The sequence below is a fragment of the Sphaeramia orbicularis genome, chromosome 17, assembly GCF_902148855.1.
Source record: "Sphaeramia orbicularis chromosome 17, fSphaOr1.1, whole genome shotgun sequence".
In the NCBI taxonomy this organism is placed as follows: domain Eukaryota; kingdom Metazoa; phylum Chordata; class Actinopteri; order Kurtiformes; family Apogonidae; genus Sphaeramia; species Sphaeramia orbicularis.
This window is the reverse complement of record NC_043973.1, coordinates 56,162,419-56,306,597: the sequence shown is the minus strand read 5'-3', so window position 1 is coordinate 56,306,597 and position 144,179 is coordinate 56,162,419. Positions and strand designations below refer to the sequence as shown.

Here is a 144,179-nt window from a genome sequence, read left to right as displayed (position 1 = left end):
ATTGGGTTTTCTTCACGTTTCTTTACTTCAAAAGTTAAAAGCATGAACATTTTCATAATTCCATGAGGAAAAAATACTCAATTGCAACTTTTTTTTTCGTGCCAAAAGAGGAATAAAAACACTCAATAAAAAAAAATCTTGACTGAGGTTCTCATAATTTATGCATGAAAGGGTTAAATTGAATTGGATTAGATCAGATTGGAGTGGATTAGTTGAAATTAAATTGGATTGGATTAGGTTAGGTTACATTAAATTCAATTAGATTGGATTGGATTAGATGAAATTAAATTGGATTAGATTGTATTAGATTAGATGAAATTAAATTGGATTGGATTAGATCAGATTGGATTAGATTAAATTAAATTGGATTGATTAGGTTGCATTAAATTTGATAAGACTGAATTGGATCAGATGAAATTAAATTGGATTAGATTAGATTAAATTAAATTGGATTAGATGAAATTAAATTGGATTAGATAAAATTAGATTAGATTGTGATATCTAAATTCGGACTATTTGGAAATTCGGACTAGTCAGCATTCCAGCAGTGCACCAATGATTCTGCAGCAATGATTACCCTGATGGAACTAAGGAAAAAAGGATACCAAAATAGTGTGCTGCTATTTTTTCGAATATTTCTTTATTCTCTCACAGGTGCATTTTGGGAATCAAAGTAAATATCCGAGACAGAGTGTTTCACAAAAATGACCGCTGTTGGAAAATCACTGGCAATTTATTAGTGTTTAAATGTTCAGGTTCTGTATGTAACGCCAGTGGACACGATGGGTTCCACACCAAACCTGGAATGAGACTGAGACTGATGCCAAACCCACATGTGGAGTAGAAAAACCTCTAGGATCCACACACTGAACACAGTGTCTTTATTTAGAGTCTACAGAAGACCATTTACACATGTTTACACATCTAATGCACTGACACCTAGGGAGATTTAATGTCCATATTTGAGTCTTATTTATGGACCCAATATTTGATTATAAATTCATTAATTATGGGATGGCTCATTTATCTGAGGTCATCATTAGGTCCATCCTGGGGGTAAATATGTCTACATTTACCTTTTATTATTGGGTCTAAACAGATGGAAAAGTGACAGAAACTAAAAGGAATCCAGTTTCATGGACAGACCCAGATACTAGTGTAAAAACTGCACTGAGTAAAATCAAAAAAAAAGTGAAAGTCCAATCCCTTCCATAGCCACTGTGGCTGACATGAAGGCTTCTGTTGGACCTGAGATCTGATTAATGATGGAAACCTTTAAAGATGGACCAGATCACACATCAGAAGGTCTAAATAAGTCCAACCAGAGCAGAATGAGGTTGACTTTGGCCCAGACAAAAGGCCAAAGGGAATGGGCAGAGTTTATGGTGGTGGTTCCAACCTTTTTTTTTAATCTCCTGACCCCATTTTAACATCACACATTTCTGGTGACCCCAGACATTCAAAACAGAGACTTTTTATTTTTTTGCTAAAATCCTGTAATAGTTTTCTATCCTCGGTTTCAAATCCAGGTTAATTTTAGAGGACATGTAGTCTATATAATGTATATTATTGTGGACGGAGGCAGAAAAGCCAGATGTAGATCAAGGTTTTTGTCGTTACTGAAAACTGACGAAAACTAGAATTGTAAAAACATTTCGTTAACTGAAATAAATAAAAACTATAATTAAAAGAAAAAATGATAACTAACTGAAACTGTATTGTGTGTTTACAAAACTAACTAAATTGGATAAAAATTATGGATAAAATTCCCTTCGTTTTCGTTTTGTCAATGTCAGATTGATATAAAATCGATTTATTTCCCTCAAGCAATTTTAGCTGCTGTCACCATATGATATTTAACAGTTCGTCACTTGTGGTTCCAGTCGTCTTCTGGTCCCCACTCTACCTGGAAACATGGAGACTAAAGTTGGGAGAAAGCAGCAGAGTCCTGTCTGGGATTATTTGAAAATGACAGAGAAGAAGAGAAAAGATATTTAAAAAACTAAACTAAAGCTAAGCATTTAGAAGAAATAAAAACTAATAAAAACTCTCACCTGCTCTAAAAACTAATTAAAACTAAATTAGAGAGAAAAAAAGTCAAACTAAATAAAACTAAACTATAATGAAAAATCCAAAACTATTAGAACCTTGGTGTAGATTACTGCACAAAGGGAGAATTTGATTGCTGACAATTAATACTGAACAAACAAGAACTCAACCTATGAATTATTAAAGAGCTGCAGCATCTGAAACTGACCATAGGGATGTAACGATTACAGGTATAACGATAAACCGCGGTAAGATTCCCGACGGTTAGTATAACCGTTTAAATTCTAATTTTCATGATTACCGTGTTTGATTACCGCACTTTGAAAGAGAGAGAGAAAGAGAGAGAGAGACCCTAAAACAACTCAAACTTGATCTGTAAAATGGTCAAACAGTGTCCATAAGGTGCCATCTTTAATGCACATTTGTATGTTTGATGTTCACATGTTAATATTTGAATGTTTCTGCTTCAGAAAGTAAATTGTGCCTGTTATTTTATTTTATTTTTTGGGTTTTTTTTTTTTTTTTAGTTTTTTTTTTTTTCCCAAAATACAACTTGGTTAAATTATTTCAGTGTGTGTATCAGTACTTTTTGAACATTTTGAGCACATTTCAACAATACTGTGATAATAAAGATAACCGTGGTAATTTTGGTCACAATAACCGTGATATGAAATTTTCATATCGTTACATCCCTAACCGACCACAATGAACATTTGACAGATAAACAGAACCACAGCGCTTCAGTTTCAGCTGTGCAGTTTGACTTTTATGGATTGGGATTCTCTCTGTCAACTCAACATAGATTTTTTTATTAGTAAGCTTTTTTTTTTTTATTATTTTTTTTTTATCAGTTTCTAGAAATTCCAGGCGACCCCACGGCTGAAAAACACTGCTTTCCAATGGTCTACAGATGCATTCAGCTCCTTTCAATGCAGACCTCCACTGATCCACCAAGACCTTCACAAAGTAGTGCAGATCCAGATCACACACACACACACACACACACACACACACCCGGTCTTTGCTCCATGTCCTAAAATGAGTCGTATCTTTCATCTGAGTACGAAGGATAGAATAAATCCCCGTCTGGGTCTGTCTTCCAGATCTGATTTCACTTCAACGGCTTCACATAATCTGATAAAAATAACTCACAGAATGAATCTGACTTGGAGAATTTGACGGATTTCATAACATGTTAGATTAAATGACTGGTCTTTTTGCTCAGTGGAATATGGTTTTTCAACAGAAGACACTCACAGAACAGCACAATACGGTAATCCAACACTGTGGAAGCTCCGAGGCGACAAAGAGTAGCCTACTTTTTTATTAGAGTACTTTTTACTGCACAGGACAATGGTTTCGTTCTGACACAACCTCATGGGATTGTCTGGTCACACGATATGAAAGAAACTAATTATTAACATGAGAAGAAACAAACGAGCACGGGTTTAGGTTTAGGACAGAATTCCAACAGAAGAAGACGTAAAACGATCCTCATCCCTCTTTCATAAATTAGCTCCGTGGTTCGGTTTGGGAACTCTTACGTACTGGCGTTGTTCTACTTTCCCTGCAGAATGCGTCGTGTTATTGGGAAAGTAAAAGTCCTGATTACGTCCTTTTCACGTCTCTGTTTCACTCTCGCCTTTCTTCTCTGCTTGTGTCGATTCTTTGTCATTTTTTTGGTGTCGATGTGCGATAAGACGCTGGGACTGAAAGCAGATCTCCTTCAGATGCGCTCGCTTCGACGCCACTCGTTATGTAAAAACAGAAAATCAGCCTCTAAATGTTGGATGTGTAGAAATCGCGGAATGGCGTTTATCGTAAATGTTTTCATGGTTAATGTGGTTTTCAGTATTTGTTAGTGACTGTACGTGTTGTTCAGGTACAGTTGACTTTTTTTTAATCAATGTTCAGATATAATAATAACAATACATACACTACCAGTCAAAAGTTTTAGAACACCCCAATTTTTCCAGTTTTGGATTGAATTTCAAGCAGTTTCAGTCCAATGAACAACTTGAAATGGTACAAAGGTAAGCGGTGAACTGCCAGAGATAAAAAAAAAAAAAAAAAAAAAGGTTAGGTTAAACAAAACTGAAAAATAATGTACATTTCAGAATTATACAAAAAAGTGAACAAGAAATGGGTAAACAACTTAAAGCAGTTCTGCAGCAATGGAGGTTGATCAGGCCTCAAAAGTTGGTGCTACCAGTTCCTACAGGTGTCCCAACATTTGTGAATTCCTTCCTTCAGAAAAGTAGAGTTGGAACACACTTTGGTACCATATTGTTGGGAGCCTTATTTGAACAGTATTGGACTGCAGAAAGTAGTGTGTTACTATAAAAATGGAAAAGAGGAAAAGGCAATTAGCGATAGAACAGAGACAGAGCATCAGAACACTGAAAAATGTAGGTGTGTCCTACAGAGAAATGTCCCAGAAAGTCCAGGTGTCAGTAAGTCCAGTTTCCTTCACCATCCAAAGGCACTCAGAAACTGGACTGGGAAATGCTGACAGGAAGAGGTCTGGAAGAACCAAAGACACAACAGAACCAGAAGACAAGTTTATGAGTCAACAGCTGGAGTGAGAGGAGACTGACAGGACAACAGCTGAAAGCACAGAGAAGATAGAGGAGGAGGAAGCAAGTCTGAGTTTACACTGGGAACAGAAGACTGAGTGGCAACAATCTAAGGAAACTCTAAGGGAACTCTGTGGAGTGAGCTTCTGAGAGCGTGGAATGACATTGGGGTTGAAACTCTCAGAAAATACATCGACACAATGACAGAAAGATGCGCTGCTGTGACTGTTACCAAGGGGGAGCCACACTAAATATTAGAGTAAAATGTAAAAAAGAAAAAAAAAGGACTGGACTGATAAATTTGTAGGTGAAATATTCTCAGTACCTTTGCCTTTACCTTTTGCAATGGCAAAAAAGTGAAATTCAGGCTCTGGGGAAGAAATAAACCACCACTTTCTGAAGATTTGACAAGTGTTCTAATATTTTTGCGCACCACTGTATATTGCAATATGAAAAACTACTCAGGAGGATGTAACAGCTGTGTGGTGCCGACATAAATGGTCAAATTAATTAGTTGTGTTTCCTATGGTCGTGTTGGCAGGTGTCAGACACTGTGGACACAGAACAGGTGTTTCAGTTTCATCCTTCTGTACCTGAAATAATTCCAGATAACTGACGCTGCTTATTTGTTTGGCACCAAGTTTTAGTTTTCGGTGATTTTTCTCTTGTTCGTTTCTCATTTTTCAACATTGTTACCAGCGACTCACTCCATGTGCAGGGGGCGTGGTCTGCTTTGGCAAACTGATTAAGAACGATTCTGATTGGTGGATGGCTGCGTGCAGTGTGTGTCAGGTCCCCAGGATGAACTTAGATGAGAACACGTTGAGTTCATTTCCCTCCTACATTGCAGGACCTGAGATGTGACTGTCGCGCACATGTACACTGCCATGACGATGCTCAAACGATATATCGTGCAGCTCTAACAAGTTTGATGTGACGGTGATGATTTTTTTTGTATCAATTGTAGGCCTGTAACGGTACACAAAATTTTCAGTTCGGTACATTTTCAGTTTTGAAAGCCACGTTTTTTTTGGTTTTGTTTTTCGGTTCAGTATGGAAAGAAAGAAAACCCCTCAAAATGTCTTTAATGCATTTATTATGAATTTTTGAACATTTTTCCCCCAATTTTTTGAGACAGTAGAATGTAGAAAAACAGGAATAATGTAATTCTGCTGCTACAAATCAAATAGAAAATAAAATAAATAAAATATTACTAAATGTATTTTAAACATTAGTATCGCACTTTTCCCTGAAAGGTAGTTTTGAACAAACAAGAAAAATCTAATCCCAGTTTTGTCAGTTCACATTCTGCAGAAAAAGAACAACAAAAAAATTCCACATGAAGTGCAACATTAACAAGAGGGTAAACTGGTATTCTGTTGAAACAAACTGAAGAGAAACACTGACAACAAAATGATCCACATGATTTATTTTAGGACTGAGAGCAAACTGTTTAGGACACTGTGTGTATTTGTATGTGTGTGTGTGCGTGTGCAGTGTGTGATTTGTCAAAAACACGGGGGGGGGGGCGCATTAATATACGTGGGGGTGCGGTCCATATCTAACGCTGGCGTGAAACGAACGTGAAACTTTATATACTTTCAACGTCCTAGTCCCGGTTCTATTCCTCTGTTATACAGTGTGTGAGAGAGAGAGTGTGTAAGTGTTTTAGAACCACTGGACATGGGTGGTTGTCTTTCACCTGAACTGCAGTGATTCCAAACAGGACTGTAATGATGGTGGAGGGTCTTCAGTCTGTTCCTTCCAGGTTCACATCATATTTGTGTTTTTTTTTTTTTGTTTGTTTGTTTTTTTTACTTTATATCACCTGCTATTTCATATTTCAGGTCAATGTGCGCTCCTTCAATATGTCCATGTGGAACTTGCGTGGATTTAAAGTTCCACATCAACCGATGTCTTTGGTTCCTTTTTCTTTTTCTCAACATACTGTGTTGTTTGGGTACAGCTGTGTACCGAACCGAACAGGTGCGTACCAAAACGGTTCGGTTCAGTATGTGGACCATTACAGGCCTAATCAAACGTATGGTATGGCGGTGGTAACGATTTTGCCGTGGCGGTGCACCACAGCCAAACTTTATCAGCAAAAACACTGACGCACAGTTCAAAGTATTTATTCCACATGATAATGGTAATTAATGCACAGATTTTGAAAGTTAAGTTCATCCTGAAAAAAGGTGCACAAGAATTGGCAAACACATTTTCTGACACTTTTATTGCAAAAACTACATGAATACATCTGGGCCTGGTTCTAATGGGAGTCTTTACAGAGTCTGTGTTTTTTTGGCAGATGTATGTTATTGGTGCTGAATCTGTCCCAGTGTTATTGGTATTATTGGTGTCCCAGTGTTATTGGTGCTGAATCTGTCCCAGTGTTATTGGTATTATTGGTGTCCCAGTGTTATTGGTGCTGAATCTGTCCCAGTGTTATTGGTATTATTGGTGTCCCAGTGTTATTGGTGCTGAATCTGTCCCAGTGTTATTGGTATTATTGGTGTCCCAGTGTTATTGGTGCTGAATCTGTCCCAGTGTTATTGGTATTATTGGTGTCCCAGTGTTATTGGTGCTGAATCTGTCCCAGTGTTATTGGTATTATTGGTGTCCCAGTGTTATTGGTGCTGAATCTGTCCCAGTGTTATTGGTATTATTGGTGTCCCAGTGTTATTGGTGCTGAATCTGTCCCAGTGTTATTGGTATTATTGGTGTCCCAGTGTTATTGGTGCTGAATCTGTCCCAGTGTTATTGGTATTATTGGTGTCCCAGTGTTATTGGTGCTGAATCTATCCCAGTGTTATTGGTATTATTGGTGTCCCAGTGTTATTGGTGCTGAATCTGTCCCAGTGTTATTGGTATTATTGGTGTCCCAGTGTTATTGGTGCTGAATCTGTCCCAGTGTTATTGGTATTATTGGTGTCCCAGTGTTATTGGTGCTGAATCTGTCCCAGTGTTATTGGTATTATTGGTGTCCCAGTGTTATTGGTGCTGAATCTGTCCCAGTGTTATTGGTATTATTGGTGTCCCAGTGTTATTGGTGCTGAATCTGTCCCAGTGTTATTGGTATTATTGGTGTCCCAGTGTTATTGGTGCTGAATCTATCCCAGTGTTATTGGTATTATTGGTGTCCCAGTGTTATTGGTGCTGAATCTGTCCCAGTGTTATTGGTATTATTGGTGTCCCAGTGTATTGGTGCTGAATCTGTCCCAGTGTTATTGGTATTATTGGTGTCCCAGTGTTATTGGTGCTGAATCTGTCCCAGTGTTATTGGTATTATTGGTGTCCCAGTGTTATTGGTGCTGAATCTGTCCCAGTGTTATTGGTATTATTGGTGTCCCAGTGTTATTGGTGCTGAATCTGTCCCAGTGTTATTGGTATTATTGGTGTCCCAGTGTTATTGGTGCTGAATCTGTCCCAGTGTTATTGGTATTATTGGTGTCCCAGTGTTATTGGTGCTGAATCTGTCCCAGTGTTATTGGTATTATTGGTGTCCCAGTGTTATTGGTGCTGAATCTGTCCCAGTGTTATTGGTATTATTGGTGTCCCAGTGTTATTGGTGCTGAATCTGTCCCAGTGTTATTGGTATTATTGGTGTCCCAGTGTTATTGGTGCTGAATCTGTCCCAGTGTTATTGGTATTATTGGTGTCCCAGTGTTATTGGTGCTGAATCTGTCCCAGTGTTATTGGTATTATTGGTGTCCCAGTGTTATTGGTGCTGAATCTGTCCCAGTGTTATTGGTATTATTGGTGTCCCAGTGTTATTGGTGCTGAATCTGTCCCAGTGTTATTGGTATTATTGGTGTCCCAGTGTTATTGGTGCTGAATCTGTCCCAGTGTTATTGGTATTATTGGTTGTCCCAGTGTTATTGGTGCTGAATCTGTCCCAGTGTTATTGGTATTATTGGTGTCCCAGTGTTATTGGTGCTGAATCTGTCCCAGTGTTATTGGTATTATTGGTGTCCCAGTGTTATTGGTGCTGAATCTGTCCCAGTGTTATTGGTATTATTGGTGTCCCAGTGTTATTGGTGCTGAATCTGTCCCAGTCTCCTCCAGACTTCCTTCACGGTTGTCATATAAATCCCATTCACACTGTTTTAGTTGAATACTGGGTCCATATTCAGCATATTTGACCCAATACGTATTATGTTCGTTATCAGGTGTGCCATCACAGTCATACATTGTCTGGACCAGTCCCAACAGAGGCTGATCAACGTCACACGTGGACCTGAACACGTGCGTTGTGGTTGTTGTTTCTGAGCCTGAACATGGCGGCCCATTGGCTTTGGGGTCAAACGGATGTAAACTCACTGTGCAGATCAGAGTCAGGTCACTGGTGTTTATTTAGGATCTGTGGTGGCTTTTCCCCACAGATATGGTTAGAATAAATACAAAATGAGGTGAAAAAGAAAGCAGAAGCCCCGCCCCCTCCTGCTATGCACCATTTTTCTGACCTTATTCCAGAAAAATAATTGTATTGCAGTCAGTGGAGAGACGAGTCATTATGTGAGGCCTTTTAACACATTTGTACATATGATGTTTGTCGCTTTAACGGATCATTTTCCAAGTGAATAAAGTGAGTTTGTTGTGAAACTGTTGAAGCATCAGACTGAAAAGGGAGGTGTCGTCATGGTACCCACGGTCTGTTCAGTCTGAAGATGGAACTGTTAAACCAGACCAGGGGTCGTTAAACCAGACTGGAACTGTTAAACCAGACCAGGGGCCGTTAAACCAGACCAGAACCATTAAACCAGACCAGAGCCGTTACTCCATGTGCAAAAGAGGTCCTGACTTAATACGTGACCACACAGACACACACTGTGTTTGCAGAAGAAACACTCCGAGGACGCAGAACTGGGACGTTTGTAGCATTTCAATAACGTAAAGGTCGGATAAATGCGACCTGGATGTTCAGAGTGAAATTACGTTGAAAATATCAGATCTGGATCAGATTTAGGACCACATATGAAAGTGGTCCGGGTCAGATTTAGGACCACATATGAAAGTGGTCTGGGTCAGATTAGTGCTGTTCAGACTGTCTTTAACAGATCAGATCCAGGTCACATATGGACACATTAGTTCCCTTTTAAGGCCTTGGTTCTCAGACTGACATCAGATGGGATTTATAAAGACTCTATTGTTGTTGCTGCTGATTTTCTGCTTTAGGTGTGGTTGTGTCGTGTCTTTTGATTGTAATATTTTGGCTGCTGGGTTTGTTTCAGCGTTCATGACCCTGGGTGCAGATCACCGGAGGGTCTTAAAAAAGAAAACAAGTGTTGTGTTTAAAGGGTGGAGTTGAGTCGTATGTAATGGAAGCTCATCTTTATGCTCAGATGGGGTTTGTTGTGGCCTGACTTTGATACAATAAGATCTTTAAGATGTAATTTTACCCCCGTGACATATGATTTAACTTTATTTGTGTAATGTTATCTGTATGACCGAAGACATCATTCGATACCAGGTGGTTTTATCATTTATTTGTATCAGTGCAGACGCTGAAACTATACTAGGTCAAGTATTTGAGTTCATTTATTGGATTATTTAACAGAGATACTGTGCTTTAACTGACATTGCTGTAAATGCACCAGAGTTTCATCTGCAGTCCCTGGACACATGTTATAGTTTCACCCTAAAATATACATGCAATTTAAAAACATATATAAATTTAAAATATCTAAACGAAAAGACACGTACAAGACGAGTGTTAAACTACAAACATTTACAATTAATTATACATCAGACAAAGTAAATAAAAACAAAACCTGTTAAATACAGTTTGTACTTACATATTAAAAAGTACAACAGAGACAGGACTAAAAAACAATATCAATTATTAATGCACCAGTTTTGTTTTTAATGCATTTGAACTCATTTTAAACTGAACTGGAATTAGAACTGGAGTTCCACTCATGAGCAGCTGGAACAGCAAATCAGAATCAGAATACTTTATTAATCCCAGGGGAAATTATTGAATGTTACAGTCGCTCCATTTAAGTAGAATAAAAAGCAGCAGGAAAGAAATTATCAAAACAATAAAGAAAAAAAGGGAAAAAAAGAGATAAATATATATATAAAGCTCAGCAGCACAAGTCAATATGTATCAAATACAAAAAATAAAAAGATAAAAATCCAAAAATTTGTTTAAGTGACAAAAATGACAATAATAATAATAACTAGAAGCACTCAGAGAGCACAGACCTCCGCCAAGGCTGATCAGTGGGCCCCCCACCCCCGATCACCACCAAAATTTAATCATTTCTTCCTTATCCCATTTCCAACAAACCCTGAAAATTTCATCCAAATCTGTCCATAACTTTTTGAGTTATGTTGCACACTAACGGACAGACAAACAAACAACAGACAAACAAACAAACAAACCCTGGCAAAACATAACCCCCTTGGCGGAGGTAATAAAGCCACAAGTGTGCAAGTGAGTGACTGACAGATCCAAATATACGTATTAAATATATATTATATTAAATATACATATTAAAACACAATTAGAACAGCAATTTGTACAATGTGCACCAGACAATATATTATTAATATAATAAATAAATAAATATACATAAATAAATGCAAAGGTTGTTGTGAATGAGTCCTGAACAAATGCACTTCTTCTCTAATGTTGAACTGTGTTAGTCTGAATAAACAGAGGATCCATGTCCACGTAAACCCCGTCCATGAAGGGGTTCATGGGAAGTCCACAGAACAAACAGGAAACTGCACAAAGCCGACGGTGGCGCGCCAGGCCTCCAACCGTCAAACCAAAGGTACGCTGGGAAGACCGCACCCTCGCTGGACGCCCTCCAGAGCACTGTTCGTCAGCCCATCGCCGTTGCCCGTGGAACCAGAGACGAGGCCTTTATGTCCCCGGGCCACCTTTTATTCTGACAAATCATAACAGCGCAGGACACAAAGGGAAACCGAGCCCAGAGAACGGAGCCCAGCCACAAAAGGAGACGACGGATGAATGGTTAACCTTAAAAAGTGTCCTGGTTTCCACAGCCCGCGGTGCTGGGCGACACCCCCCCGGCGCCTTCACACCTGCACGTTGCAGCCCAGGACTAGACCTGCATTCCAGCCCAGCACTGTCCCTTGGAGGTGGGCCGGGGGTCCTGAGGCCCAGAGACATCATGGGAAGAGACGACGAGCACCAAACAGGACCAGAGCTGATCTGGTCTGATCCAGTCTGAGTCATGAGAAGCCCCCCTCCCCCCATCGGACTCAATGATGACTGGATTTCGTGTCGTCTTCCTTTGTTTTTCCTCCTTTTACACAGAAAACAAATCAGTCTGTATCATAAATAACTAGAAGCACTCGGAGAGCGCAGACCTCCGCCAAGGCTGATCAGTGGCCCCCCCCCGTGGGCCCCCCCACCCCCGATCACCACCAAAATTTAATCATTTCTTCCTTATCCCATTTCCAACAAACCCTGAAAATTTCATCCAATCTGTCCATAACTTTTTGAGTTAGGTTGCACACTAACGGACAGACAAACAAACAAACAAACAGACAAACAAACAAACCCTGGCAAAAACATAACCTCCTTGGCGGAGGTAAAAATAGGTGAACTCTTCAGTCACACAACCTTGACTGTCATTTACTATATTATATACACAACAGTTAAAGGTCAGTGAAATGACGTCTTATCTACAACATACAGCTGTGAATAATAAGGAAAATTCACACCAAGGTTTACATCTATTTCTATTGGAGACAGAATGTTCTATAAACCATCAATCAATCAATGAAATTTTATTGATATGGCGCCAAATCATAATAAAACTCATCTCATGACACTATGTCTAGAACTGGTCGAAACCAGACTCTGAGACTGATCTCATGAAATCATGTATATCACACCAGTTCTTATGGCATTTGATATATGTACACATATTTGATCTGTCACATGTTATTCAACGCCATGTCAATTTACGCCAGTGGTTCTCAAACTGTGGGGTGGGCCCCCTAGAAGGCTTGCCAGGGGGGTCATGGGGTCACTCCTGGGTTTTTTTTTTCTTCAGGTTACAACATGTAGCAGGTGGAACTAATGTTTTAGCATTTGAGCACCCTGGACTCATTTTATGGACGTACAACAAACCAATCTACTGCCATGGTGATCTGTCACTAGACTAGACAAAGAGTTTAGGTTTGGACACTGGACAAGGACTGGAAAAGAAAAAGAGCAGTGTTTCTGTTTTTGTACAGTTTGTACAGTTTGCGCTTTAATGTTCTGAGATGTGCAGTGGAAATAGGCTCATTGCAGCCACTGATATTGTTAAAATGTTCATCTTTGTTATCAAAATGTTCGTCGTTCTTCAAAAAAAAGTAACTTTATTGTCATAGTTGTAAGATCATTGCGCATTTCCTATTTTTATTTTGAAAAATATTGTCTCGGGACAGTCTTATTGAGTTTATTTGTATTATTCAAGCAAAAAGTCTAAGTTATTTTTAATTTGCACAACAAATTATTTAAGGAAAAGCAAAAATTTTGTGACGATATTGATGTTTCTTTCAATAAAAGTTATAATTGCATTACTGTTACAGTGTTGTTGGGGTTGAGGGGAGCCTGGAGATTTTTCATTATCCAAAGGGGGCCCTGACAGAAAAGGATTGAGAACCGCTGATTTACACCAAGATCTCTGGTTCACATGTATGTATGTATCCACAGACCGTCTCAGTCACTGGATAAAGTATAAAGCTCACTGGTAAAACTGTAAAACTAAATTAAAAGGTGGAAAAAACTAAACTGAAAGAAAAAAAAAAACAACTAAAAGGTGCTAAACCCATCTAAAGGACAGTTGAACTAGACTAAAATACAAAAAAAACAAACTAAGAGATGGATCAGATAAATTAGAATAGCTTTCACATCTGCTTTATGGTTTCATCCAGTGCTCTTCTTTAAACTAAAATTCATAGATGCTTATTTTAACAGTGGATAAAATAAAACTGTGTCTTATAATGTCGACGTTCTGCATCAAGGTCAAAGTCAAGTTTATTTCTAAAGCACATTTACAACAACGCACAGTGGTGAACAAAGACGTAGGTAAAATACAAGATGTGATAAAACTAGTCAAAATATATAAATATAGAAGATAAGATCTACTAAAACTGATAAAACAGATACACAATAATAGGATCAATAGCATCTAAAAACACAACCAGTAGATAAAACTAATAAAAGTCACACACTTGAATTAAAAGCCAGTGTTAATAGGGGCATCAGCTGATAGTTTACATTACACAGCCCCTCTAGAAAAACGCAATTATGCAATCACATAATTCAGTGCATATCCTCCTGAGACCCAGCAATGTATTTTGGTCCTCTGTAGTGGACATGAGTTTCATAGCTTTATTTTAAATAAATAAATAAAAATGTCCACTGAAAAGGACATTGTATTAAAAAAAATTAAAATGTATCTGAAAAAACTGTTGCATCATGCTGTTTCCAATTAAGGCAATTATTTAATGTAAAATGGTGAAAATGTTTATTTACTGGATCTCTGGAGGATATGGCACACATTATGCAGGGGTCCACTTTTTTTCACCACAATAATAGTATATTTCTGCGCAAAATATTCAAAATATGCTGGTCTTGCATGATTTCATAATCCCGGCATTTTTCTGTATAAAGTTTAAAAAATGTTGCATTGTAACTTAACATGGGTAGTGATGTAATATGCGACACACAACATCATCAGCTCATGTCCACAGAAGGTAAACCAGTGTTGCCAACTTGGTGACTTTCTCACTAAATCTGGTGACTTTTCAAATTATCTTGTCGGCTTTTTTTTTTTTTTTTTTTAAAGCTACTACCGACCAATTTAGCGACTTTTTGTGGTGTTATTGGAGACTTTTCTGGTGTTTTAGAGCCCATTTTCCTGGCCCCAGTCCCAGATAAAGGAGGAGGGTTAGACATAGAACTAGCACTTCCACCACACATAACAGACTTCAGATGCAATTTAATATTCTAACCTTTAAAGCTGCAGGAGACTTTCGTGACCAGTTTTTCCTCAGATCTGACCATCCTCAGTCATGTCCTCAGTATCATTTGTCCGTTAGTCTTTCTGTCATTACTCACCTGAATCTCTTCCGTCATGGTGAACAGTTTCTTAGTTCCATCCACCAGAAACAGACCGTACCTTTACAGAGTCGGGAAGGAACTTGGGCATCTGAGGAATTTTGTCGTGACGTGGATTGTGGGAAGCGAAGGCTTGCACAGCCACCTGACAACAGCAGTGGCAGCGCAACCATATGATATTATATGGATGAAACAAACATGACGTGGAAACGACATGGAGATGACTGAAACGCGTAAATGGTTGGAGGAATATGCATAGAGGGAAGGGAGCTCCTGCCGTTTTCGCGTCGTGTCTGTAGCAGCTGCCGCTGTCAAGCGGCTGCACGAACCTCCGTTTCCCACAATGCACATCGCGACAAAATTCCTCAGATGCCCAAGTTACCTACTGACTCTGTTTGTAAACACATGGTTTGTTTCTGGTGGATGGAACTAAGAAACTGTTCAACATGAGGAAGAGATTCAGGTGAGTAATGACAGACAGACTTACATATTCATGATACTGAGGATATGACTGAGGATGGACAGATTTGATGAAAAATTGGTCACAAAAGTCTCCAGCACCTTTAACAATACAGGAAAAAATGTGGTTATGTAATGTGGGTCTAAACAAAGCGTTAGTAATAAAGTCATTTAGAAAAGTGATGTGATGGAGTGGATGTTTACTGATCAGAGGATGGAATTAGACATTTTTCATGTAGTCGTAGCCTTGTTAGAACAGGGTGTGGGCATTTTGTGCCAAACTTTGTTTACTGGGAATATATCCTGAGGATTTTACACATACTAAGAAACAAACTGAAGTGTTGGGACTTTGGACTTTTGAATGCCAAGAGAGCTATTATTGCTTTGAACTGGAAGAACATGGAAACTGCTTCTATAAAGCAAGCAATGGATTAAAGAACTATCAGAGTGCATCGGGCTGGAAAGACTGACTGATATGAGCAAAGGAAAACTGGAGGAATTTGTACAATTATGGGAACCATATATGAACATTATGGTATCTGGAAAATAGGGACATGACATCCAAATTATTACTGTTTTATCTTTTTATTAGTATGACTGCTATATTTTACTTTTATTTCTACGTATGTGTATACACGTTCATAACAATATATGCATGTTATACATACATATATATTAGGGATGTAACGATTACCGGTATAACGATAAACTGCTGTAAAATTGCAGACGGTTAGTATTACCGTTTAAATTCTAATTATCATGATAACCGTGTTTGATCGCTGCAATTTTAGGGGAAAAAACCCTATGTAAAGATCTGCTTTTATGTCAAATATTTGAGTATAGTTTTAATTTATTACAATTTTAATTGTATATACTAATATTTGGAACCAATCTTCACTTTTAAAGTCTTTGAAAAAGGTTCGTTAAGCATCTTTGTGTTATTTATGCAATAAATTATTTACATTTTTCAAATCGGATTTGATATTTTTGTGTTTTCTAGCCTTTTGTATTTTTAATAGTAGGTTAAAGTGAAAAAATAATAGACAGATGATATAGATGAAGTTGTGCTGAAAAAAAAGATACCACACATGGGTATAGTAAACATTTGTTTATATAGTATATAAAGACAAAAGCAAAAGGACTGAAAAACAGATAAAATAGGCTCAGACCACTAAGGGTTAATATTTGAATGTTTCTGCAACAGAAGGTACATTGTATCTGTTATTTTATTTATTTTTTCAAAATACAACTTGGTTAAATTATTTCAGTGTGTGTATTAGTACTTTTTGAACATTTTGAGCACAATTTCAACAATACCACGATAATAATAACTGTGATAATTTGGGTCACAATAACCATGATATGAAATTTTCATATCATTACATCCCTTTTATACATACATACATACATATATATATATATATATATATATATATATATATATATATATATATATATATATACATATATATATATATACACACATATATATACATATATATATATACACACACACACACACATATATATATATATATATATATATATATATATATATATAATATATATATATATATATATATTAGTGGTGGGCAGCAATTAAAATTTTTAATCGTGATTAATCGCATGGCTTTCTGCCATTAATCGCGATTAATCGCATAGTTGTTGGGGGGGGCGGGGACGCATCAACAGCATGTATTGCCTTTCAGTGATATTCCAGACTGGAAGTACTCCGCTGATAAAAATTAATTGCACGTCAGTGCTTCCAAACAACTGTGTCCTTCTCAACCCCACCATCTGACGACATTTAAAATGAAAATGTCCATGTAAAAAACCACGACTTTTACACGTTTATGTCCCCACCAGTGTATTTACAGTTGTGAGTGACTGACAGGAGTCTTAAGCCCACTAATCAATACTAATACTAATAAGCCCATTAATATGTGATGTTCAGTTGTTCAAAGCAAGCAAAAGGGGCCCTGAAGTGGTCAGAATAAGTTGCACTAACGTATGTTTTGTCCTTTCCGTGTTACCGTAGTTAGTTCGGACATAGAACTAACAGACATGTTTCTGTCACTCTGTTTGTATGGCCCCAAAAACGTTTGCCTGTGAGTATTTTATGTTCAGTTGTTGTAAGAATGAATAGTATCAAATATCTCTGATGTGAGCCTTTGTTGCTGAATAAAAAGACGTTGTAAATCTTTAATTAACCTGTAAATGCTAATCGTTAGCGTGTCTATGGATTTTCCGTGATACCATCACAGATTTGCGGTAGGGAGTAGTGTGTTGCATTGTGGGCTGCTCATGAAAACAACATGACGACCTCTGTTGTCTTTTGTAGTTTTACACAAAAATCAAAAATCTAGTTTTTAGAGGAAAAATCAGGATTTTATTTTTGGCCAAAGTTGTGCAGCCCTGGGTGTGGGAGAAGAATCTTTTTTTTTTTTCATCAAAACACTAGGGCTGGGTAAAAAAAATAAATTTGATCGATCTTAGATTGATTTTGTTTAAGTTTTGCGTAATCAATTAATAGTGGATGAGATCATTTTTCAGGGCAGGACCGGGAGTATGCGGAAGCGCGGCCGGCTCTGTCTTATGAACCCCTGGGGGGTTGGTCTCACTCGCAACGGCTCTGGCATGGAAAAGACACGGAGGAAGGGTGGGGAAAACCCAGCGGAGGTTCTCCCAGCCTCAAACTCAAACCTGCAGTCTGAAGGAACTGGCCGCCCGGAGGTTCTCCAAGGCGAGTGGCGGAAGCCGGTCGTTCTTGGAATGATAACTTTGGTCCATACTATCACCTGTGGCTGAGTATGGAGTTAGAGGAAGAGGAAAGCAACAATGACCGACCGCTACGCTACCCCCTCCCGCTCCCCGACCAACAGTCACGGAGCGTGTGCACCCCCCCCCCTTCATGTTTCTGTCCTGTTCATTATTTCAGAGCAGATTCAGCTGTTTACTGCTGAAATGTCATATTTATTTCCTTTCTAATATCAATACTGATACCAGTATTGATGTGTTGCATGACTGCAGTACTCAGTCAGGTTACAACTCAAAATTGTACTTTGATATCACTAAATTAATCTGAATCAGTCAATTAATACTGAATCAAATTGATATTGGATCGAATCAAATCAAATTGCGATTAATTGATTCAGAACCTTATGAATCGAAATCGAATCGATTATGGAAATTGGCCTACAAAACATAACTTCATGTATTTGTGCAAATTCCCGCAATTTCACCCCATAACATCACTTAAAAAACCCGCATATTCCATCGCATAATCAAGGAGTTTTGCCCGCATTTCTCTGGAGGCTCATGACGACGTACAGGGGCGTCTATTCAGAAAAGGTTGAGAAACACTAATCCAGATGGACGTCAGACCTCATTTCAAGGCCAAACCGTATTCTTGCGATCTTTAATGTTGGATATGGTCCGAATGTTTCAGCTTTTACAGCAGATGTTTTGACCGTCTCATCCATCTTGGTTTCATAGGGTCGTGTCTGTTACTGAATCCATCGTCTGTGCAACGTGGATGAACATGTCACAGTGAGTGGAGTGTCGTAACATCAGGTTGGTCGAGCTGCTCATCCTCGTGTCTCCCGATTCCATAGGCCTCATGGGTAATCCGATGCCTCAGTCTTTATGCTGTGGATGTTATGTAATCCCCTGCGTTCCCTGAAGGCTCTCATGTCTTTACTGTCGGTGTTTATCGTGACTGTCATCTCCGTCAGGCCTCATTGTATCTTTAGACCCCAAACAGGTGACTTTTACCCTGAATACTTGGTTAAAAGACAGTAACGGTTCATTTTACTGAAGCTAACGTTGTGTGGAATGGAAGTTCCCAAAGTTATTCCACGTGTCTGAATCATTGACCTCTGACCTTCACTGAGGTACATGCAGTAGTTTGTGTTCTGTCCATCACTATGTTGACTTTTCTGTGTTCACTTGTTTCAATAAGACGACTCTCAACAGACTTCAGATGGTACAAAATTCTGCCACTAGACTTTTGACTAGAGCTGTGTATCAGCAAGAATCTGGCGATACGATACAAATCCCAATACTAGGATCACGATACTGTATATCATGATATATCATGATACTGTTAAAAAGGTAATTTTTGTTTGTTCTTTTTTTAATGATTATTTCCTTGAAGAATTGAATTACACCATAAATCTGCACAAATACTAAACACATTTTTATTTGATCCCAACAGGATCTAATGCTATATCACAAAATGTTCCTGTGTTCAAACTGAAATTCTGTTTTACAGACATTCCAGTTTCAGATCCTGTTCAAATGTTCAGATTCTATTAGTTCAGAACTAACATCAGAACAGTATTTTAGTTCTGTCCCCCAGACTCTGGAAGGACCTTCCCCTGTCCCCCCAGACTCTGGAAGGACCTGCCCCTGTCCCCCCAGACTCTGGAAGGACCTGCCCCTGTCCCCCCAGACTCTAGAAGGACCTGCCCCCTGTCCCCCCAGACTCTGGAAGGACCTGCCCCTGTCCCCCCAGACTCTGGAAGGACCTGCCCCTGTCCCCCCAGACTCTGGAAGGACCTGCCCCTGTCCCTCCGTGTGGTGACTCTTTTAAAAAGCAACTCAAGATGTTTTTATTTCGGGAAGCTTTTGGTTGATGGATTTATCCTTTTTATTTTTTATTGAATTATTGTAACACTGGGGTTTTTTTTTGCACCCATTTTATGTACAGCACTTTGTGATTTGTATCTGTGAAAAACGCTTTATAAATAAACTTTACTTTCTTACTTACTACTTTTAGGAGCCACGAGTGACCATATATGGAACAAAAAAAAGAGGTGGAGCTGCAGGAGTGTGAGTACACTAATGCTAAATGCTAGCTCATGTCATTCTATGCCTTGCTAATGGAAGTTATTGAGTCTAACTACTGTTGAGTTATTTGTCAGGAGATTTATCTTTAACCTTCCAGTATCCAGGTGAGCATATTATGCACACTTTAGACTTCATGTTATAAAGTATCATGTTATTTGTCATAATTTGTTTTACATCAGAATTAAAAAGTTGTTAATTTTTTTGCATGATTGTTTAAATTCTGATCCATCCACTAAAATCATCCCATAACAAGAAAAGCACTCGGAGAGCGCAGACCTCCGCCAAGGCAGATCAGTGGGCTCTTGTGCCCCCCACCCCCGATCACCACCAAAATTGAATCATTTGTTCCTTTTGCCAGTATCAACATTTCCTGTAAATTTCATGAAAATCCGTCCATAACTTTTTGAGTTATCTTGCTAACAAACAAACAAACAAACACACATGCACGCAAACACACAAAGCAAAGCGATCACAATACCTCCTGGTGGAGGTAATAAACACTGTTAAATTCCTACACTAACATCCTTCTACCAAGTGAGTACAAACGCACACTTGACGCATTTTAGCATTTAACATTTGATCTAGAACCAAAAACAATAATGGCTACGAACTGATGTTGGTGTTAATTACTGACATATAACAGGATGAAAAAATAAAAAATATGTCGTTTTTAGGTAGAATATTGGGGGGGGGGGGATGGGTTTAAAAAAAACATGGTTTACATTACAAACATGGCATTTAAGGGGTTAAAAGTATGAGTTACTGAGTTTTTTATGGCTCAAGTTGATGAAATACAAAAAAATTAAAAAAAAAAAAAAAAAAAAAAAAAAGAAAGGGAAAAGTTAAAAACAAACTGTATGTGAAACATTTTGACATCACTATAGTGTTGCTTACATCATGCATATCATGAAGACTTGTGATTCCAGAGGCCTCATGGGTAATCCGATGCCTCAGTCTTTATTGCAGTGGATGTTATGTAATCCACTGTTCCCTGAAGGCTCATCATGTCTTTAGTATCAGTGTTTATAATGACTGCCAGCTCTTTCCTGCTTCACATAAAACCACTGATTCTTCCTGCTCTATATTCAAATCCAGACATGGCAGACCTTAGAGCACAGGTGTCCAACATACGGCCTGAGGCCCAAAACCGACCCACCAAAGGGTCCAGTCCGGCCCATGGGATGAATTTATAAAATGCAAACATTACACTGAAGATATTAACAAACAATTAATAATCAGTCATTTTAGTTCAGCTTTCACATACAGACCAATATGAAATAAAATGGGTCAGACCAATAAAATTATAATACATATAAATAATGACAGCTACATACAATACAACTCTTTGTTTAGTGTAAAAAAATAATAATAATTACATGAAAATGTTTACATTTACGAACTATACTTTCACAAAAAATGTGAAGAACAATCCTCCTCCAGAGACCACCCCAAGGTGGAGGAGGCTTGACGGGCTGATTGGTCCCTCGAGCTGACCACGTCACGTCAGCAGCACGTCAGATGACGCTTCTGAGGAAGACTGGAGTCACAGTTGAAACTGTCAAAAGGTAATGTCTAAAAACTATACCTTGTCTGAACAAAAGAAAAAAGAGAAGTATAATTACAGAACCAATGTGTTCTGATCACATCAACATTTTGGAATGACAGGAGAAAAAAATAATAATTTGAGACGTATGGTCCCCCACTTTATGGGCCTGCCCCCCACGCCCGGTTCCACCGGTGGCACATCACCATTAGACCAGGACCAACTACTGAGAGACGACTCACTCTCTCTCTCTTTCTCTCTCTCTCTCTCTCTCTCTCTCTCTCTCTCTCTCTCTTTCTTTCTCTCTCTCTCTCTCTCTCTCTCTTCTCTTTTCTCTCTCTCTCTCTCTCTTCTCTCTCTCTCTCCTTTCTCTCTCCTCTCTCTCGCATGCAGGATGGGTTCTAGCACTGCACAACACACGCACACACACACAGACAGACAGACACACACACACACATACATGCACACACACAGACACACACACATACATACACACACAAACACGCACATACACACACAACGCTGTCCACGGTGTTGTGACTGGACTCCTGAACCGGCTAAGCAGATGTTTTTTTTTTTTGGTTTTTTTTTTATCATGCCCATGGACTTAAAAGTTTTCGTTCACCAAACAGAGTGAGATAAAGAGAGAAGGTATTTATTTCACTAATAACACACTTCACCACTGATAACAACAACAGAGAAATACCTATTCACCCTCTGAGTGGAAAAAGAACAACTTCATATTCTTAATGCTGGGATATCCCAGAGCAGTTTATGCAGCACACTGTCTCCATGACGACAACCAGTAGTGCTCGCAAAATCCTCATTTAAATAGGGCGGTCTCCAAGACTTTGCGCCTGTTGGCATTTGCGCAGGCAATCTGAGCTGATCACCCTGACATGCAAATCAATAACACGCACATATTTTAGTGCTAGCAAGCACATATGCGCCTGTTATTTGCGATCTTAGTTAATCAGGCCCTATGTCTGTGGGCTGGACAGGGAACGCCTCGGGGTCCCCCTGGAGGAGTTGGAGGAGGAGTCTGGGGAGAGGGAGGTCTGGGCATCCCTGCTTAGACTGCTGCCTCCGTGACCAGGCCCCAGATAAGATGAAGAAGATGGATGGATGGATGGATGGATGGATGGATGGATGGATGGATGGATGGAGAGCTGATATGTACGCTGTTTAGGAGCCTTTATGTTTATTCCCTGATTAACCAGCAGAGGGAGCTGTAAGCTCATGCACCCCATGCTTTTATTAATATGCATGCATTTTAGTTGTTAGTGGATAAATCTGGATGTATACACAGGAGAATTGTGTATTTATGATTTGCCGTTCATGTGCAGTACATTTAAGAAATTATAAGTTGGAAATAATACTGTTATTATTTTTACTATTATTTCAGAACTGTATGCGTGTATACCTGTGAGTGCACAAACTCTGAGTATCAGAATAAAGCACCACCATCTTGAAGAAACACCTGTCTTCTTCTTCTTGTGTCCTGACCGACACACCATCTTGATGCTGTTCCAACCTCTGAAGACTCAGCCTAAGAGCCCTCCTCCCTTACACTGGGACTGAACTGAACTTCACTCATAGTGTAAGGGTTCATAATACACCCTGTTTACTCAAATAAAGCCTGGACTAAATCACAGGCTACATCTCTAATAAGTTGATGTGAGTAGATAAAAGCCGTTCTGGAGTACAAACAGGTCAAAAACAATAACCTCCAGGTGTGGGTCATGTGATGTTCTACCAGTTCACACTCTTTACATGTTTAATTTCATACATTCAACAGTGACCCTTGTGCATTTTACTCATGAAAACAGGCTTTAGGTTTGAGGAGGGCAGCTCTAGGAGGATCCACTGGTCAGTAGGGGGCGTTTTTAACTGACCGGACCCGATTGGTCATGAGTTATATGAAGGCGCTGTGTCCGGCAGCTCTTCGTAGCAATTTCTTCAATCATCTTCACTGACGAAACTGCTGGTTGAATTCATCTAAATTTTATTTGTATCTTCCTTTGGACAATGTGTAACAGTTTTTTCACTGTTTTGAGAAATTTTCATTTTGGAATTTTTGATGAAATGTTTTGAAATATTAAAAATGTGCCTTTACCCTTCTAATGGTCCATATTTTGATGGTTTATAGCATGTAAATGTTTACGGATATGAACATAATTTCTGTTGATCACTGATAGAAGTCATATAGGACTTGGATTGAGTTGGGATCAAGGTCTAATAGTTTGGGATTTTTCATTATAGTTCAGTTTTATTTAGTTTTGACTTTTTTTTTCTCTAATTCAGTTAGTTTAAATTAGTTTTTAGAGCAGGTTTACTAGTTTTTATTAGTTTGCTTTTTTCTAATGCTTAGTTTTAGTTTAGTTTTAGTATTAATTTTAGTTTGGGTTTTTTTTTTTTTTTATATATCTTTTCTCTTCTTCTCTGTTGTATTTACATAAATCCCAGACAGGACTCTACTGCTTTCTCCCAACTTTAGTCTCCATGTTTCCAGGTAGAGTGGGGACCAGAAGATGACTGGAACCACAAGTGACGGACCGTGAAGTGTCGTATGGTGACAGCAGCTAAAATTGCTAGAGTAAAATAAATCGATTTCGTATCAATCCGACATTGACAAAGATGAAAACGAAGGGAATTTATTCATGTTTTTATCTGTTTTAGTTAGTTTTTGTAAACACAGAATACAGTTTCAGTTAGTTAAGTTTTTTTTTTCTTTTAATTATAGTTTTTATTTATTTCAGTTAACGAAAATGTTTTTTCAATTCTAGTTTTCGTCATTTCGTTAGTTTTCGTTAATGATAATAACCTTGGTTGGACTATGTTCAGACTGCAGTCAAATGTGGCCCAAGTCCGATTTTTGTGTCCATATGTGACCTTGATCTGATCTGTTAAAGACAGTCTGAACAGCACTAACCTGACTCAGACCACTTTCATATGTGGTCCTAAATCTGACCCAGACCACTTTCATATGTAAGTAAAGTAAAGTAAGTAAAGTAAATTTTATTTATAGAGCACTTTTCACAGACATATGTGGTCCTAAATCTGACCCAGACCACTTTCATATGTGGTCCTAAATCTGACCCAGACCACTTTCATATGTGGTCCTAAATCTGACCCAGACTACTTTCATATGTGGTCCTAAATCTGACCCAGACTACTTTCATATGTGGTCCTAAATCTGACCCAGACTACTTTCATATGTGGTCCTAAATCTGACCCAGACCACTTTCATATGTGGTCCTAAATCTGACCCAGACTACTTTCATATGTGGTCCTAAATCTGACCCAGACTACTTTCATATGTGGTCCTAAATCTGATCCAGATCTGATATTTTCCAATGTGACTTCAGTCTTAACGTCCAGGTCGCATTTATCCAACCTGTCCGTCATTGAAATGCGACAAAAGTCCCAGTTGTTGGTCAGAGCGGAGGAAAACCATATTTCCTTCTGTAAACACGTGTGTCTCCGTGGTCTGGTATTCCATCAGGACCTCTTTAGCGCATGTGGGTCACTTCAGGGTCACATTCAGTTCAGACTCAGAACTGATAGAAGTCGCATTTAATGTAGAATATGAACAAACACAAAAAAATCTGATTTCACCAAAAAGTCTGATTTGTGCGTTAAGACCTTCTGTGTGAACGGAACCTTAGCTGAGTTCTCCTCCAGTGAAAGTCCCGCCCACTTCTATAGTTAGATTAATCTGCATCCAGACCACAGGACTGGACCATAGAACAGAACCAGGACTGGAACATAGAACAGAACCTGACAACCTCACACATTCAGCTGGTTCTGATCCACATAGAACAGACGCTGACGGACAGGGACACTGGGACTATTATTATTATTATTATATCTTTGAGTTCCCATGGACCTTGGCCACCTTCTTGACCCTGAACACCCAGGACTGAACCAGAGTCGATCTGGATCAGCTGTCAGTGGTCTGGTGATGGGGGGAGGTTGAAGGGGAGGTGTTTGTGTCCTCAGTATTGGCAGACGGCGTTGGTCTGCAGACTGTGGACTCTCAGTAAACACTGGAAGTTAGTCATTAACGCGCAGAAACCCAGCGATCCGTCGTCTCCGCTGCTGCTTCGCTTCTTCACGTGAGTAAAACGCTCAAACTCTGAGTGCCCACGACCTCTCGCCATTTGATGCTTTGACTTTCGGATGAAGTCTCCTCTGCCATTCAGCCTGTGAGGTCAAAGGTCGCAGAGGTTCAGAGTTGTTTGTGTCCTCGGCTGAAGATGCTCAATATGTGAAACATGTTCGACAGATGCCGCTGGTCCAACGTTGGCTTCATTTTAATCCTGCTTTAATTCAACGATTAACCTTCGAAGCAGCTCTAAAATGTGGGCTTAATTGGAATAATAACTGTCTGTGTTGCGGCGTCTTTGTAACCGCTGACGGTAAACAGACGATGATTCTGGGATCTGTCGTGTCTCTCATTGGCTGTAGGTTTGACGGACATGTCCCGCCTCCTCCTGTGTGCTTTCGTCACGGTCGGCCTGTGGTCGGCGTCTGTCATCAGTCTGACAGGTATGACGTTGGCTGTAGTCATCGAGTTAAACATAAACTGTGTGAGGAAAGGAGGGTCCGGAGGGTAAAGCACCAACAAGCCAACACCCAGGGTTGAATTTACTCACGGCTGTGACTGTCAGGATGTGGTCTGGATTAGATCTGTAAAAGAACTGAGCATCATTTTAACCCATTTACACCAAGTGGGTTCTTTAACATTTCGGACCAGTCCAACCAATGTTAATTATTTGTACCTTTAAGACCTGGTTCCACATGTGTGTTTTTACATATTACCCTGGTTTTACCTTTAATATGTACAAGTATATGTGTGTACTTTTTATGTTTTTACTGCAGCATGAATGTTTTTACCTTTAAAACTAAAGGGGACATTTGCATTTTTGCGCATGTTTTTTTTACCACAAATACTACGAATACAGCTGATGGAAGTAGAATGTGTGTAATAGTACTGACTGAAGTAGCCTGTGTGTACTTGTGTGTACTCTCAGTGGTTTACCTTTGCTTTCACTGGGTTGGCTTCTGCTCTGGGTGTCCTTGTTTGGGCTGACTGGCATTGGGTCTGAACTGATGGTCTGTGTTGTTCCTTGGGTCCGTCCAGTGTTCTCGGATCCTCCGAAGGCCCACATGCTGCTCCGTTCGCGGCGCGCCAACTCCATCTTTGAGGAGCTGAAACCTGGAAACCTGGAGCGGGAATGTGTGGAGGAGATGTGCGACTTTGAAGAGCTCGAGAGATCCACGTCACCAGAGAAGCGACAGTAAGAGCCTTCAGCTGTGAGGTATGCCTGGCATCAGGTGGGACTGGACTCACCTCACATCTGTGTTTTGTGTTCACAGCTGGAGTTCTGGACCGTCTACAACCGGTAAGACCCTACTCATACTCATCAGAAATATACTCCGATCAAAATTTAAGACCAGTCAAAAAATTGCAAGAATTTACATTTTGCACTGTTGCATCTTAAAATAGAGATGCACTGATACCGATACCAGTATCGGGTATCAGGTCCGATACTCAGCGTGTGTACTTGTACTTGTACTCGTAAAAGTACTCCGATACAACCACACCGATACCACTTTACGGCAGCATGATGTTCACAGTTCAGTGCAGCAGTATGAAGAGGAGGAGTAATGTCAGCAGTGTGGAGATTTAAAGCTGTGTGGAGACTTTCATGACCAAATTTTCATCACATTCTGTCCATCCGTCAGTCAGTATCCTCAGTATCACAGATCTGTAAGTCTGTCTGTCATTACTCCCCTGAATCTCTTCCCTCATGGGGAATAGTTTTCTATGCCGTCTTTCCGCTACATGGTACCGGCTCAGCTCAACTCGACTTGACCCGGCCTTTTTGTGTTTCCATTACAAAAAAGGACCTGGAATCTGGTACCCGGTACTAGTTTTTGGTATCACCTCCGCCGAGGTCCAGGACTGGGGACCAGATACTAAAAGGTGACGTATAAACACTGCAGACCACTGATTGGTCAGACAGTTTGTCTCTGTGTCCGACGTTTTACAAAAAACAGATGCAGAAGTTTACAGTAAATATGCGTAGGTTAATCCACATGATGACAGCCCACAAACTACACCCATTCACTCAGGAGATTCAGTCTTTGGTGGCCAACTTAAAAAATTCAGCATGAGCTTGACGAGACAACACGCAACGAGAGAGGTGATCAGCAACTCTGAGCAGACGACATGGAAGTAACGTGCCACATCGCTACAACAACCAGGTACTGTAAAGTGGGTAGTATCCTATAATGGAAACGGTCTCCAGGAATAGGACCTGGTACCAGAGTCCAGTCGACCCCAGCCGGTTCTACGTAGTGGAAACGCGGCATTAGTGTCTTCCACCATAAACAACCATGTGTTTACAAACAGAGCCAGGAGGTAACTCGGGCATCTGAGGAATTTTGTCGCGATGTGCATTGTGGGAAACGGAAGTTCGTGCAGCTGCCTACCAGCGCAGCGGCAGTACAACCATATGGTATTATATGGATGAAACAAACAGGACGCTGAAACGCGGAAACAGCTGGAGGAAATGTGCATAGAGGGAAGGGAGCTCCTGCCGTTTCCGCATCGTGTCTTTAGTAGCTGCCGCTGTCAGGTGGCTGCGCAAGCCTCCATTTCCCACAATCCACGTTGTGACAAAATTCCTCAGATGCCCGAGTTTCCTCCCAGCTCTGTTGTAAACACATGGTTTGTTTCTGGTGGATGGAACTAAGAAACTGTTCTCCATTAGGGAAGAGATTCAGGTGAGTAATGACAGACAGACTAACAGATTCATGATACTGAGGATATGACTGAGGATGGACAGATTGATGAAAAATTCATCACGTAAGTCTCCTGCACCTTTAACAAAATAAACGACAGAGACAAAAGTATCGTTACAGACACAGATACAGACGCAGCGTTCTGTCCGTGCTCTGCGTACATTCCATCCGTTTTCCAGTGCTGGCGGATGAGTACCCAGACGGAGAATACCAGCGGAACCGTGAGGATCTGTTCAAGAGCCACTGTGTGAGTTAGAGAAAAACTACTGACAATTAGGACAACTACCCTCAGAAATATCAACATTAGTATTACATTACTGTTACCTCTGTCGACTCCATGTTAGTTATTACTGACTTTCTTCTTCTCATAAAACTTACTCGTCTCATGGTATTTGTCCAGTATGGTTAATTCAGAGCGGCACCCCCTCCACATGAGATGAGGAAATCTGACCGTATCTTTTGTTAATGTTATTAGCAGGGGCAAAAAAAAAAAAAGGCCATAACTCGAAAATGGTTGTGCGAGATCCCCCAACACTTCTGGACTGGACACATGTTATGAATGATGTTTATGACATGGAAAGGCTGACCTTCTCCTTAAGACTCACTACTGTATAAATGTAAAAGAAAATATTGGGTAAAATGGAATATGTATGTTAATCAAAGAATTCTTGAACTTATATAATTCTATACTAATTTGTCCTCAATCTGTCTGTATTTGGTTTGTCTGGACTTTGAACCTGGATGCGCTAATTGTTGTGATCTGTCTTTGTTTTTTTGTTTTTCTGGTCTACTTTGTGTAATAGTTAAATGTGGAGATAAAAATATAGTATATAAAAAAAAAAACACCTTTGCACATCAGGTAGGACCATTCACTGACTGTTTTTAAATCTGCTCTTTAAACATACTGTTTGTGTTTGGCTTTTATCTGTGTGTTGACAACATGGCCTTCATTGGTTTAATGTTTAATTACTTGAATTTTTTATTCATTCTTTGGTGTGTTTTATTTGTTATTGTGTCGGTGAACAGCACTTTGGTCAACTGTGTTGTTTTAAAGTGTTTTATGAATAAAGTTGAGAAGATGAGGGTACTTGGTGGTACCAATACCAGTATCAGGTCTGATACTTTTTGTCCAGTACGGTTAATTCAGAGCGGCGCCCCCTGGTGGATTAATTGACAAACACTCATTCCAACACATTAAATGTCAGTAGCAGCACTTTGTTCCAGTCAGACTAATGACAGCGACAATAAAGCACATTTACAAAGGAACTAACAACTGGAAGGGATTATTAAAGACTAGTATCAGTACTCGGTATCGGCAAGTACTCAAATGTAAGTACTTGTACTTGTACTCGGCCTTGAAAAAAGTGGTATCGGTGCATCCCTACTTAAAAAGGTTCTAAGTAGAGTTTAAAAATGCAAAAAGAAGAAATGGGAGTTCATCCAGACATTTACATACGAATCACAGAGTAAACGGAACAGCAGAGAATCATGGGAAACGTATTTCTGTGTTTCAGATGGGAACCAGTGCCGCTCCAACATGTGCGTTCATGGAACCTGTGTAGACCTGTACCAGGACTACGCCTGCCGCTGTAGGCCTGGGTACGAAGGCCGATACTGCAACCAGCGTGAGTGTCACAGTGTGTTTAGAACCTCTGTAAAGGGTAATGATGGGCTGGTTCAGATGGTCAACCAAACCAGTCCCATATCAGTGGTTAGTCCATCTTAGTAAGTTTCAGTCTTTTATGATCCATGCAGTGTTTTCGTCCTCTAAGAAAATGTGATGTTATTCAGCTAAAAACTGTGCGTTTCTTCTCACATATTCTGTTATTACAGCTGGGGTTCATCATTCAATCAGAAAAATTTAAATCCACATAAAACAAATTAATTTGTCCACGAATGGAACACTGAATCTTTCCAACTTTAAAAAGAAAAGAAAATATAAAATAAAATACAATCACTTTCAAGGTCAAGATCAAGGCTTTTTAGACCCCCTTATATAAAGGCGGGGCAGAGGTATTAGTAAGTTCCGCCTTCTTTGTCACTTGTTTGAGTTTAGGAATGCAGTTGTTTTCTCCATTTTGTAAATGTCCATGTTGACTGGGACGGCTTTTCTCAAGTCAACCATTTCTTAGTCACCTTATTTTTTTTAACTGGTGATCAGCGACACATTGATTACATATTTTGTCTTTCTTCTCCACTCTTGTGTATACACCCCAAGTATAAACCTTTGATTTCGAAGCGGATGACATGTTTAAAAATATTCTGAGGGGTCTGATGAATGAATATTGTTGAAAACCATCTCAGTTCCACATTATATGGAAATGATTTGGTAGTTTCCACAATTCAAACAAACCGGCATAGTTCTGTCGTAGTGTGATTTCTGTCCTTGGCCCCTCCCCCTTAGCCCTACCCTTCCATTTTACGCATTCATGTTAAGGTGTAGGGGTGTCCCGATTCTTGATGAGTCTGAGGGGGAGGGCTGTTTGACCCTCCAAATGGTTCACCTTCAGATGGTAAATACCCGCCTTCCTTTGGAGACACTGACGCTCACATCATCAGCTCTTTGCTCATTGGTTTCCTGTCTGGGCTGTGAAGTCACGGTCTCAGCCCCACCTCTTATTAAAGCTCCGCCTCTTATCAAAGCTCGCTGACAGGAATGTTTGTGTCAACATTCAGCTCAAACGGCCACCGACTGCTTGGAGGAGAACGGCGACTGCGACCACATCTGTGAGGAGAGCGAGGATGGCCTGTCGAGGCGCTGCAGCTGCCTGAGTGGATACAAACTGCACGACGACCACCGCACCTGCAAACCCACAGGTGAGAGGGGGCGGGGCTTGGTTCACCTGCCAGTTCGTAGAGATTGAGTGATTCATTTCATTGAGTTTTAATCTGCAGCAACTATTTCAATCAATGCAGATCTAGAGGAAACTGTCACCCAATGAACTGATGACAATTTGGTTGTAAGAGGTTAATTTAAGGTCTGAGCCTAAAATGGTCTTATTTTGACCATAAACAGGTCAGAAAATATGCTGTGAGTAAGTCCTTTTCCCCATTTTTCCATTATCAAATCATCTTTCAACACCAGATTTATTTAGTTTTCCCTAATGTGGAAGAAATATTACCACTATTTCTATGTCTGATGGTAAATTGATCAGGAGAAAGATTATTTTCACATCTAAAGGGAATAAAATATGAACTGAGCACTATGTCTCAACAAAATTTTTGTCATGTGCATAGAAAGCAGTATAACATATCTTTTCATGACATAATCAATAATGTTTTGTGAAATCAAGAAAGAAAATGTTTTAAATAGTAGCTTAGAGGATTCAGTTTGTATATTGAAAGGGAATCTATTTTCAATTTTTTAAATACATAAAAGGTAAATATATTTAAAGTTTTCTGAGACCACTGGGTGTCAGATGGCGGGGGGGGCTCACCAAGTCTAAATCCGGCCCTGGATTAAGAACAGTTCCTACACATTATTCAAGGTCAAATTCAAGCACTTTTTATGGGACATTTGTATGTATTCATGATTGTTGGTATTATTATTATTATTATTATTATTATTATCACTTTTTATCACAATGACGTCATTGTATTACACTAGTAAACATTTAAAATTATGTTTCACAACAGCAAAAAAGAAATTAAAGGAGAACACACAGTTTTTATCCAAAAAAGGGGAAGCTGCTTGGTGTTCTTCAGACACACTCGCACTGAGACAAAGATTAAGATTAAAATGTACCTGGAGTCAACCTGAGAACACCTGGGGAATTTACTTTTTTGACATAAAGTTTTGTTTTTCAAATATGGCAGAGATAATATGAAAAATAAATGAATAAATAAATAAATCACAGTTATAATTGCAAGCACTTTCAAGCACTTAAACTAAAATTCAAGCACTTTTCACACCTTGAAAACAACATTTAAATTCAAGCACTTTCAAGGATTTCAAGCACCTGTACGAACCCTGTACTTTATAAAGGACTAATGAATAAAAAGTCACTTAAGTGTCCTCCACGAATAAACCCGTGGGTTGAAGCTGAAGTGGGTTGTGTCTGTGTTTTCTGCTCTGAAGGTTCGTCGTCCTGCGGTCAGCTGCTCATCAGTAAGTCGTCCTACAGTGACCCCATAGACGGCCTTCAGCCCTGGGTGGTGGGAGGGGAGGTGGGCAAGAAGGGGGAGAGTCCGTGGCAGGTAATGCCGTCCGCCAGGTTTTGACTGTTTATGCTCTTATGACCTCCACCTTCCCGTACGGCTGCGGTTCGCCGTGGTTCCGTGTGTGGCGGCGTCCCGCTCAGGTCTGACGGGGGCGTGGACCTTTGACAACCTGTTGAAGGGGGGAGTGATGGTGACTGTTGGACACAGTGGAGACTGAGCTGATGTTGTGCAGGTGATGCTGCTGAATGCCAGAGGAGGTTTGCAACTGCGGAGGCGTCCTCATCGATCAGAACTGGGTCCCTGACGGCGGCGCACTGGCCTCCGCAACAACCTGAGCTTCAGAGTCCGACTGGGTGAGTTACGCCCAAATGTTCAAGGTCACGGAAGACACTCTGTGGACTATTTATTTGGCCTCATGTCTGGACTTCAGTGTGTAATAATCAGTACACAAACACATGAAACTAACACGGAAACTGCTGAAATGCGGAAGCGGAGCAAGCAGAGCTCCTCTTGGCAGCGGCAGCTGCAACAAACACGACACGGAACAAACATGATGCAGAAACGGCTGAAACACGGAAACGGCTGAAGGGAAGCAGAGCTCCAGCCATTCCTGCATCGTGTTTGTTTCATCCATATAATATCATATGGTTGCACTGCCGCTGCCAGGCGGTGGCGTGAACCTCCGTTTCCCACAATGCACGTTGCAACAAAATTCCTCAGATGCCCAGTTCCCTCCCAGCTCTGTTTGTAAACACATGGTTTGTTTCTGGTGGATGACACTTCCAAATTGTTCACCATGAGGAAGAGATTCAGGTGAGTAATTACAGGAAGATGAACAGACTCATGATACTGAGGATATGACTGAGGTTGGACAGATCTGAGGAAATCTGGTGACGAAAGTCTCCCGCAGCTTTAATCGACTATCAATTAATGTCATAAGAATTTGCTCGACTAAATTATTAATTGTTGTTTAATTGCTCTTTTCCACAGTGGGATTTGTGGTGTCGACAGTAGGGGGCGCCACTGCCCAAACTAGGTTTAATTACTGAAGTTGAATAATGGGGGGGGTCACCCTGTCCACACCTGTCCACACCTGTCCATCTGTCCACATCTGTCCACACCTGTCCACACCTGTCCATCTGTCCACACCTGTCCACACCTGTCCATCTGTCCACATCTGTCCACACCTGTCCATCTGTCCACACCTGTCCGTCTGTCCACATCTGTCCACACCTGTCCATCTGTCCACATCTGTCCACACCTGTCCATCTGTCCACACCTGTCCATCTGTCCACATCTGTCCGAAGGCTGCCAGTTTGTCCGCTCTGCAATGGTGCGGCTGGATAGCCGGTCATTGAACTGGATCATGGCGTTGATGAGTTAGAAATGGCTTTATGGACATGGTGGAGCCAAACACAGACTGACCGTCTGTTTGTGGGAGCGATGCACCCCCCCACACACACACCCCCACACACCCCCCCCCACCCCGCCTAAATACACTCACAATGTAGAGTCAGTATTGGATTGGAACATTTTCCCTGGAGGCTGGTCTAGTCCATGGTCATCTGGACTATCTGGACAGTGAGACAGAAGTTAAAACGTCCTCCAGGCTCCTGATCTGGAACACAGGGATGTCCCACATTATGTCCCACAGTCACCCTGGTGGAACAGGAAAGTGGGGGGGCATCTCCACTGGAAATCTGGTTCCATCTTGTCAGTGATGCGAACTCGTAAATGCCCATTGTTTCTAACTGCCCCTCTTCGGATCCATGTGTTTTCGTTCATTTCTCTGTGAATGTCTTTAGTTCTGCTCCATAAATGGCATTGTCTGTTCTGTATCCAATGGTTCAATAAATCAATCATTAAGGATATGACACGTTTTTTTTATATAGTATAACAACAATATTTAGCTTTTATTCTAATAGACCCTATCGAAAGGGAAATTCAGGTTCTCAGTGAAAATCATTGCTTATCAATTAATTGTTAATCGATCGATAAGGTCAACCAACTAATGATTAATGGATTAATGGATAATTTGCATCCCTAGTCCAACCCCTAACTCCATTTTAGGACACATGGACCTGGTGCTGACCCGGGTCCAAAGGTGGACTGGTGTAGAACCAGTGGTGTGGACGGTTCTGAGCTGTGTCCTTGTCCGTCAGGTGACTACGAGCGTATCCGGTACGAAGGCAGCGAGGTCACCATGAGGGTGGTGAAGGCCTTCAAACACCCGGACTACAACAGCCGAACGGTGGACAACGACATCGCCATGCTGCGCCTGGAGAGCCCCGCCCCCTTCTCCACCTACATCATCCCCGTCTGTCTGCCGGGGCGCGACTTGGCCGAGGGCGTCCTCCACCGCAACGGCACCGTGACCGTGGTGACGGGCTGGGGCAAAGACGACATCGACAGCACCCGCTTCAGCTCGGCCCTGAACGTCATCAAGATCCCGCTGGTGGACCACAGCGTCTGCGCCCAGCAGATGACCAACAACGTCTCCCACAACGTCCTCTGCGCCGGCATCCTGGGGAAGAGCTTCGACGCCTGCGAGGGCGACAGCGGCGGCCCCATGGTCACCCTGTACCGCAACACCTGGTTCCTGGTGGGCCTGGTGTCCTGGGGCGAAGGCTGCGGACACGTGGACAAGCTGGGCATCTACACCAAGGTGTCCAACTACAACGAGTGGATCCACAGGGTGAGGGACGAGTGGGACAATGGACAGCACACGCCCACCGCCTGAGCCACGCCCACCGCATGGGCCACACCCACCTGTCCACCCCAAGCAGCCGGGTCCACATGTAACGCAAACAACACACACAGCACACACAACACACACATAACACAAACACACATGTGACACATACTGTTAAATAAACTCTTTTGTGTGTTTGCTTCCTTCCAACTTGGGTGTGATTTTTTTTCTCAGTGTTATTTTTGTCAGTTTTTGTTATTTTGGTTAGTTTTTTGTTTTTATCAGTTTTTTGTTATTTTTGTTGTAGTGTTTATTATTTTTTCAGTTTATTATTTTTTCAGTTTTGTTTTTGTCAGTTTTTGTTATTTTGGTCAGTTTTTCTTATTTTTGTCATAGTTTTTGGGTTTTTTTTTGTCAGTTTTAGTTATTTTTGTGATAGTTTTTCTTATTTTTTTGTCAGTTTTGTTTTTTTTTTGTCAGTTTTTGTTATTTTTGTTGTAGTTTTTATTTTTATTTTTTTCAGTTTTGTTTTTGTCAGTTTTTGTTATTTTTGTCATAGTTTTTGTGATTTTTTTTGTCAGTTTTATTTTTTTTGTCAGTTTTTGTTACTTTTGTTGTAGTTTTTATTTTTATTTTTTTCAGTTTTTGTTGTTTTTGTCAGTTTTTGTTATTTTTGCTGGAGTTTTTATTGTTTTTGTCAGTTTTTTTTGTTTTTGTCAGTTTTTGTTATTTTTGTTGTAGTTTTTTTTATTTTTTTCAGTTTTGTTTTTGTCAGTTTTTGTTATTTTTGTCATAGTTTTTGTATTTTGGTCAGTTTTTGTTTTTTTTGTCAGTTTTGGGGTTTTTTGTCCGTTTTTATTATTTTTGTCTTAGTTTTGTGGAACCTTTCGTCAGCTCAGATGACGTCCATGTTTGATTCATCAGATTTTTCTTCTGTGTCTGAATCTGGACCACAGTTCATTGATCCTCTGCTGTGTCCGAGGGCAGTGGTGCAGTCTGTGGTTTCACCACCAGGTGTCTCTAAAAAACCTCTCTGTTGGTCCTGACCCGTTTCCCTTTTCCCTCAGTTTTTGGGTCTTTAAGGGTTAACATGACATTAACTCATTGTTTAAAGTGCCTGATGTAACCTCTTTGCATCATAAGTTAATTTCCTTTTATTCCAGTGAATGAATCCTGGTTCCTCTTCAACCTTTTCCACATGTTGTGTCTTCACATCTGGAACACGTTTAGACACAAAACAATCAGACGGCTCATCAGTCTAACAGGTTTTTATTTCATTCACAGACAATGTCATTAGAATCCGAACAAATCAAAATGATTATTGTCAGAGCAGGAACATGAGCAGGAATAACCGCTGTCTAAACCCTGAGTAGCAGAATAAATACATTCTTCTTGCTCTTATATATTTCACTTATATCTTAAATACTTTTATCTAATAAATTTAAAACTGCCCCTCCAGAAAAAAGAGAATATGTGTTGGAATATGTGGGGTTTTATGGGATTTTACGCGGTGAAATTGCAAAAAATGCACGAAGTTGTGAAAATATGCGGGGAACTAGAAAAACGTGGATTTTCTCTCTTCTGTTCTTTTTTTTTTTTTTTAGTGATGGTTAACAAGACATTGTGGACAGAAAAACAACAACACATAAACAAAGGGAAAAATCAAAGAAATAAACAAACCAAAAACAACAACAACAGAGTAGTGACAAACAACAACGACAACATCATACTACAATGAAAAAGATAATAAATCTAAAGAGCAACTAAACAATATAGACCCTTTAGGGGGCGACAGGGAAGAGGGGAGTGAATGAAAGTGAGAAAGAGAGAGGGGGGAGTGAGGGGGGAAATAATAGTTCTTGTAAGAATACAAAAATATCTAATAATACCAGTAGTCTAATTTGCTAGTATTATTGTGGCAGCGGTAGCGGCAGAGGTAGCCACAAAACAACACTGATTTTCTCTTGTGTTCTAACGAACACGTGCATGTGGTGAAAAAAGTAAAAGCCTGGTTTCCTGAAGGACATCAGGTACTGGTTTGCTTCATCTTTTGCAGATGTTTTTGTTGGCAAATGAGCTGCATTTTTCATCATCTTGCAGGATTTTTTCTGAGGTTCTCTGTTAGTGTCACTACTCGTATCATGTTACAATGCAATTTTTTTAAACTTTATGCGTAAAAATGCAGGGATCATGAAATCATGCGAACCCTGCTGCTATTATTGCAGTAAATATGCACCCGTTTTGTGTGTAAAGTGCATAATGTGCACCACAAATCATTCAGAACAATTGATTCATTTAAGTGAACGAGTTGAATCAATTCGTGAACGCAACTGAATCGATTCAGCAGCAGTTTGTTAATATTTTGTTTATTATCATATAAACTAGTCAAAATCGCTCATTCAGTTGGAGGTGGGAGTGCTGTGTGACGAACTGCGCAGCAGGTCGTCTCCACAGCAACATCACAAGCTGCCGGCGACGGACAGACCGATCTGAGGTAGTGAACGGCCGAATGGAAGAGCAGCAGACAAGAGCCGATTCACTGAACTGATTCACTGAATCCTTCACAAATCGTTGATCTGAAGTCGACTATTATTGTCATGTTTAAAACATTAGAGTGTAAAAGAAAACATGAATTAAACAGAGCACAAAGTTGTTTTAAGCAACATAAAGTAGATAGATAGATAGATAGATAGATAGATAGATAGATAGATAGATAGATAGATAGATAGATAGATAGATAGATAGATAGATAGATAGATAGATAGATAGATAGATAGATAGATAGATAGATAGATAGATGCATATTAAATATAATGAACTGTTGACAGTAGTATTATTATTGATAAACTAGTGGAAAATCTATATTCAGTTTTGTAATGATCCTTTGCCGTCCGTATGTGCAAAAACAAGGGTTTTCAAGTGTGCATGTTATGTTTTTCTAATTATATTGCTCATAGATGGATGAGAAACAGAGATATTTCGGGTTCGACCTCACCACCCTCATATGTTGAGGGTAGCAGAAGCAAATGCTTCGTAGTGAAACACCACCGGTTCACACCAACGCTCACAGGATTTTTTCCTTAAATTAAGGAATCAATTCGCAACAAAGTGAAAGAATTGGATTCGTTAAAAGAATCGGACTTCCCATCACTACTATTTGCTTGATTATGCATTGAATTACGTGATCGCATAATTGCGTTTTTCTGGAGGGACCGTTGAAAATAAAACCAGCGTAAACGGAGCTGCCAGTGTCTGTGTGCTTCTGAGTGAAGGCTGAGAACAGACGGCTGGAGGATGGAGCGTCTCCTGGATGACTCTATCAGCTTTAAGTTTCAGCCGCGGTGACACCGACCTCAGATCAGTGCTCAGGGACTTCCTGTCAGCGGTGTCGGACTACAGGTCGGAAACGCTGACACTCTGAAAATAAAAATACAGCAGCATCAGTGCAAAAGGACAAACTGGGACCAACGCCTCGAGTCAAACTCCGAGGTTTGGACTCTGTGTGTGTGTGTGTGTGTGTGTGTGTGTGTGTGTGTGTGTGTGTGTACGGCATGTTTTCTGTGGAAATGCTTCCATCTAGAGGTAGAAGGTAGAACTGCAGCTGCTTTGGCTGATTTCATCTAACCACGGGTGTCAAACATGTGTCCCGGGGGCCAAATGTGTCCTGCCAAAGGTTCCAATCCGGCCCTGGGATGAATTTACAAAGTGTAAAAATTCCACAGTCAAGGCTGTGGAACTCATTTTAGTTCAGGTTCCACATACAGACCAATGTGATCTACAGTCAAATAATAACAGCAGAAGAACCGACAAAAAAGAATGACTCCAGATTTTCTTCTCCATTTGATGTGAAAAAAATATTATTACATTATGTCTATAAATAATGACAACTTCACATTTTTTTCTTTGTTTTAGTACAAAAAAATAACATTAAATTACGAAAATATTGACATTTACAAACTATCCTGAAACAATAAAATGTGAATAACCTGAACAAATATGAACAACCTGAAATGTCTAAAGAAAATTCAGCCCAATTTGAACTGTTTTCTGCCTGTTCCTCAGTGTTTAGTGTCTTTGTAGATCTGATCCATGATGCACATGGACAAATGAGAAGTGGAGGAAGAATATTGTTAAATTGCACTGATTTTTCTTGAGAAATTTCAGTTTTTTCAGGTTATTCACATCTTTTTTGTTTGGATAGTTTATAAAAGTAGTATTTCATAATTTAAGGGGTTTTTTTGCACTAAAACAAAGACAAAAATTCTGAGTTGTCATTATTTATAGGTTATTCTGTTATTAGATCAAATCAGGCTGAATGTGGAACCTGAAAGAACATGAGTTTTGAGAGGCCTGGTCTAATCTAAGGTTGTCTTTTGCTTCAGTTGAAGTGAAGTCGGACTCACTTTAGTTCAGTTCCACATTCAGCCCCATTTGATCTGAGTGGATCAGAACCAGTCAAATAAAAACTGACAAAAGTCAAACTACATCATAAAAATGTTATGTCTACAAAGCTTCCTTAACATCTGAATAGCATGAACAACCTAAAATGTTCGTAAGAAAAATTAGTGCAAAATTATACATTATTCAGCCTCAGTTGGTCATGTACACGTTTGTTATAATTACAAAGACATCAAACGTTTAGTAACAGGCACAGTGATGTTAAAATGACACTTCTTTCTCTTAACCTCAGTGGTTCTCACACTTTTACAGCAGAGTACTCCCTGAAATATACTTTTTACAGTGGACCACCCCCTGAAATAGACTTTTTATAGTGGACTATCCCCTGAAATATACTTTTTACAGCAGAGTACTCCTGAAATAGACTTTTTACAGTGGACTACCCCCTGAAATAGACTTTTTACAGTGAACTACCCCCTGAAATAGACTTCTTATAGTGGACTACCTACTGAAATACACTTTTTACAGCAGAGTACCCCCTGAAATAGATTTTTTTTTTTTTACTGTGGAGTACCCCTAAAATAGACTTTTTACAGCGGAGTACCCCCTGAGATAGACTTTTTTATCCAAGTACCCCCAACTCTCACTTCAGCATTTTTGATTGAAAAAATTAGTCCAAATGTTCCTGTGCCAAAGGTGTCTGTTTATATTTACAAAACTGTGTAAACAAACAACATATATTTAATTGTAATATATTAAAAAAAACACTTTTTATAGTATATTTTGTGCAAAATCTAAACTAAAAGTGCCCTCTTTCATTTATTTAGAAAAATAATTAAACTGGTAAATTAATGAATAAATGAACCTTTCATCAACATAAATATTCCTTCTCTCCTCAAATGAACTCATTTTGAATCATATAAAATATAAATGTTCTTCACATGTCCCAAAGACAATAAAACTATTATATGAAATGTATTTATTGTGTTTAATATTTCTGCATTAATTCTATTTATTGTTTTATATTCGGTACATGATGACTTATTTCATGGATTTTTACATGAACATTTCCAGTACCCCCTGGGTTGTGTCCGTGTACCCCTGGGGGTTCTGGGTACCCCACTGTGGGACCCCCTGGGTTAACACATGTCAGGTTGATCAGATTTGTTCAGATTATTCACATTTTTTTTTGCAAAAGGACAGTTTGTAAATGTAAACATTTTCATATAATTTTCCTTTTTTTACACCAAAAAAAGGAGAAAATGTGCAGTTTTCATTATTTATAGGGTTTTATAATTGTATTTTACTGGTTCTGACCCACTTTAGATTGAATTGGCCTGAATGTAATGATAATTTAGTGATTAAAGATGTAATCATTCACTGTCAAGTATAGGAAGTTCAATAAAAGTCCACTTTTATGTCATTCCAAACTTGTCGGGCTGTATACTTTAGTTTTTACCACAAAGCAACTACAGTGGATGATTACACCTTTAATCACTAAATTATTGGGTCACTGTAGAATGTTTATTACATTATGTGAATTTTTTTTGTCTACTTTATAATGTAATAGCTGACACGAAGTGTTCTAAGTTATAACATTATGTGCTTAGCATTTTGTAAAATGAGTTTTATATTTTATTGTAACATGATGTGTCGCCAAAACATTATCAGCTCTAACAGGATCAAGACTGGACCGTTTGGCGGGCCGGTTTTGGCCCGTGGACTGCACGTTTGACCCCTGTGGTTTAAGTGAATCCAGTTTATTACGTTCTCATCATCAACACATTTATCGCAAACTACACATTCACTAAATCCTTTATGCTCATACCAAAGATGATGTGATGACAGACTGGAAAACTTTGGGATGGTTCAGTTCATATATCGTTCATAGATTCGGTCGTTCCAGTCGTGTGTAAACGTCGGATTCCAACCATCATCTGTGTGTTTTTAAACGGTTTAATGATCAAACTGAATATTTCACTTTTCTTCACATACAACTAGAAAATCCAGTAAATCTGGTTCCCAGCCTTAAGACACAAAAAAACTGAATTAACTGTTGAAAAGGTTAAAGTCACTATTTAATGTGACCTTTGACCCCATGATACAAACAGCACAAACACAGAGAAACATCTGAGTCGAATCAAACCTGATTATTACGTGAATTTATGTTGAATTTGTTGTTTGGTTTACTTTTGTTGATTATTTTGTTCATTTTGTTCAGTTGATTGTGTGAACAAGTGGAGTGAACAAATACAAAAAAAAAAAAATTAACATAAGCAACAAAATTAATAAAAAGAACAAAAGTGAACTTTCATTCTTAGACAGACTGTTTACAGCGACAGGAAGTGAGTTGTACCAGGGGCATTTGCAGCAGCGATGGTCTATTCTATTCTATTCTATTCTATTCTATTCTATTCTATTCTATTCTATTCTATTCTATTCCTACAGTTGATTGACAGCAGTGCAGACACAGTTTCGAAGCTGAATCCACAGTAAATATTCAATGACTGCTCACAAACACTAGATTGTATTTACAGTTGATTATTTTTTTCTTTTTTGTTCATTTGTTTGTTGTTTTATTTGGTTAATTTTGCAGATTTTTTTCTGTTCGTTTTTGCTTTTTTTTTTTTTTTGTTCAGTTTGTTACTTCTATAAACATCAGTATGTGAACTAAAGGCTCGTAGACATGTTCAGGTCAAAGGTCACAGTAAATACGACCCCTGTGTTTTATCCATTAAACTGTGCTTTGTGCTGCTGTTCATCCTTCACTTGGATCAGATTGGATCTAAATACAGACGCGTGTGGACGTTCGAAGCAGACTCAACCCACAGACAGAAGGTTGGACTGAACATGTGTGTGTTCCTGTGGACGCTGACATGGTTCTGGTTTAAAGCAAACGCAGCAGAACTCTGTCCCACATGCTCAGGGTTTTCTCATCTATGATGGGTCTGGTTTCAGCAGATCCAGGGGTTAGGTTCGGGGTAAATGAAGGAATCTGATGTTTAGGGTTAAGATGTGAGAAAAGACAAGAAGACAACAACCAGGACCAGAGGACGACTACAACTCCTACTCTTGCTCCTCTTCCTCCTCAGTCTTTGTCTCCTCCTCCTCTTCCTCCTCCTCTTCCTCCTCCTCCTCCCCCTACGTCTCCTCTTCAGCTCCTGTTCATATTTCCGCGAGTTTGATCCATGAATCCGGGGTTCGGGTCGATCACGTGTCGAGCCGTTTTCACTTTCTGCAACGACACAACGATGGAAATGAACCAGATCCACAACCACCACGAAAAAAAACTACATTAAATGTCAGAACTCCTGCACGAACTGCACTAAAGAAACAGGCTCTGTTCGTTTTCATCGCCGTAAATATCTCCACGTGCTGATTTTTAGCATCTATGATTCTCCTTGTTCTAACCCCAGTGGTTCTCAGTCTTTTTCCTGTGGCCCCCCCTTTGAAGGTCTATAAACCTCCAGACCCCCCCCCCCCCCCAACCCCAACAACACTGTAACAGCGGTGCAATTCTAACTTTTATTGACAGAAACTTCAATACTGTATCAATACTTTTTGCTTTTCCTTGAATAATTTGTTTTCAAATAAAAAAGAACTTAGATTTTTACTTGAATAATCCAAATAAACTCCACCAGACTGCTCCGTCAGACAATATTTATCCAAATAAAAAGAGGAAATGTGCAATTAGCAATTATCTTCAACTATGACAATAAAGTTAGTTTTTTCAGGAACAAACATTCATCTCTTGGATGAAACACCAAACGTTTTGAAAAAAGCTAAACTAGTCCAGTTGAACCACAAAAGAACGATGACCCGGACAAATGCGAACCTCCGCAGACATTCGTGGCGTTAACGTCTGCAGATCATACTTCCACGAATTTTTTCTTCTCTATGTCTGAAATGGGCGTAAACGGTCACATGACCCCACACCAACCTGTAGGGCGTCGTTCAGCGTCAGTTTGGCGGTGTTTCATCAGGTAGGCGATGCAGATGGTGGCGGATCCGGCTGCGTCCGTTTTACAATACACGACGCTCCGCCCTCCTCGCCCCGCCTCCTTGTGGATGGCGTCGGCGCAGCGGTCGAAGTGGCTGAGCAGGTCCTCCGTTGGGGTCGTCGTAGACCGGGACCTGCAGCTTGATGATGGCCGACGAGGGGAAGGGCTGCTGCTTGGACACGTGATGCAGAGCGTCACCGCCTCCTGCTGGATGAGCCTGCTCGCTGCAGGCCGAACGCGCGTTACTGATGAGAGGGCGTTGGTCACCTGACACAGCTGCAGCATCCTGGACAGATGAGCCTCACGGGCCTCCCGTACAGCGCTCAGCTCAGAACCAGGAGGACCACGGGAACTATGGAAGCAAAGGAACGCACAATGAACGGACTGATACTGAAGTTACCGGGAAGTGGACGTCGTACGGAAGAATAATTTCACGAAAATAACCTCATACTTTAATGAGACTGAAGTCGTAATGTTTCAAGAATAAAGTCGTAGTTAAAAAAAAAAATCAAAATTTGACAAAAATACGGGCATACTTTTATGGGATTAAAGTTGTAATATTTTGAAAATAAATTTGCAATAGTGCGAATAAAAAGTCATCATTTATAAATCATAAGCCTTAATCCTTGTTGATGACAGTTTCTGGTTAAACCAGGGCTCTCAAACTCATGTTCTTTCAGGTTCACATTCAGCCTGATTTGATCTGCAGTGGGTCGGACCAGTAAAATAATAACCGATAAATAATGACAACTGCAAATTCTTGTCTGTGTTTTAGTGCAAAAAAACCCATTAAATTGTGAAAATACTTACTTTTATAAACTATACCAACAAAAATGTTGTGAATAAACCTGAAAAAACTGAAATTCTCTAGAAAATCAGTGCAATTTTAACAATATTCTGCCTCAACTTCTCATTAGTCCATGTGCATTCTGGATCAGATCTACAAAGACACTAAACACTGAGGAACAGGCAGAAAACAGTTCAAACTGGACTGAATTTTTCTTTAGACATTTCAGGTTGTTCATATTTGTTCAGGTTATTCATATTTTTACTGTTTCAGGATAGTTTGTAAATGTCAATATTTTCATAATTTAATGTTATTTTTTGCATTAAACAAAGACAAATATTTGAAGTTGTCATTATTTAGTAGACATAATGTAATAATATTTTTTTTCACATCAAACCCAGAAGAAAATCTGGAGTCATTCTTTTTTGTCGGTTCTTCTGCTGTTATTATTTGACTGTAGATCAGACTGGTCTGTATGTGGAACCTGAACTAAAATGAGTTCCACAGCCTGGACTGTGGAATTTTCCCACTTTGTAAATTCCTCCCAGGGGCCGGATTGGAACCTTTGGGGGGGGTGCATTTGGCCCCTGGGACACATGTTTGACACCCCTGGGTTACAGCGAACGCAACAAGTGAAGCAGCAACTTTCACTTCTGTTGGAGTGGATGACTAATGCTAATGTGTTGATGGTGGGCGGGGCTAATAGTCTCAGTATTTGGCCTTTGTGCGTAAACCCTAAATGAACGTAGAACCTCACAGAATGTTGCAAGTTCTACATCATTTGACCATCAGACAGACAGACTGACATTTAGTCTATATAATGTCTATTGTTGTGGACGGAGGCAGTAAATCCAGGTGTGGATTACTGCACAAAGGGAGAATTTCATTTTCCTTGGTCAGGATATGTACAGTCAGTCCAGCTGTGATTTACAAGGCTGACAACTAATACTGAACAAACAAGAACTCAAACTATGAATTATGAAAGAGCTGCAGCATCTGAAACTGACCACAGTGAACATTTGGACAGATAAACAGAACCCACAGTGCTGCAGTTTCACAACCACAGTTTGGGATTGGCTCTGACAACTCAACACAGATTTATATTAGTTTGTTTTTTTATTTTATCAATTACTAGAAATTTCAGGCGACCCCATGTGGGGTCCAGACCAAGGTTATTATTGTTAACAAAAATAACGAAAATGGCAAAACTAGAATTGTAAAAACATTTCATTAACTGGAATAAATAAAAAAAAATTATAATTAAAAGAAAAAAAAAGATTACTAACTGAAACTGTATTGTGTGTTTACAAAACAAACTGAAACAGATAAAAAAAATTATGGATAAAATTCCCTTTGTTTTCGTCTTTGTCAGTGCTGGATTGATACAAAAGCAATTTATTTCCCTCGGATAATTTTATCTGCTGGCACCATACGACACTTGACTTGTGTTCACTTGTGGTTTCCAGTCGTCTTCTGGTCCCCACTCTACCTGGAAACATGGAGACTGAAGTTGGGAGAAAGCAACAGAGTTCCTGTCTGGGATTTATTTGAATACGACGGAGAAGAGAAGAAGAAAAAGAGATGGAAAAACCAAAACTAAACTAAAACTAAGCATTTAGAAAAAATGAAAACTAATAAAAACTAGCAAACCTGCTCTAAAAACTAATTAAAATTAACTGAGTTAGAGAAAAAAAAGTCAAAACTAAATAAAACTAAACTAGAATGAAAAATCAAAACGATTAGAACCTTGGTCCGACCCCAAGGTTGAAAAACACTGGACTAGAGCCTTTGAAAGGATTCACATCAAAGATGAGACATGGAAACGACCTCGTGCATCAGTTAGAGTTGTGTTAATGTTGTAGAACACAGGTGTCAAACATGCGGCCCGTGGGCCTAAACCGGCCCTCCAAAGGGTCCAAAGCGGGCCGTCATGCAAAAAATGACACTGAAGATATGAACAGTCTGGGGTGTTAAAGCTGGTTTTGTTCAGGGGCCACATTCAGCCCAGAGCGAGCTCAAGTAAAAGAATAAAACAAACAATAAATGTAAACCTGAAAATGAAGTTCAATTTTCACAATATTTTAGTCATTGTTTTTGTGCATTTTTAGATCAGATCTGTAAGTAGTTAATCATAATCTGACACATGATATTGCAGAAATCATTCCTTTTTAAGGTCCAAATTCCAAACTTAAAAATGTTAACAATATTATGCCTGTTACCAAATATTTGTGTAAACATTGTAACAAATGCACACGTATGAAAGACAAGTTGAGGCTAATGCTGGTTCCAGTCCACCTGTAGCTCCTGTTTTTCTGACCTTCTGCTGGTGTAAATGCACTGGAATGTCAGTCAAACCTCTGACCTCCACCAGTGAACTCCTACTAGATCCATGTTCTCCCAGTTCTGTGCTCTGATGTCATGTACCCCCATGGATGAGGTGTTTATGCAGATAGTTTATTAAAACAAGGTATTGCTCTGATATTATTTATCTGTAAATGTTCTGTATAATCAGCAGCTGCTCCAGCATTAGCTAGTTTTCAGGCTGTTGAGTGGAAGAATAAATTCAATCCAAACCCAAATCTACAGAGAACAAGCTCACTCACTTTTGAGTTGATTTAATTTTGATGACCAACCAACAGCTGCTACAGGGCAGAATGTGGAACCTGAACTAAACTGAGTCTGACCCCCTGTTGTAGAAATCTAAAATATGCTTCTAACAGTGTTGACTGTTATCTGAACAGAGGACGTGTGTGTGTGTGTGTGTGTGTGTGTGTGTGTTGTGTCTCATAACATTTTCAGGTCCTCAGAAGGATCACACATGAGCTCAGACACACTTACAGGAGATCAGATCTGTTGATAAATTACTCATGACGTAATAATTCCCATAATGAATCGGACTCACCTGGTCCTGGTGCTGGTCCTGGTGCTGGTCCTGGTGCTGGTCCTGGTCCTGGTCCTGGTGCTGGTCTGTGTTAGATGTGTGGGCTCCTGTGCAGATCCTGTCCTCCAGCTGAATGACACCTCAGTCCTGCTCTGATCCAGAAAGGCTTCAGCTGCGCCTTTTAGTCTCAGTTTGACATTTGAAAGGAATCAGGAAATTAACTCCGAGTCTCAGGGTCTGAGGGTTTTAGGAGTCCGGGTCCGGTCCTGAGAGCAGGTCTACCGTGACCCGGTTCACCGTGACCTCTGAGGACCGGAGCCGTGGTCGTTAACACTCGCGTCCTCTATCCGGAAACGCACACAGACGCGGTCCGTGAACGCCTCACGGACCTCCACCTGGTCCGGTCCGGTCCGGTTCGGCTCTCCTGAGGACGGAGCGGGTCCGGGTCTGCTCAGTCCGCCTCCTTGTCGGGGTCTCAGACGGAGCCGCTGCTGGGTCTATATTTACACCGGCACCGGGACGCTCCGGGTCCTAGAGCCCGTCCGGTTCGGGTCTGACCCAGGTGGAGACATGTGGACCAGGAGGGACCTGAACCAGGACCTGATGTTGGAGCTGGATTAAAACCAGATGAAGTCTAGAACCCCTAATGACATGAACAGCTGATTAAAACTAATCATACCTAATAATAATAATAATAATAATAATATAATATAATAATAATAATAATATGATCCACACGTCCAATCAATAAGTCAATAACTGAGGTTTAACAGTTCATCTGCCCATTTTTAGTCATTTTATTTATTAATTTGGTTTTGTTCAGTTCGTTTTCTTGGGGAAAAAATGTAACAAAACGTAGAAAAATAAGAATAAACAAAATAATTTAAAACATGGAGAAATAAGCAACAAGAGAAAGAAAATGAAGGAAAAATAAATCACCAACAAAATGAACAAAAACAGCCAAAGTTAAAAAATAACGTGAATAAAAATAAATAAATCATAGCAACAGGACAAATTAAGCCATAAACTGGGAAAAAAAAAACAACAAAATGTAGAAAATAAGTAAAATAAGCAACAAAGTGAAACAAATAAAGAAAAGAAAGAAAAGAAATGAACAAAAATGAAAAGAAAATTTACTAAATATCACGGTGAAAACGAGTGACAAAATTTAACAATAAAATGAACAAATGCATTTTTTTAAAAAAAATATAATAAAGGGGGGGGAGTAAAAACAAAAGAACCATAAACTGAATGAACTAAAAAAATTTAAATAAAAATAAAATTTGCCATAAAAGGAGAAGAAAAAAAGTTATTTTAATCGTCACACTTTGGAATCTGTAGTTTTATGTTGAAGTATTGACATAAAACAGTTGTAAAATTCCATAAACGAGGTGAGTTTAGTTTTTCAGGTGTAGAAGTTTAACATTTGTTTAGTTGCTGTTTTTTGTTTTTTAACATTAATGTCCATTTTTGGGGCTGAAAAATGATCGAAGCTACAGTTTTGAAAGAAGCGGTGATGATCCAAACGGTTCGAGTCCAGATCCAGTCGAATTATCAGCTGGTTCCATGTCCAGTCACAGGTTATGTCTGTGTTGAGTTTAGTCTGTTTATAGTTTATATTTAAGTGATGACATTTATCAACTTTTTTCTGTTCTAAACTATTGATAATCTATTGATCTGTAATTAAACATAACTGGACAGGATGAGGTCATTTTAGAACAAATCTGTCAGTGACGACAAAGAAACGAGTGAAGGAAGTGATTTTATTGTTGGGGTTGAAAATTATTCATCACACATGCAAACAGCGATGTGAAAGCCGTGTATCATCAATAGTTTATTAGCACGGGAGAGAGAGAAGTTAAAAAAAAAAAAAACAACTAAATTAAAAAAAAACGGAAGGAGCTCAACAATCTGTGTTTCTGTACATTTCCAAATATTCTACAGTATGTACGATTATACAAGTGCATCCATCCTGTCATTAGTGCAGCAGCACCGCTAAAGTCCACGTCTGGGACAGGAGGGGCGTCCGAGCCAAGCTGACCAACGGACTGACCCATGGACCAAAGGACTGACCCACAGACTGACCCATGGACCAACGGGCTGACCCACAGACTGACCCACGGACCAATGGACTGACCCACGGACTGACCCATGGACCAATGGACTGACCCACGGACCAACCAACCAACTCATGGATCAACCAACCAACAGACTGGACCAATGACTGACCCATGGACCAATAGACTGACTGACTGACCAGTTGACCCTCAGACTGACCCATGGATTAACCAACCCATGGACCAATAGACTGACTGACTGACCAGTTGACCCTCAGACTGACCCATGGATTGACCAACCCATGGATCAACGGACTGAACAATGGACCAGTGGACCAACTGACTGACCCATGAACCGACAGCCTGCTCCATGGATGGACCGACTGACGGACTGACCGATGGACCGACAGACTGACCATGGACTGACCAACCAACCCATGGATCATCCGACCAACGGACCGACCAACTGATCCATGGACCAATGACTGACCCATGGACCCATGACTGACCCATGGACCAACGGACTGACCAATTGAACCACGGACTGACCCATGGATCAACGGACTGACCGACTCACCCATGGACCGACCAACTGACCCATGGATCAATGGACTAACTAACTGACCCATGGACTGACCGACTGACCCACGGATCAACGGACTGAAAGATGGACTGACCCATGAACTGACCAATGAATTGACCCCTGGACCGACAGACTGTTCCATGGATGGACTGACAGACTGACCCATGGATTGACTGATGGACTGACCTGTGGACCGACAGACGGACGGAACGACCAACGCCAAAACCCCTTCTCTCTTTCAAAACGCTCAGTCTGACGTTTGTTCATCTCCACGATCGAATAAAACGACAGAACTCACAAATTCACACGAAAAAGAAACATGTAAATGTTATGGCTGATGTGACAGAAGCCACAGGGCATTCTGGGAAACAACAGGATACAGAAAAGCTTTTGATGAAGCTGATTTCCTTAGTTTATGGAGAAATTTAAGATGAAGGTTTGACGTATGAGATGAACTGGTCATTTACAGAACGTCTTTAACAAAACACTGAACTTCAGGAAACATACGTCCTAAAAAAGTCAAAGATTTCATGGACGTTAACGTACTTTTGCAGCCGTAACGTTAATGATCCAACTGACATTGGACCGATTTCATCTCCTTTTTCACCTCAGACTCTAACTCTGAGTGTTCCTCATGTTTGCAGGCGTTCAGTGATGGATCTTATTATTCTTGTTATTATTCTACTCCTTAAAAAAACGTCTGATTAATTTCATAGCTTGAGGTGACGATGAAAAGAAGAGAGAAGCTGTGACCACAATGAAGTGAAGTCCCGTCCGACGTGCCCTGTGGTGGAAAAGTGCTTTGGGAACCCTGTTGGAGTCCTGACCTCTGAGGCATTTGCAGAAGGTCGAGGACGGTTTGACCGTGGAAGTTCAGTGACGTTTGCATAGGTCAGCTGACACGAACCCAATGCGTTAAGGGGCAGAGGCCCCGCCCCCCTCTGTTCATTTGTCATCAGGTCGCTGCTCCTCAAACCCACTTTTCTGGACTTTTAATTATTTATTTATTTTTCTTTGTCATTGAAATCAAAACGACCCTTACGTTCATAAAAGATGTTAAACACACCAGGGTTCAACTGTCGTCCTGGACGTTCTCCAGCAGAGGGCGCTGTTTACCCACTATTGGGTTCTGCCTCTGCAGTCTCTGTTGGTTTGGGTTCGTCAACTACAGCTCCCATGAGGCTTTGTGGTGCTCAAGGCATCATGGGATGTGGAGTTTCTCCTGTACTTTCAGGAGGATCCTTCAAATCATCTTCACATAAACTTTTTTTTTTACAGTTGAATGCACTGGTTTTCATTAGTTTTCTTTATTTTTTTTTTTCATTTCACTTAATTGTGACAAAACACCATTTCAACGCCAACATCTGAAGTTCCAACATAAGTTCCAAATGTTGTTCAGTGGCTGATGTAAGAACACAAATCAGTCCCATCTCAGTGTTTTTAACTCGACTAACATTCAGTTCAACCAGTTTCTAATGAAGCCAATTCACTTCAGTTCAACCAGCCCGACGTTATTCAATCATTTACTGCCACAGAGAACGAAAGAAACCAGAAAATAATCATGTCGCCGCTATTAAAGAACAGAGACTTTTTGGTGGGAAATAAACTCAAACATGGATAAAACAGCGGCTGATGGATCTATGATCTCAACTAGAATTATTGAGTTTGAAGGGAAGTAAGTGGACAGAAAACAAAACCTCCATTTGAATCCTACATGTACCAATATGAACAAATCTGGGAACAAACCACAAAAAATCAAGTAAATTACAGTTAATTTCCTGCTTTGTTCTGTGTTTTCAGCTCAATAAACTCCTTCTTTTTGCTTCAAATCATTTCCATTATAACATTATAATTGGTTATTAATAATTAGTATCGTATTATTTTATGGAAATGGGAAGTTTTTACTTTAATTTGTGTTTTGAATTTAAAGGAACCTAAACCCATCAGTACATGTGATATATGTGTGATATTCAGTGAACAGTGAACACACCATGAGGTTTAAATAAAGGATCAAGCGAACCCTGCAGCTGCTGTTCCTCCGTTAACCTGTAGGTGGCACCGTGCAGCGACGGAGGAGGGGATGAAGGAGTCTGGCCGTCGGTCACAGATACCCAGAGACGCACGGTGAAAGCAGGTTTCGGTGATGAAGGCGTTTACGCGTTTGCGGAGGCGGTGCACTTGTCGCGGCGTGCGCTTTGACGGAAGCGTGTTAGCGGGACGAGCGGCCGTGGTCATGTGACCTGCGGCTCCGGTAAGACTCGGAGGATTCTTCTATCTACAGGAACGCAACCCACACCGTGGGCTTTTCAACCTCTCAGAGCAAGTAACGGCACGTGATGTAAAAACACAAGCATTCAGGGACGAGAAGGTGAAGTACAGCACGCCTCGACCTCCGTGGATGTCAGGGGGAGGGGTCATGGTCAAGAGGTCACAGTCCAAGGGTCATGGTCAAGTGGTCACAGTCAAAGGGTCACGTCCAGGGGTCATGGTCCGGGGCTTTGACAAGATGTCGTCCATGTATGACTTCCTTTGTCCAACTTACATCAACTGGAATTGGCAAAAAATGAACAAACTGTTGGAACTGAAACGGCGCCGGTCCAGTTACGGGGACATCAACTGTTCATCATTTACTACGTTACGCTGCGGCCTCAGGTCACATGAGGCAGGAAGGGGAATGGGTTTAACAGCTCCATCTGTTTGTTCTACTTAAAAAGCTGGACTTGGCTGTTGGCGTTGGAGTCGAAGGGACCGAAACGAGACGACCAGATGGACAATAAACAGGAAGTTCATGGCATAATGAACTGATGCTGTGCTACAGTTTGTCAAGTCGTCACTTAATGCAGTGTTTTTACATCAACTGTTGTTACGCGTGTTTTTAGTGCGAAAGTTAGATACGAGGCGGGCTGGGAATCACAGGGTCAAAGGTCACCACTCAGGCCACTCTGCGATAAATTGTAAGACAATCGTGTACGATTCATCATCAACGGAAGGAAAACTTTAACCCTGAAAAGGCAGGAATCGTTCTGTGAAAGCAGGACTGGATCGAACGCTGTTTCCTGTCCGACGCAGCCGAGGGGGGAGGGGCGTGACACGGGACCGATGATGGATCGCACAATGTGTCACAATGAAACGCCGTCCATCCATCCCTTTCCGGCCGCTCTGTGCTCATGCAGTAAAGACGACGAAACACGATGAAGACCGAAGCTGTCTGATCCGACTCGAGGCCATGTGACCCCGGCGGCGGCCGGCGGCGCGGGGGAGCGTTCAGGAGCATCAGGAGTGATCCATGGGCTCGGTGGCGTTGCTCTGCCCGGCGTCCTGACTCTCCATCTCCTCCGGCTCCTCCGCCTTCGCCTCCAGTTTCCCGGCCGCGGCGGAGCTTCGGCTGTGGGCATCTTAGTCCCGGCTGTCCGCTCCTGGCTGGCCCCGCCAGCTGCCCCCGCGGCGGCGTCCTGCTGCTCCCTCAGGTGCCGCTCCATGGAGGCCTGGATGGACGACACCATCTCCTGCAGCTTCCGACGCTGCTGCTCCATCAAGCCGGGGTCGAGGCCGCGGCCGTCCTTCATGGTCACAAAGCCCGGCGCCATGCGCACCAGCTCCCGGGTGGCGTCCTCGGGGATGTCTGACAGGTCCGGGGGTCCTCGGGACACGCGCTGAGGTCCACGCCGCTGCTGTGCTGACGTGTGATTGGCCGGTGCTCCGGAGGAGAGGAGCCTCCGGTGCTGCCCAGCGAGTGGCCTTTTCCCTGGAAGGCGGTGACATTCTGCAGCTGCTCCTTCTTCCGCACCACACCGCCGCTGCCCAGTCGCAGGACGCCGTGCGACGGGCTGCCCTCTCTGCTGCCCCTGGTGGCCGTCTCGGAGCGCAGCTGGACCAGCGCCTCCTTCACCAGCTCCTCCACATCGGGGCCCACGGGAAAGTGACCGGCGGCATCCACGCAGAGCTCCAGACGGTCCTCGGCGGCGTTGTAGACAAACGTCTTCCCCGTCAGGTGAGGCAGTGTGCAGTGTTTCCCGTCCATCAGACCTGGGACGCACGAGAAGCAGAGACAGGAAATGAAAAGTCAGTCCGAGGAAACATCTGCAAACTCCACATATGGAATCAGATCCTTCCACGATCTGATGACGGCCACGATACCAATGCCGTCACAAAGACCGTCGACGAAACATTAAAGAACAAACCTGCAGTAACTATGAACAGATGTGATTTAAATCTATAACTGTAATAATAGGATGATACATAATAATGATAATAATAATAATAATAATAAACTCGTACCCATGTCCTTCTTGACGATGCTGTAGAAGACTCCGCCCTGTTGGAATAGGTGTGGCAGCTTCTTTGCGTACGACCAAACATCCTCACCTGGACAAACACAAACACATTCATCAGTGTGTTTTACAGAGTTTCTGCAGACCAGGGGGTCAAACATACGGACCTAAACTGGCCCCCCAAGGGTCCGATCCACCCCAAAGTGCAAACATCCCACTGAAGACATGTCACAGTTAAAGGTGTTGAACTGGTTTGAGTTCAGGTCAACATTCAGACCAATATGATAAACAGTAAAATAATAGAATAATGACCCAGAAATAATGACAACTTTACATTTTTCTCTGTTTTAGCACAAAACAGTAATAAATTATGAAAATATTTACATTAATTATCCTTCAACAATAAAAGCGTGATCAATAACCTGAACAAATATGAGCAACCTGAAATGTCTAAAGAAAATTCAGTGTAATTTTAACAATATTCTGATTGTTATGAAATGTTTGGTGTATTGTTGATCTGATCTGTCATGAAACATGAACGATAAACGGAGGCAGAGTATTCTTACAATTGCACAGATTTTTCTTCAGAAACTTCCGTTTTTTCAGGTTGTTCCCATCTTTTTTGTTTTGTTTGTAATGTAAATATTTTCATTATTAAAAAAAATGTTTTGCACTAAAACAAAGACAAACATCTGCAGTGGCGAACGTGATATCATGAATTGCGTACAGATAACGCGCCACTTTTAACTGGCATGTTATCTGTACACATTATAAGCTTTCAGCGTGTAGATTTATGCCACGTAAAATAGCACACCATTAGCGCAATTAGCGGCTAGTGTGATTAGCGGTTAGGGTTAGTGGTTAGCAATTAGTGGCTAGTGCACTGACACACCATCATACGGTGTTAAATAACACGCAAAAGGATGAAAATGCATACGTATAGCACGCCAAATGCAATAAACTGGCAGTCACATAACAGCACAATTCATGAGATCAGTCTGTCAGTTGTGTTTTTTATACAGTCGTGGAAAAAATGATTAGACCACCCCTGGTTTTCCTTCAGTTTCTTGTTCATTTTAATGCCTGGTCCAACTAAAGGTCCATTGTTTGGACAAATACATGATACCAACAAAAATAGCTCATAGTAGTTAATTAACAGCTGATATCTATCCATTTAACATGTTTCTTGATTAATAACTCAGATCACTTCAGTTCTGCCATCAGTATCTGCAACAGTAAACAGTGCTTTTATTCATTCCATGTTTTCTGTTCTGTCTGTTTTAGTCACATGACACACACAGGAGTTAGGACTGTATTGCATAACTATTGTTTTTGATGAACTTCGGATGTCTAAATCCAGGGCTCTCAAACTCATTTTCTTTCAGGTTCTTATATTCAGCCCAATTTGATCTCCAGTGGGCCAGACCACTAAAATAATAACAGAATAACCTATAAATAATGACAACTCAGAATTTTTGTCTTTGTTTTAGTGCAAAAAACCCCCATTAAATTATGAAAATACTTACTTTATAACTATTCAAACAAAAAAGATGTGAATAACCTGAAAAAAACAGAAATTTCTTAAGAAGAATCAGTGCAATTTAACAATATTCTGCCTCCACGTCTCATTTGTCCATGTGCATTATGATCAGATCTACAAAGACACTAAACACTGAGGAACAGGAAGAAAAGAGTTCAATTTAATAGTTATATAGTTTATTATAATTTCTGTTCAGGTTATTCACATTTTATTGTTACAGGATAGTTTTGTAAATGTAAATATTTTCATAATTGAATGTTATTTTTTGCACTAAAACAAAGACAAATACTGAAGTTGTCATTATTTATAGACATAATGTAATAGATTTTTTTCCACATCAACCCAGAAGAAAATCTGCAGTCATTCTTTTTTGTAGTTATTCTGCTGTTATTATTGACTGTAGATCATATTGGTCTGTATGTGAACCTGAATTAAAGTGAGTTCCACAGCCTGGACTGTGGAATTTTTACACTTTGTAAATTCATCCCAGGGGTCGATTGGAACCTTTGGGGGGACGCATTTGGCCCCCGGGCGCATGTTTGAGAGTCCTGATCTAATCACTTTTTCCGCAACTGTTTTGTGTGTGTAAATACATGTAGATTCAGCCCAATTGATTTAAAACTGGTCAGACCAATAAAATAATACAGAATACACCCATAAATATTGACAGCTCCCACATTTTTCTCTTTGTTTTAATGGTAAAAAAATAAAATAAACATAACAGTAAATTATGAAACTGGTCTATTGATGGTCTCATCCTTTTTTTCTGCGACTGTAGGTTTGTTTTCTGTTATTGGTCTGGACATGAACTTGGCCTGAAATGTGGAACCTGGAGCGTCCCCGATGTGGATGAAAACATCTGAACATACAGTACATTGCTTTTTTCATCTGATTTCACATGTTGATCCAGGACAGAAGCAGACGCCGTTCATTATCTGGATCTGACGTGTTTCCTGCGGCCGATGCTTGTTGTTTGTGTTTTTTTTTTATCTCCCTGAGCAGGACCCTACTGAGCGCCGTGCCACGGCGGACAGGAAGTGCAGCGTCAGGCTCAAAGTGCACACCAAAGCGTCCTGAATGTCGACGGACGCGCGCCCTGTTTATCTGAACGCAGCCACGACCTTTGACCCCGCTGGCAGGGGAGACGCCTGAGTCAGCACGGCGCGGTGTTTGCGTTTGGGTCCGGTTCGGAGCCAGCGAACTGAATCGTTTTTGCAGAAACGAGTCGAGTCGTGGTGGTTTGAACGGCCGAGCAGGAAAAACGCTGACATCATCCACAGCGATGAAAACACAGGATTAGATCAGAAACCAGATCATGGGAGAAGATTTAACCCTTACACACCCAGAACTGTTCCCAAACGAACTCTTCTTTAGATTTAACCTTAGTCAAGGATTTAAAACCATTCATTCTAATATTATCTTCATTAGTTCAGCATTTTTCAGTGTAAATCATATATTTTCCTATTTTAATTCACGGATCATTTAGATGTTCATTAAAGCTCAGGACTAAAGTTGATGGTTATTATAGTAGAAACAGAGAAAACTGGAGACAAAGCCAAATCTTTTTTTTTTCTTCAATTTTGTTCAGTTTGTGGCTTATTTGTTCTTGTGGCTGATTGTTTTTTGTCATTTTTTTATTGATTTGGTTCATTTCAGTTGATTATTTTTGGCTGTTTCTGTTCATTCTGTTGTCCGTTTTATGTATTTTTTCTTAAATTTTGTTTCAGTTTGTGGTTTATTTTGTTCTTGTTGTTAGATGATTTTTTGTAATTATTGATTTGGTTCATTTTATGATTATTTTTAGCTGTTTCTATTCAATTTTGTTGCCCGTTTTATTATTTTTTCTTAAATTTTGTTCAGTTTGTGGTGTTTATTTGTTCTTGTTGTTGATGATTTTGTTGTAATTATTGATTTGGTTCTTTTATTGATTATTTTAGCTGTTTCTATTCATTTTGTTGCCCGTTTTTATTTTTTTCTTAAATTTGTTCAGTTTGTGGTTTATTTTGTTCTTGTTGCTGATTATTTTTGGTCATTTTATTGATTACTTTTGGCTGTTTCTGTTCATTTGTTTGCCTGCTTTATTATTTTTCTTCAGTTTTGTTCATTTTGTAGCTTATTTTGTTCCTGTTACTTATATTTTTGTTAGTTTTAAAATGTATTTATTGATTACTTTGGCCATTTCTGGGTTTTTTTTTTGTTTTGTTTTGCTTATTTTACTTCATTAATCAGATTTTGTTCCTGTTAAATAATAGCTAATTACACTGGTCCTATGAATAAAATCTTCCAGAATACCAAAGTAGTTAAACTTGACCAAATTTGAGCTCACTAATACAGACTAATCCAGTCCTAATGTTGTTGGTTGTAGTTTCTCAGTACAGTCTGGGGCCAAAATGTGAAATTGGAAGAGTAATGAAAGAATGGGTTTAATTCTAAAGGAATATTAGTGTCAGATCTACTTCAAAACACTGTCTGCACATGACAATACATTCACTTACAGGTTCTCTCAGTGGAACATTTATAATCTATTGGATAAATTAACATAAACTAACATATATATGTAATAACACATGATCACATATATTAAAAACATGAGCTAAACATGACTTCTGTCATTTTTTTCTGATTCATCTTATTAAAGTATGTCAGATTTAACACATTTATGTCTGAAGCAGATATTTACTAAGACATTGTAGAACAGTGAAATACAAACAAGTGGTTCCAGGTACAACAAGCCCTGTCCCTCACATGTATTGTATCTTATTTTGTCGTGGATCCAGCTGATGTTCATCATGTCTATGCTTGTGCTGATGTCATATCAATTGCTTCTATATATGTGCCAAGTTTGAGAGTAAATTGAAACAAATTTGTTTTTATAGACTTGAGAGATTTTGCCCATTATACAATGTCATATCATGAATTGTGTAAATATACACATCGCTTTTAATTGGCGTGTTATCTGTATGCATTATAAGCTTTCCGCAAGTATGTTCACCCCGTGTCAAATACCACGCAATTAGCAGTTAGGGTTATGAAAAGAGAGAGAGAGAAAAAGAAGAGAGAAGAGAAAGAAAAAAGAAGAAAACGAGAGAAATTTTAGAGAAGAAAGAAAAAAGAGAAAAGAAGAGAAAATAGAAAAAAGGAAAACAAAGAAGAAAAAGAAGAGGAAAAGAGAACGCGAAAAAAGAATTAGAAAAAAAGGGGAGAAAAAGAAGAAAGAAAGAAGACAAAAGAGAAAGTAAAAGAAAGAAGAAAAGAAAAGAGAGAAAGATGAGAAGAAAAGACGAAGAAGAGAGAAAAGAAGAGACAGAAGAAAAAAGTTAGATTTATGTGAACTGGAGGTCTTGGCGTAATTGACATTTGATCAAAATGGCGCTGGTGAAAGGTTTGAAAATGCGTACGTAGAACACGCTAAATACCATAAGAACTGCTGTGACATACAACGTGATTTCATGAATCATCTGGATTATAAGTCAGATGGGGAAAAAAAATATATATAAAAAGACGAAACATAAAAAAATGTGAACTTTGACCTACTTTTCCCAAAATGTAATTACATCTGCTCTGGGTCAGTGGTAATCTACAAACCCAATTTGTCTGAATTCAACCGATAGATTTACTGCGAAAAGTGTAAACAACAAACAAACTGAACCAAAAACATAGCCCTGCCCCCCTTTGGGGGGGGGGGGGGGTGGGGAGTCCTGACAGGACTGGACCTGAATCAGCCTGGACCCGAACAGGACTGGACTCGAACAGGACTGGACCCGAACAGGACTGGACCTGAACAGGCCTGGACCCGAACAGGACGGGACTCTAACAGGACTGGACCCGACAGAGACTGGACCCGACAGGACTGGACTCGAACAGGACTGGACCCGAACAGGACTGACTCGAACAGGACTGGGACCTGAACAGGACTGGACCTGAACAGGACTGGACTCGAACAGGACTGGACTCGAACATGACTGGACCTGAACAGGACTGGACCTGAACAGGACTGGACTCGAACATGACTGGACCCGGAACAGGACTTGTGCTTTTTCATTTGTGTGGACGTTGCATCTTTCTCTCTTTTTGGCTGAATCCTGCTTTGAGCCTCATCCAAATGAGTGTGACTCCATTAAAAGGACAAACGGGCACTGGACCAGTACCAGACCACCAGACCGGGACGGCCCACACCAGTCCGGATCAGACAGTACTGAATGGTGCTTTTTACGGCGTGCAGTTCGACAGCGGCTCTGATTAGTTTGACTGTTGTTTTTTTGCAGCACTGGAACGGAAGCTGCCGTGAAATGGAGTGAAGGTGAAGCAGAACCCAGGGTCAGGTTACAGAAACTGAAGATGGACGGACATGCAGCAAATGTTATCAAAGCCACAGACAACATTCTCTGAACTACAGTGAGACACCGCAGGAATTAGAATTAATGTCATAACGTTAGCGTCATGTTATAACGGTCTAATTCAAACACAAATGGACCTCAGTCTGTGGACCCATTGAATCCAGGTGTTTCTGTTCTAGCAGGGGTCTGGGATCCAACATAGGACTAATGTCAGAACAGAGTTTGATATTACGGGAATAACATCTCCTATTGATTATTAATATTGATGTTTCTGGTGGCTGATCTCCTGAACAGGACATCTGACAGCTGGAGACCTGATGTGTCCACATATTTATGTCCACAGAGTTGAGAAACATCATATTTTGGTGTAGTTTAATGGTAGATTTTTCTTCCTCAGTCAGAAGTGACGACAGTAGATTGAAATTATTATTTACAGTCAGAGCAGAAAAATATTAGAGACATTTAGAGAAAGAACACTGAAAATCAGAATCATGGAGAAAAAAACAAAACAAATCAATGTTGAGAGCAAATTCAGTCCAAACCATCTGTGAGTCATTTTAAGAAAAAAATTAAACCCAAACGAACCAGTGCACTGATATCTATCCCATAATAAAAAGTATATTCTGACATTAGTCCTTATTGTTTTGGATCCACAGCCCTGTTACAAAAGAAACACCTGGATTCAACGGCTCCACAGACTGGTGGCCCATCTGTGTCTGAGTTAGACAGTTATGGTCCGAGGCCAACGTGCCTGATCCAGTAGAAACCAGCTCAACCGCGGTCAACGCTGGCGTGAATTTAAATCTGTTTTGTTTGATTCATATTGAACTGGTTCCTTTGCTTCGTCTGAAGATTCTGACCTGATCAGTAAAATAATCAATATTTCGTCCATCGTTTCGCTTCTTACCCATCAGTGTTGCTAGGAGACAGAGGGACGACATCTCAAGGTCAATGCTGTCCTGAGGTTCGCGGCTGCTCATCCTGCCAGTCGTGGCGGCGTCCTCGCTCTTCGCGCATGCAGGGCGGAGTGTGAGCTGGACGCTCGGGGGATGGGAGGGGGGCGGGCTCTTGTCCTCGGCGCCCCGCAGGATCTCCAACCGTCACCCTGTCGCCGTGCTGCAGCGCCACCGGCCATTCTCCTCACCGTCCTTCGGGGGAGGCAGCTCTTGGGAGGGAAGCCCGTATCGGATGCACTGCTGCGCCACCGCCACACCAAACTGGTTGGCGACGCTCCTCTGCAACTCGGAGAAGGTGGTGTGGGCCTGAAGGGGTGAGCATGGCCTGTCTGCCGTCACTGGTGTCACGCGGATCTTCTTCTCCTTATTGGACGAGGAGGGGAGGAGGACTTGGTGGGTGTGGCCGGAGCTGAAGAGGAGGAGGTTTCTGGCGATCCGCCGGGGGAGGGCGTCCGGGCCGCGGCCCTTCTGCTCCTGCTTCAGCTTGTCAGTGCGTCTCCTCTGGGCGGTGGAGGCCTGCTCGCTGATGCTCTGCTGGAGGCTGCGCTCCGCCCGGCTCATCGTCAGCTCCTCTTATGGATCGTCTTTCGCCTTCTGACCCGTCAGGATGATCTTGTGGGCGGCTGGCGGGTCGGCGGCGGCTGCGTCTCCACCGTATCAGTGAGAACGCTGCGCGTGGGCCCCGTCGATGGACACTGGGTTGTACTCGTCCTGGTTCTTCTTGTCCGTGTGATGCAGGATGGTGTTTGACCACTTTCTGTACCAGGATCTCGCTGCCGAACTCGCCGGGGAAGTGTTTGGTGACGAGTTTCATGGCCACGTCATACACGTTGCTATTTAATGACGGATCGTCTCATACTGGAACCAGTACACCGTCTCCCTCACCACCCGACCGCCCCACTCCAGCGTGAGGGGAACGCCTCTGGGAGGTTGTCGTACTCCTTCCCCTCCCAGAAGTGTTTGAAGCCACACCCACAGCTTCCCCCCCTGGAGCGGCTGTTGGTTCTGTCCCCGTCCAGGTAAACCCACCGACCCGTTTCCGCGGATGTGGCGGACTGAGGTGCCGTGACACCAGTTGCAGGTGTTGAGGGAGCTGAGTTTGTAGTCGGGGACGAGGCCGTCCCTCTGGGGGTCGTAGGAACACACCACGTTGTTGAGGGGGAAGCTGTAGTTTCTTGTCCGGCCGCAGTTGGCCATGGCGTGGATTTGGCGAGGTTATAGAGTTTCCCAGCCAGAACCAGCCACTCCGGTGGCACGTGGAGCTCCGACAGGGCGCCGCAGATGAGGCAGCGGTGCAGCCGGGTCTCCATCACCCGACTTCTTGGCGGCCTCTGTCACCTCCTCAGGCTGGATGCCGATCACACCGGTGCGTCTGTAGACGTACTGGTGCACTCGGCCACCAACGATGGGTGGATACTGTGCTCTTCTCCATGAACAACTGAGGACCGACAACAAACCTCAGGTCATTTATATACGGGGAGGTTGGAGACAGAGGTCGCCGCCTTTGGACTGGTGCAATTTTCATTTATAACAGAGCGATGGGACATGTGGGACAGATTCAGCCCCCGAACACACTCTGAATACAGACACAGAACATTCAAGACAAGAACTGACAGGTTTAAGAACAGTTTTTACCAACAGCAGTTACAACAAATACAGACAAACACATCTGACGTGTGTGGGGTTTTATAAGGGACCAATGCAATAAGAGAGAGAGAGAGAGAGAGAGGAGAGAGAGAGAGTGAGAGAGAGAGAGAGAGGAGAGAGAGAGAGAGAGAGAGAGAGAGAGAGAGAGAGAGAGAGAGAGAGAGAGAGAGAGATGAGAGAGAGAGAGAGAGAGAGAGAGAGGAGAGAGAGAGAGAGAGAGTGTAGTGTGTGTCCACACACAGCTGAATATTACAGTTTGTCATCCTTCTGTATTTTTACTCAGTGAACAGACTAGTGAAAACAGTCAGGTGATCTGACCAGTATTTTGGCAGATATTAGTCTTTTTTAATACAATATCCTTATAATCATGTTGGTGTGGCCAAAACGCTTTGATGTTGACTGCTGGACAAATGCGGTACAACATGCACAAATACACAACAGCATAAAAATGACCACATTTAGAACCTGTGGATCCCCACGGGTCAACGCACTAGTCTGTGTATACATCTGTTTTCTCTCTAGGCACTAAGGCCAGTTTACAGCACAATGCTCTTGATGAAAACAACAAAATTTTTGATCAGGCGTGCCTTTTGTTTTAGACGGCAACAGTGTTTTTGGGGGGTTGAAAAGGCAAGAAAAGTGAAACCACCTTCCAGAGGGGAAATCTTAAAACGCTCCACTCTGGCGTCACCGTCTAAAGGGTTGAAAACTGCAGACGCGAGTACAAGAAAACAACAACATGTGGGATTATTTCCCTGACGGACCTTCAAGTTGCCCTAGCCTCTAATTACATCCAAGAGTCGATTCACCAATTGTCATGTTCTGTTTCCTGTTTTGTGATTGCGTTTGGCACTAGGACAGAACAGGAATAGAAGTAGTTTGGTTCTAGGCAGGTGCTTGGTCTTGGTGGTGTAATGCCTCCTGGTGTCCATACCACATCCATTAATAGGACATTTTACACACTGCTGCATGTCCTCTGCATGCAGATTTTACCCCCTAAATGCACGTCTAAATACAGAATTAAAAGTGAGAACATAATGCCACTTGTGCATTTTTGGTTCAGATCGTTACCGTCTAAACTAGGGGTCTCAAACATGCGGCCTGGGGTCCAAAACCGGCCCGCCAAAAGGTCCATTCTGGCCTGCGGGATGATTTGCGAAGTGCAAAAATTACACTGAAGATATTAACAATCAATGGTGTTCAACTCATTTTAGGTTCCACATACAGACTAATATGATCTAAAGTAAAATAACAACATATTAACCTATAAATAGTGACAACTCCATTTTTCTAGTTCTAGGTTCAACTGGACTAGTGTTGCTTTTTTGAAGTAACACTAGTCCAGTTGAACCTTGAAGAACTGCCACGAAGAACAATGACCTGGACAAATGAGAAACTGAGAAATGCTACTTATTTTAGTTTCAAACTCCAAATTTTTCACAATATAATGTTTGTTACCAAATAATGCAATAGGTAATTGAATGTTTTGTTTTGTTTTTTATTGCACTACAACAAAGAGAAAAAGTTGTCATTATTATAGGTTACAATGCTATTACTTTACTGGTCAGGCCCACTGCAGATCCAGTTGAGCTGAATGCTGCCCTTGGAACAAATGAGTTTGACCCTCCTGGTCTAAACGTAGCCTAAGGCAGGGTTATTGTGTTAGTTTTGTTGCATATTTGAAATAAACCGAAGTGCGGTGAAGTGGAAAGGCCCACCTCCTCCATGGCGTTGACCAGCCTCATCAGGTACTTGTCCTGTAGACTGCGGTCTCCGCCAATCACGCAGCTGCCGTCGGGCTCCAGTTTGATGTACCCTCCGGATCAGCTCCTGTGGAACACCCCAGGCTTTGGGCAGGAGGCGGGCCGGCAGCTTGGGCAGCACCGTGTTCTTGATGCCCACCAGAGGGATGTAGTGGTTGCGTCCGGAGCTGCTCCAGGGCGATGCAGATGGGCTTGTTGAGCTTCCCGTCCTTCCCTTTGCACTGGTCCTCAGACACCAGGCCTGGCAGGAAGGTGGCCGAGTAGTCACCCTGAGCTCCTCATCCGCTGAGAGAGTCCAGCAGGATTATGGGCCGGTGGGAGGACGTTGGCCAGGCCGAAGATGTGGATGTTACGCAGGCCCAGTGGCACACCTTAAGGGAGGACAAGGAAGGAAATATTATTCATCTACCAAGAAAACCCAGGTGGTGCTGAAGGATCTGACGGTTTCTCAGTTTGTAGAGGGTGGTTTGGCTGAACGGTGGATTTACTTCAGCACTTTAGTTTAGGTATAGTTTGGTTTAAAACCCATTAAAACCTAAACATCCACCATCGAACTAAACCATCTACTGATCTAAACTGTTTAATTCCTGTTGATCCACTAATCCTATCAATCCATGTCAATAATTGGTGTCAAATACAGTTCTTCATCTTTTCATGGTCACCAGATATGACCATATTTGGACATTCAGAGGCTCCGTAGCTACCGTGGAAACACCGTCATCTTCTCCAACATTAATTCACCAGTCAAACCCTTCGAGTTGGATCAATGACAGTGGATGGACACACTGGGTTAATGTTCAGTTAATGACAGATTGGACTGAAAAAGGCACTGTTTATCTTCAGTTTCCTCTGTTTCTGATAGAATAACCTTCAACTTTAATCAGAGCTTTAATGAACATCTGCATGATCAATGAATTAAATATAGAAAAATGCACGATTTTCACTAAAAATAAAACACAAAATAAAGAGGATACTACTATAATAAATGATTTAAAAAGGTTCAATACATAGAAAAGTTCTTCAGGGAACTGCCATAAATGTAGCACTGGGTCTTTATGAATTAAATAGTAATAAAGATTTTTTTTTTTTTGTCTCAAACCAAGGCCTTAATCATCCTTAAAAGTTATCATTCATACTTAAAGGTTCTATGTTGTGTTTCGATGTTCAAATATTTTAAAAATGACCTAAATTCTCATTAGCGTTTATAATATAGATCTATGAAGTTTTTCCACATATGCCGATGTATTGGATTATGGAGAAATGAAGTGAATTTATTTCCACTGACGGGGTTGGGGGGATTTCTGTGACCACTAGAGGGAGTAGTGAGTCACTCTGAGGGTGAGAACCAGAAAGAAACAACTGTGATAAAGTGATCAAACTACAGTGGTGGTTTTTCCGCTGGACTCAGCTGGAAATGGACAGAATGGAGTTGGACGGTAAATGTCAGTGTTTCTTCTACATGGGTCTGTTTGATTCAGAGCCTTATGATGCTATAAAGTTATTATGGGATGTTCTCAGCGTTGCTAAGTTGCCGTTTGTTGATCCACAATTCAGACTAAGACTAATACTAATACTGCCTGTTAAAGGTACTTTTTCCATTCGCTGTCACCAAGTGTCTGTGCATTAAGTGTCATGAGTGAACTTGTGTGAATGGTGCGGAGCTCCATAAATCATGTGTCTGACGGATGGGACCCTCCACCTGAACACCTGAACACAGATTCACCTTCTGGGGGGATGAACAGGGGGTCGCACTCATTGATGATGTCCTCCCACTCCGCAGCGTCTATGAAGTCCTGGAACAGAGCCTTGTAGCGGTCCAGGTTCTGCTTGAAGTTCTGTTTGAGGTTCTCCCTCAGGGCGTGCCAGAACAGTTCCCTGCCCACCAGAGCCCTGGACACGGCGTGGACCAGGCAGTGTCCGTCCCCGTCCACGTGCACCGGGATGAGGCACTCCCTGCTGCCGTTGGCCTTCTTCACCTCCTCCAGGGTGTCGTGCAGGTAGATGAGGCTCCCGGACCGGTCCTTCCCGTAGCCCATGGTGGAGACGTGGTCCGGCTCGATAAGGAAAGCCCTGTCCCCCAGCAGGGAGCAGTCGAACATCTCGCCCTGGTTCATGTCCCGGAGCAGCTTGGCTTTGCCGGTCTGCTTGTCCATGCCGTACCGGGTGAGCACCGGGGACAGGAGCTTGCAGTGGTAGTTGGACAGCCCCATTACCTTGACCAGCTCCGTGCCTTTCTTCGGGGCCCCGGTGACGCCGAGCAGGGCGTTTCTGAGCAGATTGTGGAGCACCACATCTGGGTCCGTCACCTCCTCGACGTTCAGCAGGTTCTTCTGTTCGTGCCGCTGGCCGCACTCGGTGCATTCGATGCTAACGGAGCCGTGAGCGGGGAAGAACAGCCGAGCCTGACATTTGGGGTCTGGGCAGGTACCGGACAATATGCGCTTGTCCTTCTTCTTGGAGCTCTGCAGCAGCGACATGACGGGTGAACTAAGCTCAAAGTGTCCGCCCGCTTCACAAAATCATCTTAGTCACCGTCCGCCGAGGCTGTCAGCCGAGCTTTGAGTCCGCTAATGGCAGTTATTCACCAGAACAACACAAGAACAACACGGAAGCGGCTGTTTTTTCTTTAGCAACTGACCGTCACTGAACGTGCCTACGTAATGACGTCGCGGCCTGTGGGAGTTGTAGTTCTGTCCGTAGGCGGAAGAGGGGAAACCGGAAGTCGGTGTTGCGGTGGCGCCATTTTACTAGGGTTTTTTTTTCTCTTCTTCTTCTTTTTTTGTCATCAAGTTTAATGTAAAGAACATTCCAGGCGTAAATCCTTTTATAGGCAAATCCTCAACCAGTGTTTGTATTGTGTTTCTGTTGAATTAAAAAACAAACTAAAAAACAAAACAACTCATGGCATAAATTATTTTACAGGCGCCCCCTTGCGGATTGTTAAACCTCAACAAATGATTGTATTGTATTTTTGTTTAATTAAAAAAAAAAAAACATTTTACAAATCAAAACAGGAAGATGTGCAAAGGGAATAGGAGTGCTAAAAAAACAAACGAATTAAAAACAGAAATGAAGTTAAACAGAAGCTAGGGCTTTTCCGTAAGTCCTATTTTTCAATAATATTTTTTTTAAAAATGCAGGCATTTGTCTTCTTGAAGAGATCCAGGCTTTTAAGAAATGAAGATACTCATTGTGAAAACCGCAAAATCTACGTTTTGTTTTCAAATATTTAGATTTGTGCATATGGAATTTAGCACGACCAGATACAATCTGCAACAACGGGAACGCCCACAAACGTCACATCCTGTTAGAGCCGAGGGGGAAAAACAAACCGGACTCTCCAATGGGCTCTATGCACAGCCCCACTACTTCCTGAACTTCAGGTAGGTCCTTTATTTTCTGTCTTTCATTATTGGACACACTGATTAATCCAAGTGTGTCTGCTACTTCTTATTGTAACAACTGATTAATTAGACACACTTGGATTAATCAGTGTGTCCAATAATGAAAGACAGGAAATAAAGGACCTACCTGAAGTTCAGGAAGTAGTGGGGGCTGTGCATAGAGCCCATTAGCTATAATGCTGAAGAGTTGCTTTCTGTGCTTTTGGACTGCAAATACCCCCCCAGCTGAAGTTTTGCATTTTACCAAATAATAAAACAGAACTGACAAAGGAGGACAAAATGGCTTCACACTATCAGAAGAGAGGCCAAGTTTGTCAGATTATGGACTCAACAACAAAACCTGTGTATGTCTGCAGTCAGCACTTCATTTCAGATCAGTTTAATGGATGGGAACCATTTCCAAACAATCCTAGACTATGTCAGGGGGATCATGAATATTAGATTGTTTAAACGCTAGTGAACTTTGTACTACGTTAGTAATTTGTGTAGTTTTCCTCGCAACATATACAAAAGTACACATTCAATACCTAAGTAGAAGTACAGATACTTGTGTACAAAAGTCTGGTAAAAGTAGAAGTACAGATTAAAGTACTTTACTGAGTATGGTATATGTTAAAAAAATAAATAAATAAAGGAAAGGAAAGGAAAAAAAGGCTGGCTCTGAAATGGACTCCAAGCATAAAATTAAATATAACCCTCTGAAGGACAAAGAACCTCATATTGGACCAACAACAACATTAATTAACATTAATTCGTCTATTTAATGTCAGGTACTGAAATTCTGTTAAGTTTAATTTATCATATTTAAAGTAAAAGTGATATAGTCCCTTATCAGGTGACTGGATTTAGTAGCAGATGTCTTTCTTTCTTTCTTTGTTTATTTATTTATTTTATTATTATTATTTTAAATAAAATGTTCTATACAAATACTGTTCGGTATAAGTTTGATATTGATGCTCAGTCTGGGAAAAAAAAGTGGGTTTTTTTTCTAGAAATCTTTAGAATGTATGGCCAGATTGTGATTAAGAAAGTCCAAAAAAAAAATAGTAGCAGATGTGTAAATGACACCTCAGTCCACAGAGCTGATCATTGGTCCAGTTTTTCCAGATGTATGGACAACAATCCAACCCCAGTGGATTTAAGGTTTTAATACATCGATCCTTGTCAGAAGACAAAAGCGACTCAAAGTATGTCATAACTTGTTAGTGTTGGCAAAACAAGTTGAAATTCCGCGAGGGGGGGGGGGTTCCCCCTCGGGTTTCCCCGCCCCCAGCTGTGACGTCGTTGCCGACTGTATCTGTGAAAAAGTCTTTTTCCTTATTGTCCGTGATCAGTTTGTATGTGATGACTTCATGAGATAAGGCTTCCGGGTGAATTTTCGTATGAAACCTGTCATTTATGTCAAACCACAGAGTTTCAGAAAATGAAAAAACATTTTACCAGGGTGAAACGGAGATGATCCCGGAAGTACTGCCCTCATGTGCCGTCACCAAATGCGTCTATGGGAGTTGTAGTTCTCTCAGCAGGCGGAAAAGGGGAAACCGGAAGTCGACATTGCGTTGGCGCCATCTTACCAGGGGTGAAACGGAGTTGAACCCACAACATTTGTTCTTTTCTTGCCCAGTGGTTCAGAAATTCTGACAATATGTGTATAACTGGTTACAAAATCAACTTAGAGATCTGGAAGTATTTACAATTTAAGATATCATGTTATATAAAAATAATCTGAACAAATAAGTCACTTTTGATTCACATCATTCTCATTGTGGGTCAAAAACAAAAACAGTAAAACAACTGTCAAACTGTCTGACAAATGAACTGAAATATTTTTCTCTTCTATGAATATTTTAAGAAACTCCCATCCAACCGTGGAAACAATTTGTGAAGCTGCTGAAATGTATTTATTATTTTAATGCTTGTTTTTTTTGTTTGTTTGTTTTTTGTTTGTTTTGTTTTGTTTGTTTGTTTGTTTTTTACTCTGTTTGGAATGGAGGTGGTCCCCTTTTTTTTTTTTATCAGTATGAATATTGCATTTTTATTTTAATGCCCATAGTTTTTTAAAATGCTGATATATGTAGGGCCTCAACAAGAAATTGTATTTTGTTGCACTAATTTAAAAAAAAAAACAAAAAAAAAAAAACAAAAACAAAGTTGAACCAGGAAGTACTGTCTTTCATGTGTGAATTCATAGTTACACGCTGTGTTCAAGTGGTTTTGTTGTCGTTGCAAAATGAAAAAATGACTGACACAATTTATCATGACCGCGCTACTTGGATAAAACCAATTTGGACATGTTTATTCATCTGCCAAAGCATTTTTAACAATTTTTTTTTTAAACTGTGTATGCTATAAATGTGCCAAATCATCAGCTAACAGCAGCAACGAATCCCTCGTTGCCCTCTGCCATGTTGAAAAAGTCAAAGGTTAGTTTAATCTCGACAGTTTGTGCTTTATCCTCCTCAGACCCAGCTATGGGTTTTCTGTCCACATTTGTGAACAAGAGTTTCACAACTTTATACCAAAAAAAAGAAAACAAAACTGTCCATCACAAAGGACATTCCATAAAAATTTTAACAACTGCATCTGAAAAACACTGTTGCATCATGATGTTACCAATATAGGCACTGATTTAATAAAAAACAAAAAAAGCTGGTACTTTGCTGACATTTCCTGGGTCTCAGGAGGTTAAATTTTTTCTCCCAGTTCTCCTGTGGAAAATACGATGTTCATGTGCAATTATCGAGTTCGTAGATAGTAATTATAATAATTTCCATAGTACATGAAGGCACTACAGTCAATTATTCTTTTTTTTCCCTCACATTAACACATGCACAAAAGTCGCAACATGCATCAAACAAACAACACATCAACGCACAACTTTTTATTTATTTATTTTTTTTAATTAAACAGAAAATAAAACAAACACTCATTGAGGATTATTAATCCACAAGGGGGCGCCAACCAGTAGCAGTAATAACAAAAAGCATTACACATTAGTATCAAAAGGAGCAAATAGATCAAAATAACAATAATTTTAATATGTGTTGGCTGATAACTGTAGCAGTTTTCCAGTTTCCTAAAGTATTAAAAGAGATAAAACAGTTTAAAATCGTTCATAAAACAAAAGGAGGAGGAGTTATTTCACATCCGAGTCAGTCTTCTTTGTCGGCTTTTGGACCGTCACATTGGTCTTTTTTTTCTTTTCTTTGAAATAAAACAATACTAACAACACACAACTTGTCAAACATTTATTTTATATTGAATTTTTTTTTAAAAAACTGAATTTTCAAAACAAAACAGGCCTTGACTGTCATATCAGTCCCTGGACTTTTACTTGTTTTGTCTGTCTTGTGTGTTATTTCCTGTTTTATTTTGTTAGTTTCCCTCATGTGTCTTGTCTGGTGTCTTTACTTCCTCTTTGTCTTCACCTTTGCCCTGATTACCTGACTCCTCCCTGATTGTCTCCACCTGTGTCCAATTGTCTTCCCGCCCTCTTGTGTATTTAAACCCTGTGTTTCCCCCTGTTCGTTGCCAGTTCGTTTTCAACCCTTGGTGTGATAACTTACCAGTGTTTTTTGATCCTGCCTGCCTGTTTTGCCCTGTTTTGCCCTGTTTTGCCCTGTTTTGCCCTGTTTTGCCCATCGACCTCTGACTCTGCCCGTTCCTCGTCTGCCTGCTCGTCTGTCTTCGACCTGGTTTGTCCATCACACCTGAGTATACGCCTGACCCCTGTCTGTTCCTCCGCCTTGGTGCCTTTTCCTGGTTTTGACCCCTGCCTGGACTATTGGTACGTGAGCCTGCCTGACCCTATGTACGTTTGCCTGTCTGATAGTCTGCCCGTGTATGACCTGGTCTGCCCACTGATTCTCCTTTGCTCTCTCCTAGTCGGGTTCCCCTCGTGTGCTCCCGACCTGGGCCGTAACGTGGTTCACTTAAGATCCGAAGCCGAGACGATTCCCCATCTCAGTCCAGCTGAAGATATATTCATTACCACTCTGTGTGAACCTGTTACTCTGACTATTTCTAATAAATCCCTTTTAATTGTACTCCTGTCTGAGGGTCTTGCATCTGGGTCCAGTACTCGTACAATCTGTCCTAACATTGACTGTATATGACAATTTGAATAGATTGATTCCTGATCAGACCTCTGAGTGTTATTTTAGTTACTTTCATTTTAGTTCATTTATTTTCTAAACCCGCTTTATCCTCACTAAGGTCAGGGGGGTCTCTTGGAGCCTATCCCAGCTACTTATGGGCAAAGGTGGGGTGCTCCCTGGACATTTTGCCAGCTCATTACAGACTGAACATATAGAGACAATTGATCACTCTCACATTCACACCTATGGATGATTTAGAATAACCCATTAACCTATCAGTGTATGTCTTTGGATTGTGGGAGTACCCGTACTTTTTTTATATATACATCACCGACTGAATATCCTGGTAAGTTAGCAGTGCTCTTAGCTTAGCTTAACTCAGCTTAGTTCAGGCGATTTATGCTGGTTAATAGATTTATTAGCTAAATGTGGAATGTAAGATAGCATATGAAAATCGATATGTCTAAAAGCAGTCAGGATATGAAAGTTGTTGTGATATTAAGCTGTTAAAACGTTTCAGTTGAGGTGGAGCTAAGCTAAGATGGCGCCTTTTTAAAAAAAAAAAAAAAAAACCTTTATTTCAAGGATTACAGCTAACAGATCAAACATACAATTGACAAAGCGAAAAGAACTTACAACAATTTTAACATACAAACATACAAAGGGATTCATATACATTCGTTCTCTAAAAAGTTCTTCATATAGTTTGTCAGTCTGATCACATTAGTTTAATACTGCATATGTACGTGAACATGGCGCTGTGTGTTCTACTGCTGTGGATGTGTTGACACAAGACTGACATGTATTCAACCAGTTTGACTTAAAGGAAACAGTGTTAAATGGTTTCAGGTGCTTTTGTCAGGTACTGTACTGCTAAAGAAAGATATTCTTAGAATGTACTGTTTAATTTTTTACACTGGATGATGCATAGTGTTAAATGTATGTTATAAGGACTGTGTTAGTAATCGTCTGTCCACTTGTGTTCAGGCTGTTATTTTTGTTATTTTCTGTAGATTTCTTTCTATGGACAGAACTGCTTCCTTCCCCTGGGACGCTGTGGTGAGGACATACCAGGATGTCCATCTTTTCCATGGAAGGTGATAGGATCTTGATCAGTGGAACTTGGAAGAACTCAGATTTGTAAGTTTAACGCTGAATGTCAGACACTGGGACACACTATACCCATGAATATTGAAGGTGAACCTTAGACTGGGTTAAGGTTAGACATGTTCAGGGTTTACCCTGGTTTTGCCCATAAGTAGCTGGGATTGGCTCCAGGTGACCCCTGTGACACTAGTGAGGATAAAGCGGGTTCAGAAAATGAATGAATGAATGTTTTGTGTTCAACCAGTGTTGCACTGTTGTCAGGACGAGCACAGGGACAGTTGTCTGATTCATTCCTAAGTATTCTTAAAGTACATTTCCATATGGTTTTGAATCCTCTGTGTGTGTTGGAGGTCTTATTAGCTCTTCTGTAGAGTTTCTGTTACCAGTCTCTTAGTGGAACCCGAGATCCATAGTGTGATTTCTACAGTGGTCATTGACATTTACAAGGCTCATAAATGTTGTTCATTTACATTTGAACAGGCCATAGTCAACTTCATTCATCTAAAATGTCATTTTTAATCTGGGGATGGTGAAAATAATGAGGGGACAGTATTTTCAAACCAGGATCCACAGCAGCTGATGAGTAAAACAGTCCAAACCCTGACTGTCAAATATAAAGGATAATATTAAAAGAAAAAAAAAAAACACTTTTTCTTCAGTTTTCTCTGTTTTTGATCTAAAAACCTTTGAATTGACTGTGAGCTTTAATGAACATCTACATGATCAGTGAATTAAATATAGAAAATACAGGATTTAAACTGAAAACTATCCAATCCAGAGGATCAAATGATGCTAAGTGCTGATAAATGACTGATTCCAGGTCAGTTGTAGAGGACCGTGGCCTTGGACGTCATGTGTCCAATAGTTGTAGGTGTGTAAGGGTTAAAGCCACTCCACTCCATCTGACAGAACAGTGACCATGTGACCTACCTGAAGTCCAAAGCACATGGCTTCCACACCTGTCACTGTGGGCGTGTCTGCTTCTGTCGGACTGATGAGTGGCTTTCATGTGGAAAACATGTGGATGAACCGCTGAGTCGACATTAATGCCCAACATTCCTGAGGTTGGATGATGTCGGAGGTGTCTCACCTGGTTCAAACAAACCCACAGACACAGAAGAAAGAGGAACAGCAGCTTCATTTAACAGCAGACACACCATCAACCATGAAAAACCACTGAAAAGAAGAGACAATTTAACAAGAAGCAAAGAGGAACTCCAATGGTGTGAGACTGATCACATGAAAATACACAGGAAATCCAAAAAAATGAAATGAATGACAAAATGAAGAAAAAGGCAAATAAAAAGTCAAAAAAGATTATTAGAAAAGTAAATAGAACAGGAACAAAATGAACAAAAACTGAATAAAATTATCAACAACAAAAAAATAAACATGAAATAACAAAAAAAACCCAAAATGAACAAAAAACAAAATAAATGGACCAAATATGAATAAGATTGTTAGAAAATATTAAAGAATCACAAGAAAATGAAACAAAATAATCAATAAAATGAACAGAAATGCAAATAAATGGACAAAAACTGAGTGAGATTATCGGGAAATTAAATAGAATCACAACAAAATGAACAAAAAATGAATAAAATGATCAACAACAAAAAAACATGAAATAACAGTTAAAAAAAACAACAAAATGAACAAAAACTAAACAACAAATTGAACAAAAAACCAAATAAATGGACAAAATATGAATGATTATTAGGAAATAAAATAGAATAACAACAAAATGAACAAAAACTGAATAAAATGATCAATAAAAAATAAACATGAAATAACAGTAAGAAAAAATAAAATGAACAAAAACTAAATAACAAAATCCACAAAAAACAAATTAAATGGATAAGAAAAATGAATAAGATTGTTAGAAAATAGTACAGAATCACAAAAAAATGAACTAAATAATCAATAAAATGAAGGAAAAAACTGTTAAATGTCCAAATCTGTATCCAGTACACACACACACACACACACACACACACACACACACACACACACACACACACACACACATATATGTTCCTACTTCTTAGTGAATACATGAAATAAATTCTTGTGAAGAAACGCTGTCTCCAGAGGAACCAGATTTTCATCCAGTCCAGACTTGATTCCTGTGGTCGGAGGACAGTGTGTTTGTGTGGACAAAGGTTGGTGCACCAACAGTTCTCTTCTCCAGAACCACGTCTCTTAGGCTGATGAATATTTATCCATCAGATGTCGACCCCACGACCTTTCACCAGAGCTCACAGCAGTGTTTTAGTGGATATTTAACACCCCCACCCCCCCCCTGCTAATGCTAACTGGATACTAGCGGAGCTGAGTGCTCACATTAGCTCTCTACAAAACAAGCACCAAGAGCCGCTGTACATTCTCGCAGGTGACTCCAATAATGTGACGGACACCTTCCCCAGTTTGCATCAACATGTGACCATCCCAACCCGTGGTAATAATACACTGGACAAAGGACACACAAACATTCAGGACTCACACAGATCCATCCCCCACCCCCATTTTGGTCTCCAAGACCAGGTCTGTGGGATTTTCATGGAGGCAGCCACTGGTGAGGGAGAAGGTGACACCAGGAGGAGTCCGCTGCATCAGTCACTGGTTCCATCAGGAGGTGCACTGAAGGCGGCCTTACACTGTGCAAGTTTAGAGACGATTTCTCACTCGTGCGACTATTTCTGGGATCGGGCCAGATGTGCCTCTAATCGTGTGTTGTGCTTCGTGCAGTGTACATGGGGCAAAGAGAAGCGATTAGCACCTCACGACCACCTCACGACCAGCAATCGTGTGTTCACAAGGAAAACGGAGATGTTTGAAATCCTGCTCGCTCCTCGTGAGTGTATCGTACTGTCAAAGCAGTGCCACAAACCGATGTGCCTCAAATTCTCACACTGTGCATGCGCGAACACAGACGCGTACAGTAGCACACAAGCTAACAGCAGCTGGCTATTGGCCTAATGCAGTTTAGCTTTTGCAGCTTACCTCTAGTTCTCTTTGCTGTAGGATGACAGCCCATACTGTCCACGTCTGGACAACCAATTCCTGCACCAAACACATCGTTGTCTTTTCTTCTTTTTTGATTCCCCACAGATAATGGCACATATTACCAAAGCAGCTCGTTGGTTTTTGTTTAGCACTACCATTTTGTGGCTCACGCCAATACACAATCGTCTATATGCACTTTTACGGATTCCTTGGTATTTTAACGTTGTATTTCCGGATACAACACTCAAACGTGTCGTGCGTCCAGTGGTGTGTGGTCCTACAGTGTGAGCGGTCAGGTCGCATACGAGCGCCGGTCCGTGCAGTGTGTGAACATGAATCGTGAGCCTGACTGTACGACTGATTCGCACAGTTTGAGATGGAGCTGCGTGCAACGATCGAAATAATCGCACAGTGTATGGCCGCCTTGAGGAGGTCACCATCAGAAGCTCTGTTCCTGTCCAGGTGAACTAGAAGCTTTGGATCAATGCTGAGGTTGGCCTTCTGCTGAGACGTGACACAGCTTCCAGGACTGGAGATGGGCAGATACTCAGGGAAGCAAGGAGGAACCTGACAACTGAAATTAAAGGAGCACAAGCCTCCTGTGCTCTGAAAGTGGAAGATCCATTCTTCTCCAAAAACACCCCCCCGCATGTGGAAGGGCATTAATTATCATGTTGGGGTCACCAAATTGTTAGGGTTTCTTGTGTTCGTTGACTGGTAGCTCCACAGACGAGTTCAGGATGCACCTTGGTCTCAGTTAAGAATTTATTCTGATCACATCGAAAATTTAAAAATCAGCACTGGTCTCTCTGGACAAGAGCTCACGCAGGAACCAGAGTTGCAAAAAGCCCCAAATATCTGGGTCCAGTTGACACTTATCTTCTTGGGTGACTCCACCCCGAACAATAGGTTGGACTTTCACAATGTCATCTGACTCCGTCTTCTGATTGGACCTCACCTGTTGACGTCAGTTCATGTCTTTCTACTGGGATGTTCTCTGCAACGTGGCATGACTGTTGTCTTAGATGTGTATCTATTGGAATGCAAGGTCTGAACTTCTGTAGCTACAACATCTCCTCCTGTGAGCAGAACTGACCCTGAGTTTTTCAGTAGAGAAGTACATGAGGGTTCTGTCAGACACTGGGATGATTCTTCAGGAGTCCTGTATCTCCACACAGGTGCTGGTCTCTGTTACACCCATATTGACAGGTTCACCTCCTGCCTCTGGTACAACTGAGTATGTCAACCTGAGTAATGTCAAGCCCCAAACAGCCCTGGGGCCTCATGTACAAAGACTTGCGTGGATTTCATACTGAAACCTGCCGTACGCCCAAATCCAGAAAAGTCCGAACGCACAAAAAAATCCAGATGTATAAAACTGTGCGTACGCCCGAATCCAAGTACATTTCCTTTATACATCTCAATCAGCGTGGAATTGAGCGCATATGTTGGAGTGCCTGACTCCTCCCTCTCCACGCCCATATTTAAAAATGCAAATCAGTATAAACGGGGTCTGCAGGTGGGATTCCCTCTGGGATTCTCCTGTCTGCAGGATCAGACGATGACGTCAAGGTGGACGCGAAGCGGAGGCCGAAACAGGCGGAAGAAGAAAAGAGACGAACTGAGACCATTTGAGGAAAGAGTCGTTGATATTGTGACACTTTTCTTACAGGGCTGATGCGGATCACCCCCAAGGTAAATATATATTTAGTATTAGTGTCAGTCACACATTAGTTCATTCTACAGGTCATACACAGTCTGATCACAGCCAAACAGGATAAAGGTTCATGTGTGATCATGTCAGGAAATCAAAGAGGAAATCAAAGACTTTGACTCATGTTTAATCACTCAATTTATTATTTTCCAACAATGAGACAGAAGACAGTCAGACCCAGTACCATCCTCCTGTCACAGAGGTTTCTTGTTGCCTCCCCAGTGTTAGCCGGTCCTCCGGTCCACCACAGCCCACTGCTGATGTCCATCAGACCGGCATGGGTCTGTACTGACCCGAGTCACAAGAGGACATCATGAGGACAATCGGCGGAGTCAATGAGCGACTGGACGGACTAAAAAATGTTCTCAAAGACATGAACACTATATTTATCAACCTATGAATTTTATGTCCTTGTCTCTTTGCTGTTGCTGAATGTCCATCCGGGCAGGATTGGCATTGATGGATACAGGGTCTAATTGGTTCTGGTTCTGTTGGTTGATGTGCTGCTCTGACGGTAGGATCTCATGCCGGTGTGTTCATTGTTCTTCTGTGTATCTCCGATGTGCACATCAATCGGAGGAATGACCTTTTTCGCATTACTAACAGTTTCCCCGTGTCACCTCTAAGTGTCGCCAATGGTTCCAAAGCACTAGAAACGTGCGTACGCCAGCTATGGACTTGGCGTGAAGGACCGCACATTTCCACGGTCACTTCACTCTTTATACATCTGAACGTGAGCGTGGAAAAGGGTGTACGCCAGGTTTTTGTGCGTATGCACGCTTTATACATGAGGCCCCAGGTCCTCTGTGGTGCCAAAGTTAAACCATTTTTTCCTCTGTTTCATTTTGAGATTTGAATCCTTCCTTTTGTCACGACTAGCTAGGACGACTGCAATGCACTTTATATTGCGCTTGGCCCCACGTCACTTGCAGCTGACAGAACTGGTCTATGTGACCGAGAAAAACTGGTTTGTCTTCTGTGTCCTAACAAACACAGGAGCTCCACTCTGTCCTTACATGACCGTGACTCCTCCCTTGTAGATCTGACAGTTTACAGGTGGGCAGAGCCAACAGGAGGCAAATCCAGACAGCAGACAGGAAACACTGCACATGTTGAACAGATCAGAGCTCAAACTGCTTTGACTCAGTAAAACCGAACAAGTCGTTGAGACATGAAGCAGAAATGGAGCAGAAAGGAGTTCAGCTGGATCAGGAAACAATTTCCTGTTCGATCTGTTTGGATCTACTGAAGGATCCGGTGACTATTCCCTGTGGACACAGCTACTGTATGAGCTGTATTCAAACCCACTGGGATGGAGAGGACGGGAAGAACATCCACAGCTGCCTTCAGTGCAGACAGACCTTCATACCCAGGCCTGTCCTGGTCAAAAACACCATGTTGGCAGATTTAGTGGAACAGCTGAAGAAGACTGGACTTGAACCTGTTGCAACTGATCACTGCTACGCTGGAGCTGAAGGTGTGGTCTGTGATGTGTGCACTGGAAGGAAACTGAAAGCTGTCAAGTCCTGTCTGGTGTGTTTGGTCTCCTACTGCCACAAACACCTTCAGCCTCATTATGATGTACCTCAGTTCAAGAAACACAAGCTGGTGGATCCATTGGAGAAGCTCCAGGAGAACGTCTGCTCTCGTCAAGTTGAGGTGATGAAGATGTTCTGCCGCACTGATCGTCAGTGTATCTGTTATCTGTGCTCTGTGGATGAACATAAAGGCCACGACACAGTCTCAGCTGCAGCAGAGAGGACTGAGAGGCAGAAGGAGCTGGAGGTGAGTCGACAGAAAATCCAGCAGAGAATCAAAGACAAACAGGAAGATGTGAAGGTGCTTCAACAGGAGGTGGAGGCCATCAGTCGCTGTGCTGATGAAGTAGTGGAGAAGAACCACAAGATCCTGACTGAGCTGATCCGACTGATGGAGGAAAGAAGGAGTGATGTGGAGCGGCAGATCAGATCCAAGAAGGAAACTGAAGTGAGTCGAGTCAAAGAGCTGGAGTCGAAGCTGGAGCAGGAGATCATTGAGCTGAGGAGGAAGACGCTGAGATGGACAAACTGTCACACACACATGACCACAACCAGTTTTTACTCCAGTATCCATCAGTGTCCCAACTCAGAGAAGATCCAGACTCATCCCACATCCACATCCGTCCTCGGAGTTACTTTGAAGATGTGACGACAGCTGTGTCAGAGCTCCGAGATAAACTACAGCTCAGTCTGACAGAGGAACGGACCAACATCTCACTGAGCATCACTCAAACACAGGTTCTACTAGAACCAGAAACACAGACCAGAGCAGGACTCTTAAAATATTCACATGAAATCACACTGGATCCAAACACAGTGTATGAACTTCTGTCACTGTCTGAGAAGAATAAAAGAGTAACGTATAAGAGACAAAAACAGAACTATCCTGATTATCCAAACAGATTCAGTGATTGTTTTCAGGTCCTGAGCAGAGAGAGTCTGACTGGTCGATGTTACTGGGAGGTGGAGAGGAGGGGGGGGTATGTTGATGTTGCAGTCACATATAAGGATATTAAGAAGAAAGGAGACTCTAATGTATGTGGATTTGGATTCAATAACAAATCTTGGTCTTTATATTTTGGCAGTTACGCTCTTGCATTCTATCATAACAGTGTCCAGTCTTGTGTCCCAGGTCCAGTTCCCTCCAGAATTGGAGTCTACCTGGATCACACAGCAGGTATTCTGTCCTTCTACAGCGTCTCTGAAACCATGACTCTGATCCACAGAGTCCAGACCACATTCACTAAACCTCTGTACGCTGGAGTTGGGTTTGAGTGTGTCGGATCCACCGCCCTCTTTCCTAAACTCCATTAAACTCATCGTTGACTTTGATCCAGTCGATCAGATCAGTCTTTTCGTATCTGTCTCTAAACCACACGACACAAAAACACATCAACTTTTTTTCTTCCTGAACTCACAATCCTGATTCGGTCTTATTCAGAGTTTTTGGTGAGGATTCTAGTAGTCAGCACCATGTGACTGTCAACCAGCCAATAGTCTGTTTGTAAAAGCGTCTTCAATGTTCACAGAGCTGTCATTAACTGAGGAGCACACAACAAGACTTTGATGGTGTCTGTGCTTTGGAGGAAGTCAAAGAAAGTGGAGCTGTTTTCTACTTTGGAGGAGTTGAGTTCAAATCTACTGTTCATTCCTGTTTCCTACAGAAGAAGCGTGGACTGACCAGGCTCAGTCATGTGACTGGAATGGGTTTCAGATAATAGTGGAACCCGATTGGTTCAGTTCCAAATACATGGACATGGATTTGGAGACGACGGTAGAAGTGGAGATGATGAACCCACTCAGGCTGAGGCTGAGCTCATGCACGGAAACCTGTTCATCTGATTGAGTTCATTCTGTTCCATCTGAGCATGTGCAAGAAAAGAGAAATGAGACAAAACACAAGTGATTTAGTCAAACATGAGCTGAAGACCAGAACAGGAAGTTGGATTCTATCATCACTACGTATGTACAAACCCCCAAAGAAATCCAATAATGGACTGAAACACGGAAACACGGTTTTTCCATGATTTCTGAAGTGCATGTAAACGCATCCTATCTAATTATTTCATTTATCTGATTATTAACGGTTATTGTTTTTTTGTGGTTGTGTAAACGGGCTGAAAATGTTGGATGATCCAGTTCAATAGATACATGTCCACCATCTGAGAAAATGGACCCATTTGTCCTTAAAGCCTGAAGCATGACTTAGTTCAATAACGTAGAAAATACTGATGTTTTAAATATGAGAGGATTTAATATAAGTCGAATTATCAGTTATCACATAATGGGGACGTTTAAGGAAATGTGATTTTGTGCATACAAATATGAATAAAAACCAAATAAACAGTTTTGTCTGTGAGTTCTAAGTCTTAAACTTGTCCTTAAGGCCTGATGTGACATCCATTCAGTGGAAGCTGCTCCAGTTGGTTCCATTCCAGATGGAAAACTGATCCATTAAAGCCGTTCCGTCAAACTAATGTTAGCTCAGGGGCCACATTCAGCCACATTTGACCTGAAAGAATAACTACAAGCACTAGTTTCTTTGATGGTATTGGCGTTTGTAAAGCTCCCGTGAGTGTTTCGAAAATTGTGATTAAGATGTATAGTGTAAAAATGAACTGTTATTGCTAAAGGCGGTTAGCCGTTAGCTTTAGCCTAGCATCGTATGTGGTTTGCTTGCACTCTGCTCTGTATAAATGTGTTTGGTTCATTTGAGTTTTAGCTAAATTGGCCTTAAACAGCCTGTGGACCTGGAATTTAGCTTGTGTATGTAATTCAGGAGAGGAAGACGGATATTTAGATGGCATTAAGGTGAGACACTACAGGTGAATAGAGTCAAATTTTAAATTAATATATGTCACCATGAAACTTCCTCAGTTGATTGCTTACACGTTTTATTGATTATGTTTTAATTGTAGTTGTGTGTTTTAAACCTGCTTCTTTTCCATTTTTGTAAAGCACTGTGTATTGCCCTGTGTATTAATTGTGCTATACTAATAAATCTGCCTTGCCCTTGCTTTAACCCTGCGTTAGTCCCCTGGGGTGTTTTGTCACCCCAATTATTCTTAAGTGCTCGTAATTTCTAGTTGGCAACTTATTTCTTTTTCTCCCTCCTAGTACTCTTCTAACTCAAAGAGTGGATCACATGTAGTGTGGCGCAGTTGTGGCTCAGTTGTCCTTGGAGGTAGACGTCACTTTGTCCTTCTGGGGTGTTCAGTCACCCCACTACACTAACACAGGTATTTTTTATGCTTTATATATTATTACATACAATTCATATGTAGATGTAATTACATTTTATGTATTGGTAGCCTACTCTGTAATTAAATATGGAATAAAATGCTACTTGTGGGTAGTGTGTTAAAACACATTTTTATTATTATTATTATTATTGTTATTAATTGTATTATGTCTTATCAATATCAGCTAGCTACAAGCAATTCAAATTATTCAACAGGGATTGTAGATATATCCTGAACTAGCAGTATGTCTATATTTTACATAAAAATAACACTAAGAACATTTTTGTATTGGGGTGTGTAAATACCCCAGGGGACTACTCATGTTTGGAATCCCCAGCAGACTAACATGGGGCTAATAGATGATTACTAAATAATTATTAAATGACTGGGTATACTAAAATGTCAACTAAATAACCGTCTGAATTTAATAACAACCACCTTCTAATTAGCTAAACAATAATAAAATGAGCTTATTCAAAAACTGTTTTGATTGTGTTCTTTTTATTAAGTTGAAATAATCATGACAGACATTTCCCTGTGGTCTCCATAAACTGTAAATGCTCTGCTTGGGTCTGAATTCTTCATTAATTCAACTACACAGGTCCATCTTCAACCCTATTTCTGAGTAATGACACCATAAAGGTGGTTTGGAGCGCTGGCCCTTTAAATGCACATGAGACACTTAAGGCCCCGCCCCCTCCAGGTTGTTGGCTGTGCTGCTCTGTCCCGTTCAACCGACAACTGAACATTTGAGGTAATGGTCTCCAAGTGTGGACATATTTTCAGTATGGACTACAACCGCTGATGACGACAAACAATTATAGAGAAATACTGGAGAAATGTTGGTCTGAAGTCTGGACCTTATATATGCAAATACGGAGACGTAATCATCCCACGGGCCGGATGTTTGACACCTGTGATGTAAATAATTGGTGTAAAATACAGTTCTTCATCTTTTCATGGTCATCAGTTATGACCATATTTGGACGTTCAGAGGTTAGTTGTGGTGGAAACGCCGTCATCTTCTACAGCGTTGATTCACCAGTAAAACCCATGGAGTAGGATCAATGACAGTGGATAAAATGAACAAAAATTAGTTTAAAAAATCTACAAAATAATGACTGTAAAAAGTAACTGAAATTTTTACTAAAATAAAGTAAACAAAACAAACAAAACAAACAAAAACAACAAAATGAGCAAAACAGAGCAAAAATCGAGAACAAAAATGAGCAATAAATCAGGAAAATAAAATGTAACATGAACAAAATGGGACAAACCAACTGAAATAATTTGAAGAAAAAATGAAAGTGGGTGACAAAATGAACAAAAACATAACATAATAAATGAAATGAGCAAAAGTGAATAAGTAAATTTACTGAATAATAAATAGCATGGAGAAAATAGGCCACAAAATTACAAAAAAAAAAATAAAAAAAATTAAACATTGATTGACCAGTAAAACCCATGGAGTTGGATCAATGACAGTGGATGGACACACTGGGTTCATGTTCAGTTAATGACAGATTGGACTAAAAAAAGACACTGTTTAATCAGTTGGATCTGTTTCTGATGAAATAACCTTTGAATTTACTCTGAGGTTTAACAAACATCCACATGATCAGAGAGTTAAATAAAATAATACAGGATTTAGACTGAAAAATGTCAAATACAGAGGATAATATTAGAATAAATGGTGATAAATTAGTTATGAAGGGTTAAAAATAGAGAAAAAAGTCATTTGTGAACTAACATAAAAGCAGCTCTGGGTCTTTATGGATTCATCCCACTGCTTTAAATATTTAGTACTTTCTACTATTGTGTAAAATTTGTGAAAAACCCAAAGTTACTTATTTACTGGAATCATTTGGACAAATTCAGTATAAAATCTTTGAAGTGCAACTTGTCAAAACGTGTCATTCCATGGCGTCGATACGTTTGTTGAACATTATTGTACTTGTGCCATTGAATATATCTTTTCTTTCATGACCTGTACTAAGCCCCGCCCACTGTGCTGTTGGTCCTCTGTTCTGTCCAATGACATCAGGCCTCCTCAATGGGCGGGCTGTTGAAGCATCCCGGTGGGACGGCCTTCAGGATGTCCTCCAGGTTGGCAATGTCTCTCAGGATGGCATCCATGTCCTGGTTGATGGCGGCGAGGCGGCGGCGCTGGGCGGTCTCCTGCTCCTCCATGAGGGTCAGCCGAGGCCGGAGGCGACGCTCCACCTCCTTCTGAGCCTCCACCACCGACTCCTCCAACTCCTTCAGACGACGATGGTCCACCACACCTGACCGGTCTGAGGAGGAAGAGGAGGAGGAGGAAGAGGTGGAGGTGGAAGAGGAGGAGGAGGAAGAGGCAGAGGTGGAAGAGGAGGAAGAGGTGAAGGTGGAAGAGGAGGAGGAAGAGGTGGAATAGGAAGAAGAGGAGGAGGAGAAAAAGGAGGAGGAAGATGAGGAAGAGGAGGAGGAAACAGCAGACACAGGAGGAATCATTCACATTACTGACACTTTGCATTTGTTTGCAGATATGGAGTTTCTTGTGTCTTTGCTGCTGTGAATGTTTGTACAGTAGGAACAGCAGACAGTGGAAATATCTGGGTTTTCTGACACTTTTGGACATGTAGCATGTACTTCTAATTTTTTAATGAAAGCTGCGTTAATGTGCACTTCGGGAAAAATATCATATGAGCCTTAGTCTACCAGTTTGGAAGTTATGACTCCGTTTTGGAAAGTCGGGAAATTGTTCTAGGTTATTGTCTAGCTAATAGAGGTGTCAGGCTATGTTAGCTATGCTACATCAACAACAAATCACTAAGATCAACATGTTGACTGCGGTCCTGTAGGCATGTAGGCTGAACTACAGACTGAACAGCCAGCGGCGGTGTTCGGCCTGTACTTACTCATGTTTGCCAGCAGGTGGCTGACGTCCTGTAGGGTTCTTCCCACGGCCTCCCTCGTGTCCTCGGCATTATCCAAAGCTGCAGCAGCTCCGACAGCGGCCTGTTGAGAGGAAACCCATCGTTACTCATCTGAGACCAGTCGTCATCTAGAGATGCTGTCGTGGTTACCACGGTGACCCCAGACGACCTCCACAAAGCACCGACACAGACGGGGGCTAACGTCCAATCACATGCTTCCAGGGAGTCTTTACCTCCTGGGCCTGGGCCTCCTCCTCCTTGGCCTGGTCCACATGTGACTTCAGGTCTGACGCTGAAGCGGCTGCTTCTGTTCTGAGCCGTTGACTCTCCTGGTTCAGATTGGTGGCTTCATTCAACAGACCAGCGTGAGGCGCTAAAGAGTCCATGTTTCCCTGGAGACAAAGCCCACCTCAGTCAGTACAGTTGGCAGTTACAGTGTGATGTCATCAGTATGTGACAGTCGGTCACTTCATACTTGATCCCTTTTTGACATTTGGTGCTGTTCCGGGCTCAGGCTTTGGGTTCCATTTCAGTTGTTTAGACTGATTCACCCTGTTTCAGCCACCTGCATCCTGTTTCAGCCACCTGTTCCCTGTTTCAGCCACTTGTTCCCTATTTCAGCCACCTCACCTGTTCCCTGTTTTAGCCACCTGTTTCCCGTTTCAGCCACCTGTTTCCCGTTTCAGCCACCTGTTTCCCGTTTCAGCCACCTGTCTCCCTTTTCAGCCACCTGTTCCCTCTCAAACCCAGTTTAATACATGATGTTTGTCCTTAAACATCTTCTGCTGGAACTCGACCTATGGCTTAGCTAAGGTGGATTTACCTACCGCTGCTCTTGGCGCCACGCCCCCGTTTACCCATCTAAAAACAAACACCCCCTTTCGTCATCACTGAGTCTCCTGCGGCCCCCCCCCCAGTCCATAACAAGTTGGCTACCTGGGGAGGGTGCTGCCACGGACCTTATTATAGGGGGGACATAACATACTGCTTGATATTGATACTTATACAGATGAACGCCCCCCATTTCGGTCTCAGCTCCCCCCCCCCCCCCCCCCCCCCCAAACTTTATCGTTCCACTGTCCCCCAGCAGTGTCCCAACACCCCCTGGGGGGCAGAGCCACCCTCTTTGATAAACACTGTCATAGACTGTAGTGTTATGTACTAAACTATTGGACCACATGTACTTTAAACTGCAAATGTATGCACCTCAAGTCTCTCCCATCTCTTTTATTTGGGGGGGGGTCTGCTGGTCTATTTATAACCAGAGTCTACATGTTAAAGGGAGTTCAGTCTAAACTACAGTCTAATCCTGAACAGACACCTGTCTGTTCAACAGCATCTGGGTCTGTATGAAAAACCAACGGGCAGAAGAACTGCATATGTTTGAACACACACAGGGATCAAACTTAGGCCTAGACCTGGACTGGATCCTGTTGGGTCTAAAGTTCAATGATTTGAATGGAATGGAATTCAGTGTCAGAACTGAGTCCAACCTTATTAAACCAACTCTGTGCTTTCGTTCATAAACTGGTCAATCCAGTTCAACTGGATTCAATTTATTTGTGGATGAGAATAAAAATATGCAGTTTTATGTGATTTGAAGTTTTTATAATGTTAATTTTGCCCCCCCCCCCCCTTTTTTTTGGTTTTTTCTGGATCCACCACTGCTTAGGTTTCCTTAAAATGAGTGGATGTTCAAATGTTACTTGAACCCCAGTGAAATTTCAGGTTCAGCTCAGTTCAGATGCCAGGTGACCGTCTGAGCTGCAGATGTTTGGAGGTTCATCTGATCCTTCAGGTGCTTTGGGTGGAGCTGCACTACCTCCAGCTTTACTCAGGATGTGCTGTCTTCTCAGCTCTTACCTCCAGATGGTTCAGTGCCTCCTTCAGTTGGCCGATGGTTCCCTCAGCTTTGACATATTCTCTGGCCACGTCCTCAAGGATGGACGATGTTTTAGCGTTGTTTGTGTGCACTTGTTGGATGGTTGCGTTAATAACGGGAAGACGTCGGATGGCAGCATCAGCCAGAGCTCTGCTGCTGTTGATCTGCTGGTCGAACACTGCGAGAAAGAGGAGGAAGTGTAAATGCCATGGTTTCCCTTTGACATCAAGAACATGAAAGTATGTTCCAGGTTTTATTGACGTGGGTTTGAATTCGTTAGAAAACAATGGATTCTTTGTAATTGTGAGACGTCTGTGGTCGGAGTGTTTGTGTTTAACTCTTAAAGACTCAAACACGAACATCATGGAAAGAGCTTTGGGCACCATGAAGGTGTGGAAAAGAACTGTAGAAGTGCAGTCCAGTTACCATCCACCTTTAAGCCTTACAGACCCAAACGTCCACCTTTAATCCTTAAAGACCAAAAATTCCACCTTTAACCGAAACCATCTACTGATCTAAACTGTTTAATTCCTGTTGATCCACTAATCCTATCAATCCATGTCAATAATTTGTGTAAAATACAGTTCATCATCTTTTCATGGTCATCAGATATGACCATATTTGGATGTTCAGAGGCTCCGTAGTTACCGTGGAAACACCGCCATCTTCTACAACATTGATTCACTAGTCAAACCCATGGAGTTGGGACAACTGGGTTTACATATATTAAATGTTATATAAAATGCACAAAAATGAGTTAAAACTTTACAAAATCCAAAATAACATAAAAAAAGCAAAAATGAACCAAAATTAAGCAAAAAGAATAAAATAAGCAATAAGATAAACAGAAACAGTCTACGTTATCAATAAAATGAACAAAAATGAATAAGAAATCAACATTAATAAGTAACATGAACAAAATAAGTCACAAACTGAATAAAATTTAATAAAAACTAATAAACCCATGCAGTTGGATCAATGCCAGTGGATGGACATACTAGGGTTATGTTCAGTTAAGGACAGATGGAACTGAAAAAGACAGTGTTTATTCACTTTCCTCTGTTTCTGATAAAATAATCCTAGTCTGAACACAACCTCTACAGGTGCAGACTGTTCCAAACCCCTCCCCCTCCTGTCCTCCATACCTTCCAGCGTGTCCAGGATGTTGTCCAGATCATCAGTGCTGCCGTTGATGCGTTTCAGTGCGTCCTCAGTCTGGGTTTTAGCAGCGTTCACTCTGTCCACAAGTCTGTCCAACTCCTGCATCAGGAAATCAAAGACAAAGATTGTCCAGTGTGTGATTGATGTCCAGCACTGACACGTCTCCAACAGGTTCCTCTAGTTCAGGTCAGTTTCATCAGCAGATGTTTCTTCATCTGAAGGAGTCTGGGTAATGAAGTATCCTATGTGTTCATTGGTTAGATTAGATTAGATCAAATCAGGTTAGGTTAGATTAGATTGGATAAGAACAGATTAGGTTAGATTAGATTACATTAGATTAGAACAGATCAGATTAGATAATATTAGATTAGATTAGATTAGACTACATTATATTAGAACAGATTAGATTAGATTACATTAGATTAGAACAGATTATATTAGAACAAATCAGATTAGATTGGACTATATTAGATTAGAACAGGTTACAATAGATTAGAACAGATTAGATTAGATTAGATTAGAACAGATTAGATTAGATTGTATTAGATTAGAACAGGTAAGAATAGATTAGAACAGATTAGGTTAGATTAGAACAGATTAGATTAGATAATATCAGGTTAGAAATGATCATATTATATTGGATTAGAACATATCATATTAGATGAGATTACATTAGATTAGAATAGATTAGAACAGATCAGATTAGATTACATTAGATAAAACCAGATTAGAATATATTAGAACAGATTAGATTACATTATATTAGAACAGATCGGATTAGATTACATTACATTAGATTAGATTAGAATATATTAGAACAGATTAGATTAGATTACATTAGATTAGAACAGATCGGATTAGATTAGATTAGATTACATTAGATTAGAATAGATTAGAACAGATTAGATTAGATTATATTAGAACATATTAGATTAGATCAAATTAGATTAGATAGAATTCTATTGATCCTTTGTCCACATTAGCATCATCGTCAGTACCAGGGGTGGGGTGTGAAAAGGGGGGTGTTCTTAAAATCCACATCCAGACCCTTAGGGCCAACATCCCAGTCCCCCAGCATAGCCATTTGTTGTGTATTCATGCATGCTGTACCACATTTGTCCAGCAGTCACCGCCAAAGTGTTCATGTGATTCTGAACATAGCAACGTGATTATAAGGCTTTTGTTTTCAAAATGAATAATATCTGCCCAAATACTGATCCTATCCATTTACCATTTTCACTAGTCTGTTAACTGAGCAAAAATACAGAAGTATGAGATATATATATATATATATATATATATATATATATATATATATATATATATATATATATATATATATATATATATATATATACACACACACACACACAGTCCACTTCCCTTTCATAAAAAAAAAAAAATATATATATACACACACACACACAGCATGTATATATATATCCACATACATATGTGTATGTATATATTTGTGTGTGTATGTATATATATTTATATACAAATGCATGTACATATGTATGTGTATGTATGTCTTTATAGTGTAACGATAACTAGGGCTGTGTATTGGCAAGAATCTGGAGATACAATACAAATCACAATACTAGGATCATGATACAATATATCACGATATATCATGATACTGTTAAAAAGGCAATTTTTTTTTATTGGTTTTGTTTCTTTTTTAAAAGAATATTTCCTAGAAGAATTGAATTACAGCAGAAATCTGCACAAATACTAAACACATTTTTATTTGATCCCAACAGGATCTAATGTTATATCACAAAATGTTCCTGTGTTCAAACTGAAATTCTGTTTTACAGACATTACAGTTTAAGATCCTGTTCAAATGATCATATTTTATGAATTCATAACTAACATCAGAACATTATTTTTGTGCAATACCAAGAAAGGAACTAATATTATTTAATAAGAGTGTTAAATAATAATAAATAAAATAGAAACAAAAAAACTTAAATGAACCTCCACAATATCTGCATTTGAATAAATACCTAAAAATACGGATACAGTACTTTTTAATATCGATACAATATTGCGAAGTGAAATATCACAATATATTGCAGAACTGATATTTTTTTACAGCCCTAACGATGACAGGATAAATTCTATAAGGTGATGTCAGTAATAATAGTCATAACTCTGATAGAATCATGTCATATATACTGATGAGTGTGACGTCTGTTTATGATGGACTTCCTGCAGCTTCACTGACACATACACGTTCACTGCAGTCACCATCAACATCATACTCACATATGTGTTTGTTTCCAGTTTGTTTTTCACAGATTTCAAGAGGACAGTTTAAACATGGGTTGAACTCTCATGATCCTTCAGTACCTTCTGTGCACCTTTGCCTTTGGTCAGCAGGTCCTCAGTGGTGGTTTTTTGGTCCTGCACAGCGTCCTGCAGCGTCTCCAAGCTCATGAGGTTCCCATCCACCGCCTCCGTCAGACCCCGGAGCTGGGCAGCCATGGCGTCCACGTCCCCCTGAGCATGATGGGAACACAGATCAAGCAGTGTTAAGTGAACAAAGTGTTTGGTCACACCAAGCCGAGAAGGTCACAAAGCAACAGGAAGAGCAAAAGGTCAAACGGGGCCGACCTGGGGACTTACCTTCAGGGATGATGGGATGTTTTGCTCCATGTCGGATATGTCCTTCAGCAGACCATCGGCCCTTTTGCTCTGGTCTTTGGCCTCGGTGCTCAGACGTGTCGCCTGGTTCTCCAATGTCTTCACATGGGCCGAAGTCTGATCATACCTGCACATGCAACCACCATCAGTCTGCAGGAGCTCCAACTACTTATTATTATTATTATTATTATTATTATTATTATTACTTACGTACTTCTATTACTTATATATAGTACGCCGTCAACAATAGACTTTTACACATTGTATTTATTTTGTAGATATGCATGTTTTTGCACATGTAGATTTTGTTATTTTGTTCTTTTTAATCTAGTCTAATCTAATGTGGTTTAGTCTAATATAATGTAATACAATCTATCTAATATAATCTAGTCTAATCTATTCTAGTCGAGTCTAATCTAGTTTAGTCTAATATAATATTGTCTAGTCTAATCTAGTCTAGTCTAATATAATGTACTATAGTCTAGTCTAATATAATCTCGTGTAATATAATCTAGTCCAGTCTAATATAATCTAGTGTAATCTAATCTAGTCCAGTCTAATATAATCTAGTCTAATCTAGTCTAGTCTAATATAATATTGTCGTGTCCTATCTAGTCTAGTCTAACATAGTGTAGTCTAGTCTAGTCTAACCTAATAGAATCTAGTCTGTTCTGATATAATCTAGTCTAATTTAATCTAGTTTCGTCTAGTCTAATCTAGTCCTGTGTAGTCTAATCTAATCTAATCTAGTTTCGTCTAGTCTTGTCTAATCTAGTCTAGTCTAATATAGTGTAGTCTAGTCTAATCTAATAGAATCTAGTCTAGTCTGATATAATCTAGTCTAATCTAGTCCTGTCTAGTCTAATCTAGTCTAATATGATGTAGTTTCGTCTAGTCTAGTCTAATCTAGTCTAGTCTAATATGGTGTAGTCTAGCCTAATCTAATAGAATCTAGTTTAGTCTGATATAATCTAGTCTAGTCTAGTCCTGTCTAGTCTAATATAATCTAGTCTAATATAATCTAGTTTCTAGTTTCTAATAATCTAGTCTAATCTCGTCTAGTCTAATATAATTTAGTCTAATCTAGTCTTGTCTAGTCTAATCTAGTCTAGTCTAATCCCGTCTACTCTAATCTAGGCTTGTCTCATCTAGTCTAATCCCGTCTACTCTAATCTAGTCCCGTCTAGTCTAATCTCGTCTCGACTCGTCTACTCCACTACCCACGGTTGTGGGTGGGTGGTGTTGGTTGCCATGGTTACTGCTGTTTGGACGCCCCTGTCCCTGACTGCCTGGTCTCAGATCAACAGTCGGTACTCACGCCGTCTTCAGGTCTCCCGTCAGCTCGGTCACTTCCTTCTCTGTGTTCATCAGGGTTCGGACCAGAGCCAGGCTTTTGTCCGAGGCGTTCAGAGCTTCGTCGGCCGTTCGCTCCACAGCCTCCGCCTTGGCCTGATGTCTGCAGGACGGACAGGACACATCACACATCACAGCGTCCATCTGCACGGCAGGGACGTCTGACTCTGGTGAGTCCAGGGTCCACATTCACACCCATTTGGGCTCAAGTGGGTCAGACCAGTACAAGAGGAACACCACAGATACAGACGGCAACAACGGGAACCCCCACAAACATCTCATCCGGTTAGAGCCAAGGGGGAAAACAAACCCGTCTCTGCCATTACCCATAATGCCACAGAGTCGCTGTGTGCCCTTTAGAGGTGTTAGAAAATATCAGTTCTGCAGTATATCGCAATATTTCATTTCACAGTACTGTATCGATATTAAAAAGTACTGTATCGATATTTTTAGGTATTTATTCAAATGCAGATATTGTGGAGGTTCATTTTTGTTTTTTGTTTTTCTTTATTGTTTATATCTTATTTATTATTATTTAACACTGTTTTATTAAATAATGGTTATTTGAAGCATCCTAAAAGCACTTTTTACTGTCTGAGAGGTAGATGTTAGTTCCTTTGGAAACTAGGAGAATTAGAAACATTTTGTGATATAGCATTAGATCCTGTTCTGATCAAATAAAAATGTGTTTAGTATTTGTACATATTTCTGGTGTAATTCAATTCTTCCAGGAAATAATCTTTAAAAAACAAGAAACAAAGAAAATATTGCCTTTTTAACAGTATCGTGCTATATCGAATCATGATCCTAGTATTGTGTTTTTATCGTATCTCCAGACTCTTGCCAATACACAGCCCTAGTGCCCTTTGGCTCCGCAAATGAACCCAAAAAAATCACCAATTAAAGTTTAACATTTTACCAAATAATAAAATGGAACCACAAAGGAGGACAAAATGGCTTCAAACTATCAGAAGAGAGGCCAAGTTTGTCAGATTATGGACTCAACAACAAAACCTGTGTATGTCTTCAGTCAACACTTCATTTCAGATCAGTTTAATGGATGTGAACCATTTCCAAACAATCCTAGACTGTCAGGAATATTAGATTAACTGTTTAAATGATAGTGAAGTTTGTTTGACATTTGCAATTTGTGTAGATTTCCTTGTAACATGTACAAAAGTACACATTCGGTACCTAAGTAGAAGTACAGATACTTGTGTACAAAAGTCTGGTAAAAGTAGAAGTACGGATTAAAGTACTTCACTGACTGTGGAAAAATAAGTGCCTGTTCTGAAATGTACTCCAAACATCAAATCAAATCAAGCCCTTTTCCCCCTCGGATTTCCCCACCCCCAGCTGTGACGTCATTGCCGACTGTATCTGTAACCCATAAATAATGACAGCGTCTTTGATTTAGTGTCAAAAATAACATTCAATTACGAACATACAGTATTTACAGTTACAAACTATCCTCTCACAAAAAATGGAAAAAAGAGAAATTTCTCAAGAAAAATAAGTGCAATTTTAACAATATTATGCTTCCACTTGAACATGACACAATAGAGGGTATGCACATACGTCACTTCCCCCCCAGGCCACACCCCTCTAAGTCAGACTGAGTGGCAAAAACCAACCTGCTCAACATGACGGAGTATAGCAGTAAACACAGCCAGAGCGGGAAAATGTGAAATATGAACTTAAATGAAGGACAGTTGGACTGGACATGGATCTGTACGAGCTACCAAAGAACAAGTGGTCCACGAACACTGACATGTGGACACACATGGAGGATCCAGACCTGATCCAGGGTGGAGGGGATCAGCGCTATTTTTAACTGAAACAAATATACATGGTTTCATCAGGACTGACAGCCAGGGTCCAAAACTAGGGCCCAGAACCAGCTGATCCAAAGTGCATTTACAGTAGACCATGGACTGACCCCAGTGAATATATGCATGATCTACTGGGACTGAGCAGATTTACTGAGTCTAGTTCAGATCCAGTCCTTTATCCAACACAGATACTACTGCTGTGGACCAGCAGGGCACCACTGGATTTTGGGAAATTAGGAGATTTATACCACCTGTTTTTAAATTAACACATTATTCTGGTAATATTATGGCTTTATTGTCGGAATATGACAACTTTAATCTCATAAACGAATGACATTTTTGTTAAATTATGAGGTTTTTTTTATAACTATGACTTTGTTCTCATAACATTGTGATTCTTTTTGTATTCAAATTTATTCTCATAAAATTACAGGTTTTATACCAATATTTTATGACTTTATACTCGTAGTGACAGTGTTTTTCTTTTCTTCTGTGGTCCTAATACTCCGTCGTAGCTTTATTCTCCAGTTCCCCCGTATTTGAAAACTGGGTTAGCCTCAGTTTCAGTTAGTTTACTAATCATGTAGGAGCACAAGGTTCACAATCACAAAATGAGACAAAAACCATGAAAGATCTGATCATGAAACCAAGAGCTGCGCTAAGAAGTACCGTTAGCCAGAAGAATACGTCATTTCAGGTCTGATTTGACCCAAAAATTCAGCATAAATGAATGTTAGCTGACACCAAACAGGATCCACAGATCTAGGTTTGGGTTCCTGGATTTGTGGATCCATCTACTTCTCTTTTCTTTGTCTTTCGGTGTCTGTAAAACGATAACTCCCACTGCTTTAAGAACCTGTTTCTACAGTCAATCATACAACAGCTCTTCCCCATTTTTTATTTAATATTGTTCTTCAGTTTAGACAGTATTGAAGCCAGCGCTGTCACTCATCTCCCTCTTTCTGCCACTCAGTGGGTGGAACTGTGGTGACTTCCACTAGTGGTGACGTCACGTGCAGACCCTCTATAGTACACAAACATTTAATAACAGGCAGAATATTGATAAAATTTAATTTTCTTTAGACATTTCTGGTTGTTCGTACTTGTTCATGTTATTCACAGTTTATTGTTAAAGGATAGTTTGTAAATTTAAATATTTTCATAGTGTAATGTCATTATTTATTTCTTATTATTTTTTTGTATTGGTCCTTATTTATAAGTGATTGTGTTCTTATTTGACTGTAGATCCTATTGGTCTGAATGTGGAACCTGAACTAAACTAGTTCAACGTCCTTTACTGTTAATACCTTCAGTGGGATGTTTGTTTTTTATGGACCGGATCAGACCCTTTGGTGGCCGGTTTTTGGCCCACGGGCTGTATGTTTGCCACCCCCCCCCACTGTGGGACTCACCTTTGGGCCAGACTCTGAGCCGTTTGGGCCAGAGACCAGAGGACGTTTGGACCCGGTGGAGCATCTCCTACAGGAATGTCCTGAAAGAGGGAGGAGCCAGAAACAACGTCAGTATCTGGGTTTGAATGTGAAGCTGAAACTACGTCATAAAAATGTGTAGAACCTGAACAACCATGAAAACCCTCAAACATCAGTAAAGCAGCGTCTGACTTTGGTCCCACATGTTTGTTCAAATGTGTCTGTTGGAGCCAAATAAACCTTCAGGGACAAGAGATTAAGTTCAGTGTCTAAATGGATTATTCAGATGAGTATAGCAGATGGGATGAAGTAAACTTCTTATTACTACACTGAAAAAAAAGTGATTTTTTTAGTGGGGTAATATTTATTAGGTTAACTGTCACAACTTCTATTTTGTAATTGTAAGTATCAGTGAGAACTGGAATTATTAATGTAAACTAAATATGTCATTGGTGTAATAAAGAAACTGTGTGGGCAGAGTAAGTTGTATTCTGTATTTTCACATAATATTCAAAGGTTATAGTCATTACACATGAACCTAGAAATACCAACCATAGCGTTCCTGAATCCTGGTTCCACCTTTATGAGCTCTGTTCCTACCAACAGAGGTGGAAGAGAGGAGGAACCACATGATCCACTGTTTCATTTACACAGACGACAGAACAGAAGAAAGGGGGAATATTCCAGAACACAAGTGGAAAAGGGGCTGATGTGTCGGCTTATCTGGGGGGGGGGGGGGGGGTGTTAAACATGACAAATTCATGGGGCTCATCATTCCAGGGAAGTGGAACCAGCTCCAACGTATACCAGAGGCACAGAAGCCAGGTCAGGGTCTGTCCAAACACCAGTGTCAGGGTGCCCCCCCCCCCCCAGGGTGTCCCCCTCCTGCTGGACCTATGGGAACGCCCTCCCAGACCTTTCTCTTCAGGAAAGCATATCCATAATCTCCCCACATCCGTGCATGCTTCACCTGTTTGAACTGTCTTTATTGTACTGTTTTTATTGGTCTTATTTGCTTTCTATGTTTATTTTCTAACTTCTGTTTTAATCATATTTATTTTGCCCTGCCTGTAGGACTTTGAGGTTTTTAGATAAAAATGTAAAGTGCATTACAAATAAAATGTATTATTATTATTCTAGTTCAACTCTTACTGCTGCTCTCAGGTTGCTTTTGGCCTGGTCCAGTTTGTGTCTCATGTCTTTGATCAGTGTCTCCACCCGTCCTGCCGTCCTCCTGTACGTCTGCTGCCTCTGCTGGATGTCATCTGCAGTGTCTGCGATCTTCTGGATGTCCTGTTCCTCAGACAGTTGTCCACGGCTGATGGACGACAGACGAGTCTGCAGCGTCCTCTCCAGGTCTGTGGGACAGGACACCACAGGACAGGGGCTCACACATTAGCTTCTCCTCCTACTCTCTCCTCCTCCTCCTCTGCTTTCCTCTCTCCTCCCTCCTCTCCTCTTTCCTCCTCCTCTCTACATCCTCTCTCCTCTCTTCCTCCTCTCCTCTATCTTCTCTCCTCACCTCCTATCTGCTCGGCGGTCTCCTTCAGCTCCTCCACCAGCTCCTGGGCTGCTCTTAGCTCCTCCTCCAGGGCCCTGCTGTTGGATGGGCTTGAACCTCCTCCTTCCATGTGGGACAGCTGAGTCTCCAGATCCTGGACCCTGGTGGCGTACACCTCCACCTGCCACACAAACGGCCTGTTTACTCCCATAACACCACATCCCATTCATGAAGTAAGTAGAGCTCTGGATGTTGAATGAACGCACACTGTAAGCCTGGACTTTGTATTCACTAAAAGGCTTTAATTCCAATGTACTTAAATGATTTCTGTTTTATTCCATTACTATCAGTTCAGTATATTTTACTAATTTGTAGACATAATCGAAAGTTTGAAAAAGTTTAAGTTGAATGGATTTAAATCACTCAGTTTTAGTCATGACCACACCTTTTTATCTGTGCACTGCATTGTGGGTATTGGGCCTGTTGTAAATGTGTTCTTTTTCTGTGCAGGGGTTCAGTGGGGTTGTGCTGTTAGTGTTCATTTGGACTGAATGTGTGTATGTCAGTGTTTATTGGCCTTTTTGTGTTTGTTTTTGTACTTTTGTAGAGCTGCACCATGAGTCAGAGCCACAGGACGAACTATGGATTCATTGTTCATCTAGGATTGGTCTTGTACATTGGAAGTCTTTATGCTTCACTAAATTAAAAGCACTATCTGCACTGGATAAATGGCACTGAGCTGACTTCCATCCACGCTACAATATATTAAGTTGAACAATTATACAAAGCAAATATTGCAGAAGATTTTAATTTAAATCAACTAGGAATTGAGTCCAAAGAACTGATGATATTAAGTCTAATAATGATTATACAAAGCAATGGACACTACAACAAATTTTAAGTTAAATTAACTTAAGCATTTAGTGTGTTGTACTTAAAATAGCAATTCCATTCAAATCAAGCATTTAAGTTTAATGCACTCAAGTTTTCATTATTCATTACCTACATTTTTTTAAGGCAACGAGTTATCTAAGACTTTTTAAGTGAACTCAACTGCCCAGTCTTACAGTGCAGCTTTAAATCGACCTGTAGTTTAACGTATAAATGCTACCGACATATTGGCTGAATTTTCCTTGTGTTGAATGGTTCATAAGTATAAATGTACAGGATGTGACTGTTTTTACATGTTCACTTGTTGAACGTTAGTGTAGAATAACACTTACCCCTGGGGATCCCTTTAAAACCTACAGCTGTTTGTTCACTGACTTCTCTACATTTATATTTTCCAAAGTCATATATCATTTTATCTTCTGCAAAATCAGTTATTTTTCTTATATTTAATTAACTGATCATGTAGATCAGGGGTGTCCCAACCTGACCCTCGAGGACCGGGTTTGGATACCCCTGACACGCCACAATTCCGTTGTAACTTCTGGGCAATGACATGAAAGGCTATTCTATTCTGATGTAAATGTTAATCAAAGCTCCATGGAAATTCAAAGGTTATTATATCAGAAACAGATCAAACTAAATAAACAGTGTCTTTTTCAGTTAAATCTGTCATTAACTGAACTTAAACCCAGCGTGTCCATCCACTGGCATTGATCCAACTCCATGGGTTTATTAGTTTTCCTTCAGCTTCATTCAGTTTGGGGCTTTTTTTTTTCATTTTTGCTTATTATTTTTTTGTTAATTTTGTGTTCATTTTCTTGCTTATTTGCTCTATATTATTGATTATTTTGTTTTCGTTATTTTCTTACTTATTTTTATTCATTTTACTTGTTACTTTGTCCATTTTTGTTTCCCCTTTTTTCCAATTTTGTTCAGTTTGTGGTTTATTTTACTTATTATTTGTTGATTTATTATATATTTTTGCTCCTTTTATTGATCACTTTGACCATATTTGTTTATTTGGTTGCTTATTTTCTTCTTTTATCAATTTTCATATTTTTCCCCATTATTTTTTATAAACAATTTTTTTACTAGTTTTTGTTCCTTTTTTTTTATTACATAATATACATAATCCCACTGTGTCTATCCACTGTTATTGATCCAACTCCATGGGTTTTACTGGTGAATCAATGTTGGAAAAGATGACAGTGTTTCCACGGTAACTACGGAGCCTCTGAACCTCCAAATGGGTCAAATCTGACGACCATGAAAAGATGAAGAACTGTATTTTACACCAGTTAATAATAAAATATAATGAATAACCTATAAATGATGACAACTTTTTCTCTTTGTTTTGGTGCAATAAAAAACATTAAATTGTGAAAATATTTACATTTACAAACTATGCTTTCACAAAAAAATGTGAATAACCTGAAAAAAATTATATTTTGTAAGAAAATTATGTCCAATTATCATTTGTACATTTGTGTTACACACATCTGGTAACAGGTTTAATATTGTTAAAAATTTAGAGTTTGGTACTAAAATAAGAACAGTTTCTCATTTTGCCCAGGTTTCAGCTGGACTAGTTTTTCATTATTTATAGGTTTTTATGCTATTATTTTACTTTAGATCATATAAAAAATGCCCAGCTAGAAATCAGCCTAATATTCCTAAATCTGATCAAATTGTCTTATATTGAGCAAAAAATTCTGCCAAAGGAGTCAGAAAAAACATTCTTGTCTAGAATTCTTAAATCAAGTAAAAAACTATCAGCTATAAAAACCAATATGTGCCTTAAAACTCGACAAAAATCCTAGAATTTTAGCCAACAGTGCTGAGGGCAAGAAATAAAATCACCTTGATAATAGCTGGAAAATCTTATTAAGAAAAAGTTTATTCATTTATTTTATAAGAATATTTTTGTTATGTAAAAATGTTTTTCCCATATTTAGATGAAAAACAAGACAAGTGTTCTAGAACTAAGGCTTTTTTCACTTTCTTAGAAATCATTTTGTCCTGTGTGGAACCTAAACTAAAATCATCCTTGATTGTTAAATTTTTGCATTTAATTGCAAATTAATTTTTGCATTTTGGAAATTCATTCCATGGGCCAGAATGGACCCTTCGGTGGGCCAGTTGGTCAGTGGATCCACAGGTATTGAACAGTTCCATCAGTAGGTGGTTCTGGTTAAAGATGGACATTTGGGTCTTAAAGGGGTTCAACCCAACAGGTCTGATCCAGCTGTCAAAGGGGCGTGTACCTTGTCTTTGATGGGGTCGAAGCAGGCGGGACAGTCGGACCGTTCACATCTCTGACCCTTGAAGCCCGGTTTACACCGACAGCGTCCAGAGCCATCACACTGATCTGACTCAGAACCAGGACCGTCACAGTCACAGGCTGGAAGCACAGAGAACATGTGTTAGGATGGGGGTGGGTTCTGTGGGTTCTGTGGGTTCTGTAGGGTCTGTGGGTTCTGTGGGTTCTGTGGGTTCTGTAGGGTCTGTGGGGTCTGTAGGGTCTGTGGGTTCTGTTGGTTCTGTAGGGTCTGTGGGTTCTGTAGGGTCTGTGGGTTCTGTGGGTTCTGTGGGTTCTGTAGGGTCTGTGGGTTCTGTGGGTTCTGTGGGTTCTGTAGGGTCTGTGGGTTCTGTAGGGTCTGTGGGTTCTGTGGGTTCTGTAGGGTCTGTGGGTTCTGTAGGGTCTGTGGGTTCTGTTGGTTTTGTGGGTTCTGTAGGTTTTGTGGGTTCTGAAGGGTCTGTGGGGTCTGTAGGGTCTGTGGGGTCTGTGGGGTCTGTAGGGTCTGTGGGTTCTGAAGGGTCTGTGGGGTCTGTAGGTTCTGTGGGGTCTGTGGGGTCTGTAGGGCCTGTAGGGTCTGTGGGTTCTGTAGGTTCTGTGGGTTCTGAAGGGTCTATGGGGTCTGTAGGGTCTGTGGGGTCTGTAGGTTCTGTGGGGTCTGTAGGGTCTGTGGGTTCTGAAGGGTCTGTGGGGTCTGTAGGTTCTGTGGGGTCTGTAGGGTCTGTAGGGTCTGTAGGTTCTGTGGGGTCTGTAGGGTCTGTGGGTTCTGAAGGGTCTGTGGGGTCTGTAGGTTCTGTGGGGTCTGTGGGGTCTGTAGGGCCTGTAGGGTCTGTGGGTTCTGAAGGGTCTGTGGGGTCTGTAGGTTCTGTGGGGTCTGTGGGGTCTGTAGGTTCTGTGGGGTCTGTAGGGTCTGTGGGTTCTGAAGGGTCTGTAGGTTCTGTGGGGTCTGTAGGTTCTGTGGGGTCTGTGGGGTCTGTAGGTTCTGTGGGGTCTGTGGGGTCTGTAGGGTCTGTGGGGTCTGTAGGGTCTGTGGGGTCTGTGGGGTCTGTAGGGTCTGTGGGGTCTGTAGGGTCTGTAGGGTCTGTGGGGTCTGTAGGGTCTGTAGGTTCTGTGGGGTCTGTAGGGTCTGTGGGGTCTGTAGGGTCTGTGGGTTCTGAAGGGTCTGTGGGGTCTGTAGGGTCTGTGGGTTCTGTGGGGTCTGTGGGGTCTGTAGGTTCTGTGGGGTCTGTAGGGTCTGTGGGGTCTGTAGGGTCTGTGGGGTCTGTAGGTTCTGAAGGGTCTGTGGGGTCTGTAGGGTCTGTGGGGTCTGTGGGGTCTGTAGGGTCTGTAGGTTCTGTGGGGTCTGTAGGGTCTGTGGGGTCTGTGGGTTCTGAAGGGTCTGTGGGGTCTGTAGGGTCTGTGGGGTCTGTAGGTTCTGTGGGGTCTGTAGGGTCTGTGGGGTCTGTGGGGTCTGTAGGGTCTGTGGGGTCTGTAGGTTCTGTGGGGTCTGTGGGGTCTGTAGGGTCTGTAGGGTCTGTAGGTTCTGTGGGGTCTGTAGGGTCTTTAACCCATACACACCCAGGGCTCATTTATGACAGTTCCTCAGTGAATGTTTCTCTCTATTTCACCTTTTTTAAATGTTTTATCATCATTTATTCTAACATTATCCTCTGTATTTAGTATTTTCCTTTATTTTATTTCCTATACTTAATTTAGATGCACATTAGAACAGAAAACTATAGAAGAGGATTAGGACCACTGGAAAAACAAAAATTAAGGTCCAATGAATTATTTTTTTCAATTATAGTTATGCTGAGAAAAAAAGTCAGAATTCTGCCTTTTTTCTCATAATAATAAGACCTCCGCCAAGACAGATCTGCCCCCTCTGCTAATAAACACACAAAGCAAAGTGATCACAATACCTCCTGGTGGAGATAAAAATATATTGGACTTTAATTAAAATTTTTGTTTTTCCAGTAGCCCTAATACTCTTCCGTAGAAAACTGAAGAAATGATGTTTGCAAAAAAAATCTATTAACGGATCAGACAGTGATAAGACCTGTCCCAGTAACATCACATGACCCTTCAGACGAAGGCTACGTGTGTTTACATGGAAAGGTAAAAAATCTACTTTTTTAAAATCTGTCCAACAAAAAAGAAAAGGAATCTTTAAGCCATAATATTATGAGAATAACATCGTAATTTAAAATCAGGCAGGAAAAATATCATAATTTACAAGAATAAAGTCGTAATGTAGAACTTGGAACATTCTGTGAGGTTCTACTTTCATTCAGGGTTTATGCACAAAGGCCAAATACTGAGCCTATTAGCCCCGCCCACCAAATACTGAGCCTATTAGCCCCACCCACCAAATACTGAGCCTATTAGCCCCGCCCACCAAATACTGAGCCTATTAGCCCCAAATACTGAGCCTATTAGCCCCACCCACCAAATACTGAGCCTATTAGCCCCGCCCACCAAATACTTAGACTATTAGCCCCGCCCACCATCAACACATTAGTGTTAGTGAGTTTGCACGTTTGGGTTTGTTTCGTCAGAAGAACTGAACAGATTTGGAGTGAATTACTTAACTTATTTGAGGCTTACAATTTTTTAATTATTACTTTTTATCACACTATCGCAAATTTATTTTCAAAATTTGACAACTTTAATCCCATTAAAGAATGACATTTTCGTTGAGTTGTGACTTTTGTTTTTTTTAAACTACGGCTTTATCCTCTTAATATTATGGCTTTATTCCCAAAATATTCTGACCTTATTCTTGTAGTAACTGTGTTTTCATTTTTCCGGTGTTGCACTAGCACGGCCAAATACGAGCCTGTTAACCTACCATCAACACGTTAGCATTAGTTAGCGTGTTTACACGTTTGGGTTTACTTTACTGTAAAGAACCGAATGGCTTTGGAGCGAATTACTTAACTTACTTAATTTTTAAATTATGACTTTTTTTATCACATTATTGTCAGTTTATTTTCAAAATATGAAGACTTAATTGAATAAAAGTACAACATTATTTTTGTTAATTTATGAGTTTTTTTCAACTACGACTTTATCCTGGTCATGACTCCGTGTGTTTTATTTTTCCGATGTGCGCTAGCATGCCTTTGACGTTGACCTACGTTTGCAGGCATCTCCAGCTCGACGGTGGTAGAACCCGGGCAGACAGTCCTCGCAGCTCCGCCCCCTGGTGTTGTTCAGACACCGCAGACATCGGCCGTCGCGGCGGTCGCAGCTTCCCGCCACGTTGACGTCGATGTGTCCGTTACACTGGCAGCGTGCGCAGGGCTGTGGAAAGCCGTCGCCTCGCACTGGTTCACGGTAAAAGCCCTCCAGACAGACGTCGCACTGAGGACCTGAGGGCGAAACGGGGACACGGACCACGTCACAACCCCCTCAGCACTAGCTGATCTACAGGTCAAAGGTCACCACTTTTCCACAGACAGACAATAGATTCAAATCATCTACAGCAGGAACGACGAGCTCACAGTATAAGGTTCCACATTCAGAGCAAAATGAACTAAAGTCACATCATAACACAATAAACCCAGAAACAATGACCCGCATTTATTTCATGGTTTAAGAGCGAAAAAGTAAAAGTGTAATTTGACCAATAATCTGCCTCAGTTTATCCTTTACACATGTTCAGTAGTGTACAGATCTATGGAATAAGATTAGTGCCACTGGGAAAAAAATGTAATTAAGGTCCAATATATAATTTTTTTTTTTTTATTATTGTTCTGAGAAAAAAGTCAGAATTGTAAGTTTAATTTCAGAATTCTGACTTTAGTCTTGAAACTCTGACTTTGGATGTTTGGGTCTTTAAGGGTTAAAGGTGGACGTTTGGGTCTGTAAGGGTTAATGTGGGTGTGGTTTATGACAGAAAATGCTTAGATATTGGTCAGATTGTTTTGTGCACCTTCATTCTGGTTCCGTGTCCTGGTCCCTGTACCTGTGGAGAGTTTACACACTCATGTTCTTCGATGGTTCCGCTGCTCGGACCCATTCGTTGCCACTTGCGGCTACATTTTCAGACTCATTTGAATCGACTGTTAATGTGGATCCCATGGACATACCGGTGGTTCCCGTGGGGCAGCGGTCACACTGGGGCTGGAAGGACCCGGCGGGCAGCGAGCAGGACCTCCCGTCTGGACAGGGACACTTCACGCAGGCCCGGGGCGGTAGCGGGTCACGGTAAAAGCCATCGGAGCAGCTGGGTTCTGGGGACGTCTCGTCGGCAGAGTAACAGTCCCCGGTGAACGGGTCGCAGCCGCCGCCTCTGCAGCCGCAGGCCTCGCACGGACTGAACGGCCCGTCTGCCGGCCGACTGCGCCGGAAACCCACCGAGCAGCGCTCGCAGAAGTCGCCTTCGTATCCTGGTGGACACGCGCAGGTCTGCACCCAGTGAGCCGGGATGCCACGCCCACGGCGAGCTGATGCTAGCTGCACGTCATCCAGGTAACCACGACCTGTGGAGACAACGGAGACACGAAACCACGATGACTTCAGGTTAAGAGTCAGTGTGTAAATTAGTGACATCTAGTGGTGAAGTTTGAGTTTACAGCCGACTGAGTCCAACACAACAGGACTCAGCGTTGGTTCAGTGGTTTTATTTAACCCTTTAACCCCTGAGTCCTGACTGCAGGTAAAGGTTGACATATTAACCCTTTAACCCCTGAGTCCTGACTGCAGGTAAAGGTTGACATATTAACCCTTTAACCCCTGAGTCCTGACTGCAGGTAAAGGTTGACATATTAACCCTTTAACCCCTGAGTCCTGACTGCAGGTAAAGGTTGACATATTAACCCTTTAACCCCTGAGTCCTGACTGCAGGTAAAGGTTCACACATTTAACCCTTTAACCCCTGAGTCCTGACTGCAGGTAAAGGTTGACATATTAACCCTTTAACCCCTGAGTCCTGACTGCAGGTAAAGGTTCACACATTTAACCCTTTAACCCCTGAGTCCTGACTGCAGGTAAAGGTTCACATATTAACCCTTTAACCCCTGAGCCCTGACTGCAGGTAAAGGTTCACATATTAACCCTTTAACCCCTGAGCCCTGACTGCAGGTAAAGGTTGACACATTGATGGGATTTGAACTCCGACCCACACATGGACACTGTGGAGGAATAATGAAAACTCACTGTTTTCTCCAAAGGTGGCTCGGATCTTGATGGCACTGAGGTTTTGGAGCAGTGTCTGGAACTGGAAGGGGGACAGATGAGGCCTCCATCTGCTGCCGGGCCGTTCATCCAGTCTGTAGGTCCGACACAAACACACCCCTTTACAACAGCCAATCAGATTATTAGACTGAAAAAAACCCATTACAAAGACTCTGGCACCAGACTCACACAAGGACCAAAGGTCACCCCCCCCCTCCCCTTCTGTTCAGGACTTCAGTGGGATTGGTCAGATCCAGTTTTATGGTTGATTTTCCATTTGTATGACTTCGTCCACACACGGCTTGTATTTTCAGGTTAACGCCCTTATTACATATGACATTAAAAGCCCTAAACATGTGCATGACTGACCTCAGTCACTCAGTAAATCAGTAAAATAACCTGTTAATTTATTAAATATTAACATTAAGACAGAATCAAACAGGATGGAACTGTGAATAAACTCAAGTCAACTCAATCTACAACTGAACTCATGGTTTTTAGACTTTTTTTTAGATTTTAATGTGGAAATGCTGAACTGTGCATTTAATTCCCTCTCACTAATCTGGTTGTTCAGGTATTTTACATGTCATTCTCCTCAGATCATAAGTATGAACTAAAGTGTGTGGACCTGTGGAATCCAGGTGTTTCTTTTCTAACAGGGGTCTGGGATCCAAAACTATAACGACTAATATCAGAATATAGTTTTATATTATGGGATAAATATCAGTGCATTGGTTCGTTTGGGTTCAATTATTGTCTTTGTTTCTAAAATGACTCACAGATGGTTTGGACTGAATTTATATCAACATTGATTTATTTATTTATTCTTATTTTTTTTTAAGTCTATGACTGATTTATACAGCGGCGTATTAGGGCCACATAAGAAAATAAAAACACTGGTCACTACGAGAATAAAATCGTAAAATATCGAGATAAAACCTGTATTTTTATGAGAATAAAGTCAAATACAGAAAGAGTCATGATATTACGAAAATGAAGTTGTAATTTAAAAACAGGTGGAAAAATATTATAATGCCTGCTGGCCTGAAGCCTGATAATAACTGTCAGGTGGACTGGAAGAGGGAAAAATCTAAAACATGGGGGTTGGACACCCCTGGTTTAAAGCATGTTAAGTTTAAGTTTCGTTTTCATGCTATTGTAAGTGACATTGTTTGTGGACCCCACCCCAACCCCCCACCCCGGTCTGACAAATTGAGAACATAGTCCATTTCTGTAGGGTCCACAACGTTTACACTTTCATGGGGCCTATAACTGGTAGCAGCGCCCGTGAAGTATGGCATTATTTTTGTTAAATTATGAGGGTTTTTTTAAACTATGACTTTATTCTCATAATATTACGACATTATTCTCATAGTGATAAGTGTTTTTGTTTTTCCTATGTGGTGCTAATACGACCTGATGGATTTTAAAGGTGCGGGAAACTTTCATGACCAACTTTTCATCATATATGTCCATCCTCAGTCATATCCTCAGTATCATGAATCTGTAAGTCTGTCTGTCATGACTCACCTGAATCTCTTCCTCATGGTGAACAGTTTCTTAGTTCCATCCACCACAAACAAACCATATGTTTACAAACAAAGCCGGGAGGGAACTGGGACATCTGAGGAATTTTGTCGCGACATACATTGTGGGAAGCAAAGGCTCGCACCGCCGCCTGACAGCGGCAGTGCAACCATATGATATTATATGGATGAAAAAAACACGATGTGGAAACGGCTGAAACGCGGAAACGGCTGGAGGAACAAGCACAGGGGGAAGGGAGCTCCTGCCGCTTCCACCTCGGTTCTGTAGCAGCTGCTGCTGTCAGACAGCAGAGCGAACCGGCATTTCCCACAATGCACGTCGCAACAAAATTCCTCAGATGCCCAGTTCCCTCCCGGCTTTGTTTGTAAACATATGGTTTGTTTCTGGTGGATGGAACTAAGAAACTGTTCACCGTGAGGGAAGAGATTCAGGTGAGTAATGACAGACAGACGTACAGATTCATGATACTGAGGATATGACTGAGGATGGACAGATCTGATAAAAAAATTGGTCACGAAAGTCTCCTGCAGCTTTAAATGTTCTTCCTCTAAATGTCTGTCATATTTTTCCTGCTCTGACTGTACATGATAATTTCCATCTACTGTCATCACATCTGATCATGTTTCTAAACTATGTGGACATAAATATGTGGACACATCCTGTCTCCAGCTGTCAGATGTCCTGTTCAGGAGGGTCAGACACACAAACATCAATATTAATAATCAATAGGATATCTATCCCATAATATCAAACTCCATTCTGACATTAGTCCTTATTGTTTTGGATCCCAGACCCCTGTTAGAACAGAAACACCTAATTCAATGGGTCCACAGACTGAGGTCCATTTGTGAATTGTGAATGAACTGTATGTGTAATTATCTGGGGCTCATCTCCATTTTTCATGGGTGTGTGATCCGCTGTTTGGACGGTGTCGGTGCTCAGATGTTCCTTTGAGTGTCAGTCAGTGTCTGTGGGCGTGGCAGAACCCAACGCTGGGCTGCAGATTCCACTCACAGACTTTGTTTCTACTTGTTCTGACGCAGCAGCGGGATTCTTCATCTGTGACGGACCGGAGCGCTCAGTGTGGGCGGAGTTGAACGTGGGTGGCGGGGTTTGGCCTCACCTGAAACTGTAGCGGAGTTTCTGACCGCAGGGAACGATGGAGCGAAGGTCACCCAGCGAGGCCGAAACCTGCAGACCCTGCCCCTCCAGGATGACATCATAGACGGACGGGTGACGGACGCCGCGGTCCAGACGCAGCCAGAAGGACAGGTTCTGTCCGTAACTTAGCAACTGGTTCCCCAGGTAACGATCTGGAGGAGAAGAGAGAGAGAGAGGACGCCTGGTCAGGAAAGGACGCAACAGAGGGCAAAGGAAAGGAAAGAGGAGAGGAAACAGGAAAGGAAAGAAAGGAAAGAGGAGAGGAAACAGGAAAGGAAAGAAAGGAAAGAGGAGAGGAAACAGGAAAGGAAAGAAAGGAAAGAGGAGAAGAAAGAAACCAATGAGAAAAGGAGTAATAATCCTAATCAGGTGGAGGAGGCGGGGCTTGTGCTCACCTGGGGCATACAGGTAAATGGGGAGGCTGTTGGATGAGATCACCTCCAGGTCTTGGTGTTTCGGTGACCAGCGGAAGTGGACGTTGTCAGGGGTAACGCCCTGAAGCGTCGCCACCTTCCAGTCATCCAGCCCTGGAAGCAGAGAACACACTATCAGATGCTTTTACTGTGAAAAACACAACGTCAGATACTTTTACTATGAAAAACAACATCAGACGCTTTTACTGTAAAAAAAAAAAAAAAAAAAAAAAGAACATCAGACGCGTTTACTGTGAAAAACAGAACGTCAGGAGGCTTTTACTGTGAAAGGTTACCATCACTGAAGGTGGAGGTGATGTTGTAGACGGAGAAGCCGGACTCTGCCCGACAGCGGCTGCTGTGACCGTAACAGAAACAACTCCCAGAATCCTCTCTGAGCTGCCGCCTGTGAACAGAAAGAAGCAAACGTTTGGTGTGAATTTGATGCCGTTTTCTCCTTCCTGTGACGTTTAAGTTGTTTTCATCTCATTTTGTTTCTTATGTCATGTTCTTCTAATTGCGACTTTTACATCATTTTCATCTCATCGTGTCATTTTCATCTATTCTGTCGGTCTCTTCTAGTTGTATGTTGTTTTCTTGTTTCCGTGTTTTTGTCTGTTTCTCTGTGTTGCCACTTTTATCGCTGATATAAATGATTCTTACTGATTGTCGATTAAACTAATATGAACGAAGTCAACTGAAGGAACAGGAGAAAAGTCAGATTCTGCCAACTGCTGAGGCTGTAACTGCGACATTATTCTGTCTTGTGCTTCACCTTCGTGTGCATCCGTCGGGTCCCATCGGTCCATCGGGACAGCGGTCGCACTTTTCTCCGGTGACGCCGTCTTTACAGCTGCAGCGCCCCCTGCTGTCACATGTGGCGCTGACTGAACCTGCGGACAGATCACAGTTTAAATCCAATACTGCGATATCTTCAAACCCGTTATTCAGATTTATTTAGTTCTGTTACATCTAAACGTGGGAAAAAAATGACAGAAAACAGAAGTGATGTAGACAACAAGAACAGAAGTCGGATTCTATGTTGCTATGTATGTACGAACTCTGAAATAAATCGGATAATGGACTGAAACAACTAAACCAGGGTTTATGGATTCTCCTATTTCCAAAGTGACAGTGAACGCATCACATGTGATTATTACAATGATCTGATTCGAACAGTTGTCAAACTTTCATGGTCATGTGAACAGGCGTCTGCGGTTCGTTACCTGAAGTGTTGCAGCGACAGGGCGTGCAGCCTGGCTCCGCCCCCTGCTGGTGGAAGCCGTCCTTGCAGCGTTCGCAGCGGCGTCCTTCGGTGTGTCCCTGGCAGTCGACGCAGCGCAGACCCCAGGCGTCCCGAAGACAGTAACGAGACCTGCCGTTACAGTCGCAGCGCAGTGTGGCTGAAGGACCAATCAGAACAGAGGACAGGACCAATCAGAACAGAGGACAGGACCAATCAGAACAGAGGACAGAGGACAGGACTTATTTGTCTACTGTTTCTACTTCCTGTATCCGTGACCTTTTACTTTCAGTCACTACCTTGAACTCAACCAGTAAAAAGAAAACAATAAAACCTGTTATTATTATTATTATTATTATTATTATTATCATCATTATTATTATTATGGATCCAGTTGAATTTTCTATTTTGAGAAAAGAAGTTTGAATCTTGTTACTTTTTTACATTTTGCCATCTTTTTTGCAGCTTTTCTCTTTTGTAACTTTTTAAACTTTTTTGTTACTTTTTTTTTACATCTTTTTTTATCTTCTTACTTTTTCACTGCTTTTTTGTTGCTTTTTTGTCTTTTTTATCTTGTTACTTTTTACTGCTTTTCTGTTACATTTTTATGTCTTTTTGTCGTTACTCTTATTGTTTAAATGTTTAAACTTTACTCAGACACTGGAGCAACATGACTGTGGTTTTATTTATTTAGTTTAAGTTTGAGAAACAAACATGTAAAACCAGTTAAAGCCTTAAAGGTGCTGGAGACTTTCATCACCAGTTTTTCCTCAGATCTGTCCATCCACAGTCAAATCTCAGTATCATGAATCCGTAAGTCTCTCTGTCATTACTCACCTGAATCTCTTCCTCATGGTGAACAGTTTCTTAGTTCCATCCACCAGTAACAAAACGTGTGTTTACAAACAGAACCAGGAGGGAACTGGGCATCTGAGGAATTTTGTTGCGACGTGCATTGTGGGAAACGGAGCTTCGTGCAGCCACCTGACAGCGGCAGCACAACCATATGGTATATGGATGAAACAAAAACGTGGAAACATCTGAAACGCGGAAACGGCTGGAGGAATATGCATAGAAGGAAGGGAGCTCCTGCCGTTTCCATGTCGTATCTGTTCTAGCTGCTGCTGTCAGGCGGCTGTGCGAACCTTCGCTTCCCACAATGCACGTCACCACAAAATTCCTCAGATGCCCGAGTTCCCTCCTGGCTCTGTTTGTAAACACATGGTTTGTTTCTGGTGGATGGAACTAAGAAACTGTTCACCATGAGGGAAGAGGTTCAGGTGAGTAATGACAGAAAGACTAACGGACAAATGATACTGAGGATATGACTGAGGATGGACAGATTTGATGAAAAATTGGTCACGAAAGTCTCCAGCACCTTTAAACGTTTGGTATGAACATGGTGGAAACACACATATAATTCCTCTAAAACTGTCTGAAACATTAACATGAGCTCCATATTCATGTTAACGGTCTGTATGAGGCTGAAGCCACTCCTGGAACGAGACCCATCAACAGGCAGGAAAAGGTCCAAGAAGAAGAAGGAGAAGGAGAGGTGAAGAAGAAGAAGGAGAAGTAGTAGAAAAAGAAGAAGAAGAGGAAGAAGGAGAAGAAGATGATGAGTGAGAAGAAGATGAAGGAGAAGAAGTCACTCACAGTAGGAGGTGTAGGTGGCCTGGACGCCACAAACTGCCACCAAAATGCCGCACACTGACATCCAGAAGGTCCTCATGTTTGATGAATGTCATAAAAGTCCAGATGCGTGAACTAAAGTGCAGATGTGATCAGAGCCGAGGCTTTTAATGGCTGTGGATCTGCAGGTCTGGACACATCCTGTCCACATTCTGCACTGACTCACATGTGAATCACAACAGCAGCAGCCGTCAGACGATGAGGAAGAGGAGGAGGAGGGAGAAGGAGGAGGAGGAGGAGGACAGGCCGGGGCGTTGTCCACAACATTCAGTCTGATCATACAAAGGACGTTTGAATCTGAGAAGAAGAAGAAGAAGAAGAGTCTGATTTCCACATGTGTGTGAATGGGAACACTGTCCAAGACCATCTGGAGTCTGGAAACACAGGAAACACACCAGTGAAGACTAAACTAGACTAGACTAGATTAGACTAGACTAGACTAGATTAGATCAGATTTGATAGAACTTTCTTGATTCCTCAGGACATTAAACTTCCAGTATCACCAGAACACCCAGTGCGCACAAAGAAGAAATATTACACCTCAAAAGGAAAGAAAATAGTTAAAATAACTATACATATATATATATATATATATATATATATATATATATATATATATATATATATATATATATATATGAACAGAGGTGAGGATGTTTTTATTTTTTTTTGTTTTTTTTATTATGAAAAAAAAACACCAATCAACAGGCCTACTTCTTTTTTCAGTTAACGGTTGGTCCTATCACATGTCCAACAGCTGAACATTTATCTTTAATTGAAACTAAAAATACATGAAACATTTGATTTTCTGTGACGGCCACATCTGTGATGTGGGAGGGGCCTAATTCAGTTTCAGGACCATGGATAAGGGCCGATCACAACAACATGGGAGAGGATTTAAGACTCAGAGTGTAAAACAGAATATCAAACCTACAGATTCAGATGCAGTTGAACATGGACACTGGAGTCTGCAGACGTATGTCTGGACTAGTGATGAGCAGACCAGCTGGTTACCTGGGGGCGGGGTCAAAAAATCCAAATAATCACAGGGGCTTTTACAGTTTACTCAAACTTCAGTCATGTTGAATTAAACCTGTTTTTTTCCAAACGGTTTCACAACAGTCGGACTCACATGGGACCATGTGGTCGATTGGTCCATGTTTGTGGACATGACACTGATCTGTCATTAACCCTTAAAGACCCAAAAGCCTAAACCATCTACTGATCTAAACTGTTTAATACCTGTTGATCCACTAATTCTATCAATACATGTCAATAATTGGTGTCAAATACAGTTCTTCATATTTTCATGGTCATCAGATATAACCATATTTGGATGTTCAGAGGCTCCGTAGTTACTGTGGAAACACTGTCATCTTCTCCAACATTGATTCTCCAATAAAACCCATGGAGTTGGATCAATGACAGTGGATGGACACACTGGGTTTATGTTCAGTTAATGACAGATTGGACTGAAAAAGACACTGTTTATTCAGTTTCATCTGTTTCTGATATAATAACCTTTGAATTTACTCTTTAGTTTGAATGAACGTCTACATGATCAGTGAATTAAATGTAGGAAAATACAGGATTTACATGAAAAATGTAAAATGCAGAGATTAATATTAGAATAAATGGTGACAAATCAGTTAAAAAAGGTTAAATAAATTTAGAAAAAAAAAAGTAATTTGAGAACTGACATGAAAGTACAACTGTGTCTTTAAGGGTTAAATCTCTGATTGTGTGTTTTTACCAATGTGTTGTTTTTTTTTTACATTTGTAAAACTATTTCCTGAGGCGACGAATTTCCTCGACACACCCTGAACCTCAGACACTTATTCACACAAACACCATGACCCATCCAACACGCCCTGATTACACATACCTGCACACAAACACACACCTGCACACAAACACACTCTAATACACACTTCAACACTTTCCCCGGCGATAAGCCTGGACACACACTGAGCCACACCCTCCCTGTCCTGTTGCCGTGTCAACACCACACCCTGAACACACACCTGTGGGGGTTTTCAACAGCGAGCCGACTTTCACCTCAGTCACAGGAACCGTTTGTACTTTTTCCATCTGACGTGACCTTTGGTTCACACATGAAGACCAGACCTGCTCATTTACACAGTTTATTCTACTTCCGAAAAGAAAAACACACATGTGAAAGATACACGAATTTGGACGTAAATACACCAACAGTTTGTGGTTTATTACCATTTTCACCTCAGTGTCATGTTATAATGTGAAATTTTTTTTGTCAGAACCAAATATTTCATCTTATACCAACATAAACTATTATTTATGACAGTAAATACAACAGTATGCAATGTTTCAAATATAATTAAATGACCTGTGATAAGACAAAATAGACTTTATTGATAGTTTACAGCAGCACAAGACACTAGGAATCAAATACAATAGAAAAATAAATTACATGTTTAGGCTATAACATGATATTTGTGCTTTACACAAGACACCGTTTTATATATTTCAAAAAAGTAGATTATAATAGAATACTTTAGTTCATAACAGGATATACTGACATTATAAGAAGGTTTAAAAGTTTTTGTTTGTTTGTTTTGGATTTTAACAACATATTAGGGTTAGAAAAATATTAGCATTTATAGTGAGCTATTTTCACATCATACAAAGACACTTCCATGTCATAACAAAATATGTTTGATTAGTAGAAAATATCTTAGTTCATAACATGTCCGAAAAGGCTTATTAAATGTTAAAAATCTATTTATACAGTTAGAAAAATATTTAAATTTATACCAGACGATTTTATGTCATAAGAATGTTTTCACGGCATAACAAATACTGTATAAAACTATAACAAACTATTTGAAATTATGACACATATATAGATATTAAAATTGAATATTTTTATATAACTATATGCAATGCCGACACCCTCCGCACCTGGTCCGACAGGTGGCGGTAGAGCACACATACACAGCCTCACCGGAAGTGCGTCACAATCACGGAAACAGCGGCGGGTTAGCGGTCTGTTGGAGAGTCTGTAAGTCATCTGTTCAGCTGTGATACGTGCTGTTATATTTATGCTACCGTTTTCTGACTGGGCCTGTTTAAATGACTGTTTATGTATGTATTTGACCGTGTCTGAATTTATGAACCATTATGAAGCTAACAGAGCTAACGCTAGATACAGACTCGGCATCATCCAGCTAACATGCTAATGCTAACAAGCGTCGTACAGGATGCTCCTCAATCGGTTAAATCTAAAGTAACTGGACTTGTATTTTGGCTTGATGACGTTCCACCTCTCATCCGAGGGGCTTCATCAGATCTACACACTGCTGGTGCTGGAGCCGGGTCTGTGTTCTCTCCCTGTGTAAACGCCTTGGAGGTCCTATGGATCCGGTTGTGTGTCTGCAGTACCGGCCGCACATCCAGGCCTTTGTGCGGTTAACGGGTCCGTTATGTCTACGGTGGAATTTGCGTGGCATAGTAGTTAGGATTGTATGATACGTGGGGAGATGTTTGCTGAATTCTACTCCCTGCCGAAAACAGCCCCCCAAGTCAGCTATGAAGAGGACACTGTGCACCAAACTCCCCCTGCCCCACCAGAAGAGCTCCAAACGTCAGCTGTTCAAGTAGTAGTCCAGACACAGTATTCACCTTTGAAATACTCCGTGTCAGCCCACAACTAATGTTTATGTTGTCATTGTGTGTTTTGGTCTGATGCTCCGCCCATCACCCTTATTGTAGTTAATGAAAACTAACGAAATGACCAAAACTAGAATGGAAAAATCATTTTCGTTAACTGAAATAAATAAAAATTATACTTAAAAGAAAAAAAACGATAACTAGCTGAAACTGTATTGTGTGCTGACAAAACTAACTAAATGGTATAAAAATTATGGGTAAGATTCCCTTTGTTTTCGTCTTTGTCAATATCGGATTGATATTCAATCGGTTTATTTCGCTCGAGTCATTTTAGCTGGTGGCACCATACGACACTTCACGGTCCGTCACATGTGGTTTCCAGTCGTCTTCTGGTCCCCACTCTACCTGGAAACATGGAGACTAAAGTTGGGAGAAAGCAGCAGAGTCCTGTCTGGGATTTATTTGAATACGACAGAGAAGAAGAGAAAAGAGACGACAAAACTAACATTAATACTAAAACTAAACTAAAACTAAGCATTTAGAAATAAACAGAAACTAATAAAAACTAGCAAACCTGCTATAAAAAAGTAAAACTAGAGAAAAAAAAGTCTAAACTAAATAAAACTATAATGAAAAATTATAAAACTATTAGAACCTTGCTGCCAATCACAGAGTGAGTAGTGTTTGTTCATCCAGGTTGGCAGATCCACTGAGCTGCATCTGAACATTTCTGATCACAAATGTCTGATGTTACTAAACCTAGAAGGACTCTGATTATTCCAAATACGTGGTGACAAAGTGAGAAACAAAACAAGGAGATGTATAGGAGATGGTTTAGAAACATGGAGACAGATGAAAGGGGAGAAGAATTTGAAGACCGACGCCAGCTCTCCTTGGAAAAGAGACTGTGACCTGAGACCGGGTGAAGAGACCGGGCCCAGTATAAATACTGGTGTAGGACTGGTCTCTTGCCATAGTAGCTCCTTGTAGTAGACATTCATACTGGATCTGGTAACCCCTAGTCTGGGGGGGGTGGGGGTGGGGTACCACTCTACAGTATTTGGAATGTGATTGCACACACGACTCCTTTAAGTTTTGAAGGTTTTATCAATCAATCAAAGTTTATTTATATAGTGCCAAATCATAACAAAAGTTATCTCATGACACTTTACATATCGAGCTGGTCCAAACCAGACTCTTTATATACCTTACAATTTGCACATTTTTTAATATTCTTTAAAAACACCTAAAGTAAGAGTGAATGCTAATAATAATAATAATAATCATATTAATATGGCTGTGTGTCTGTTATTGGTGTCAAATTATGGAATCAGTTGAATTGTGAATTGAAATTGTGTTGCTCGTTGTTGAGTTTTAAAAAAGCTTGAGTTTGTTAAATTGTCCAGGGCTATAAAGGTAAAATGATCTCTAAGTGACTGAAGAAATTGAGTGTGAATTACTTTGTGTTAATGTTTTATTTGCTGCAGTATGTTCTGTATATGTATGTGTTTTGTACTAAACTGAAATAAAATTATTCATTTAATATCAAACAGATAAAAAACGTAACTGCATTAAATTACAATATTATTTATTAGTTAATTGCTACACAGCTATGATGGTGTTAAGAGGTTGAATAAATCACATTTAATTTCATACCCTACAGTCAGACAAGAGTAAAATCAATCAGCCAGGGTGAGCGGGGAGCATTTCTCAGCAAGTTGTGACGGGGGGTTTGGTGCACACTGTCCTCTTCATGGCGGACTGAGGGGGCAGTTTTCAGCAGGGAGTAGAATTTGGCACAACAGGTGACAGGTGATGGCGTAGACCCCGCCTCTGTTAAGGGACAGTTGGTCCAGTTTGACCGATAGAGTCTTTCACACTTCTGTCCAACATGTATGTGTTCTCATTCTTACCTTCATGTTTTTCAGGTTGCAGAAGTGTTTCTGTCCGGTCTGTCTGTCTGCCCGTCCACCATGGCGGACATCAAGAATTTCCTGTATGCCTGGTGTGGAAAAAAGAAGCTGACGCCGAACTATGACATCAGGGCTGCAGGGAACAAAAACAGACAGAAGTTTATGTGCGAGGTCAGTCATTTGGTCAGTCTTTGTATTTATCCACTGTCCGTCAGTCCATCTAACTGTCTGTCTGTCACAGGTCCGCATTGATGGCTTCAACTACATTGGGATGGGAAACTCCACCAATAAGAAGGACGCCCAGACCAATGCTGCCAGGGACTTCGTCAACTACCTGGTCAGAGTTGGAGAAATGAAGGCGGCTGAAGTCCCATCTCTGGGGGTCGGTTCTGTTTGTTTGTGTTTTCTGAACCAAAATGATAAACCTGAGGCATGTTTCTGAATTTGACTTATTTTCATGGATCAGCAGCAGTGAGTTCCCCCTGGAACAGCTGTGTGTGTGTGTGCGCGCGCGCGTGCATGCGTGTGTGCGCGCGCGCGTGCATGCGTGTGTGCGCGCGTGCGTGTGTGTGTAACCTGTCTTTTTAACCCAATGTTAAAGGTGTAGGAGACTTTCGTGACCAATTTTTCATCAAATCTGTCCAACCTCAGTCATATCCTCAGTATCATGAATCTGTTTGTCACTACTCACCTGAATCTTTTCCGTCATGGTGAACAGTTTCTTAGTTCCATCCACCAGAAACAAACCATATGTTTACAAACAAAGCCGGGAGGGAACTGGGGCATCTTCGGAATTTTGTCACGACGGGCATTGTGGGAAAGGGAGGTTTGTGCAGCCACCTGACTGTGGCAGCACAACCATATGATATTACATGGATGAAAAAAACACACAAAAACATCTGAAATGCAGAAATGTCTGGAGGAATATGCATATAGGGAAGGGAGCTCCTGCCGTTTCTGCGTCGTGTCTGTTCCAGCTGCCGCTGTCAGGCGGCTGCACAAACCGGCGTTTCCCACAATGCATGTCGCGACAAAATTCCTCAGATACCCCAGTTCCCTACTGACTCTGTTTGTAAACACATGGTTTGTTTCTGGTGGATGGAACTAAGAAACTGTTCACCATGAGGGAAGAGATTCAGGTGAGTAATGACAGACAGACTTACAGACAGTGGTGGAGAATCCCAGCTCCATAAAGTAAAAGTCCTGCCTTGTATTTGTTCCAACCATTTACTGAACCAGCCCATTTTGATGAGCACAACTCCTCATCCAGGTAGGTGGGATAATCAGTGGAATCACCTGTGTTAAGTGAACAGGTAATAATAATAATGGATTGGATTTATATAGCGCCTTTCTAGACACCCAAAGCGCTTTACATAATTGACCCATTATTCATTCACTCTCACATTCTCCCTCTGGTGGTGGTAAACTACATCTGTAGCCACAGCTGCCAGGTAGAACCAATACATGGCAGGACTTTTACTTTATGGAGCTGGGATTCTCCACCACTGCTTACAGATTCATGATATTGAGGGTATGACAGAGGTTGGACAGATTTGATGAAAAATTGGTCACGGAAGTCTCCCGCACCTTTAAATACACATCTAGAGGTCAACCGATATGGGTTTTTCTAAGGCTGATGCTGATTTTTAAAAACAATTTGGTCAGCCAATGGCTGATATTTAAGGCTAATTTATTATATTTTGATTTTAAATCACATTGAATGTAAAATACAATTGAAACACTCAGATAATTAAGATTTTTATGCTGCAAAATAAATTATTAATACACGTACACATAGTACTCTGTTAACATTTGTTGAACTTCAACTGCTGCCCACACAGGTGCCTGATCAAATATCTAATAACATTCAAAAAAAAGAAAAAAATTAAGGTCGATATCAGCCTTATTTTTTTTTAATATCAGTCCACATCTCGGAGTCTCATCAGTTTGGATTAAGTCTTTCCTCTGAAGGAAACGGAAGGGTCACTTGTCTAATGCTGCATTCAGGTGCTGTCAGGAAGATGTTCCTTTCCTCTAGTGAATTTGAAATTACCAGTGTGTTGTGTTCAGGTGCTTTTGTTGTGGTAGTGAAATGAAAACTGTCTACCACACAGCTTATTGTGACCTGATACTGAGGTAAAACAGTTCTGGATGAGTTCATTCATCTGATACTGTACTTTTTTAAACAGTTTTTGGAAATTGTGCATGTTATAAATCTGTAAAAATCATCCGCTAACAGCAGCAGAACGCTAATAAAACCATTGTTTATTATTGACCTTGAATCCCTCGTTGCTCTCCACAATGTTGAAAAGGTCAAAGGTCATTATCATCTCATGGATCAAATTTTTTCCCAGTTCTCCAGTGGAAAATCTGACATGAAGGTGCGTTCATGTGCAGTTTTGGAGTTCATACTTAGTGTTTACCCTAATTCCCATGGTACCCGAAGGCAGCATTATTCTAGACAGAAACGGAGTCTGAAAACGTTACACACTTTATCCAGTGACAAGTTCAGCTGACAGGAAAAGGTGGAGTTGGTGATTCGACAGGTTTGATTGTGCCGACTGAACCCAGGTTGCTGTCCTCAGGTGGGTGATGTACCTGATGGAGGAGGAGGAGGAGGAGAAGGGGGCGGAGGAGGAGGAGGTAATGAAGGCTTTGGAAACCTGCCGTCCACCGGTCCACTGCCCCCTCACCTGGTGGTGAAAGCTGAACAAGGTAAAGTCAAACTGAACTTAATATAATAATAAAGTAATTAGCACTTTATCACTTCATTTTCATTTTCATTATGATTATTATTAGTAGTTTTGCTATTATATAAAGTGTGTGTGTGTGTGTATATATATATATACATATATATATATATATATATATATATATATATATAGAGAGAGAGAGAGAGAGAGAGAGAGAGAGAGAGAGAGAGAGAGAGAGAGAGAGAGAGAGAGAGAGACATACTATGCGTATTATAGTATAATTACTCTTTATTATTATTATTACTTTATTTCTCCGAGTACTTTCTAATGTGTAATTGCCTGTTTTTTCACTACTGTTTTTATAGTCATAGAAATTATTTCAGCCTTAGTGTGTTATTAGAGGACATAACAAGACTTTACTTTTGTAAAATTTGTCAAATTTTTACACACAGTAAAACAAAACCACTGAAGAAAAAGGAACACAAGCACAAACTCACAGCAGCTTTAATGAACCTGAAACAGACGCAGATTTACCTCAGAACCTTTACCTGGAATCAGGAGTTAAAGGGTTAATATGTGAACCTTTACCTGCAGTCAGTGTTGAAAGGGTTTGAAGATACACTGGTTTCTGATGGTGGCCCTGGATCCTGTTTAGAGTAAATATTTGTGGTTTCAGAGGAGGGCCACAGTGTCCCTATCCCAGGTGTGACAGGACTGGGTTACTCTGGAGGAGGAGGACCTGGGTGGGGAGGAGGAGCAGGAGGAGGAGGAGGAGCAGGAGGAGGAGGAGGAGGAGGAGCTGAGTGGGAGCGAGGAGCCAACCTGAAGGAGTACTACGCCAAGAGAGATGAACAGGAAGCTCAGGCGGTAAGACATCGCTGTTCACATGATGCTCTGAAATCCAGTCCCAAACCGGGTTCAAAAGTGTCTTTTTTTTTTTTTTTTTTTACAGACTCTGGAGTCGGAGGAAGTGGACCTGAACGCCAGTCTCCATGGCAACTGGACGCTGGAGAACGCCAAGGCCCGTCTGAACCAGTTCTTCCAGAAGGAGAAAACCAGCGCTGAGTATAAATACAGCCAAGTGGGACCGGACCACAACAGGTCTGGATCAGCTGGGGGGGTCCGACACAACAAACCACGAGAAATGCTCACTTTGTTTATTTGTTTAAACAAAAAAATAATCAATTTATATACATATGTAATTTACCAAAGGGTACATACAGAGATTAACAGTAACCTGCTGGACTCATAGTCATGATATGTCAGTCGTATGAAACGGACCCATTAGAGAAGCATTCATTCAAAAGAAAGGAAAGAAAAACAGACATGAGGTAGACGTCAGTAAACGGAAAATACCAGCTGTGTTCGTGTAAGAGTCAGGCTACGTTTGACCTGTTCAGTCACATGAAGGATTCAAAAACAATATATAACTGGAAAAGCAGTCCGCCAAGGCAGAATAGCCCACCCCCCATCACCACCAAAAATGTATCATTTGTTCCTTGTGCCATTATCAACATTTCCTGAAAATTTCATCCAAATCCATCCATAATTTTTTGTAGTTTTCTTGCTACTAGACAGACAAATAACCAAAATGTAATCATTTGTTCCTTGTGCCAGTATCGACATTTCCTGAAAATTTTATCCAAATCCGTCCATAATTTTTTGAGTTATCTTGTTAACAGACAAACAGACAAACCCAGATGAAAACATAACCTCTGTTGTTTCACTTGGCGGCAGTAATAAGACAGAAGACACTAAAAGACTTCCCACATTCCATAATAATAAGAGTACATCTCAGGGTTTCTTGTCCATAAACTATTTTTTGACGGTTTCTCTGGTACCAGCAGCAGAGTTCTGTGTGACCCAGTGGTAGTGTTAGAGCAGGTACCTCCTATGAAGTCTGACCTGCAGGAACCTACGACAAAACCCCGCCCACACCATGTGTTGGTGCATTGGTGTTGGTGAAGTCGGCGTGAGTGTGTGAGGGAATGTTCAGTTTAGAATCAAACACAGGAAACGGACTTCACCCTCACTCTGACCTACTCACCTGGAAATTTAGATGACGCATACTGAATGCTTGTGTGATGTGAGCACGGTGGCGGTCTGGATGGTCCTGTATGTTTTTCTGCTGGACTGCTGTGAACCCAGAGACCTCCGGAGTGTGTCGGCTACACCACAGAGATCTCACCGTTTGAATCCACAGTGAACCCAACTTTCAGGTGACCAAAAGTGTGTGGACGGCTGCAGAACACGTGTTTATGGATCTGTTTGGTCCACAGAGGCTGTAAAAGCAATGACTGTAAAAACAGTCATTGCTCTGTTGAAATGGAAAAATAGTCTCATCAAACTGGATGAAGCTAAAATGAAACCTGAAACTGCAGAATAAAACGCCAAAGACACAAACTACGGATCAACAGGACGTCCACATACTTTTGGTCACTGCTCATATGCCGGGAAAGTCCTGCTTGTACTGAGGCTTTTCATCTGATCTGGAAGGAACAGAAAGTCATGAGTGTGGCAGCGACAGCAGACGTCCCAGCCAAACAGACAGAAGACATGGGGCAGCGTTTAGGTGAACTAAAGCTGCCTCATGGATGCATTCGGCCCAGTCTGGTTGTGATGTCTGCTGTCGCTGTTCACCACAGGGCTGATGCAGACTCAGCTGTCCAATGGTGTTTTTAATCCCAAGTCTGGCAGAAAAGCATACAGGCTTCACCCTGACAGCGGGGCAGGTGAGTCTACCGCTGCACTTTGGCTTTGGACCACCGCCTTTCATCTGAACACAGGAAGTGAAGGTGTTTGTGTTTGCATCCACAGGAGCTTCATAGCAGAGATGCAGCTGTTTGTCCGGCAGCTCGGCAGAAGTAAGACTCAACACATCTGTGTCCAACAGCCACTGTTTCATTTCATTTCATTTATTTATTTATTTAGACGGGGACAATGCACATTATACATGAACCTTAAACAGGACAGATGTAGTGTGCCAGGTTGTAGCACTAGTGCTAATTTCCACCTGTAGTCCTTTGGCAGGCTGATGTTAGCAGTAAAAAAACAGACATTAATAAAAACTAAAACATTAAAAAACAGTAAAAAAATGCATATTTATAACTCCATCTGTATAAAATATTCATTCACATCCAACCATTCACTCTTATTCATCCCACTGCAGTCTGTCACACACACTCTAAACATGTTTACATTGCATTAAATCTATAGGTTTGGTTTGACAGTAGCTGTTTTTTCACCATGCGGGAGAATGTGTAATAGTTTGTAACTGTTAGTAGTTCTGTTGGTAATGTGATCCACTGTCGCATGGCCACACATGAGAATGCTGAATTTACAAATGTTGTTTTGTGTCTTGGAATCCTGCACTCGCCGCATGCTGTTGATCGAGATTGTTCAGGTGTGAGTGCATGTTTCACATGTCAGAATGTTTGACTGCGTCCTGCAGGGATCACCGCTCGAGAACACGGCTCCAATAAGAAGCTGGCAGCCCAGTCCTGTGCCCTGTCCCTGATCCGGCAGCTGTACCACCTGGGAGTCATTGAGGCTTATTCTGGAATCACCAAGAAGAAGGAGGGAGAGACGGTACGTGGACAGAAACCACCTAATCACACCTGATCCCACTGGACCGCATCTGTACAATGAGCAAAAGCAAACAGTCTATACTCAGCCTGGATCACCTCCACCGGTTCCATTTAGAACCCTGATAATCCAGATTAGACCATCTGGATCCCATCAGGATGGTCCAGTCTAAGGAGGATTTAAAAAAACAGTACAAAAGCAACATGGAGGAGTGAAATGTTAAGATTCTTATTTTCACAGACCACCTGTGGACATCGGTACACGCTCAGTGTAAAAAAATACAAAACATAATGCATCCATATGTGAAAAGTAAAACCAGACACTTATGTAACAGTTGATCTGTCATGCTATTGGCTAAGTGCTTTTGTCAAATGCTTGTCAGACAGTAGCAAGCAGACTCTGGAAGTATTTTCACAACTGTCTAACTCAGACACAAATGGACCTCAGTCTGTGGACCCATTGAATCCAGGTGTTTCTGTTCTAGCAGGGGTCTGGGATCCAAAACAATAAGGACTAATGTCAGAATAGAGTTTGATATTATGGGATAAATATCCTATTGATTATTAATATTGCTGTTTCTGTGTCCGATCCTCCTGAGCAGGACATCTGACAGCTGGAGACATGATGTGTCCACATATTTATGTCCATAGAGTTTAGAAAGATCAGTATTTCACTGTAGTTTAATGGTAGATTTTTCTTCCTCAGTCAGATGTGATGACAGTAGATGGTTAGGAAAAAGAATCAGTAAAATGAGCAAAATGATCAACAAAATAAATAAAAATGAAAAACACAGGCCTGAAAAAGAACAAAAAAAAAAAGCCTCAAAATGAACAAATATGAGCAAACCAAGCATGAAAAATGAAGAAAACAGCATCATAATGAGCAAAATACACAAAAAAACCAAAGTAGATGGTTAGAAATTTAGAGGAAAACATTGAAAATCAGTCATGGATATTTGTTGATTAGTTTGTTCATTTTGTTGATTATTCTGGTCTTTTTTAGCTTACCGGCCGACAGGCTGTAAGCTATTGTTGTCATGCGGCGTTGGCGTCTGTCGTCCGTTACAAAATTTCAATCGTCTTCTTCTCCGAAACTACAATTCTGATTGACTTCAAACTTGGTATACAGCTTCTGTATGATCATGTCAACAAAATTAGTGAAATTATTTGGATCCGGATCTGATTCTGGATTTGGTGCCACTTTGAAAAATGTCCCCATTATAAGAGATAGGAAGTGGATCGATGCAATAACTCAGTAAATATAAATGATATCCAGTGTAAATTTCTACAGTCCAGCCCTGATGAGGAGATGACCAAAACATAATGTCCACATGCAGATGAGGATCTTCTTCTGGATCCAGGAACTTACAGAAAATTTAACATGGGCTCTCATGGGGAAAAAAATTTCAATCAACTTTTTCTCCCAAACTCCAGTTCTGATTGACTTCAAACTTGGTATACAGCTTCTTTATGATGATTTTAACACAAGGTATTGAAATTATTTCAATCCAGATCTGATTCTGGATTTGGTGTGACTTTGAAAAATGTTCCCATTATAACGCATAGGAAGTGGATTGATCCAATAAATCAGTAAGTATCAGTGATATCAAATTGGAATTTGAATTTTTTACAGATCTGATTGGAATATGACCAGAACATGGGCTATTTCTGTAATATAATAAATACACAGAACTGGGTGATAATAAATGGCATCTGGATACATTTCCCAAAGCTTTTAATTTGGCCGGTAAGCTACAGGGCCATTGGTCCGATTTTTTACTCATTATGTTGATTATTTTGTCCATTTTGTTGATTATGTTGGTCTTTTTTACTCATTTTATAGATTATTTTGTTCATTTTGTTAATTATTTTGGTCTTTTTTTACTCATTTTTTGTTGATTATTTTGTTCATTTTGTTGACTATTTTGGTCTTTTTACTCATTTTGGTTGACTATTTGTTCATTTTTTTGATTATTTTGGTCTTTTTTTACTCATTTACTCATTGACTGGAACACCCAGGATCCAAGACCTAGTCATTTCAGATCCTTTAAGGAAATTAAACTTTAAGGAAATATTGATGTTTCTGTGTCTGATCCTCCTGAACAGGAGATCTGACAGCTGGAGACATGATGTGTCCACATATTTATGTCCATAAAGTTTAGAAACATCAGTATTTCACTGTAGTTTAATGGTAGATTTTTCTTCCTCAGTCAGAAGTGACGACAGTAGATGGAAATTATTATTTACAGTCAGAGCAGGAAAAATATTTGAGACATTTAGAGAAAGAACATTGAAAATCAAGAGTCAGGGAGAAAAAAAGAATACAATCAAAGTTGATATAAATTCAGTCCAAATCATCTGTGGGTCTTTTTGGAAACAAATTAGTCCTTATTGTTTTGTATCCCAGACCCCTGTTAGAACAGAAACACCTGGATTCAATGGGTCCACAGACTTTGGTCCATCTGTATCTGAGTTTGGTAATTACGCTACGAGGCTAACGATGTGTAAAACTACACTTGTTTTAAACCCCGATTCGGTGCCTTCTGTGTTTTCATCCAAAGTGTGTCCAGAGTGTTCAGAGTCTTCCGTGATGTCTGATCCTGGATTGAAATGTTGAGACAGTGACTTTGTGTTTGTGTCCAGTTGGAGGCGTTTGAAGTCAACGTGTCTCCAGACCTGGAGCCGCAGCTGGCTGGCGTCATCCAGGAGCTGGGAATCCAACATCCCCCCTCCTGTAAGACCTTGGACCGATGCTAACCTCAGTCTTTGACCCTGATGTGTGTTCTGGTCTCTAACCTGGACTCCCATGCAGCCCGCAGACCCCAGCACCCGGTGTCTCTGCTCCAGGGAAGATGGCCATGTTTGAACCGTCGCAGAAACAGGGAGTCGCTGGTGTCGTCCCCCTGGTCCCCCCGCAGGTCAACTGGAACCCCTGGACCAGCAGCAACATCGATGAGGGACCCCTGGCCTTCGTGAGTCTCCAAAGACCCTCAGGAGAACGTCCACTCTTACACACTCTAAACCTGTTAAAGTTTGATGTCATAGAACCATTTCCTGTGCATATGAGTTGTAGTTTCTTGTGAATGCGTTGTTTAATAATTAGGGCTGGGTATCATGGCCACTTTCCTTAATCGATTCGATTTTGATTCATAAGGTTCTGAACGATTATTGCGATTCAATTCAGTATTAATTGATTGATTCAGATTCACTGCGTGATATCAAAGTACAATTTTTGAGTTGTAACTTGATGATTTGACTACTGCAGCCATGCAACACAGAATCAATATTGATATTAGAAAGGAAATAAATCTGACATTTCAGCAGTAAATAGATGAATCTGCTCTGAAATAATGAAACAGGACAAAAACATGTCCATGTTTCTCCAGTGGATCAGAACAGACCTTCTTCCTCATCTTTATTCTGTTTTATACCTGGTGCTTCCAGCCTTAAGGCACATTACTATCACCCTGGGGCACCAACACCAGTTTGGCCCCCTGAAACAGAATCATGTGGCCCTTGGTAAAAGAAACTCACTGGAGGGGGAGGGTGGGCGGAAGCTTCGTGATTTCCCGCTTACTATGCCTCAAACTCTGCCCTCAGCTAGTGATTGAAGTTAATATTTCTCCAACGACTGGGTTCTGCGACCCGCCTCCACCGGCCAGTTCCTCCACACTGTGGGTTCGAGTTTGAGGCTAGGAGGACCTCCCACTGAGGGGTTTTCCCCACCCTTCCTCCCGCTGAGGGGTTTTCCCCACCCTTCCTCCGCATTCCTCACACGCCAGAACTGTCGCGAGCAAGACCAAGATGCCTGGACCCGGCCGTGGCTTCTGCATCGACAGTTTCTGGGTCATTTACTCGCAGGTCCTACTCTGAAACATCGATCTCATCCACCATTAATCGATTATGCAAAATTAAAAAGAAATCAATCAAATCAATTTTTTACCCTGCCCTATTAATAATAATTAATAATGAGGCTTTGTTTTTATCCAGTGTACCCCAGAGCAGATCAGTAGTGACCTGCACAATGAGCTGATGTACCAGCTGGAGCATGACGACAACCTGCAGAAGGTCAGTCCAGTCCACAGGTGCATGCTGGGAGGTTTAGAGGGCAGTGAGCCGATGAGACAGAACGGTAACATGACGCTGTGCTGTTCAGACCCTGGCAGAGCGTGAGCAGCTGCCAGTCAAACAGTTTGAGGAGGAGATCATGCGGGCCGTTGACAACAACCCGGTGGTGATCATCAGAGGAGCGACGGGCTGCGGGAAAACCACCCAGGTCCCCCAGTACATCCTGGACCGCTTCATCAAGGGGGGCCAGGCGTCTGACTGCAACATCGTGGTCACCCAGGTAATGTCAGCGTTTCTCCACAGGTGTGTACGGCCACTCAGGCTAATGATAGTAACTGCATTTCCTGTAACATCAGCCCAGGAGGATCAGCGCTGTGGTCCGTAGCCGAGCGAGTTGCCTATGAGAGAGGAGAGGATCTTGGGAAAAGCTGTGGCTACAGCGTACGGTTCGAATCTGTCCTGCCCCGACCCCACGCCAGCGTCCTCTTCTGCACTGTCGGTACGTAACACAACCGCAGACACAGAACACAGAGACTGGCGTGTTTAACATGTTGGGTTGATGTTGACACATTTCAGGTGTTCTGCTGCGGAAGCTCGAAGCAGGAATCAGAGGCATCAGCCACGTTATCGTTGACGAGATCCACGAGAGAGACATCAATGTGAGTTCAGATTTCAGCTGATTGTCTGAACAGGACATCAGGTTTATAAGATGAAGCCAGTAGGCGGAGCCAGTGGTATCAGTCTGAGTCAACTGTCTGCCTGTCTGTAGACCGACTTCCTGATGGTGGTCCTCAGGGACGTGGTTCAGGCCTATCCGCAGATCCGTGTCATCCTCATGTCGGCCACCATCGACACCACTATGTTCAGAGAGTACTTCTTCAACTGCCCCATCATCGAGGTCTTTGGTCGGACCTTCCCTGTTCAAGGTACCACTGATCTGACATGTGTAGGGCTGTGTATCGGCAAGAATCTGGGGATATGATACAAATCACAATACTAGGATCACCATACGATATATCACGATATATCATGATACTGTTAAAAAGGTCATTCTTTTTTTTTAAATGATTTCCTTGAATTACACCAGAAATCTTCACAAATGCTAAACACATTTTTATTTGATCCCAACAAGATCTAATGTTATATCACAAAATGTTTCTGTGTTCAAACTGAAATTGTGTTTTACAGACATTACAGTTTCAGATCCTGTTCAAATGTTCATATTCTATTAGTTCAGAACTAACATCAGAACAGAATTTTAGTTCAATCCCAACAAAGGAACTAACATTATTGAACAAAAGAGTGTTAAATAATAATAAATAAAATATAAACAAAAAGAAAAAACAAAAATGAACCTCCACAATATCTGCATCTGAATAAATACCTAAAAATATTCATACAGTACTTTTTATTATTGATACAGTATTGTGAAATGAAATATCACGATATATTGCAGAACTGATAAATTCTTACAACCCTAGTAGTGTGTATGTGTTGAACTTCCAGTAGCTGGAATAATCCACTCAAATCACCTTTGTATGATCTAACCTAGACATGGGAAGCATCTCCTGTGGGGTTACGCTCATTTTCACATCTTATCTGTGGGAGGATTTTTGAATCAAAACCTCTGTTCCTGTTTGTAGAGTATTTCCTGGAGGATTGCATCCAGATGACAAACTTTGTCCCTCCACCAGTGGACCGCAAGAAAAAAGACAAAGACGAGGAAGGAGGGGATGAGGACGTAAGCATGCGTGTTCTGATTTGACAGTAGTATGTGTCCGTCTGTCTGATGTGTGTGATGCATGTATGGACTCTTGTTGGCGTGTCCGCAGACCAACTGTAACGCCATCATTGGAAGCGGGTACACGGTGGAGACCAAGCAGTCGATGGCTCAGATTAATGAAAAGGAGACGTCCTTCGAACTGGTGGAGGCTCTCCTCAAATACATCGAGACGTTACAGGTGGCCGGCGCTGTGCTCATCTTCCTGCCGGGTTGGAACTCATCTACTCCATGCAGAGACACCTGGAGACCAACCCACACTTTGGTAGGAATCGCCTCCAACCCCACAGCGGAGAAAAGCTGAGGGCTGTTCATTCAGTTAGTGTCACCCAAGGTTCTAAAAGTCGTCATGTGTCGTCGTCTGTCGTCCGTTACAAAACTTTCAATTGTCCTTCTTCTCCGAAACTACAATTCCGATTGACTTCAAACTTGGTATACAGCTTCTTTATGATGATGTCAACAAAAGTTAGTGAAAGTATTTTGATCCGGATCTGATTCTGGATTTGGTGCCACTTGAAAAATGTCCCATTATAAGAGATAGGAAGTGGATCGATGCAATAACTCAGTAAATATAAATGATATCAAGTGTAAATTTCTACAGTCCAGCCCTGATGGGGAGATGACCACAACATAATGGGCCACATGCTGATCAGGATCTTCTTCTGGATCCGGGAACTTACGGAAAATTTAACATGGGCTCTTATGGGGAAAAAATTTCAGTCGTCCTCTCCTCCGAAACTCCAGTTCTGATTGACTTCAAACTTGCTATACAGCTTCTGTATGATGATGTCAACACAAGGTATTGAAATTATTTCGATCCAGATCTGATTCTGGATTGGTGCGACTTTGAAATATTTCCCCATTATAAGAGATAGGAATTGGAATTGATCCAATAATCAGTAGTATCAATGATATCAAGTTGGAATTTGAAGTTTTTACAGATTGATTGGAATATGACCAAAACATGGGCTATTTCTGTAATACAGTAGAATAAATACACATAACTGGGTGATAATAAATGGCATCTGGATACATTTCCCAAAGCTTTTAATTTGGCCGGTAAGCTACAGGGCCATTGGTCCTATTTTCATTTTAGTTTAGTTTTATTTAGTTTTGCCTTTTTTTTTCTCTAATTCAGTTAGTTTTAATTCATTTGTAGAGCAGGTTTGGTAGTTTATATTAGTTTTCATTTTTTTCTAAATGCATAGTTTTAGTTTAGTCGTATCTTTCTCTTCTTCTCTGTCGTCGTATTCAAATAAATCCCAGACAGGACTCTGCTGCTTTCCCCCAACTTTAGTCTCCATGTTTCCAGGTAGAGTGGGGACCAGAAGACGACTGGAAACCACAAGTGACAGACCATCAAGTGTTGTATGGTGCCGCTAGCTAAATTGCTAAAGCAAAATAAATCGCTTTCGTATCAATCTGGCATTGATAAAGACGAAAACGAAGGGAATTTTATAAGTTTTAGTTAGTTTTATAAGTTCACAATACAGTTTCAGTTTATCGTTTCTTTCTTTTAATTATAGTTTTTATTTATTTCAGTTAACAAAAATGATTTTTCCATTCTAGTTTTTGTAATTTCGTTAGGTTTCATTAACGATATAACCTTGGTGTTACCAAAGCCTTTGTACGAACAAACCATGAAATCATCCTCCAAACTGGTAATAAACGCATAATCAGTCAGGTTATAATGGAGAGGGTTGTGTTTGTTTGCTTCCAGGAGTAACAGGTACCGCATTCTGCCGTTACCTCCCAGATCCCCCGTGAGAGCAGAGAGGGTGTTTGAACCGTTCCTGACAGCATCACAAAGGTCGTGATAAAACCACAGAAGGTTAGAGCTCATACTGCCTCTGTTTGTATCTGACGTTTACATCTGATGTTCCAGGTGATCCTGTCCACCAACATCGCAGAGACGAGCATCACCATCAACGACGTCGTCTACGTCATCGATTCTTGCAAGTGAGTCTGATTGCTGCTAAAGTGGAAGTTTCTTCTTTGATGTTTGCGCGTCTCACTCCATGTTCTTTGTCCAACAGGCAGAAGAAGCTCTTCACTCCCACAACAACATGACCAACTACGCCACCGTCTGGGCATCCAAGACCAACCTGGAACAGAGGAAAGGCCGAGCTGGCCGTGTGCGACCCGGCTTCTGCTTCCACCTTTGCAGCCGAGCGCGGTTTGAGCGGTAGATGCTGCGTGTCCGTCGGCATAAAAGCGCGCGGTGTTTCCTCGGGTCGTGCTCACAGTTGTTCCCTGTCCCTTCAGCCTGGAGACTCACATGACCCCTGAGATCTTCAGGACGCCGCTGCATGAAGTCGCTCTGAGCATCAAACTCCTGAGACTCGGCGCCATCGGACACTTCCTGTCCAAGGCCATCGAGCCGCCGCCGCTGGACGCAGTCATCGAGCTGAACAACTCTAAGAGGTTCGACTCGTACACGATTTGATTTCATGAGTTTGTTTTTTAAGACGATTATCATAACAGTGTTTCTGTGACTTTAAACTCACAGCAAACAGTTTAACCCTGAAAAGCCTCTGTTAAATAAGGTGGTGCTTGTGTTTCAGAGCTGGATGCTCTGGACACCAACGACGAGCTCACTCCTCTGGGTCGGATTCTGGCCAAACTGCCCATCGAGCCTCGTGGGGAAGATGGCGATCATGGGCTGCATCTTCCAGTCAGTTTTCTTTGGTCTTCAGTCTCTTTGTAGTTTGTGTGTCTGTGTGAGTCTGTTAAAGCCTATGGGTGTTGTGTGTGTGTCGCCCTCTAGTGTTGGAGATGCCATGTGCACCATTTCAGCCGCCTCCTGCTTCCCGGAGCCTTTCATCAGTGAAGGCAAACGTCTGGGCTTCGTCCACAGAAACTTTGCTGGTACCCGCTTCTCTGACCACGTGGCCCTGTTGTCAGTGTTCCAGGCATGGGACGACGTCAGGTGAGTCTGAGCACTCCTAGCTAAAAGGGGCGGGGTCTGTTAGTGATCAGTCACCTTAACGCTGCTGCGTTGCTGTTCAGGATCAACGGCGAGGAGGCGGAGATTCGATTCTGTGAACACAAACGTCTGAACATGTCAACTCTGAGGATGACCTGGGAGGCCAAAGTCCAGCTGAAGGAGATCCTGGTCAACTCCGGATTCCCTGAAGGTACCTGATCGGGAGCACACATGGCTGAAACTCTCAAGGTTTTGGTTTTTCAGTCTGGCTCCTGGATTTGACCAGTAAGAGTTGAATTTTTCAGGCTTTGTGAGGGAAGTCTTTGTTTATAGAAGCTGAGAAAACTTGGATGTGAAGTCTGTATAACATCAAATGTCTGTGAACAGATGTTAAGTTCTTGTTCAACATGAACCCTGAACGTGTTCAACACAAAGTGAAGACAAACTTTAACCTCCTAAGACCCAGGAAATGTCAGCAAAGTACAAGCTTTTTTGTTTTTTATTAAAGAAGTGCCTGTATTGGAAACATCATGATGCAACAGTTTTTTCAGATGCAGTTTTTAAAATTTTTATGGAATGTCCTTTGTGGTGGACAGTTTTCTTTTTTTGTATAAAGTTGTGAACTCTTGTCCACAAACGTGGACAGTGGGTCTCAGGAGGTTAAAGTAGTTTCCAGTGGCCTATCATGCTGAACAAACATTTCATTATAAAAAGCATACATCATCTTTGAGACTGATCCACTCCTGTGTAAGTCCAGATTAAAACTCCATAAATACCCAACGGACAGGGGGAAATGAAAACAATTGCAGTCTTCTTCAGCTTCAGTTCTTATTTCCTGGTTTAGTTGTTTTTTCACCACTAGTTTTAATTTTAGTCGTATTTTTGTTTGCTCTAAGAACCCTGACCTGAAGTGACCTGACACTCTGTCAGACGTTTGAAGCCGTTCTCGTCCCCTCAGAGAGTCTGATGACGCAGATGTTCAACAACGTCGGACCTGACAACAACCTGGACGTGGTGGTGTCCCTGCTGACCTCGGCCTTTACCCCAACGTGTGCTACCACAAAGAGAAGAGGAAGATCCTGACCACCGAGGGACGCAATGCCCTCATCCACAAAGTGTCCGTCAACTGCCCCTTCAGCAACCACGACCTGACCTACCCCAGCCCATTCTTCGTCTTCAGTGAGAAGGTAACATTGACAGCGGTGGTGCTTCATCAGAACCATATTCTCCTTCATTGTCGAAACCAACTAAATGAGCCATGTTCTAGTTGGCCTTCAGTTAGTAAAGGGAACGCGGCGGCTGATATGAGCGAGTTTGTTGCCGTTTCAGATCCGAACCCGGGCGATTTCAGCTAAAGGGATGACTCTGGTGAGCCCTCTGCTGCTGCTGTACGCCTGCAAGAAGGTCAGCTCCAACGGAGACACCGTGGAGCTGGACGAATGGTGAGCATCCACACATCACAGTCAGTGCAGAGACGACGGTGGTCGCAGGGGTTGGACCTTTGAGAGTTCACTCATAGAAACACGACGACATTCAAAACTTCAACCGTAGTAGTTATCGGAGGACCTAACAAGACTTTAGTACTTTGATGGAATTTTTCCAATTGTTAATCCTCCTGAACCCAGCAATGCTTTTTTTTCCTCTGTAGGAGACAAGAGTTTCACAGCTTTATTGAAAAAAAAAAAAAAAAGTTGTCCACTGCAGATACATTCCATAAAAAAAAAAAAAAAGCATCTAAAAACTGTTGCATTACGCTGTTTCCATAAAGGCAATTATTTAATGTAAAAAAAGCCAAAACTTGTACTGTCCTGGGTCTCAGGAGAATATTCTGTAGATGAAATACTTATTTGGTTCCTTACCCGTAAGTGGCAAAAAAAAAATACAAGAAATAAATATAAAAAATACAAGAAAAAACCCATGTAGGTGAAAGGAACCTGCTTTGGTCCCATTAGAACTGCTTTTGGTCCCATTAGAACCTGCTTTGGTCCATTAGAACCTTCCTTTCGTCCCATTAGAACCTGGCTTAGGTCCCATTAGAACCTGGCTTTGGTCCCATTAGAACCTGCTTTCGGTCCCATTAGAAACTTCCTTTGTCCCATTAGAACCTGCTTTCGGTCCCATTAGAACCTGGCTTTGGTCCCATTAGAACCTTCCTTTGGTGCCATTAGAACCTTCCTTTGGTCCCATTAGCCCCCATGTGTTCTAGTCCAGACCCCTGTCCACCCACATGATCCCTTTGAACATCATTGCTACATTAGTACCATTACTTCATGGAACTGGGGGGGGACCAGAGAAAACCCCATGTATAGATCTGCTTTTATGTCAAAGATTGGAGTGTACTTTGAATTTATTACAGTTTTGATTTTCTGTACTTATATTTGGAACCAATATTCACTTTTAAAGTCTTTGAAACGACCTTTGACCTTCATGTGTTCAGGATCAAACTGAAGATCCCTCATGAGGTGGCGGGCGGCATCGTGGGTCTGCGGGGCGGCCCTAGAAGCCCTGGTGGTGGAGGTCACCAAAGACCCCGAATACATCCGACAGATGGACCAAACCAACCAACGGCTCCTCAACCTCATCAGATATGTGTCCAAACCGTCAGCGTGTGGACTCAACATGGCGCCCAACACCAGAGGTGAGCCCCATCAGAAGCACGGTCCAAAGTCCCAACCTGGATCACAATCTAGGACTAGAACCAGGGTTGAACCAGTGTCCGAACCAGGACCAGAACCAGGGTTGGACCAGTGTCAGAACCAGGATCACAACCAGGATCAGAACCAGGACCAAAACCAAGATCAGAACTAGAACCAGGGTCAGAACCAGGATCACAACCAAGGTCAGAACCAGGGTGAACCAATGTCAGACCAGGATCAGACCAGGATCAGAACCAAGATCAGAACTAGGACCAGGATCAGAACCAGGGTCAGTACCAGGATCACAACTAAGATCAGAACTAGGACCAGGATCAGAACCAGGGTCAGTACCAGGATCACAACTAAGATCAGAACTAGGGCTAGGGTATCAGAACCAGGGCAGTAGTCAGATCGCAACTAAGATCCGAATATAGAACCGGGTCAGAACCAGATCAGAACCAGGATCAGGACCTGGATGGGATGACCTCCTCTCACATGGGTGTGGTTCTGTTCTGGTTCTGTTCACAGGATGGGAGACGGCCCACCTCTCCCAAGATGTCCCGCTTTGATGGAGGAGGCGGCGGCTACAGAGGGGGAGGAGGCGGCGGCTACAGAGGAGGAGGAGGTGGCTACGGAGGAGGAGGAGTGGCTACGGAGGAGGCGGTGGGCTACAGAGGAGGGGGCGGTGGCTACAGGGGAGGAGGAGGATATGGAGGAGGATACAGGGGATATGGGGGGGAGGAGGAGGGTAGGGGAGGAGGAGGAGGAGGAGGGTACAGGGGAGGAGGAGGATATGAGGAGGAGGTTATAGAGGAGGTGGAGGCTACAGGGGAGGGGGAGGGGGAGGGGGAGGGGGAGGATATAGGGGAGGATACTAACACTGCCCCGCCCAGCAGCAGTGGGTGGGTTCTGGAGTTCTGCTGTTGGTTCGGTTTCTGTTTAGTTAGTTTGATTCATTATCGTCAGTCAATAAAAACATTTGTACTGTGGCTGAAATCGGACTCTTTGTTTTTTTCCACAACCAGAAAAACAAGCAAGTGGATGATTCTGGTCCGGTCTGGTCCGGTTCTCTGCTTGAACACAAAGAGGCTGTGGTTTCTAATGTTTTGGCCGCTCACCGTTAGCTCAGTGACAGCAGGTGAAGATGCACCATAACATATCACCACTAGGGGATGCCAAAGCACACGCACCACTATTCAAGTGTATTCAAGTCACTTCAAAAAAGAGAACCAGTGAGTCTGTGAGCTGTAGCTGCTGCCAAACCAGAACCAGAACCCTGGTCTGGGACATGTACCCACTGATCTATGCTGATTACAGATAAACACACAGGGCGTCCAGCATTTGGCTCTGAGTCGATTTAAAGTGTTTAGACCATCTGGTGTCAAGTCAGTTCTGAGGAAGGTCTGGATTCTTTTAGGAAGTACAATAGAATACAATACAGAGATTAGTATACAGGGTGTCCCATAAGCCTCCATACATAGGAGACATAATACTTATGGTTCTAACATGTATTCTTTATATTTCTCTTTATAGTTCTTCAGCAGACATGCATTGAAATGTGTTCCCAACAAAATAGCAGTCATATAGAGCATGTTATATAAATAAAAATGGTTTATGTCAAGAAACGTTTATTTTTCCTGTGTATGGAGACTTATGGGACACCCTGTAGAATGAAGTAGAATACAGTAAAATAGAATGCAATACAGTAGAGTAGAATACAATTTAAGTTTTTGTGGGGTTCACACACCAAATGTGTCTTTGACCCACATTAGACCATGCATCACACTGCATGTCAGGAACAGTGTTCTCACCATATTAGGTGCCCAGGGAGCAAATGGGCGAGGTTTAGTGCCTTGCTCAGGGCACATCAGCCAACAACTCTCCTCCAGTCCAGGGAATTGAACCAGCGACCTTTCAGTCACAAGCTGACTCTCCAGCACCTAGGCCATGGCTTCCCTACATGTCTGATGTGACGTGTCCTCCTGTGGGTGGGGCTTAAAGTTTCTGTGGGCGGGGCTTGGGCACAGATTTGGCCCCAAACAGGAACAGGTGACCTGACTGTTCCGTAAACCACCCAAACATGTTTAAACTCCACTGGGAAGCACATTAGACACAGTACACATGGCTGGGGTCATGTGGAGTGCCTTCATTTAAATATTCATGTTTTTGTAAATTATTGATGTGATTCCTGTCGTCGTCTTCTTCATGTCAGACAGGTGGGCGGTGCCCTAGCGCCCTCTACTGATAAGTCACCACTGTGTATCTGTAAATCTGAGAATGATGCAAAATAGAAAAATACTGAGAATACTATTAGTGACATTTCACACAAATGAAATGAAACTTAGATAAAGTCAGTCTAAAACATCCGGTATGTGTGTGTTCATAAGTCCAATCTGCATATAGACTCGTATCACCTTCTCTGAACCTCCTCAAAGCTTCAGCAGGATAATGAATGAGCTACGATCATAGGTTTTTACTGTTTGACTGAAACACCACCAGGAGGCGCCACCGCATTGACCAGTTCCCACACACACTGGTTCAGTCCTAGTCCAACTGTCACATGTCCTGTTGAAGAGCATTTAACAAAGAAAAACACCAATATTCCCTGTAGTTTAATGGTAGGTTTTCTCCTCAGTCAGATGTGACAACAGTAGATGGAAATTATTATTCAGTCAGAGCAGGAAAAATATTAGAGACATTTAGAGGAAGAACACTGAAAATCAGAGTCGTGGATATTTGTTGATTATTTTGGTCTTTTTTTTTTTACTCATTTTGGTGATTATTTTGTTCATTTTGTTGCTATTTTGGTCTTTTTTACTCATTTTGTTGATAATTTTTCATTGTTGATTATTTTGTTCATTTTGTGATTATTTTGGTCTTTTTTACTCATTTTGTTGATTTTATCATTTTGTTGCTTATTTGGTAATTTTTTTTACTCATTTTGTTGATTATTTTGTTGATTATGTTGCTTATTTTGTTTTGTTTTTTACTCATTTGTTGATTATTTTGTTCATTGTTGATTATTTTGGTCCTTTTGTTGATTATTTTGTTCATTTTGTTGATTATTTGGTTTTTTTTACTCATTTACTCACTGACTTGGAACACCCAGGATCCAAGACCTAGTCATTCAGATCCTTTAAGGAAATTAAACTTTAGTGAAATATTGCTGTTTGTGTCTGATCCTCCTGAACAGGACATCTGACAGCTGGAGACATGATGTGTGTCCACATATTTAGTCCATAGAGTTTAGAAACATCAGTATTTCACTGTAGTTTAATGGTAGGTTTTTCTTCCTCAGTCAGATATGATGACAATAAATGGAAATTATTATTTACAGTCAGAGCAGGAAAAATATTAAAGACATTTAGAGGAAGAACATTGAAAATCAGAGTCAGGGAGAAAAAAAAACTAAAATCAGTGTTGATATAAATTCAGTCCAAACCATCTGTGAGTCATTTTAGAAACAAAGAGAAGAATTGAACCCAAATGAACCAATGCACTGATATATCCCATATAAACTCTATATGACATTAGTCCTTATTGTTTGGATCCCAGACCCGTTAGAACAGAAACACCTGAATTCAGTGGGTCCACAGACTGTCGGACACAGAGTGTGTGCATGTGTGTGTAAAATATATATATTATATATATATTATTATATATATATATAATAATATGTACACACACAGTATGTATACACACACATAAATAAATGTCTAGCTGTTTGTGAACGTACAGATCCCTGTTCCTGGATTCATGTCCTCATGTTTCTACTCAGGAACAAACTGAATATTTAAATGTTTTTCATCCATTTTCATCCACAAATAGAGAAAAATTCACAGAAACACAAGGATGATCAATCAGTGACATTAACAATTGAACCGGATCATATCTGAATTAAACCTGAAACACACATGAATAAAGGATCAGAAACAGACTCAAACCTGCCTCCAAATGCACATTCATTAAACCAAAACCACTGAAGTTTTTCAGAACAAACTGAGCTTTTACAGTCAAACTGTGTCTGGATGCGCTCAGATGAATGAGAATAAACCACTTCATGTTCCTTAATTTTTCTCACTTCAGTTTGTTCTGAATTGTTTATTTATTTGTCTGCTGCATTTGAGTGGTTTTAGTGTTTGTCTAAATGCTGGATTTGACATAATGAAGTGAATTTCTCTCTGATTTCAGGTCTGGTTTTGTTCAGTTTCACAGATTTGTACTTTATTCATTTACCACAAAAAAAGACAAATTCATTAAAGTGAACTTGATGTAAGTTTTTATTGTAACTAAAAACATTTCTGTTTTTTTTTCTTCTTGAAGTTAAAACACTTTGTTTCAACTCAAACTCTTTGTCATTAACACCTTAAATGAACAGTTTGACTGGAGGTTCAGTTTAGTCCCATTTACTGTTTTTTCATTCCTGTTGTTTAAGGTTCAGATTTTACTCTAAATGTTTGGTTTTACTTTGTGAAATTATTCTTATATTACTTTACAAAACAGATTCAAACCTTGAACACTTTATGCATAAAACAGTGATGATGAGGACGTTTTAAAATTAAAACAAACAAACAAACTAAATGTTCTGTTAAAAACAGCTTGCATTTTCTTCTTTTCAGGTAAAACACAGTTTTCATCAGAGATCTAAGTTCAGCTTTAAAGTTCTTCCACTGAGACTTCAACTTTTTTTTTAACATTTATTTATTTTATTTATCTTTTATCATTTAAGTGTATTTGACTTTCTGTTGTTTTCTCCTCATTCTTTTCCAGACCACAGGAATCCTAACTGTGCAAAGGAGGTGCTTTTCATCAGTTCAGCCTTCAAAATACAACACACAGCTGATTTGATAAAGTCTGTTTTTTTTTTCTTTTGAATATCCGTTTTCAAAACCGTCCAGATGCGCGTTCGGGGCCCCTGTGGCTCCCGGACCGCTTTAATCCGGACCGGGTCTGGGTTTGCGCACTTTGGTGAAAGTTTTGACGCGGAAGTGGCCGCAGTGTCCTCTGCGCCTGGCGCATGCGCAGTGCCGGACTGGGTGTAGTCGGAGGTCTCGTCTTTTCCTGCTGGAGTTTCTCCATGGCGGTGGACACAAAGAGCTGAGGCCCGACATACTCCAGAACAGGACCAGGACCAGGACCAGGACCGGACCGGGGCAACAGGCTCTGCACGCGCCGCGGACGCACACCGGCGCCGCATGTTCGCACGGGACAGTCGGATCCGTTTGACTCCGTCGGTGACCGGGAACTGAGCGCAGACTTCGGACAAAGTTCGGCAGAGTTAGTGTCGAAGACTCGGCGGCGAAGTGGGAAGAGGACGGAAGCAGAGGGACCAGCAGAGGGACCGGCATGCCCAGTGTGATGCGCTCCGCGGCGGCCTGGTGTGCTGCTGCCGCCGCTGCTGCTGCTGCCGCCGCTGACCCCGGTCCGCGCGGCCATGGACGAGTGCGCGGACGAGCGGGGCTCCGCGCAGCGGTGCATGCCCGAGTTCGTCAACGCCGCCTTCAACGTGACCGTGGTGGCGACCAACACCTGCGGCTCTCCGCCCGAGGAGTACTGCGTCCAGACCGGCGCCACCGGGGTCACCAAGTCCTGCCACATCTGCGACGGACGGGACCCGCGGAACCACCACAGCGCCGTGTACCTGACGGACTACAACACAACCAGCAGGACACCACCTGGTGGCAGAGCCAGACCATGCTGGCGGGGATCCAGTACCCCAACTCCATCAACCTGACCCTCCACCTCGGTAAGAGCCGGTTCCCGGTCCCCCGGGAAAGGCGCGTGTTTGTCCTGCAGCTTCTGTGTCTGGACCAGGTTTAGACCAGCAGGATCCGGTCAGGATCCGGTCTGGACTGGGGCTTCCAGCTGATTAGTCTGTGTTGTTAAATCCCGGTTCTCCAGATCCGCTGGTGTTGAACTGTAGAACATGTCAGAGGGTTTGGATGTGTGTGTTCTAAAGCAGGAACATGTTTACTGGTGGTAGAGTGTGTCTGCTGGGGTAGATGTTCCATAGTGGTAGATGTTCCACTAGTGGTAGATGTTCTACTGGTGGTAGATGTTCTACTGGTGGTAGATGTTCCATTAGTGGTAGATGTTCCACTGATGGTAGATGTTCTACTGGTGGTAGATGTTCTACTGGTGGTAGTTCCACTGGTGGTAGAAGTTCATCAGAATCTGTTTGATGAGGAGAAACAGTGGAGTGTGTTTTCAGCCTGGTGTTATCTTTGTGGGGCGTGGGGTCGGGGGGCATAGTTGTCATTGTTGGGGTAGTGTGTGCCTGCATCTACCACCAGTAGTGGTAGATGTTCTGCTGTTGGGGGGTTGCAGCTATTTTCTGACCTGACCGTAGGGTTGTTCTCCCCAGCACCTGAACCCCCCTGTCTTTGGTTTGTGATTTCCAGTGTTTGTGTGACAAACAATGAAGGTGTGAAGTAACAGTCTGGTGTCCTGTTGGCCCTAAACGCATCACAGAGGTTGTGGGTGGATTCAGTTGTTGGGGGGGGGCAGACAGCTGACTCCCTACAGTGTTGGAATGTTCTCCAACGTGACATTTAATGTAAACGTGAAAGAGAAGTCAAAAGTATTGGTGGTGAGTGGAGGGGAAGCGGTAAGAAACCATGGAACTGGGCCAGGAATGATCCACATCAACCCAGTCTCTGGTCTAGGGGGTCCAGACCAGTCTGTGAATGTGCATCATCTTCGGGTTCCTGGTTTAAAGGTGTGCTCTGGGCTCCTGATGAGGCGTTCACTGTCTGCGGCGGCCTCCTGCTCACATTCCTGAGGGGTTCAGTCATGCTGCTGCTGGAGCCTCAGGTACTGAACTGAGGAGCGCTGCATTCAATGACACGCTGCCTTTCTGTGGCTCCGGGCTGCGTTCACTGCCCTTTGATCTGGTCTGAGGCTCAACTGGTCTTGAAGGACTGGGGTCAGGTTTTTAGTTCTCCAGGGTTCATGAAACCCCCCCCCCCCCCCCCAAAGGTTGACTTCGTGATGCCTTCAGGTGATTGTGTTTTTTCGTAAAAGCCAAACATTATCCTTAGTGTCATGATTGTAAAATTGATCTGCAGTTGCAATCAGGTCTTCATCTTTGGGGTTATCGGCCTCGATCCAGGTAACTGGAATGAAGCTGGACTTGTTGCTATGGTAATGTTTGGGGGTTCTGGGTAGGGACGCACCGACTCGGACGTTATTTCCTGTTTGTCATTATTTTTCTTTAAGACTTTCTGCCTTTTTGTGTCAAAGAGTTGAAGCGTTTTCAGAGCCCAGGCTTCATTAAACTGGATTAGATCCAATTCATTGGACAAACCTGTGGAATTGTGGGTAATGTAGTCCTGGCATTAAAATCCCATCAGAGTCGCATCTAGGGATGTAGCGTTTATCGGTATAACGATAAACTTAAAATTCCTGACGGTTAATATTATGGTTTAAATTGTAATTATCATGATAACCATGTTCAGTTACCGCGCTTTGAAAGCGAGAGTGAGAGAGAGAGACTATTTATCTATGAGAAAGAAACTAAAACAACTCAAACTTGATCTGGAAAATGGTCAAACAATGGCCATAAGGTTCCATCTTTAATGCACATTTGTATGTTTGATGTTTACATGTTAATATTTGAATGTTTCTGATACAGAAAGTTCATTGTGCCTATTATTTTATTTGTTTTTCTGTTTGTTTTTTTTCTTTTCAAAATACAACTTGGTTAAATTATTTAATGTGTTTAAGTACTTTTTGAACATATTTTTGAGCACATTTCAAACAATACCATGATAATAATGATAACTGTGATAATTTTAGTTTCAAAACGTGATATGAAGTTTTCATGTCATTACATCCCTAGTCGCATCACAAACACAACCTGTGAGTCGCAGTCGAATGCACGCTGATGTGGAAACACATTTCCTTCAGCGTTTGCGTTTCTGGTCGGCTTGTCGGGCTGAGGTTCTGAATGTTTGTCATATGTTCAGGAAGTCATCCTCTGTGTTTGTGTTGTATTTAAGAGCGCCTCCGAGCGTCTGGACTTGAATCTGAAGCCTCGCTTCCTGTCGAAGTCTTGGCCATTGCTCGTGTTTAGAAGGAAACAAATATTAGTCTGAATGTTGAACAAACGGAGCAGAAACAAACCCAGGGACGACAGTGGATGAAAGCATGTGTTGAATGTGTGTGTGCGGTGAGAGGAGGACAAGTTGGACGGGTGAAGGAGGGAAGGAAGGAGGAAACCTGCAGACGGACACACTTTCATCTGCTTTTCCAGGATCAGCCCGTGATTTGACATCTGCGCGTGTGACCAGTTCAGAGGAACCCATAAAAACACTAGAACATCGTCTGCGTCCGACAGTAACTGGACCTTAAACACGTCCTCGGACGAGTCGAGTCAAAAGTCCGCGTTCACACCGAACAGGCGGTTGACTCGGTTCAGTCAGGACTCGACTCCGACGGAGACCTGATTCTTCAATTCATAGCCCCGCCCCAAGAATTCCAGGAATGTGAAAAGTCCTGCCCCCTACTAGGAACTTGTATCAGGGAAAGTTTTCTGCTTGTTTGTACTTTGGATGGAAATGCTCTGAGGTTTTTCTAAATCCAGGTAAAGTTGAAGTTCCTTGTGGTGGAAAGGGTCCGTGGATCAGAAGGGACTCAGACCGTCTGGAAAACGCTGCGTTCAGGGTCGGATTCAGGACGTACAGCTTAAGTGCAGCTTTAACGCTCGGGCCCTCATGACCTATTTCTGGTGTAATTCAGTTCTTCAAGGAAATGATCATTTAAAAAAACAAAAAGAAACAAACAAAAAATAGCCTCTTTAACAGTATCATGATCTATCATGATATATTGTATCAGATCCTAGTATTGTGATTTGTACTGGTTGCCAGATTCTGGTCAATACACAGCCCTAAGTACCACAGTGCTTCAGTTTTACACTCATTGTTTGTCTGTGTTCAAACTGAAATTCTGTTTTACAGACATTACAGTTTAAGACTGTTCAAATGTTCAGATTCTGTTAGTTCAGAACTAACATCAGAACAGTATTTTAGTTCAATCCCAACAAAGGAACTAACACTGAATAAAACAGTGTTAAATAATAAAAATAAAATAGAAACAAAAATGAACCTCCACAATATCTGCATTTGAATAAATACCTAAAAATATCCATACAGTACTTTTTTAATATCGATATCGAATTGTGAAATGAAATATCGCGATATATTGCAGAACTGATATTTTACTTTCTTTATCATCCTTA

The 144,179-nt window shown here is 41.3% G+C and overlaps 2 protein-coding genes and 4 pseudogenes across 2 annotated transcripts; 3 read left to right on the top strand and 3 right to left on the bottom strand.

Moving 5' to 3' along the window:
• The first annotated feature begins 26,052 nt into the window (after positions 1–26,052).
• Positions 26,053–35,348, top strand: LOC115437517 (vitamin K-dependent protein C-like). Its single transcript, XM_030160744.1, is given in 11 exon segments — positions 26,053–26,122; positions 26,718–26,840; positions 26,843–26,874; positions 26,954–26,975; positions 29,896–30,009; positions 31,061–31,201; positions 32,463–32,581; positions 32,778–32,801; positions 32,803–32,841; positions 34,494–34,520; positions 34,680–35,348. Coding segments are annotated over 11 exon segments (1,317 nt in total). The 3' UTR covers positions 35,286–35,348.
• A 3,268-nt stretch (positions 35,349–38,616) lies between these two features.
• Positions 38,617–43,921, bottom strand: LOC115437477 (dual specificity phosphatase 28-like; annotated as a pseudogene).
• Positions 43,922–49,053: 5,132 nt separating this feature from the next.
• On the bottom strand, positions 49,054–67,126 carry LOC115437500 (deubiquitinating protein VCIP135-like; annotated as a pseudogene).
• An 11,761-nt stretch (positions 67,127–78,887) lies between these two features.
• On the top strand, positions 78,888–81,659 carry LOC115437509 (tripartite motif-containing protein 16-like; annotated as a pseudogene).
• A 2,564-nt stretch (positions 81,660–84,223) lies between these two features.
• Positions 84,224–111,845, bottom strand: LOC115437501 (laminin subunit gamma-2-like). Its single transcript, XM_030160700.1, has 21 exons — positions 111,658–111,845; positions 109,985–110,161; positions 109,534–109,651; positions 109,055–109,164; positions 108,741–108,872; positions 108,308–108,497; positions 105,619–105,731; positions 104,550–104,942; positions 103,596–103,829; positions 100,445–100,581; positions 97,311–97,470; positions 96,941–97,146; positions 95,771–95,850; positions 92,492–92,629; positions 91,156–91,300; positions 90,880–91,029; positions 88,509–88,623; positions 87,345–87,541; positions 85,715–85,873; positions 85,464–85,563; positions 84,224–84,860 (listed from the first exon to the last, which is right to left on the bottom strand). Exons 1-21 carry the CDS (start codon positions 111,731–111,733, stop codon positions 84,607–84,609), a joined length of 3,384 nt encoding a protein of 1,127 aa, XP_030016560.1. The 5' UTR covers positions 111,734–111,845; the 3' UTR covers positions 84,224–84,606.
• Positions 111,846–114,676: 2,831 nt separating this feature from the next.
• On the top strand, positions 114,677–135,510 carry LOC115437476 (ATP-dependent RNA helicase A protein-like; annotated as a pseudogene).
• The last annotated feature ends 8,669 nt before the right edge of the window (positions 135,511–144,179 follow it).

Coding starts and splice junctions, on each gene's coding strand:
- LOC115437501 (XM_030160700.1), bottom strand. CDS start 111,733: ATGAGGACCTTCTGGATGTCAGTGTGCGGCATTTTGGTGGCAGTTTGT. Junction 92,630..95,770: donor GCTCAGAGTCTGGCCCAAAG/GTGAGTCCCACA, acceptor TCCGTCCTGCAG/ACATCAGGCCAAGGCGGAGG. Junction 84,861..85,463: donor CCACCTGCTGGCAAACATGA/GTAAGTACAGGC, acceptor CTTCCTCCTCAG/ACCGGTCAGGTGTGGTGGAC.